This window comes from Bidens hawaiensis, unplaced genomic scaffold, assembly GCF_021521415.1.
Source record: "Bidens hawaiensis isolate Kalapana, Puna unplaced genomic scaffold, B.hawaiensis_p1.1 tig00003141_1, whole genome shotgun sequence".
In the NCBI taxonomy this organism is placed as follows: Eukaryota; Viridiplantae; Streptophyta; class Magnoliopsida; order Asterales; family Asteraceae; genus Bidens; species Bidens hawaiensis.
Window position 1 is genome coordinate 1,637,234 of NW_027491170.1, and position 144,179 is coordinate 1,781,412.

Genomic DNA, 144,179 nt, shown 5'->3' on the forward strand with positions numbered 1-144,179 from the left:
AAATAAACGTCAATTACATTAAAACATCTTGAGTCTTCAGATGCCAGTCTCTTATTCGCCCACCATGTGCCCGCTCAAGCTAGCTGACTCATTCTACTCACCTGCGTGCATACTAAAAGTCAGCTACGCCGAGTGAGTTCTAGTTAATCAAGCAACTTATCATACAACCACTACATGCATCATATACGTGTCCGAAGACACTTAACCCACTGTCTAACCCGCTACTTCTCAACCACTTAATTATCCCTACAGCTTTGCCAATTAATTACCCCTACAGCTTAACCATTGATGCCACTTATGCCACTTTATGCCACTTGTGCCACTTTATGCCACTTGTGCCACTTTATGCCACTTGTGCCACTTTATGCCACTTGTGCCACTTTATGCCACTTATGCCACTTGTGCCACTTTATGCCACTTATGCCACTTGTGCCACTTTATGCCACTTATGCCACTTTATGCCACTTATGCCACTTATGCCACTTGTGCCACTTTATGCCACTTATGCCACTTGTGCCACTTTATGCCACTTATGCCACTTTATGCCACTTATGCCACTTGTGCCACTTTATGCCACTTATGCCACTTGTGCCACTTTAATAACGAAGACACGCATAGACTCACTCTACCACGTGCTCACGTTATGCCCTAACTCTATTACTAGACCCCTATCCACTTCTATCACACTATACTTCTACTTGTCTATAACCCACTTCCTATCAGCACATTATTTACATACTAAGAAAGTAACATCAACAATCATACACACATAATAACGATGGCACGTACAGGCTTTCCCTATCACGCGCTCACGTTATGCCACTAACACCCTTACTAGACTCTTGCCACTTCTAACACACTCTACCTCTACCTGCCTATATCACACTTCATATCAGTTCAGTATTTACGTAATAAACAAGTCACATCATAACATTCATACACACTATCAACCACTTGGAATTTACTATCCTTGGCGATACGTGCAATATCCGAAGATTGTTCACGTACCGACAAGCATTATAAAATATATACCTCGTATAACATCCATAGCATACACTTACCACTTAAGGTAAGTGTATTCACACTTCACATCGAGTATACACACAGCCCCGAAAACATAGCAAGGAAATGGGGCTAGAAACTCACCTGAACTCTGCTTCTTCCTCTGATAGTTGTAAATCCCTTCTTTAACTGAGCTCGGCTGACTGTATAAGTTACACGTATCAATACTCGCCTGATCGAATCTGGTGGCCTAGTATTAGCTTACTTTTACTTATTGTTTTAATCTATTCTCTAATCGAACTTGACTTTAGGCGAAGTTAAACCTTAGGCGAACTTAGCTTTAGGCGAAGTTAAACCTTAGGCGAACTTAGCTTTAGGCGAAGTTAAACCTTAGGCGAACTTAGCTTTAGGCGAAGTTGTCATCAGGCGAACTTGGCTTTAGGCGAAGTTGTCATCAGGCGAACTTAGCTTTAGGCGAAGTTGTCATCAGGCGAACTTAGCTTTAGGCGGAGTTGTCATCAGGCGAACTTAGCTTGCAGGCGAAGTTCATCAGGCGAACTTAGCTTGCAGGCGAAGTTGTCGTCTGCAGCTACTGTTCGTTCTTAAATCCCTTAATCACCTTCGTTTCTTAACCAAATAACTCGATTTAGGTACCCACGGGATCGTCTGACCAGCGCCTACAAACCCCAACCATCAAATCGACCTAACATCGATGTTTAAAGGGTGCGATTTAGGCATATAGGTTACGGGTTCTTTTTATCAATCGATTAACCCATCAAATCATAACCATTTTCAGTAAGATTAGCTTTGTTGGATTCGTTTTTACCATACAAACTCAGATCTATCGTTTCTCAAATCAACCAGAACCTACACGGACAATTTCTAACTATAAACGTACCTTGAACGAGTCGAACTACGAACACGGTTAAGCCTTGATGTTGTTTTGGTCCGTCACAACGTTCCAGCACCAACAAGCTCGGGTTTCGCCTTCGGATCTTGGTTCGGGTCGTGTGTGTATGGAATATGTGAGAATGAGGAGTGATTAATGGTATTTATATTTAGGGATCATGGGCTTAAGCCCATGGACTCTCCTTCCTTCTTTCATAACCCAAGTCCATAACCCATATCCATTACCCAACACTAGCCCGACCCATACCAACTCCTACTCTATTTATTTATTTCCTGATAACCCGAGTAAACTTTCCCCTCTATTATTAAGTAATACAGTTAATATTATTTTGGAAATTTCGGGATGTTACACATCTGATCGGATGATGATGATGGTAGCATCGACATCCCTACAGGTAAGCCGTGTATGCGCGCGTATGAGTGAATGAGATAAAGAGATAAGACAACAAAGTCTACACAAAACATATGCAGTGCGTATCATTACAACTAATGGGTCGTTGCGGTTATAGTCTAGTATGCATGCAGTTTCTAGTTCGCTATAACCAATGGCTCTGATACCAATCTGTCACACCCTCAAAATCCACTAACAAAGTTTTGCCGTCAGAGGGTGTGAACTAACAGGATCGGAATCATTAGTTATAAACCATAAATAAAGTTTTCAACCCACGAAACAGTTAAGTGTAAATAAGTGCGGAAGCGTAAAAACCATAAGACAAAAGTTGCGTCACGCAGGACGACTTAAAAACCCAATTGATAACAGTTTAAAACAAGTTTGCATGATCAATAACGTTCAAAGTAATGCATGATCCTATACCGCGCGCCCGCCTTGGCTACCTAAGAATAACATACTAAAAGTGTCAACACGAGGTTGGTGAGTTCACAAGTTTATATCAATAAAGCGTTTACGTTTGCGTTTCGGTGTAAATCCCAAAAAACTACACATGTAGTGATTGTCAAGCGTCATTTAAACCCTAGTTTAAATGTAATGAGATGTGCGTTATAGATCCAGTGATCTTAAGTTTGAATTGACGGAGTTTGAGTTAACGGAGTTAACCTGAAATTGATGAGTGTCACATCATTCCCATGTTAAAGAATTTTCGTCCCGAAAATTTGAGTCAAGTCGTGATGAGTGTCTGAAAAAGTAAGAAAAATTTTCAGTTTGTCATACCAACTTTGCCTTAGACTCCCTTGCCATCCAAATATTCATCATAACCAAATACCGGTACAAAATCTTAGTTGTACCCGTCATCAATGCATGCAACACTGGAATTTCCCATATTCTGACTTGAGTTTTGTCACCTCGATTCGGCATGACATTAAAGACCAACACACTCAACAAAAACCTCGCCTGCAACTTCAGACTATTTCGCAGCATCGTATGGGCCCGTCCTGGTTTAAAGAGATCCAATTTCATTCTCTCGTACAAAGGATGTTTATCCAGGTTTGCATACAAATCATCTTCCGAGGGATACACATGCTCTCCTGATGGTTACAAGTCGAATGGTGCTATCCTACGCAAGTGTCCAATGACATAACCACCTCTTTGTTGTTTGCCTTTCCAATCAACCTCATAGACATGAATTGATGTTTCTTTTTCTTGGGCCAAAATTCTAGGATGGTACCTGCAACAAGAAAATTAATGATGTCAGCATACCATGGTAAAGTAGAAATAACAATTAATTGCCCATCCGGGAATAACTCGTTTATAGCCCTGGTATTCTCTTCCTCTTGACCCGTCAATCTAGATAAGTGATCAGCAACCACATTCTCGCTTCCTAATTATTCACGTATCTCCACGTCAAACTCTTGGATCAACAAAATCCATCTAATTAAGTGTGGCTTTGCATCCTTCTTCTCCATCAAGTACTTAACAGCGCTGTGATCATCTGAAAACAGAATTACCTTGCTCCCACTATTATAAGATCTAAACTTATCCAACGCATATACTACTGCAAGCAACTCCTTTTCTGTAGTTGTGTAGTTTATTTGAGCATCAGAAAGGTTTTGCTTTCATAGTATATGGCAACGGGTTTCTTATCCACCCGTTGACCCAAAACTGCCCCTACAGCATAATCACTTGCATCACACATAATTTCAAATGGAATTGACCAATCAGGTGATAGAAAATTTGGGGCTTCAACCAATTTATTTTTAAGAAAGTTAAATGCATTTAAACAATATACATCAAAAACAAATGGTACATCTTTTAAAAGCAAATTACACAACGGTTTTTTGATGACACTAAAATTTTTAATGAACAGTCGATAAAATCCGGCATGTCCCAAAAATGGCCGGATTCCTTTAGCATTTGTAGGAAGTGGAAAATTCGATATGACATTTACTTTTGCCCGGTCAACCTCAATCCCCCTACTCGAGATGACATGTCCTAAAACTGTTCCCTCTTGAACCATGAAATGGCTCTTTTCCCAACTTAATACCATATTCGTTTCCACACATCTTTTTAAAACCTTTGTTAATTCGTTTAAACATAAATCAAAAGGTGAGCCAAAAATAGAAAAGTCATCCATAAAAATTTCAAGTGATTCCTCGACCATATCTAAGAAGATACTCATCATGCACCTTTGAAAGGTGGCCGGGGCATTACACAAACCTAAAGGCATCCGCCTAGATGCGAAAGTACCGTATGGACACAGGTAAAGTATTGTTATCTCCCAAAAACACGTATTTGAGGTGTTTTGGGAAACAACAACACTTTACCCGCAATCATAGCCTCAAATACGTGTTTTTGAGAGACAACAATACTTTACCCGCCATCATAGCCTCAAACATAGAAGAATCTCAAGAAAAGGTTTTGATGGAGGTATTGAAAGTGTATAAAGCAGCAATTGGGTGGACGATTGCGGACTTGAAGGGAATTAGTCCGTCTATCGTGATACATAAGATTATAACGGATCCTGAGGTGAAACCCGGACATGATGCACAAAGACAGTTAAATCCGAACATGCGGGAAATTGTGAAGAAAGAGGTCCTGAAGTGGTTGGATGCTGGAATCATTTTCCCTATCTTGGACAGTACTTGGGTAAGTCTAACTCAAACGGTTCCAAAGAAGGCGGGCATTCAGATAACCCGTAATGAAAAAGGTGAAGAAATTGCTACCTGACCAGTGACCGGGTGGCGGATTTGCGTTGACTACCGGAAGTTAAACACCGCGATATCTAAAGACCATTTCCCTATACTGTTGATTGACCAAATCATCGAAAAATTATCACGTCAAAAATTTTATTGCTTTTTAGATGGCTACTCGGGTACAATCAAATTGCTATCCACCTTGATGACCAACATAAGACCACTTTCACGTGTCCATATGGTACTTTCGCATTTAGGTGGATGCCTTTTGGTTTGTGTAATGCCTCGGCCACCTTTCAAAGGTGCATGATGAGTATCTTCTTAGATATGGTCAGGGAATCACTTGAAATTTTTATGGATGAATTTTCAATTTTCGGCTCATCTTTTGATTCATGTTTAAATGAATTAACAAAGGTTTTAAAAAGATGTGTGGAAACGAATCTGGTCTTAAGTTGGGAAAAGAGCCATTTCATGGTTTAAGAGGGAACAGTTTTAGGACACGTCATCTCGAGTATAGGGATTGAGGTTGACCAGGCAAAAGTTAATGTCATATCGAATTTTCCACCTCCTACAAATGTTAAAGAAACCCAACCATTTTTGGGACATGCCGAATTTGGTATGAATATCCCGTGTTTGCATCTGTTTTTTAAAATATGAGTTATATTGAGGGCAATGTAAATCTCAAGTGTGGGGATGGAAAAATATGGAGAAATTAAAATTTTTAGCCTTGGAGTAGCTTGATTGTGCGCAAAAGCCGGAATTGTAACTTGTTAATTGTTAGTATTAATGCCAAGTAGAGGTCTTTGGTCATGATAAATTTTTAAGCTTCTTGAAAGTCTTCACATGCAAATGTTTTTCAAAGATAGAAAATTAAAATGAACCGTTGAGATGGGATAACGAGTCATGGATATAGGTACACATGCTTCATATCGGCAACCTAATTCTTCCGGTACGTGTGTAAGATTTGCCTCATATATAATACACATATAATATATAGTATATACACATGTCATTTGAGTGCCATTATAGAGAGTAACCAGTATGCCCATAATTCTAGAACTTGGTTGTCTCATGCATTTCAAGATCTTAGCTTGGCATGAATGCAAAAGTGATAAAGGCAATTAGGTTAAGCCTCGTCTGTATGAGTGCGAGTGTGGGTATTGAGGGTTGGCCTCATGCGCTATATATATGAGCGTACATAATGAGATAGGCGGGGATTGGTTCCTTAGAAAACATTGTTGGACCTATTATTTCATTCAATCAACCCCGGGGTTATATTGCGAGACAATCCGGCTCAATAGGTTTCTTTGTAATTGTTTTCGTATGTATCAATAGGATGTATAAAGCATTATGTTTATTATGCTTCAAAAAAATGGTGTGTTAAAGTTGCAATGTTTAAGTATTATGAGTTTGAAAAAAAAATAATAAATAAAAAGTTAGTATGAAATCAGTTGTTTATGTCATTATTTATTTAGTTGTTTTGTAATAAGCCGGATCGGATCGTTTAAGCTACTTCAAAAATTCTATTCCATACCCTTACACTTAGCCCCGTTACAACCCGTTTTAAGCCCTCTTGATTTTCATTTGTGCCAAAGAATTTATATGGGTGGAGATATGACTTGCTCCCAGGCTTATTACATTGTGTTCATACCTGGTATTGAGGGCATAGAGATACTAGCACATTTTTTGCTGGTCCAGATATTAAACGAGTGGCAAGATATCATATTATGAGGGGTATGAACATGTGTGCCTTAACCGGAAATAAATTACACTTGTTTGGACGGTTTCATAGTTTTAAAACGTATCATTAAATTGTTTGGTGGGTTATCAATCTCGACAGTGCCAGTTCTTCGGAATTGGGTATGACCTTATACCTCACTAGTATTACTACTGATAATTGATGAACCATCGATCGAGGTGTATGTGATTCATGATAGTTTGCTTGAGGGCAAGAAAATGATAAGTGTGGGGATGTGACGTGTGGGTAAAAGTATGATCATTAAGCGTCTAAATTCGTGTGTTTAATTTAGTTATATATATTGTGAACACGAGTACTTTGAGTGCATTTATGGTTACAGATGTGCAGAGCTTAACCGGAGCTTATTTGGAGTGTTTAAGGATGTAAGAATCAAGATTATACGAAGAGAGGCGATCGGGAGCTTAACCAGATGATCGAGAATCAAGAAGAACGAGAAAACGAAGATTTAGAGAAGAGCCAGCCGTAAGCTACAGCCTGGCAGATTCGTAAGGTAGTTTAGACAGTCCGTAGCGTACGGCTCAAATCCCCTAAGCTACAACAGCCAGCCGTAAGCTACGGTGGCCAGCCCGTAGCTTATGGCCTGGTCTGACAGAAAAGGGGTTTTTGGTATTTTTCTTCTATATATAAAGCCATAAAACCCTAAGGTCGAATGAGTTGATTCATTATCAGTTTTGGGACCTCTTGGGGCCATCTTACACCACAATAACACATATTAATCACACAATTGATCCATGAAAACCTTCTTCCACACCATAATCAAGAGCATGAAGATCGAGATACAAGGCTAAAGACTTCATAACCATCTCCGGGTGTAGGTTTGAGTTGCATGTTAGGTTTTGTTATTCTATACTTTCACTTTGGATTTGTAATTGATTAATCATTCGGTTGATCAATTCTTTGTGTTTGTTTTTTTGCTTAAACGGTTTTTATTAATTGATTGCTTAATCTTTTGTCAGTTAATTGATTTGTGGTCATCAGCAATTAAGATTAAGTTCTTTCGTCATTGACTCGTTTATCTTTACCCATATTATTGATTTTGTGTTTTAACAAGTAAAACCGATAATCAACTAGATTTTCATTAAACCGTGTCAATTGTTCGGATTTAGTTCTGACGATCAACACAGTCAATCGTTAAGTCTTTTGATTTACATACTTGATAAGAAACCGTCCAAAGGAGTTTATCAATTCCCTAATTTGTTTCGAAACCCGAACCCTGGAGTTTGGTTATTTTTACATCATTGTTTACAAACTAATCAACTAAATTGCTTGACATTGTCTGTCCACTTTAAATATTTTTATAATAAAATTCGAGTTTCACTTGCACTTTCCACTGGTTCCTGTGAATTCGACACCTTACTTACCCTAGCTAGTAAATGTATTTTATAAGTGTTTTTGATTGAGCTTTCGACATCGATTAATCACTGTATGTTAAGTTAGTATAAAATAACAAAAATATTATAATAATTAAATAGAGTAAACTATCATTTCGTCTATGTGGTTTGCTCATTTTTGTCGCATCCGTCCAAAATAAACTCAAGTTTAACCATTTTCGTCCACCTGGTTTTCTAAAAATTGTAATTTCTATCCACTTTACTAACACCATTAGCCCTTCTTAATAAGATAGCGTAGTTTGACAATATTGTCCTTACTAACACCAATTTAAAAGGTTTTAACAAAATTAATTGTGCAACGGAAATAAATATACATACGAATCATTCCAAATCTGCAACTTTGTTGAGATTCGTATGCATGTTTTAACAAAATGTAACTTTTACTCTGATTTCTTATGACAAAACCTAAAACATAATAGTTAATACCCAAATTTATTTATCACGACTTTTTATTATTGATATTTTGAATGTTTTGAACTTATAAAATTAAATTTGTTAAACCAGTGTTGTACACGGGTACCTAACCTAGTAATCATTTATAAACAACAATTATTTATTTCCATTTACTTAACTCCTAGTTATTAGATAACAAAAACTCCTTTTACCATACACGAAATAAATAATTGTTGTCTGTAAAGGATTAGGTTTTAGGTTTTGTCATAGCAACACGTCAGAGCAAAATTGCATATTTTGTTAAAACTTGCATATGAATCCCAACAAAGTTGGAGATTTGGATTGGTTCGTACGTTTATTTATTTCCGCTATATTAATTTATTTTGTTAAAACATGCATACGAATCCTAATAACATATAGAATTTACTAAAAACGTGTTGGTAAGGGCACTCTTGTCAAATTACACTATCTTATTTGACAAGGGCTAATGGTGTTATTAAAGTGGATGAATATGGCTAAAAATAAGTTTATTTTGAATGGATATGACAAAAGTGAGCAAACCACACAACTTGAGATATCAATATGGCGAAACTCGTAATATATTTATGGTCAGGTTAATAATTAAAATGGGCGAGAAATCCATATACCAGACGAGAGCTTCGGCGCATGCGTTTAGACTCAACGGGAAAAAGCTTCTAGATTGTTTATTGTTTAGCTATAAATATAGACTTTATTTCTTTATTTATGTTTGTTTTGTAAGGTGTAATCAACCACCCAAGAGGAGCTTACATTGGGTGGGATCGGTAGATTTAATATTATCAATCTTTTAAACCGCTTACGAAGTCATTCGTTATCCTTTATATTATCTTTATATTATTGATCGTTTGATTTCACCGCACACGTCTCGATCACTTATCAAGAACAAAATCCGTTTGTTTGTCGGATCCGGCGTTATGGGACCAACAAATGTATCATAGCGGGCCGAATCAACTTATTCAACTTTGTTCTTGATATTCGGGTTCTAATTCTGTGATTACCCGAACTGAGACGTTACTTTCTTGAAGGTTTTGAAGATCCGTTGAACTTTTAAAAGTAAAGTTGGAGGTTTGGAAATAAGTTGTTGTTATCAAGGAAGATTGGAATCTTCTCAACCTCCTCAGAAATATGCCAAGTATGGAATTCGACAGGCACTTCGAGCAAGCATTACATTCATTCAAGCAAGGTATCTTATTTCGTGTAAAGGTATCATCTGGAATTCTTCAAAGTGTTTAGTTTGAGCTAACTATACTTCATCAAGCAAGGTTGTTCTTCAGTCGAACAAGGTTTGTTTCATAACAAACCCTCGACTTATCCAAGCTTAAACCAAGTAATTTGGTGGGTTGAGCAAGGTTTCAATAATATGATCGCAAGCAAACTTGTAGGAAGTTTTAGGAATTATTCTTAAGGACTTCCACGAGCAAGGTTCAACCTCGAGCAAGCTACAGTGCACAAGCATATTATGTTTGCTAGAATAAATTTGACAAAAGGTTGAAAAGATCAAGAACAAGTTTGCTAGTGGGATATTCTCGAGCATATTTGGATTATATCATGAAGATTGAAGTCTGATTGAAGAATATTTTCTAAGGAAAATATTCAAAGTGAAAACTTACTCGAGAACTGTTCCAACACACTTATGGATTACATGGTTTGCTCATTAAAGACGAAGCTTACTCGAAGACCTATCTGACACTTGTAATAATTTTGAATACGTTTGAATATGTTTTTACAATCATTAGGGTTTCTAGAAGGTCTCAGGTATGGCTATATACTTCTAAACATTTGTCAGAAGCTTTTGATGATTTCGAATAAATGATTTCCTCATCCTTATCTCATACTTCATCTTTTATTGATCTTTCCTCTCCAAATATTTCTTCCTATATATTCATCCTATCCTACTAACACTTTAAATGGTCCTTGCTTTCTTCTGTTTATGTTATAAAATCAAATTGGTGATGTCGGCAAGAATTTTGGATCTGAGACTAGAACTTCGATGCACGCGTTTAGCTTCAACGGGAGAAAGCTTCTAGAACCTATAAATAGGACACTTGCATTTCCTTTTAGTGTGTGTTCTTATGGTGTAAATCACTCAACCAAAGGGAGCTCACATTTGCTTGGGTTGGTTCGTTTATTTTATATTTAATATTTTGCAACCGATAATGAGAGCGTTTATTATTATATTATCCGTTTATTATTTACTCGATCGTTTGATTTACCGCATCCGTCTCAATCGTTTATCATGAACAAAATCCCTTCACTTGTCAAATCCGGTGTCGGGACCTACATCTTGGAACTGGAGGCTTGGTAATTTTTTGTAATTGAATATTACTTGAGTTATTGTGTATAGGTTGGATGACTGTTGCGGTTCGTTCAAAGCTTTCAAGTGGGAGATTGTTATGATTTGTGAAGGCTTTGGGCCGATTTTGAGATTGGCTCAAACTGGAGACAAGGAGAACAAGGGCCTAGGCCTATATTTGTTTCTTGTTCATTAAGCCGTTAACCCTAGTTTTATATATATTTATACATGTTATGTAATTGTAATCTTTGCACCTAATCAATGAAATAACCTTGTGGCAGCCATGGATTTAGGTTCTCCGTTGCGACTGAACCACGTAAAAATCTTGTGCAGTTTTTTTCAATCAAAATATCAACTCTTGAAGTTGGTCTTCTCTTTCTTTACAGTTAGTTCATCAGATTTCGTTTTCTTCAATCCATCGAGCATACACTCAATGGCATCTAATTCAACTTCCTCAGTTCAAAAGAGCTTCAAATATGATGTGTTTTTAAGTTTCAGGGGTGAAGACACCCGTAAAAACTTTGTTGATCATCTCTATCACGCTCTTCACAATAAAGGCATTATAACTTACAAAGATGACAAAAAAATCGAGAAAGGGGAAAGGATCAGTGAGCAGCTTGTCAGTTCCATTGAAGGCTCGAGAATTCACATAATTGTATTCTCCAAGAACTATGCATCATCATCTTGGTGCTTAGAAGAGCTCACTAAGATTATGGAGTGCCCGAAGGCAATGGGGCATACCGCGTACCCCATTTTCTATGATGTGGAACCCACCGAAGTCCGCCACCAATGTGGAGCAGTTAAAGACGCCTTTGCAAAACATGCAAAGAAAGAGGCTGCTGGGAGATGGAAAAATGCTCTCAAAGAAGCAGCCGAACTAGCTGGGTGGGAGTTGAAGAACACTGTTAATGGGTAACTCCGTCATCTCATTTTTATTGTCAAGTTCTACGTCAAAAACTTGATTCGTGTCAAAAGGTTGAATAAGCATAGAAATGGGTCGGATTTGGGGCGGGTATGCTAATCCCATACCCGTACCATGTTATAAATTCTAGTTCCATACTCAACCCAATACCCATCGGATATGTGTCGGGTAATTACCCGTCGGATATCGGGTATACCCATTAGATTGTTAAAAAAATTCTGTTAGGATTTCCAGGTATTTTTTTTACCATTAAAATTATTGTATATGTTTTTTTATTTATATATAAACTATTACAAATTAAAATATGACACATTACATAAATATAAACGTTATCATAAACAATAGTACTATAATTGTTATATAACTTTATGTATAAACTTAACAACATATAAAACATAAATAATATTTTATAAATGCATATAATAAATACAAAATAATGTTTTTCATATAGTGAACCTATAAAAATAAAGTTCTATTAGACAAAGGGATGAAAAATGAAATTAATAATGAAAATTTTTCAGGTTTATAATCCAAGTATATATTTCGGGTAAACGGGTATGTGTTTTCGGGTATCACCAAATCTTATGCCCGGCCCATACCCGCGAACATTTGTCAAACTAATCACATACCCGGCCCAATGGCCGTCGGGCTTCAGGTATATACCCATCCCGGATGCTTCGGGTTTCGGGTATACCCATCAGACTCGGGTTATTTTGACATCACTAAGGTTGAACCTGAAACATAAGTGACATAGTATATCACTATGATATAATTCTATGTTATAGATTTTGAAATTAATCTGTTGATGTGGGATTTGACGTAATCCGATTGAAACTTTTTTTTCCGCACAGGCATGAAGCACAATTCATCCAAAGAATTGTCATAGACATATCCAGAAAACTACAGATTATCAAAAGGAGTGTCAATGAGAAGTTAGTAGGCATGGTGACCCGGGTAAAGAATGTCGTTTCATCTATAGAAATTGATTCCCTTGATGTTCGGATGATAGGGATCAAGGGGATGGGAGGTTGTGGAAAGATGACTTTGGCCCGAGCTGATTTTGATCATATGTTCATTAAGTTTGATGGTGTAAGCTTTGTTGAGAATGTGAGTGAAGTTTCAAAAAGCCCTTCGTCTGGTCTGAAGGAATTGCAAAAACAAGTCCTTTCAGATGTGTTAATGGATCAAAGCATTGTCGTTACTTACAGGTGTTTCTGATGGGAAAGAGAAGATGAAATGGATGATGGGTAGGAAAAAAGTTCTTATTGTTCTAGATGATGTGGATAATAAAATGCAGCTCGAGGCGTTAGCAGGTGAGCTTAGCTGGTTTGAGCCTGGAAGCAGAATCATCATCACAACAAGAGATGAGCAAGTGTTACTAGCACACGCAGTTCATAATGACAATATTCATGATGTCAACCTGTTATTAGAAGAGGAAGCGATTTCACTCTTCAGTAGGTATGCATTTGAGAGAGAGACTCCTATTCAAGGATACGAAGAGCTGTCAAGAAAAGTTGTACGTTACGCTGCTGGTGTCCCCTTAACAATTAAAGTTTTGGGTTCACATTTTTGTCATAAAACCATGCTTGAGTGGGAAGATGCCATCAAAAAGTTAGAAAGAACTCCGATGAAGGGGACTTTGGAAAAACTGGAACTAAGCTACGTTGGCCTAGATGATGAACAACAACAAATATTCCTTGATGTTGCATGCATATTGAAAGGTGAACAGAAAGAACAAGCAATACGAATACTTGAAAGCTGTGGATGATGGTCTAAAGGTTCTTGAGCGGAAATCGTTGCTTTCTATTTCTGATACTGATTGTTTGCGCTTGCATGACCTTATCCAAGAAATGGGCAAGGATATTGTTCGTCGTGTGCAACGTGATGAGCCTGCGAGACATAACCGATTATGGGTTACAGATGAAATTGAAGAAATATTGGAGAATGACTTGGTAAGCTTCTTGTTTGTTTGTAAGGTGGAAAATTAACACATCTTTATTTGTTATGCCAGCAATTAATTTCATGTCAGCTTTTTATATACAGGGTACAGAAGCAACACGATACATAAAACTGGAGTATTCGGATCTCCATCCAGCTACTATTATGGAAGGTCTTAGAATGATGAATGGCCTCCGGTTTCTTTATGTGGATGGTCGATATCAAGAAAGGAAAATTGATGAAGCTGGTCAGTACTTACCAAATACTTTACGGTCATTACATTGGCCTGGATACCCTAACAGGTGTTTCCCTAAAACATATAAAGCAACTATGCTTGTTAACCTTGAAATGCCTCGGAGCAACATTTCTCAACTCTGGGAAGGGGAGGATAGAAAGGTAAAATATTGGTTGTTTACATATTAATGTTATATATTGTCATTACATTAATATTCAAATTTTTTTCTATGATAGGCTCTTAAAAAGCTCAGATTCCTAGACCTCAAATTTTCTAAGTTGAGAACCTTTAACCTTGGACAGACTCCAAATCTTGAGAGGTTAGACCTTAGGGGATGTAACGAGCTTGTAGAACTCAAAATGCCCATTAAATGTCCAATTCTCAACTTCCTCATCCTCAGTGGTTCAAAGGTGAGTAACCTTAACCTTGGGAAGGCTCCAAATCTCAACAGGTTTGGCCTTGATCAATGCTACTGTCTTCAACAAATCGAGGCTCCAGTGGGATGTCTAGAAAAGCTTGTCTTCTTAAACTTAAGCGGTTGTTCGAGGTTTGAGGTTTTTCAGGTTAGTAAGCGGTATGAGTTACCTGGTGGTAATTCTTTAGCTAACTTACAACTGACTGCAAAGTCCCTGGATATATGCCCATTGCATCCCAACAGTAATTTGCCAAAGTTTCAGTTTAAATGTTTTTATGATGAGCCTGTATCCTCATCGTATGGAAATCTTGAGAAGCTTATATCATTTGGACTGTGTGCTTGCACAGACCTCGAGTCTTTTTCAGAAAGCATTTCTGGCTTACAACATTTAAGAGTGCTTAAACTTGAAGGCGATATTCTGCGGGCGCCCAAGGAATTCTACCAGTTAGAAAGTCTAGAGGAGCTAAGTTTATCGATTAAAGAGATTAAAAATATTCCCGATAGCATTTGTATTTTGAAACATCTGAAATCTCTTAAACTTAAATCCTGTTGGGATTTGGAGCAGTTACCCAAGGATCTTGGCAGATTAAAGTGTTTACAGGAGTTACACCTAACTGATTGTATCTCCTTACAAGATATTCCGGACAGCATCTGCGACATTGATTGTTTAGAATTTTTGCATCTCCCCAACTGTAGTCTAGTTGAGAAACTGCCCGAGCAGCTTGGACGTTTAAAATGTTTAAAAGAGTTAAATATAGAAGGCGCAGGCGTAAGTAATCTTCCGAAGAGCATTTCTCGAATAAAAGGCCTATGTATTATATGGTCTAGGGTGCTTCTTGAGTCGCACGGTTTTACGTCCTTGAAAAATATTTCAAAATACACAGCCTCCTGCTACGTATCATGAGCTTTCACAACATGAATTTCCTCCAAGTGATGATTTCGAGTATCATGACATGTATTTTGTTATTTCTTTATGTTAATCGTGTTTCTTTGACTTGAGTTGGTGTAATGTTGATGGAAATTAGGCATTTAATGTTCTAGCAATTATCATTGCTCTTTAAATTCTTTCACACAATTGATATTGAAGCACAAGCATATGAAGGTGATTACACCTTACAAACATGACCCACTTTATAAGAAACTAAAGTAAATACATGTATACTCCATGATCCACTTTGTGATGATAAATGGAAATAAAGGTAGATATGCAAAATAATTTGTACTCCATGGCTATAGATGGCTATAGAGGTAAACACTTATTTTGACATGTATACTAACATGCAACTAGGGATGAGCAAATGGTACCGTGTACTGAATCGAAACCGAAACAGGTACCGTCAATACCGATTTGGTACCAACTGCGGTTTCGAGATCAATGTGATACTGGTAACAATACGTACGGTTCAGTTTGATACCGGTATTTATAGAACTTTGCCTACAGTGCCGGTACCGAACTAGGCATTTTTGATAAGGTGTCGCTACCAAGTTTTTGTGAAATTCAAGATCGGTGCTGGGATGATACCTATTGAATGATGACCCAAACCAGTCTAGCAAGGATTGTTTTTTTAAGACATGCACGTTTTATTTTCTTTTATGCATATGTTATTTGTTTGAATAAGTGGATATATTCAGGTTGTTGAGTTGTCCTAGTATTCAGGGATGTGAACGTTGTTCCTTATACTTCTTCTGGTTGTTTTTGATTATTTATATTGTAACACTAGAATTCAAGTGAATGTACTTCAGATTATTCAATAAAAAATTGATTTGTGATTTCCTTGCTTGTTATCATATTGTACCTTTAATCTGCTCTTAATACCAACATATTTGGTATGAAAGCATGGTTAAAGTGCTCTACTTATTCATCCTCATCGAAACCCTAATTCATCATGGCTGATCAAGTAAGCTCAAACTCTGCCATTCCGATTCTAGTATTCAAAGGCGACGGCTATGAGTAAAGATCCAGAGATTTATGGGAGCCGGTAGAAACCGGCATCAATGGAAAGGCGGATGCCCAAAATCAAAAGAATGCTCAAAGAAGAGATGCATTCGCCTTGGCCATAATCCAGCAGGCCGTATACGAGCAACTATTCTCCCATATTGCATCTGCAACTACAGCCAAAGAAGCGTGGGAGACTCTCCAGATGGAGTTCCAATTGGTGACACACAGGTTCAATCAATCAAACTTCAAGGTCTAAGACGAAATTTTGAGAATTTCGAATGAAAGATGATGAGCCAATCGGTGATTACTTTTCCAGAATCATGTGTATTGTGAGTCAAAGACGTGCTTATGGTGAAGTCGTTGAAGACCAGACCGTGGTTGAGAAGGTATTACGAAGTCTAACCCTCAGGTTCGATTATGTAGTACCTTCTATTGAGGTCTCACACGACTTAACTAAACTAATCCCAGTTAAACTTATGGGGTCTCTACAGTCGCATGAAGAAAGACTGAATAGAAGAACTCCCGAAAAACAAAACAAAACAAAATTGATGAGCATGCCCTCCAAGTTATGTTTAACCGAGATCAAATTGGATCTCAATCTGGGTCCGGATCAAGAGGAAGGGGCCGGAATACCTTCAGAGGTCGAGGCCGAGGAAGAAGCTTCGACAGAAACAAGGTACCTCAATGCACAATATGCAACAAATTGGGTACCAAAAGCGAGAATGTTGGTATAGTGATGAGCAACACGTTAATGTAGCTAACGATGAGGATAACCACTCAGCAGAAAGCATCAAAGATGAACCTCGGCTCTTCATGGCTGTTGTTCCAGAACCACAACTTTCACTGATGACAAACACGTCTACTACTGGTAACAAAACTTGTCTTTGGTTTTTTGATTCTGGTTACTCTAACCATATGACAGGACTCAAACATAGCTTTGCTACACTTGACAACTCATTCAAGTTTGTGATTCATCTTGGTGACAAGAGAGAAGTCAAAGTTAAAGGAAAAGGCTCTGTCAAAATTGACATGCTGGGTGGTAGCTACAAGTTGCTAGATGATGTCTATTTGGCTCCCGATCTTGAGTACAATCTCCTTAGTGTGGGTCAGCTAATGAGAAATGGATACTCTCTCTTATTTGATGATGGCCAATGTGTGTCACATGCAAGGCTACAAAACTTGTTCTTATGACAGTGAAACTTGCAAATAACAATATGTTTCTTGTCGATGCTTCAAAGACGGAGAATGCTAAATCTGCCAAACCTGAAACCGATCCTATCACTCTTCTATGGCACTCAAGGTATGGCCACTATAACACCTCGGGGCTAAAACTTTTACATGACAAAGGTATGGTATTAGGACTTCCGAGTATCAGAGTCCTTGAGTCATGTGACGATTGTGTTGTTGGGAAACAATCAAGGGATTAATTTAATTCGAAATCATGGAGATCCACTAAGAAATGTGAAATTATTCACACCGACTTATGTGGACCCATGCAAGTTCCGAGCCTTTCTATTACCTATTATTCCTTAATGACTCAACACGTATGTGTTGGGTCTATTTTGTTACTAATAAATCTGAAACTTTTAGTAAGTTTAAATTATTCAAGGCACTTGTTGAAAACGATTGTGGCAACTCAATCAAGGTGTTAAGAAGTGATAGATGGGGTGAGTTTATTTCCAATGAGTTTAATACTTTTTGTGACACTCACGGTATTAAACGAGAAATTACTCCTCCTTACACCCCTCAACACAACGGAGAAGTAGAAAGAAAGAACCGAACCATCATGGGTCTTAATCGAAGTATGCTCAAGCATAAAGGGTTGCCAAATTTTTTTAGGCTGAAGGTGTAGCCACTGCAGTGTACCTGATTAATATAGCACCAACAAAAGTTGTTACTAATCGCACATCGTGGGGTGCATGGAACAACACAAAACCCTCGGTACGTCATCTACGAACCTTTGGGTGTGTTGCCCACGGGTTGGTACCTGCCCAGAAACGAAGAAAACTCGATAGTAGATCGGAGAAGTGTGTCTTTATTGGGATTCTACCCAATCTCATGGTTATAGACTCTACAATCCTCTCACAAAGAAATTTTTGACAAGCCGGGATGTGGTATTTAATGAAGATTCGAAGTGGGATTTCTCCAAAGACTCACCTACAAAACTCTATGATATTAACTTCATTGATCCATTTCCTATTGACATTGAACCTACAAATATACCCTCATCCGAAGCAACCGATCTTTCTCTAGCCAACACATCACAATCACCCCAAACTCCAAATGTCATTACTCCCAATTCAGCCTCCTCTACTGTTCAATTAGAACCCTTCCAACAAACCGAGCCTGCAACCCCACTTACACAATCATCTGGTTCAACTACACCCAAATCTTCATCAGAAACACTTCGGCCCAAAATACATTCTCTAAACCAAGTCTATGAGAGAGCTCCTAATGTTGAGGATCCGGTCTATGATGAGTTTGATACATGTCATCTTGCTCTCGCAGCAGCGGATCCAACATGCTTCAAGGAAGCCGCTGGGAAAGATGTCTGGGAAAAAGCAATGAAAGATGAACTCGATGCCATTGAAAGGAATGATACATGGGATCTTGTTCATTTACCAGTTGGGAGAATCTAGTTGGTTTGAAATGGTTGTATAAAACAAAGATTGGGCCTAAAGGTGAAGTGGTGAAGCATAAGGCTCGATTAGTTTCTAAAGGTTATACACAATAACACGGAACTAATTATCAAGAAACATTTGCACCAGTTGCAAGATTTGAAACTATTCGTGAGTTGTTATCAGTGGCAACACAATTTGGTTGGCTCATTCATCAACTAGACGAGTTAAGTCGGCATTTCTTAACGATGATCTAAACGAAGAAATCTATGTCCAACAACCGGAAGAATTTGAAGTATTCAGGCAAGAAACGAAAGCCTATAAGTTGAAGAAGGCTTTATATGGCTTGAAACAAGCTCCTAGAGCTTGGTACTCAAGAATTGATGGATATTTCATCAAAAATGGGTATACTAGAAGCCAAAATAAGCCAACGTTATATGTAAAAAATGAAGAAGGTGATCGGTTGATGTGTGTGTGCTTATATGTAGATGACATTATTTACACAAGTCAATCTCCCAAGATGATTGCCGGGTTTAAGGATGGTATGATGAAGGAATTTGAGATGACCAATCTTGGTCTCCTTAAATACTTCTTTGGGTTGGAAGTGAAGCAAACCAAGTTTGGTATCTTTCTTTCTCAAGAGAAGTATGCTAGGAACCTTTTAAAGAAGTTCAACATGGAGGATTGCAATATGGAGAACACACCGATGAATTCCAATGATAAATATCAAGTGAATGATGAGGCGGATAAAACGAATGAAACGGTGTATCGAAGCTTGGTAGGGGGATTGATATACTTAACTCATTCAAGGCCCGATATTAGTCATGCGGTGAGTATAGTGTCACGGTTCATGCAAACCCCTTCTAGAGTTCATCTTGGCGCAGCAAAAAGAATCTTAAAGTATATTTCTGGTACTGTGGGTTACGGTATCTGGTACAAGAAAGGAACAAAAGTTGAATTATGTGGGTTTTCCAACAGCAACTAGGCCAGTTGTTTGGATGACAGGAAGAGCTTATCTGCATATGTTTTCTCAATCAGAAGCGGGGGGCTGTGAGTTGGAGTTCTAAAAAGCAAACTACAGTAGCTTTATCAAGTACCGAAGCTGAATACATTTCAGCAACTGCAGCAACTTGTCAAGCCATGTGGCTTAGAAGAATGTTAGACGATCTCGGGCTAACTCATGAAGGAGCTACTACAATTTACTGTGACAACGTTTCAGCAATTAATCTGAGTAAGAATCCTATTCTTCATGGTAGATCAAAACATATTGAGTTGAAGCATCATTTTGTTAGAGATATGGTAGCTCAAGATGTGGTGGCTCTTCGCTATTGCAACACAAATCAGCAACTTGCAGATGTCTTGACTAAATCGCTTATCAGAGAAAAGTTTGTTTATTTTCGGCATCAACTTGGAGTCCTGGAGTTCGGCTCAAGGGAGGGTATTGAATGATGGCCCAAACCAGTCTAGCAAGGATTGTTTTTTTAAGTCATGCACGTTTTATTTTCTTTTATGCATATGTTATTTGTTTGAATAAGTGGATATATTCAGGTTAATTGTTGAGTTTCCTTAGACTTCTTCTGGTTGTTTTTGATTATTTATATTGTAACTCTAGAATTCAAGTGCATGTACTTCAGATTATTCAATAAAATTGATCTGTGATTTCCTTGCTTGTTATCATCTTGTACCTTTAATCTGCTCTTAATACCAACAATACCAAGCTCATCCCTGCATATAGTTACCCCGGAAAAATGTCAAAATATCTATCTATTTGACCAAGCACTGTTACTATCTTGTTTCAAAATGTGCATGAAGAACCCAGCGACCCACCTATTTAAAAATCATAATCCGTCCAGATTTTAAAACAGCCAAGGAAAGCCATGTGTCCATATCTAGTCAGGTCGCCTTGATATTTTGATGAAATGTTCATAGCGACCCGCCATGTTTCAGACTGTTGTCCCTGAAAAACCGCCTTGATCTTAAGTTATTTTTTATATTAAAAAAAGGTGGCTGCAGTTTATTTCGGCGAATGACTCGATAGTCGATACATTTGAGTATCTATTTAAACTATTAGAAAGCATGCGCTTCGCGACGGGTTAAAATATGACCACCCTACTATTGGTTATAGGAATTTAAGTGCATAGGGATGGGACCATTGAATTGAATGGAGCCCAGCTACATGGCCTGGTGTGGCAGTGTCTTATTTCATAGCATCTTATTTTTGTCATAGAGTTGACCATTTTGTCCCACCAACCCACACCATACAGTAGTGTAGATGTAGATAAACCCAACAATTCATTATTACAATTCTGTTAATATATTTAATGGGTTTAATAAATTATTAGTGGTTATTGGGAAATAAATAGTTAGATAATTCTATTTTAATGTTGCAATTTGTAAATAATAATCTAAATCTTTGAATAAAAGCATCTAGAGGTTATACGCATTAAAAATAGAATTTGGCCGGCTCTCAAATTGTTTTGACTCATTCCCAACAAATATTAACACAACCAAAAAATAAGCATTACTATACCAAAGGAAAATTCTAAGGATCTACAAGTCTTCTCTCATAGAAACTGTGAATGGCTTATTTGGAATAAGTAAACAACAAAGCATTAACAGTTCAGATGGTAAGTTTCAACCATCACATGATATCGATTAGGTAATCTGTAAATTGTCTTATATATTTGTTTCGTATTATCAATCAGGTAGTACCTTTATAGGCCAAAAAATATAGTTGAGGAATCTAGCATAATACCTAAATATAAAAGGATTCATTTGAAAAGGCTAAGAACAAAAGATTATAGGAAATATCAATGTTAATTGTTGTTGTCATGTTTCAGTTTTATAGGTGGCTTAAGTAGCATAAAAATGTACAAATCTTTATACAAATGCACAAGATTTGATAGATCTTTTGATACAACATGAAAACAAAAACAGAAACCAACCCATGCTTATATCATACCTCATATTTGTTAACAATTTATTCATTATCTTACCAAACAAGGGCTTCAGTGCAAGGTCCACCAACCAATGCCACAATTCTAGCACCACTACAAGCCCCCTTCTTGAGATTCATCAGTAAGTTACAGCAATTCAATTTCAAAAAAAGGATCAATTCTACATGAATCAATTACAAATACATGAATATGCAGAGTCGCAACAAATGATACATAAGAGGAAGTGCGAAGTTAAGCAACCGTGATGAGCGGGTAATTGTTGGTTTGCGATTATGCAAAATCGGCATTCAATTTAATATAGTATCGATATTCCAATTTTGTCCTCAGATCCTTGCATTTAGAGGTTGTACATGAATGGCACGTAAAGCTCTTAAAAAATGGTTTAACATACTGTTGTCTCATGCTTTATAATATAGTATACATAAAGATATAAATAAATTAACTACCCATTAGTTATATTAAAATAAATGTTCACCTCAATGATAGTGACTAATAACTCTTTGGGACCACAAGATGTCGATGTCCTTGCTGAGAGGATTCTTATCCTATTTCATATCTCTATCTTTATAATTACACTAAAAAATACTATATTTCTCTCTCTTGTTCAATTAAATAATATTTTTTATACCTTTATCATTACAGTTTTCTCTCTCCTCTACTCACAACCAATCCAGCAAATATTAAAAAATAAATAGGGGCAAACAATGTTCCCCAAATTTACAAAAAAAAATCACTACATTTCTCTCTTCACCCTATAATTTACACTCACAATCACTCACAACCTCACCATATAATTTGCAAACTCCCCACACATGTGAATGCTCTTATGTTGTTTATTCTTGTTGGATCGCATTTTTGTTTTGTTTCGGGGGTGTTACCTCTACAATAATCTTTTCAAATTTAAATATTAAATATTTTCTTATAACTTATCAACTTTTAATCTTTTGTTTTCTATAATACTGTAGAGCCAATTTTGGTTATGTAGTCATATGTATTATTCATATTGTTTAAACGTGCTTATAATAATTTACTTTAGTGTATGTTTGGGCTTGATGCCTTGTGTATTGAGCCCATTGGGACTTTATGAATGGAAAGCTGGTATTGTATGACCTCACTATATATAGTAAGGCATACCTATACCATACGTAACCTTTTGACAAGTATCCTATCAATCTAACTTTGTATCTACTCTCTCCTTTTACACACTCACACTAACATAACAAAATCCGAGATCTAGGTTAACCAACTAGTTATTTCCGCTAGCTAGGTGGTCAATATTGATCCAAGAACTTTAGTTATTGTTGTTTGATTCATGTTTACGGACCTACAATTGGTATCAAAGCTTTCGGCTCTACTAGTTGTGGTTCTTGGGTCACAACCTTGGATTTTGGTCTTATTTGTGTGTTGAAGACAAGTGTTCAAGTGTTAAAGTGGGTTTAAGGGTTCGGAAATAAAGTTTTCAAGTGAGTTTGAGAGTTTACGGAATTGAGAATCAAAGGTTAAAGTCTTGTTGTGTATGTTTACGGGTTAGAAATTGTTTTTGGTAATGTTTTCAGACCCGGCCTGACGTAGACCTGGATGCCTTACCGAGTCAAAGGTCGGACCGACTCGGAAATGTGGACCGGTGTTTGACCTGGATGGCGTCATAAATTTTATATATATATATATATATATATATATATATATATATATATATATATATATATATATATTATCAATGACTATTACAACTTCTAGACACTTGGTTCACGTTTTATTTATGGATGGTTGAACTTTGGGCTTAAGGCCCCGCATTGTTATTACAAAAACAAGTAAACGACTCTGGCCTATCTATTTTATTATTATTATTATTAAGCCATAGCCCCAGCCCTTCCCTTAGGTCTAAAATCACAACACAAACTCACCAGACACCCGTTAATGGTCGCCTCTTTCATCTTCTAGGGTGATTTCTGATGAGTGATAACGAATTGATAATCGAACTGATGAGGCGATGACGAATTTATAACCAATGGGGACGAAGTGAGGCCGGGATTTGCGATGATTTTTTTTATTTAAGCAAAAGAAAAGCAAAAGAAAAACATTGGAAACTCTTTCCCTTCAAAACTTGGTGTCATTAATCAAGTCCTTTGAGATGGATGATAGGCTCAGAATGAACAATCATATGACGCTGGAATTGCAACAGGTTCAAGCATCAGCCAATCTCATCCAACGGTTTATCTAGTAAATGGACTTAATCTGTACTCCACTCCAACATCAAGCAACTTGGCTCTCAAGACATCTGCAAGCAAGCCGTCACCTCTTTCTGGAAGCTCTATTCCTTTTCAAACTGTTGTTGACAAGGACACTCACTACAACAACAAAAGCGTCCTAAAATGCTATTTTATAGGGCTTTTCATTTAACATGACCAACGAGAAAAGCGTTTCATGTAAAGGGGTTGTAATAGGTCTCGGAACTCAAAAAGCGTTCTAATATACTAAATAAGATTATGAAACCAATTTTATGGTCGCAAAATATATCCATTAACAACCCAAAAGCGTCCAATAAAAACATATTAGGACACTTTTACAATGTTTTAACATGTACTTACATACCTTTAATCTTTTGATACACATACAAGCGTGCTTAAAAATTAATTTATAGGACCCTTATGATGGAGTATTATAATACCAAGAAAAGGGTCCTAATATCCCAAACAAGATTATGAAACTAAATTTTATGGTCGCATAATGTCTATGAACAACTTAAATAGCGTCCTAAAAAAACATTTTTTACAATGTTCTAATGTTTAATAGGACAAAATTTTGTAGTCATAACAAATCATATTATACAACCCTTTTTTAAAAGTCCACACACATAATTTTACAATACGGTTATAGATATCTAAATAATAGTTTTTATTAAACAATAAAAAGACCATCAACATATATAATCCTAATAGTTATTGTGTATAACATCACTTTGAAAGAAATAAAATTTCATTATATTAAATAAGCTTATTCATAACAAAAACACTAAATATAAATAAGTTATAACATTATCCAACATAAACTCTTGTAACATTCAACCAAGAAATTAAAAGCAATAAAAGAAACAAGCACCATACAATCCCGAGTCATCGTGCGTCCTCAATCCTCACAGACTACCTACAAATAAATCATCCATGTATAAGCATTAAGTTCCATGTTAATAAAATTACTCGTATCCCAAGTTTAACAAATACATACCGAGATGAATGGACAAGGCCATGCGATGGATGCACCGATACAATCTTGAACTGTTTTGATAAGTATATAAAAAAGCAAACATATATTTGATCTCCATGTAACTGGTCAGTTTAGTATTCCATAGCCTTGAACACTCGTTCTGATATCACAAGTTCGTGTTAGAGGCACTGTGTGAGTTGAGACGTTTAAATTTTATATTAACAAATATAATTATTATAATAAATACTACTAATAATAAAATAAACTAATATATAACTTATCTATCGTGTTTGACTCGAATCGAACGACCATAACAATTCTGCAAAGCCATATAATATTTAAATAAACAAATATATGTATATATCTAGAAGCTTTAAATTTTATGGCATGTATATGCACATATTACCTCAATATCCAAATATAAAATAGGCAAGCCACTCAGACTAGAGACACCAAAACCCGAACTCGCGCACACACTTGGTCTCTCCTGACTCACGTTAACCCTCAGGGTCTTGTCCTCGTAGTCTTCAAAGCTTGAAGAATATCAGTCTTCATATCCACAGTCTTCAACTCTAAAGCTAAAGCAAAGCTAATTACCTGTGAGCTAACTAAATGAGTAACATTTTTCGCTTATTTTAGAAAAGGCAAGGTCAGGAAAATATTACCTCTCCACCCTCATCATGAAAAAAACCACCCTCATCATGAAAAAAACCACTACATGTTCAAATGGTGAAATAGTACCAGCATCTGCGTTTAAGTATGTATCTGCAGTTACATAAAACCATAGTAGAATCTTACTTTCCTGTAAACACCCTTAACTCATATAACGAAAAAGGGTTATACGGGCCTGTATAAACCTCAATGATCTTATAAATAATGAGAACAAAGGTTCATTATAAGTTTGTTACAAAAAACAATAATCATCTACTGAAATGGTTTAAAAACAACTAACCAGAGCCTCCCTGAATGAAAGTTGTGCAGGCACATCATAAATAAATATTAACTATGTGAAAGACTGTGTTCGGTTGGTACTATACCAATTGTGTCATATCGGTATAGTACCGGTAATCAAGAAAAAAGCTTGTCCCTAGCCCACGTGTTCTTCATAGATAAGGTGCTACTTGGTCAACTTGTGACTGTTTCTCCATCCCTTCTAAGTCACTTAAAATTGCATAAAAAACTGTAAAATATATACAACACTCTATTGAGTTGATGAGAATGTGTAAACTTAATAAATGTGAATCAAAATCACAAACAGGTTGTGCAATTGTTTCGTTTATCACAATTAAAGAAACATTTGAAAAAAAAAAAACTTTTATGAACTCAAAATGTAAAACTCTACCAATGCTAATGCTAGAATAATGTAAAGAAAAAATCAAACATATACTTTTATTTTAAAAAGCATGTGAATGTTATTTTCATAAACTTTGCAATAAAAAAGAGTATACAAATATAGGTTATGCAAAATCATAAGTTACAAAGTTGTTATGCATCCAACTTCTATACTCACATCATTAGTACTCCCAAACATCATTATACTTTTCAAAAAGTTAAAAAGTTATAAGGAGGCCAAATTAACGAATCCCAAACACCCACAAAGACCAAATTTAATAACTTTACTCATCATAGACATCAACAACAACCAGTGATCAAACTTCAAAAAACGATGGTAGTGGTAATTTATAAAAGAAGCTTCTTCCTACATTGTTTCTCATGTGAAAATAAGATATGCTGAAAGGATAATGCAGTACATGCTACAAAAATCACCACAACAAAATATCTCATCAATGTTTCGATTCAACATCTATTCCTGACAATGGACATAAAACTATATTTAAATCAAGTTGTGTGCAGAGACCAAGCCTAGTAATCCTAAAACATTATCAATAGTTTGTTGTATAAAACTATATTTAAACACAATTTAGCTTCAAGGAATCAAAGTGCAAACAGTTTATAATGGGTAGAAGGGATAACAACACTAAAAGATTTAGACCGACAAAACAAAAAGACAACAGTTCTTGAAGCATCCGTGGTAACCACACCAGCAAATCAGAGAACAAATCGAGTACACCCAAACACCCTCTAAAAACGCACCTTTTAGTTCCTATGATTTACACCAATTTGATGAATGGTGGTGTCGAACAGAACTTTGTTGTGTTGGTGTGGGAAGGGAACAAGGAATTGAAGTTTTTATTATTTTATCATTATAACTTCTCTCTTTTACCCTCACAGTCTCTTTAGTAAAATATTAAAAAAATATACGGTATAAATAGTGAAACCTCAATTTTATTCTCATAACATTCTAACCCTATCCTCTTAAAACGTGAGAGAAGTTTGCAAACTTGGGAAAAGATAATGATATTTTTATAAATTTGGAGATAGAAAAGATAATGATTTTATTGTAAATTTGGGAAAATAAATTTGCCCTTATTTTTTTATAATATTTTTTGAATTGGTTGTGAGTGAATGAGAGAGAGAGAAAACTGTAATGATAAATGTATAAAGAATTTATTTAATTGATTATAATAGAGAATTATAGTGTTTTTTTAGTATAGTTATAGAGATGAGGATGAATGATATGTTGAGAATGATATGACATATTTCATTTTCTCTTTTCTACTCACAACTACTTATAAGTTATAACCATACAATATAATTTGTAAATCTCCTTACATATTTTTAAAAAATGGATTAAGAATGCACAATAACATTAATTCATGGTTGATAGTGAATCATATTCATTTACTCCTATGAAATCAACTTTATTGATAAATTTTTTGAGTAACTTATTGATCAAATAATTAAAAAGAAAAAGAAAAATCACAAAAATCCTGCAAACAGGTGGTGAGGCAATCCAAGGTTGCCATGGGTTGAGTGCAATGTTTTTAGACCTGGCCTGGGCGCCTTACCAGGTCAAAGGTTGGACTGATCTGGGAGGGCGGGCCAGTGTTTGACCCGGATAACGTCATAAATAATTTAAATATACATTTACATATATATATATATAATTCATATACATATAAAAAATAGTAATAACCAAAATTAATAATAATAACAAACTTTAATGTTTATCTATGTTTTATACATTATTTTTCAAATATATATATATATATATATATATGATTTATGTTTGATTAATAGAGACATAAATGAAGCTTGGTTGTTTGGCTTTTAGGTAATTAATAAAGCTTTTATCTTTGAAATGACCCAAGTTCGAATCCCAGCATTCACATTTCATTTTGGATTTAATGAATAATTGAGTTTTACCGGTTCCCCGGCCGAGTCAACCAATTCGAGCCGACCGCCCACCCGCAAAACCGGCCGTGTTTTTCAAAACGGCCCAAATACATTGACCCAACCCAGTATAGGGATCGGGCCTGGTCCAACAGGCCGGGCCGGATTTCAAAACACTGATTGTGGGACACTTGTCAAGCATGGAGTGGTTGTGAGTAATTTACTTTTTTTTTTCTTTTTCTCTACTAAGATTGAGTTTTATTAAAATTTTGATTTTTTTAATAATTTATATTATTTAACTTTTAAACAATATATAAAATAACAGTTTAGTTTACTTTAAGTTTTTTTAAACATTTCGATATAAATTTTGTTTAACACGAAGTACTTTCAAATATATGTATTTTTTTAAAAAAGTTCATAAATTTTTTTATGTTAAACTTGTAAATAAATTCTTAAGGTTCGAAATGAAATTTGAGTATTTAGATAAATAATATCTAATATGAACCCTCACCACAAACCAATTATAAAGTGTTAACTCATACCAACCCATATGGACTCATTCACTTACGTCAGTATTATAGCTCTATCATGAATCCCTACACCTCATAAGAAAAAACAACACAAGCTTTCTCTTTCCTTCATCTCATCTAGTGCGGGTTCTCGAACCTCGAAATGATCCAGTTGTTTTAAATCAAGGTAGTTGCGATTCTGTTTTTGCTTAAACCCTTCAACTTAGGTCCAAATCCGGCTAACGCTTGCCCCTCATAGTTATAAAAAAAATGGGTGTATAACCAAAATCCTTGAATAATTTATATTAATATATTTTTTATTTTACATATTACACCAATTTATATTTACAAAATTATGATTATTATTACTAACTTAAAAATTTACAAGATTTTTTTTTATTATTTTTTATGATAAGTATGACACTAATTTGTAAGTATTTTTTATTATACAAAATTTTTAAATTATTTTTATTATACATATGACACTGAATCTAAATTTTATTCGTTTCCCTCTTGGTTTTCCCACCACAAATTTATTAATTTTGAGACTCACTAATTTTCCCTCTTAATTCCAAAATTTCCTTAAAAAACAAATCAAAATCCATTCAAATTTTCCACTCCAAAATTTCATCCCACCCTCTTAGATCAAAATTGCACATTGATTCTCAATTTTAAATCAAATATTTATCTTTTGAAACTATAATATATACACATATATTTATCGCAAAATAGGATTACGTTTTGAGTGTGTTGTGACTTTGTGTCACAACATTCTAAATTATAATGTTCGATGGTTTATATATTATGATAAATTATATTCCTTTAAAATATGATATGGCAATTAAAAATGTGCATGAAACAAATGTGATACACACAAAGTGACATTTAAAACCTATATTTATGTGGCACAAATGTTAAATGTCATTATAAATGTTGTCAAGATAGTATGACATACGTAATTTGTCATTAAATATCTAAATTTAGTGACACAAATACTAAATGTCACTAAAAGTGCATGTCATGCAAATATGACATACGTAAAGTGCTACTAAAACCTAAATTTTAGTAACACAAAAACTAAGTGCCACTAAAAGTGTGTGTCAAGCAAATACGGCATAGACAAAGTGCCATTAAAACCTAAAGCAGTGGCATAAAATCTAAATGCCATAAAAAGTGTATGCCACTAAATGGTTTTTTATTTGTAGTGTCTAGCGAATAAGCGTTCTATAAAACATATGTTTTATGATTACAATATCAAGTGTCCTATTACGGTGTATTATAATAACACCACAATGATTAAGCGTCATATAAAGGTTAAAGTTATAAGACTCAAGTGTCAAGTGTTCTATAAAGTTATGTTATAATAAAACTCTAGCGAATAAGCATCCTATAAACCAGATGTTTTATGACTAAAATATCAGATGTCCTATTACGGTGTATTATAATAACACCACAATGATTATGCGTCTTATAAAGGTTAAAGTTATAAGACCATAGTGTAAAATGTCCTATTAAGTTATGTTCTTATATGACTTCGATTAGAAAGGGTCCTATAACACCGAACATTTATGACTTAACTCAAAGTGTCCTATTACATTACCACATAATGGGACACTAACAACTACATGTCTTATAGATTACTTTATTAGGATTTACATGTTAAGTGTCTTATTAAGTTATATGATAATACGACCCCAAAGAATCATCCATCCTATTAAATAACTTTTTAGGACACCGGTTCTGTAGAGTATATTGTAAAAGGACCCCAAATACTCATTTGTCCTATTAAATAGATTTTATGACCCTATTTTACAAGCGTCCCACACAAAAGGTCCTAAAAAGCCCTTTTTGTTGTAGTGGCTGAACAAGCTCTCAAGGCACATGGTTTAAGCTCTCCAACAAGTAAACCATCTCACTCTCTTCCCAGCCAAACCACTGACATTGACGATCCTCGTATTGCTCTTTACCATGCCTTTATGGCCAGTCACGAACAGTTGATGTAAGGAAACCTACTCCCTCCTTCATTCACGCAAGGAGACATTCCTGAGATTAATGAGAAGGACCTTGAGAAGATGGACATAAGGTATCACATGGCCATGACTATTCAAAAAGCTACGAACTTCATGAAGAATTACGATCGTGACAGCTTCAAGGATTCAAATGTGCACAGAATCGGGTTCGATAAAGATAAGCTTCGTTGTTACAATCGTAATGAATTAGGACACTTTGCCTGACAATGCACCAATCCTGTTAAGCCTGCCAACGACATCAAAGTCACCGATGTTACTGAGAACGAGGGAGGAAGGAGAAATGACAAGAGGGCCACGAGTCAAAGAGGGTCTCGAGGTAGTCATCGAAATTCAAATTCAAGTTCAAGTTCTATAGCTCTAGTCACCCAAGCTGAAGGAGGATCTACACAATTAGGATGGGAAGATGAACAGTTCACGGAGCTGGCAAACCCTCTGACCATGGCAAAGATGGCTTTCGTTGATGACTTAGTGAGTGCCTCAAGTTCCACATCAGGAGGAAACCATGTCAATCCTGAAATTCCCAAGGTACGCAAAAATCTTTGCTCTCAAGCTTGTATAGTTAAAGTAGATTTTTATAGATCTTATCATGCAAATTTAATTAATGAAACTCGACACATCAAAAATCTGAACGAAGAATATAAGAAAGCTGACAAGATGTACACCACCAGAATTAAGACTCATAATGATGGCATGGCTAAAATGCACTATAAATTATTTCAGCCCACTAAAACTATAGAATATCATGAAAGGCGTACTAGTGAGTTAAATGCTAAAATTGAAAAATTAGAAATGGACCTTTCTGAAATAAAAATTATTGTAGATAAGTTTAAAATGGCCTCTGATAAGCTTAATGGCATCATTGGAGCTCAGATGGGTGTTATCAAAAGACAGGTTTGGGATGCAAATTTGTGGCTATATCACCTCTATTTAATGATAACTATACATCCCTACCTCACTTTTATTCTTAACACACCTCCTGAGGATGAAATGGTTTACGGGGTTGGTCATGTACCAAAACCCAACACACTTATTCCTCCAGCTTCAAAACATGTTGATCCCACACCTGTTCTTGTTGATTTTAATGGTGACTTGTCTTACTCAGCAGGTGGTGTAGCTGAATGTGGGTCGGTGGAAAAGGACATGGGATGTAAGGAAGAAAGAATAGTTAATTCACCTTTTGTTCTTAATGTGAATTCAAAACCATTTGCCAACTCTGACTGTAATAATAACAACTCAATTTCAAGATAAAATACTTTGACAACTCAATTTCAAGATAAAATACTTTGACCTGATCTTTGGATGATGATGTATCTTGTGAAAGTGTTAGTGTTGGCACTTCTCATTCTCTTTTGAATGAAAATATTGATATTATTTCATATAGTGTTGGCATTTATATATGATGAATGTGTTGTAAAAAATTGTAAAATTTTAAAGAAGGATGATGATGTGAATGTAACAAGTTGTTCATCATCTAGTTGTAGGTATGAGGAAAATGTAAAACAAAATATAATCTTTGAAAACAAAGCGTCAAGTACTTCATGTAAATATATTCCACCAAGTAAACAATCGTTTTATCAAACTACTAATCAACAAAGAGATCCTCAGTTGTATCATACAACTGATATGATCACAATTATTACAATCACCATCAACCAAGCTATGTTGAATCATGCTATTCAAATGATTTCACAAATTATAGTTATGGGTTAAATAGTTTCTACAATCATGTTCCTTTCCAAGGATCACCATTCCCTTTGCACCAATACTATTCCAGTTCAGATGAGATCGTTAAGATTTGTAGACGAAAATGTTGTTTTATGTATGGTAACCCATCTCACCTTGCAATACATTGCAAGAACCGGCATCAACAACAGAAAAGAATGACAAGTCAGCTTCGTTAGTCTCGATCTACAGCTACTAGTAGCTCAAGATCAAGGAATGATAAAGCAGTTAAGAATGCCAGCAAAATGGATGTGAGATCCAATAACAAGTCGAAAACAAAGAAACCTTTTTGGATAACCAAAGGGAGAGATAAAAAGGAGGTTTGAAAAATGAAAAGTCAAAAGACCCACCAAAGGGAAATGTGAATAAAGGTCCAAAGATTGAAAGATCCGAGGAATTTGTTTTAAACCCCAAAAGAAAAACGGTCAAAAAGATTTTCCAAAAACGGGTAACCTGTTTTTACATAGGTTCCTAAAGACTGTTCTTCTGATTCTAATTCTGGTGCTGCTCAACACTTCATAAGTCCTGACAAGAAAATAAAATTTGGAGACTTTGTGGTTGATTTTCCCGAGACAACTAAGTATCGGGAACCCATGTCTAATTAAATGCTAAGTGCATGCAGGGTCAATCAAGGAGGACTATCAAGAGTATTCTGTACTTAGATAGTGGTTGCACCGGGCATATGATGGAAGACAAACCCTTGCTATTTGATGCTAAACCATTCGATTGCGGATTCGAGTCTTTCATAAGCGACATGGGAGGGAAAACTTTAAGGAAAGGGAAATGTTTCATATGGTACTTTGTGCTTCAACAATGCCAACCTTGTTCAAACGGATCAACCACAACTTGTCGAGCGTTTCTCAAACTCACCCATCCAACTACTAATCTCAAGTGATGGATCCAGCATCAGCTGTTGGTTACTTGAATCTCTTCAACTTTGATATATACTGTGATAATGCATGCTTAGGATAGTCCATCTGACAACAACTTTGCTGACATTTTCACTAAAGTCATCGATCAATTTTAATTTAAACAATCGATTATATCTTTTGTATATAAAATTTTTAAATATTTTTCAAAAATGTCATAACTCATCAAAAAGATTTTCAGTTTCTTTAAGAAAAACAAAAATGAGTCATTTGACTTGCAAAAAATATTTTATATTTCATTAAGAAAATCAGAAAAAGTTCCAAAAAGATATTCTCTCTTTTAGAGGGAGCTCTCGTTTAGATGGAGTCGGATAATTAAAAATTCTAAAATCTTGAGAAATTGATCTGACCTTTCGAAATGATAAGAAATTGTCTCTAATTATCCTAGCACATGAAAAGAGTAGATCAAAAGTCAATAAGATCACCGTTTGATGTGTAGATAGGCTTGACAAATGAGTAAGTATCATAGTAATATAAACTTAAATGCTCGCCTATGCTACTTGTTACACGTTCATGAAGCGGTTGCCGACTCTAAATAAGTCACATCCATGAAGGCAAAAATGTTATTAGTTAGTAATACACGAGCTCGTTAGTGATTGATCACCAGAAAAATTATTCTTGCTTTAAATAAAAATATTAAAAATCAAAATGATAAAGCAGAAAAACTGCAAAGTGCTTAAAAGAATTTAAATTCAACACAAAAATGTTGAATATTAACAAACAAAAAGGGGTGTATTAGAACCATGTAACGTGGGGCAAACAAGTAAGTCCTAAACACTTTATATGAAGGCTTGTAAGTCTGTATGGCAAGTAAGTCCATGGTTCAGCCTTTATTGTTTGAAAAGTTTGCAAAAAGTTTAAATAAGCGTTAAAATGTTTTGGTATTAGGGGGTCGGAGTCAATTCGGGGTGATACTGATAAACACAAACTATGCCCGAGGTATGATGGAGTTTGTAATTTGTTGGATTAAATGGGGACCACACAAGCAAGGTGCATAATGCATACCTTAACATATCACATTGACATCAAAATATTTGTTAAGTTTAAAGTGGACAAATTATATCTACAATCGACTCTGGATTTTGGCATAATAATATCAACATATAGATGTGATCTAGGACGTTATCGAATAATATGAGTCCATGTTGTGATCTTTCTCACAAAAAAATTAATTTAGTAAATTTGTAAATATTATTGTTAATAAATAATATTAAGGGGGTGTTTGGGTTTCCTTATTTTTACCTCCTTATAACTTATTCACTTTTATAGATTAAGATAGTGTTTGGGTAATATAACTTATTAAACATTTTAAAGAAGGAAAAAGGAGTTTTCATAAGTTAGGATTTTGTAACTTATGAAAAACCCCTTATATAAGGTATAAGGAGGTGGAAAAAAGGAATCCCAAACACCCTTTAATTTCATCTTTGCTCATATCCAGTGTTTTAAAAACCGGTTCAAACCGGCCGGTTGAACCGGTTAAACCGGATTTTACACAATAGGCCGGTATTTTGAGTCCGGTATTTTTGACCGGTTTGCTAGAGCATCGTACCGGCGGTTTTTGTCTAAAATACCGGTTTTTACCCGAAAACCAGTTTTGAGCCTCAGAAATATTTGATGTTTGCGGCCCATATTTTTTCAAAATTACTTTTAATCCAACAATTAACATTCAAACGTGTAAACTTTGTGACTAATTTTTTTAAAATTAAGTGTTTTTGCATTATTTTTTAATAAGGATTAACTTTTGGGTTATTTTTGTTATAAGAATCATTTGGTTTTGGGTTATTTTTGAATTGAAGTTACATTTATAGAAAATTATAAGGTAAATCATTCAACCGGTTGAACCTCCCGGTATAACCCGGTTCAACCGGTTGTACCATTTTTAAGCCTACTCTGGTACAAGTAAAATACCGGTTTTTAAAACATTGCTCATATATTTTATTTCTTATTTTCTTTTATTTTATGTTATGTTGCAACTTCAAAATATTGTATATATTTTCATAATTTTAAAACATATGAAAATGCCAAAAATATTTTAAGTTTTTATTGTGTTCGTACATATTTGATTAAACCTTTGTTTTATTCAAAATCATGTGTTTTGTTGTCAAGGTCACTCATGCAAAGTTTGTTGGCAACCTGAGACTTATACAGACCATTTATAAGTTGAGGGACTGAAATTGATATTTTATTACAAGTTGAGGGACTGAAAAAAATTTCAGAGTTATTCTACAAATACTTAAAACCAAAGGCATGTTTTGAAAAAAAAAATCTTCTATAACCCTCAAGAGGGTCTGTGAACGAATCTTATTTGCTCTAAGTTTTGTGCAGCTGTACATGGACAGGTAGATCATGATAAAGTCTCCTGGGTTGCAGAGACTGAAGTTGCAGATGCTGAAGCGCTTAAAAGAACACGAGAACGTGACAGTAAGCAGCTGAACCTAAAAAGGAGCTGATCGTGTCTGAAGATCAGTCGAAAAACAAAGCAAAGAAACAAGTCGGCCCAAGAAAGGCAACAAAAGAAAATTAGATGTCGACACTCCTGCGTCTGATGTTTCTAAAATTTTTTGTTGCCACTCATTCCCAGAAAATAAGATTGAAGTTCAAAGCCTTCAGTTCAAGAAGTCGTGGATGAAGATGACGGAATAAACTACTCTCCCAATCTGGATACTCCGGAAAGGGAGAAAAATGAGCCAGTTGAAGAATATGTTATCGCTCTGCCTGCTCATAGAAATGGAAAGAAGAAAAACAAGTTATATAACGTGAGCAAGGTGGCGAGCCTTAGGTGGAAAAGGAAGTCGTATCATGATGACTCTCCCATCCTCTATGCCCGATGGCACAAGGACAGTAAAATTTGGGTTGTTCGACGTGCAAACGATGACCTCACATATCTGACTTGTGCAGATATGCACACAATGTCCCAATTTGACATGAATTATTTTAGAAGGACAGTGGGTCGCGGCGAGGATGAACCAAAAGTTAAAGGATGGTTCAAGCGGTTTCTTAGCCACGAGTGGAAGGATGACTACCCAAACTTTACGTTGAGTCCTGGTAGGTTATACACTCTTCCGAAAGAAGTCGATCCAATCACTGGAAAGAAGAAGAAAGGTTAGAGGTACTAAATGCCTGAAGACTATGGAGAACCAATCTTCCATGGTATGCCTTCTAATCCTAACATCTTTTATGACTTCGTCTCGTTGGAATTTAACAACAGTAGCGGTGAGGTGATAATACACTGTGTAGAATGCATCACCTCCGCTTCTTCGATGAGCACGAACTGGTGGGTCTTTGCAAAGAGGATTTACTCAAGCTCTACAAGTCACCCTTATCGACTGTTAAGGATCATTGTCGTGACAACACCGATCACATTGTTGAGAAGTTCAACAAGTTTGTACGCTTTCTTGTTGAGAATCAACCATTTGATCACAGCGAAGTCCACGAATGTGAGACTGATTGAAGACTGATGCTTAGGAATAACAAGAGAAGACTAGAGGGAGATTGTATCGCTCATTTTGTTTATGTAGTCTTATGTATTATTCCCGTTGTTTAAACATGCATGTAATAATTTACTTTATTGTATGTTTGGGCCCGCGGCCTTGTGTATTGAGCCCATTGGGCCTTTATGAATGGAAACTTGGTATGGTATGACCTCACTATATATAGTGAGGTATACCCATACCATGCACAACCTTTTGACAAATATATTATCCATCTAACTTACTTTCTCTTTACTCTCTCCCTTTATACACTCACGGCTAACATAACAAGATCCGAGATCTAGGTTATTTAACTAGTTATTTCTGCTAGCTAGGTGGTTTAAATTGATCCAAGAACTTTAGTTATTGTTGTTTGATCCGTGTTTAAGGACCTACCAATATTCTTGAGCTTAATATTACATTTTAGTACCATTTTCAAAATAAAACTAGTCATGTAACATCGTTAACCATGGTCGATACCGATTAATTACACGATAACATTGTGTTCTTTAGGAAGGTATCATGGATGAAGAAGGATTGATGGGGAAAATGATATTAAATATGCATTTCAATCGTTTGAATTCACAATCTAAAATTAAGAATTGATCTAACTGTAAACACAATATTAACTTCAATATTATTTTGCATTACAGTATGTATTTATTTGTGATCAAGCATACAATAAAGTTGTGAATCCGAGTTTGTTTTTCGATAAGACGGAAGATTTTCCACAATTTCAATATCCCACAACATTTTTTCTGTCGCTTTTGGTCTATGCGGGTTGTCATGCGTAATATTATTCCTCCAAGGAGGTAACCCTCCATTAGGCCGTAAAAAACTACCCGTGTGGGTTTTAAGTCGAACCTGAAACCCGTCTCGTAACGGTTCCCAATTCACACTTCCATCCAAATCCGGTTTCAATTCTGTCTGAACGACCTTTTTGCCCTTAACCCCTTGAAGAAACGGCGTGTTTGACGCCATTAGGTATTTCCCATAACAACTTTTGAACCGTATGTATTTTTCTCCCGTAGGAAAAACCTCCCATTTGGCTTTTTCGGTTGTTCCATCGTGATCTTGAATAACCGTTTGCTCGTCATCATCGGCTACCATATATTTGTCTTTTACCGTTCGAAGACGGATCGTTTTCGCTTTTTTAAATAGTTCCATGTTCTTGAATTTGATTGTTCCATGAATTGTGTTATTCTAACATGTTGCAAAATGTTGAATTGGGACTTTAGAAATTATTTTGTTTTTGTTAATGGATGGATGATGATAATATAAAAGGAAATAATCAAATAAATATGAGTGATTTTGGATTTTTGACTTTTTGACTGTTGGATTCTGACGTTGAATGTTAATAATGTTTATTTTCTCTCTCATTTGACTGGACTTTGCATGTCACGTGAATGATCGAATCTTTGTTTTTTAGAGTAAAAACATATTTGTTTGTTGTCTTCACTTCATGGAACCTAACTATTTTAACCCATTAAACTAGTAAGTACTAAGTACACCCATTTAACCATTTTAACTTTTTATGATTATTGCTTTATAAATAACTTATTTTTCTATAATAATACATAATGTTTTTTTGTTTTTGTTATGGTATAACATATACAAGTTATAAGGGTGAGTGTAGTGGAGAGACAAAATAGAGGTTTTGGGGCTACAGCACCGTTACATAGAGTAACAAATGGGGGGACGAGAAATTCTTATCGCCCACTATGCATGTTTGTTATATTATTATTATTATAATTTGTGTGTGATATATATATATATATATATATATTGGGCTACAAAACCATTACACCCTAAAACAAAAATTCATTATTTACTGAATGGGTGTCATATGGTGCAAATCGCCTCACTTTGTAGCTCATCCACTACACATAGCCTAATAAAAAATAAAGATTAAAATAAACATATCTTAACAATATTTTGATAAAATTAAATATATTTATGCAGGTGAGGTCTTTGCCGGGGCGTAGCTTTAGTTGGGACCAGGGGTGCCCCCGGCTCTCTCCGTTTTTTCGCTCGGTAGTGTAAAGTTATCATTTTTTGGCCGATATGTAGTATAAAGTTACCCGTTTTCGACCGAAATTTTGAGCCCGGAACTCTTAGTTTTTTGCTCGGTAATGTAAATTTATCCTTTTTTTCCACGAAAATTTTTATGCATAGTGTAAATTTACCTGTTTCCGACCAAAATTTTGAGCATGACCTTTTTTTCGTTCGGCAGTGTAAATTTATTCTTTTTCAGCCGAAAATTTTTATACATGGTCTAAATTCACCTGTTTCCGAACGAAATTTTGAGCTCACCCTCTCTAGTCTATGTATTTTTTTATCCATATTGAGTCCGACCTCCTTGACATGTATGTCCAAGCTTCGCTACTTGTCTTTGCATTGTACTTCTATGGAATGATCGTGAGTGGTTATAACTTATAAGTGTAAGAGAGAAAATGTTGTTAATCACTAAATTTTGGTAAGATATTGTTCATTTTTTTTTTAACTTTTTTAAATATTTTTTGAAAGGGTTGTGAAGGTAAAGAGAAAAACATAATGATAAAAATATAAAAAAAATATTATTTAATTAAAAAGAAGATATAAAAAGTATTGAATTTTAGTATAAGTTTATAGATAAAGATATAAAAGCTACACCGAATGCTCTTAGCAAACAACCTTCACCTATGTTTTAACTAGAGCTGTTATTACCGCATAAAATCAAAGCAAACTCATATCATTGAATTAAAATAGGGCGAAAAAATTTTTAAATAAAAAACAAAGTTATTTTACTTCATGTGATTTAAATCCAATATCTTTAAATGTTTAAGAGACTTCGTTTTTGTCTTACTGGACACCAACCACAGTCCATATGGCTAACTAAAAATATGGAAATTTGGTTTATCTAAATTGAAAGAATTGGTGTAAACTGTTATTATTTTTAATATAATCCTACCTTGCCTTTCATAAAAAGTAAATAAATAAAATCAACCAAACTTGTTAAACCCATAAAAGGTTTAGTAGTTGACGAACATTCTAAGTGATCATACCTTCAAAGTACGGATGAACATTTTAAGTACCGCACCGAGTTAAGTTTTCAGATGGTACTATTATTTCCTGAATTTTGCATGAAATACCGTTACTGAACCGAACATTTTAGTATCGGTATCAAATATTTAGAATCTTCGAGATCGGGGATTTTCAGGGTCGGTATTGGTTGCATCGCGGCTCATCCCTGTTGCAAAGGAAGGGTCTTATGACCATTTTTTCACACCTCAAACCAGTTAAACCAAAGTACCAAACCATGACACGTAGTCTCACCGCCAACTAGCTCATGATGGTCATATCTAATGGCGGCAGGTGACGGCTCGGTGCAAACTAAACCACCAACAGAAACATGCGCATCCACAGTTTTACATACAATTATTCATACAATACTTAAAAGCAGCAAAAACACCAAACCATCAAACTATATCAACTGCAGCTAAAAACATTCACACATAAATCCATGAAAATAAAACCGCTAATCGATAAGTTAACATAAACGACATCAAAAGCTCCTACGCAGCACAACCTCCACACATAATGCCCCTGTTATCATCAAACAAAAGTTTTGTAAAAACGCGCACAAAACAAAAACTTTAAACACACTTCAAATATATATATATATATAATGGTGTAACACTTACAAAAGCGAGCAGCCGGAGCTTTTACGCCTTTTGTGCCTCATCACCTCCTTCCGCCTTGGCGGTTGAAGAACAACCTTAATGGCGGTATCAAAAACCGCTTTCACATTCTAGAGAAAAAAAAGAGTTTACTTTAAGACTAGGGGTGCAAACGAGCCGAGCTGCTCGCGAGCTACTCGAGATCGGCTCGTGAAAAAGCTCGATCGAGCCGAGCTTAAAGGGGCCCAAGCCCGAGCTCGAGCCTAAAAGAAAGCTCGCTAAATAAACGAGCCCGAGCTTCACTTATCGAGCTCGAGCCGGCTCGCGAGCCTTAACGAGCATGTCATTTATATATTTTTTTATAATTATATATATTAATATATACATATATATATTTAATAATTATTAATTGATATATATGATTTTATGAAAAAAAATAACTAAATAACATATATTATTTTATATATATAGTTATAATGAAAATACATATACAAACATAACTATAAATATATAAAAATTAATTAATAAATATTAAACGAGCCGAGCAAGAGCCTGGTCGAGCTTGGGCTCAGCTCGGCTCATTTGCACCCCTATTTAAGACTTGTTTGTTTACTAGTAAAAGTGTGAATAAAATATAAAAAATTTTTGGTTTGATTTGTTTACCTGTTGAGTTTTCGAGCTGCATTCGATATAAGCAGCCGCACCGATTTGTTTCCTCAGTTCCTCACCCTAATAAACATAACACAAATTATATAATAAGAATTTTTCTTTAGCAGGTAACAACTAAAAAGCTCAAAATATTGATATTTTAGTACCTGAGCAGATGTAATAACATTGGAACCGTAATGATCAGCTAAATATCCGTTGTCATTGCGAAGATCTAGAAGCAAAAAAAATTAAACAAATACTGAAGAATTTTGTGAAAAATAAAAAAAAATGTTTATATAGATTGTGATATGTACCTAGTTTTGTCCCGACGAGTACTACTGGAACGTTTGGTGCAAATCGTCGAAGCTCAGGCATCCACTGTATGAAGTCGTGGATAACATTTAAATGATTAGTTACTCAACATTTATCCAACAAGTAAATTAAATCTTATATTTAGCTAACATATTTTTTCTGCTTAAATGTTTTTTTTTAAAGTCATAATACAGCTAAAAAGATATAATATGCTTATTTTTATCTCCATGAAAGAAAGTTATTAATTTTGAGGCTGAAAGTGAGACATTTTGACTTAAAAGTCAAAACTGACTTAAATTTGTGGGAAGAATTTAGCTTGATGTTTCTCTTGTTTTCAAGATTAAAAGTCAAATGCTAATCCATTTGACTTTAGAAAAGTCAAAATTAATTCCAACTTAGAAAAAATATAGTAAATACAAAAGGTTTCAACTTGATTACAAGTTTTATATTAATTTTCAAGATTCAAAATACTGCAAAATGAAAATATATGTTGACTTGTCTTTCTCCACAATGACAAGTAATCTTAGAACATAAGCCATTTGACTTTTAAAAGTCAAAACAATTCTAGTATCACGAAGAAGTTAACGATTTCAGCTCGATCATCGTTTCGTTTTTCTTTATCAAAGATTCAAGAATCATAGACCAAAAAGGGTTGGTTGATAGTGAAATCTTAACTGAGATTCAAAAAATCCAACTATGAATCTTACAGTAACAACATAATATTTTGAAAATTTATAAAAAGAAGAGAGCACTAAATAAAGTTGTACCTTTTTAAGAACATTTTCATAGCTTGCCATACTGATTAAAGAGAAAGCTAATATAAATATGTCTGCACCTCTGTAGCTTAGTGGCCTTAATCTGCTGTAATCTTCTTGACCTTTAAATCACAAAAAAAAAATTAATTAAATTAAATAAACTACCAATTAGCCAATATATATCTACTATATGATACTTTTCTTTAAATGCCCGTAATGTGTCTATACAGGGGAGGCTCTGAGGGTGGGCGATGTGGGCGCCCAACCAGGGCACGTTTTTTTCAGGGGCATAAATTTAAAAAAAACTGATATTATATATATTATATATATAATATTAATAAAATTAAGAGAACTTTTTGAAATTAAGAAATTTGAGAAACATTTTGAGCCACAAAAAAGCCTCTTAAAAATATTAAAAAAAATTATAAAACAAAAAAAAATGAAAATTATAAAAAAGTAAAAAAAAACCAAAAATTTTGATTTTTCATCCTAGTTTCATAAAAAAATGTAATTATACACATATGTATATTTGTTTTTAATCTCGATTTACATAATGTACACATATGTATATTATCATTTATCTTGATTGTACATATGTGTATAAAGAATAACATGTATAAATTTAAAAAAATAAGTATTATAAATATGTGTATAATTTTGATAAACCGATATATTTTTTTTATTTTTTTATGAAACCGGGATGAAAAATATTAAAAAAATTATAAACGAAAAAAAACGAAAATTTTTAGAAAGTAAAAAAACCAAAAATTTTGATTTTTCATCCTGGTTTCTTAAAAAAACGTAATTATACACATATGTATATTTGTTTTTAATCTCGATTTACATAATGTACACATATGTATATTATCATTTATCTTGATTTACATATGTGTATAAAGAATAACATGTATAAATTTAAAAAAATAAGTATTATAAATATGTGTATAATTTTGATAAACCGATATATTTTTTTTATTTTTTATGAAACCGGGATGAAAAATATTAAAAAAATTATAAACGAAAAAAAACGAAAATTTTTAGAAAGTAAAAAAACCAAAAATTTTGATTTTTCATCCTGGTTTCATAAAAAAACGTAATTTTTAGAAAGTAAAAAAACCAAAAATTTTGATTTTTCATCCTGGTTTCATAAAAAAATGTAATTACACACATATGTATATTTGTTTTTAATCTCGATTTACATAATGTACACATATGTATATTATCATTTATCTTGATTGTACATATGTGTATAAAGAATAACATGTATAAACTTTAAAAAATAAGTATTATATATATGTGTATAATTTTGATAAACCGATATATTTTTTTTATTTTTTTATGAAACCGGGATGAAAAATAAATTTTTGGGTTTTTTTCGTTTTATAATTTTAACATAGAGGCTTAATTTGTTGTCCCACTTTGTAATTCTAACATTTGTCCCACCAGCATTGTATAAGTATACCGTACAACATATTGCCAAGTATTGTACGGTATAACCTATAAAGCAGCCAAGCAGGTGGGACAAACGTATAGTGGGACCACCATGTCCCATCGTATAACATAGTTTGTAGTGTTATATTGAACGGTACAAGTCTACAATACCGGTGGGACATGACAAAGACAGGATATATATATGAAGTGGGACATAAAATCTAAACTTTTATCACATATATGATCTTAAATTAGTACATTGACTATTATTTTGTTTTGAGATAAATTACCAGCAGTATCCCATAATCCCAAGTTGACAATGTTTCCATCAACAGCCACATTAGCACTAAAATTGTCAAAAACTGTTGGAATATAATCCTGCAAAAAACAAAAAAAATAAATAAAACAAAGGTAAGAGGAAACAATATCAAAATTCAAAATCCAAAAATTAAACACACTAATTATAATTAGCAGAAACAAAGGTGATTTTTGAACAATGCTATAGTGACTTGTACCATGTGAAGTGGGAGTGGTATTATAAGGTCTAACTCATACTCATAATAATAATAATAATAATAATAATAATAATAATAAAGCTAAATTAACATCTGGTCAACCAAAATCTGATAAAGATTATAAAAAGTTAAAACCCGGAAATTTAAATTAGGAAAAAGACAGGTAATGAAGCTGTAGTGACTTGTACACTGTGCAATAGAAATTGTACAAATATGGTCTTCTAAGTGTTAAAGATTCAATCTTTCATACAAAAATCAAAAAATTTACACAAACCCACATGATATCAACATCTAAAGAGTAAACCCACAAATTTTATTTATGTATTTATTTATTTTATATTATTATTTTTTAGAATTTATACAAATACACTAAAACTCACAATAACAAAGCTATCAACATCTAAAAACAACTGATACTACTAAAGAAAGACAAACCCACAAATTAAAAAAACTATACTTGACAAGAACAAATGTGAGTATGCATTCTATGCTTCAGTGACTTGTACATTGTACAACAAGGTTTAACCAAAAATCAAGAACCTAAAATGCAAGAAAAATAAAGGGTTTCTCTATATGAAATAGGTATTTCAAAAAATAATATATTTCATAAAAATATATATATATATACTTACAGTAGGAAACCTGTTGCTAGTGTAACATATCAGCATACAAGTTTTACCAACAGCTCCATCACCAACAGTAACACATTTTATGAACTTTGAAACACTCATTTTTGTGTTCTTGAGCTTCTGCAAAATTTTTTAATGGTAGTTTAATAAATAAAAAAAATCCTTAAAAATAGTGTTTGAAGAGTGAACAAGAAGATTCAGAGAGAAGAGAGAGAGAGAAAGGTTGTGCAGAAGAGGAGTGTGTTTTTTTAGTATATTGCCACCTTGTTCCAAGACTGTACTTGGTTTCAAGAAAGAAAATTAAAACGTTTATTAATTATTATTATTATTATTATTATTATTATTTTGAACGGCCAATTAAGTAACGCCGGGTACTCCGTACGCCGCCCCCATTGGCTAAAGGTAGCCCGAGCCGGCCACTAGTCCGGACGGACGGAGCCCCTAGCGGTCCACCTGTTGAGGGATTCACCGGATAAAACCCGACCCCCACGCCCGCCAAAAGGCACGACAGCGAGGAGCCGGTAAAACCGGGTGAGATCATGACTCGAACCCTGGCAAGTCAGGGTCATCTCTCATATCTCCCATAAGTTGGTGGTAATAAGATTTGATTCCCCTACCTCTCACTTGTAAAGTGAATGTTCTACTATTGAATCACAACCAACTTATAATATTAATTATTATTATGTTGCATTGTGAAAATATGTGTGCTTATTTTTTATATATTGTGTTTCCTACGGGTTGTCATGTTTAGATTAGTGTGCTTGTTTTCTATTTATGTAAAATATATAATTGCTGGTCAAAAAAGTGTAAAATACTAATTTGTTAATCTGTATATATGGGTTGGTTGTATAAAAGTATAGCAAATTATTATAAAATAATTGGCATAAAAGTTTAATTTTTATGTAATAAATTAATGTATTTTTTTTTTACTTTTAGATGTAATAAATTGTTATTTGTTGTTTTAGAGTTTTGACATGAAATGATTTGTTGGGGAAAAAATAAATGGTTTTTAATATTTATTTTTTTAAGCAACTTAGATAATTTAACATTTTGATCACAATTTAAACATATAAAAAGCACATGAATAATAAATTGGATGTGGTTTAATGGTAGAGCATTCACTTTATTAGTGAGAGGTTGGAGGTTCAAACCTCACTATCACCAATTTATATGGGAGATATGAGAGATAACCATGGCTTGCCAGGGTTCGAGACCTGATCTCACCCGGTTTTACCGGCTCCTCGCTGTCGTGTCATTTGGCGGGCATGGAGGTCGGGTTTTATCCGGGAAATCCCTCAATAGGTGGACCGCTAGGGGCCCCGTTCGTCCGGACTAGTGGCCGGCTCGGGCTACCTTTAGCCAATGGAAGTCGCGTACGAAGTACCCGACGTTACTTAGTTGATCGTTCAAAAAAAAAAGCAACTGCAAAACTTCCCTTGGTAATTTGTCAGTGATTTCCCAATGGGTTATCGACAAATACTTATCCGTTTGTATTTTTTCTAATCTTTTTTTGCTCTTGTCGAAAATCTATAATATATATAAACGAATACATAAAAATCCTAGGTGTCGCGATGTGGTCGCTCCCCCTTTTTTTGGAGTCACCAGATTTGCTAGATTTTTAAATTGAGGCTTCTCATGCATTTGACCCAAATTCATGGGTATGGATCTTACCAAACCCAGATATTCCTTAAACGAGTTATAACATCTCCATAAATAAAAAATTATTCTCACCAAATTATTGATGTAAAAATCCTATAAAATAGGATATACTAAAAATTAATATCTTATTTATTTTAAAAAATATATATATTATTTAAATTAAAAAACCAATTTAATAGTAAAAAAATAAACGGGTCTTGGGTCTTATCAAACCATAAGTAGTAGCCTGTAAACGAACCGAACGTTCGATGAACTGTTCGTGAATTGTTCGGCGGGAAGTTCGTTTATTTAATAAACGAGCGAACATGAACAATAAGTTTGTGTTCGTTTAATTAAACGAACGAACATGAACACATGTTCCGTTCGTTCATTTATGTTCATGAACGTTCGTCTATGTTCGTTTATTTATGTTTGTTTCTGTCTATTTATTTATGTTTGTTTATTCGTTAATAAAAAATAATTAAATATTATTTGGATGAATCATATACTTAAAGTTTTATATTTGTTAACTTGTGTTCATTTAAGTGTTTCATTTATGCTTGTTTATGTTTGTATGTGTTCATATATGTTCATTTATCTTTGATCAATTATATTCATTTAGAAACGAACACATATATTCATTTTTTAAATAAACGAATATGAACATAAATATTTGTTCGATTAAGTGTTCGTGTTCCTTTAAAGTTAAATGAACGAACACGAACATGCCAATGTTCGTGTTCTTTCAATTCGTTTACATGCTTTCATTATTCACATTGATGAATACATCGGTCTTAATCTCTAGACTCTGCTGATTTTATTTATGTTCGTTTGTGTTCGTGAACCATTCATGAACACATTAATTTCATTAATCAACGAACACGAACAAAAAATCGCGTTCGGTAAGTGTTCGTGAACACATTATTTCCTTAACGAACGAACACGAACAAGGCCTTGTTCGTGTTCGTTCGGTTCGTTTACAGCCCTAATAAGTAGTATATTATTAACTTTCATAATTATTATTTATAATTAAAAAACCAATTTTATAGTAAAAGAAATAAACGGGTCTTGGGTCTCATCAAAACCATATAGTTTTTAAACCGAGTTATAACATCTTATTTATTTGTCAAACAATTTATCATCAAACATAAGTATATTATTAACTTTCATACAATAAAAAAATATAAATACAAAAAATAAATAAATATTAAAACAAATAATATAAAACAACCTCTGTAATACGAGGGTAAAAACTAGTTACTAGATAAAGATCAATCGATAAATGCTAGCCGTCAGTGATAATCCATCATTGATACTTCTATTTGCTAATGGTGTTTAGTTTGTACCCGAAAACTTAACATACAACACGTGTGTCATCCCATCTTTGCTAAATCCAATTTGCATATATAAAGTATAGTACAATAATATGTCGCACTTTAGCAAGCTAAGCTACGTCTATGAATCTATGATAGCGGAAAACGAGTAAAAACCTGTAACATCCCGAAATTTCCAGGTAATATTAATTATATTACTTAATATTAGAGAGAAAGTTTACCCGGGTTATTAGGAAATAAATAATAGAGTATGAGTTGGTATGAGTCGGGCTAGTGTTGGATTAATTGAGATGGGTTAAATGAGAATGGGCCTCGGGTCCGTGGGCTTAGAGGGATATAAATATCCCATCCCAAACCCAATCTTTCATTTCCACCTTCTTTCTTCACACACTCAAAACACACACATTCTAGCCGATCAAGATTCGAAGCCGAGACCCGAGATTTTGTTGATAGATCTGAGTTGGTAAGGTAAGAACAAATCCAACAAAGCTAATATTACTGAAAATGGTTAGGATTGGATGGGTTAACCGGACCCGAAACCCAAACTGCCCAAATCGGACCCCTAAAACGTCGATTTTAGGCCGATTTGATGGTTGGGATTTGTAGGCGCCGATCATACGATTCCGTGGGTACCAAAATCGAGTTATTTGGCTAAGAAACGAAGGAGTTATGGGCAAACAGATCTGCAGCGCGATAACTTCGCCTGCAAGATTAAGTTCGCCTGATGAACTTCGCCTTCAAGCGTAACTTCTCCTTCAAGCGCAACTTCGCCTAAGGATAACTTCGCCTACGGCCAAGTTCGCCTAAGGATAACTTCGCCTGAAGCCAAGTTCGCCTAAGGATAACTTCGCCTGAAGCCAAGTTCGCCTAAGGTTTAACTTCGCCTGAAGCCAAGTTCGCCTAAGGTTTAACTTCGCCTGAAGCCAAGTTCGCCTAAGGTTTAACTTCGCCTGAAGCTAAGTTCGCCCGAGGGTTAACTTCGCCTAAAGCCAAGTTTGATTAGAAAATAAATTATAAAGCGATAAGTTAAAGTAAGCTAATACTAGGCCACCAGATTAGATCAGACGAGTATTGATACGTGTAACTTGTACAGTCAGCCGAGCTCAGATAGAGAGGGAATTTACAGCTATCTGAAAAAGAAGCAGAATTCAGGTGAGTTTCTAGCCCCATTCCTTGTTATGTTTTCGGGGCTGTGTGCATACTCGATGTGTTGTTAATACATTTATCCTAAGTGATAAGTGTATGTCATATGTGATATGTGTGATAGATATGAATGATTGTTTGTCGGTACGCGAACGATCTTCGGATATTGCGCGTACTGTCAGGTTAAAAATAAAGGTACGAATATTATATATCGTAGATGTATGAATATTTCAAATGAATACTTGTCGGGGCGTGAACGATCTTCGGATATTGCACGTAACGACAAGGGGTATGGTTGTTAAATGAATGAGGTAAAGAATGCCTAGAGTGTTCTTATGTTATAATGTAAGTATGTGTGTATAGGTACATGAATGGCATGTGAGTTCTACGTGTGATATGTATGAATGATTGCTTGATGGTACGTGAACGATCTTCGGATATTGCACGTACTGTCAGGTTGTAACGTTATAAATATGGTAAGTATGATATGTATGTTTATGTGTATGAACGTAATAAAGTTAATAAAAGAAGGAAATGACGGTTGTATGGTTGTATGGTTACGAAAAGGGTACCGAGCCCTAATAATACTCGAGGTATGATGTATGGTTGTATGGTAACGAAGAGGGAATCGAACCCTACTAATATTCGAAAACAAGGGACCAGACCCTTATAATATCTGTGATGTTAGGGACCAGACCCTTATAATATCTGTGATGTTGGGGACCAGACCCTTATAATATCTGTGATGTTGGGGACCAGACCCTTATAATATCTGTGATGTTGGGGACCAGACCCTTATAATATCTGTGATGTTAGGGACCAGACCCTTATAATATCTGTGATGTTAGGGACCAGACCCTTACAATATCTGTGAGGATAGGGACCAGACCCTTATAATATCTGTGATGTTAGGGACCAGACCCTTATAATATCTGTGATGTTAGGGACCAGACCCTTATAATATCTGTGAGGTTATAGGGCGAAAGGCTCTTTAAAACGTATGATTATGAATGTAAGGAAAGTATGTAAGTAAGAAAGAAAGTACGTAAGTAAGAATGAAGGTATGAGTGTTTATGTGTGTATGAAAGAAAGTTATGAGGTTAAGTACGTATGTATGTAATAGGGTATTGTATGGTATTGTATGATTAACTAGAACTCACTCAGCGTAGCTGACTTTTAGTATGCACGCAGGTGAGCTGATTATAGAGTTAGCATGAGGATGACACACGTCATGGATTGAACGGCTAACATCTGAAGAAAGAAGTAAAGATGTTTTAAATATAAAGTTTTGTGTTATGGTATCAAAGAAAAGATTTAATGTTTTGTAACAAATGATTGATGTTTTATATTCCGCGAAAAGTTTTAATAAACTCTGATTTGAAGAACTGTGTTTATGAGTAAATCCGACGCTAAAGTAGGGCTACCGGGTTCGGGGCCTTACAAAACCCTGATACAAAAATAACACTCCAATAATACATTAAGGCAGTAATTGTATATGGCACATACCTTATTAATGGAATGTATAAATTCATGAACTTTTGTGATAGAATCAACCTTATCTTGTATTGAGGATTCAATAGACTTATATATCTTGTATTGAGGATTCAATAGACTTATATAGACAATTACATAACAATCACTCCATGATTATAGGAGTGTTGACTAAATACAATAGGAAACAAATAAATACAATAAATGAGTATATTATTCTCTAATACCCCCTTCAATCGAAACGGTGGCGGTCCAAGACGCAACCTAGTACGAAAAGCTTCAAACGATGCTCGTAGAAGACTTTTAGTGAAGATGTCAGCCACCTGAAGATTGGTGGGAACAAAGCGAGTGTAAAGCTTGCCCGAAGTTACGAGTTCTCGTATGAAATGGTAATCCAAGTCAATATGCTTTGCATGCTTGTGAGACACGGGGTTCTGAGTCATAAAAAGGGCACTTTTATTATCACACAGTAGAGTGGGTTGATCAGGAGGCAAGGCATGTAACTCTTGTAGCAAATGAGTAATCCAAACTATTTCAGCAGTTGTGTTTGCCATTGCTCTATATTCAGATTCACAACTAGAGCGTGAGACCGTTGGTTGTTTCTTTGCACTCCAGGATACTAGATTACCACCCAAAAAAATAGAGTAACCATATGTGGACCTTCGGGTTTCAATGCATCGAGCCCAGTCAGCATCGGAATAGCCGACTAAAGAAGATTTAAGAGGCCGACTGAATGTGAGACCAAATGAAAGTGTACCTTTAACGTAACGAAGAATGCGCTTAACCGACTGAAAATGATCAACGGTAGGAGCGTGCAGAAATTGACACACCTGATTAACAGCATAAGATAGATCCAGTCGAGTGATTATAAGGTACTGAAGAGCACCAACAAGCGATCGATATAACGTGGGATCTGAGAATGGTTCCCCGGTTGTGAGAAAGGTTTCATGCGGGGCAAGAGGTGTGCTAATCGGCTTGGAGTCAAAAAGTTCGGCTCGCTTGAGAATATCTGTTGCATATTTTGATTGGGTAAGAAAGAGACCCGTGTCCGTATAGGCAACTTCCAGGCCTAAAAAATAGTTGAGATTCCCAAGATCTTTAATGGAAAATTCAGCATTGAGCCGAGAAATGAAAGAACCAATAGTCGTCTCATCGTTACCCGTAAGAATAAGATCATCCACGTAGACAAGCAAATACATGGTGCAAGCGGATCGACGAAACACAAACAAAGAAGTGTCCGCTCGACTGCATGTGAAACCATAGGACAAAAGAAACGAGCTCAATCGTTGGAACCATGCTCGGGGGGCCTGTTTCAGACCGTATAAGGATTTAGAAAGTTTGCACACGTGATTTGGAAAGTCAAGATTAATGAAGCCTGGTGGTTGTTCCATTAAGACTGTCTCGTTCAGGTACCATTAAGGAAGGCATTTTTAACATCAAGTTGGTGCAACTTCCATTGGTTTAAGACAGTTATGGATAGGACAATACGAACTGTCGATGCTTTAACCACGGGACTAAAAGTGTGCGAGTAATCAAGACCCGGTATTTGAGTATAACCTTGCGCTACTAGACGCGCCTTGTATCGTTCAATAGACCCATCAGAGTGATACTTAATTCTGTAAACCCATTTTGACCCAACAATATTTGTAGATGGTGGACGAGGTACTAGCGTCCAAGTGCGATTAAGGTGCAAGGCCACAATTTCTTCATTCATAACAGCTAGCCATTTGGCATCTTTCGACGCGGATTTGAAACCACGTGGTTCGGTAGCGGAAAATAAAGCCATATGGAGAGAGTGACTTGTAAAAGTGGCGAAATCGGCTATATGCTTCGGTTTAAAAATTCCCGATTTAGACCGAGTTGTCATAGAATGAGCAGAAGTAGTATTAGTGGTGGATGTGGTGTTTGTATTTTGAGTGGCTGAAGCTAAAGGAGATGATTGGGTAGTTGGTGGATTTGGATCGGTTGTGGTGGGAGAAATGGTATGGGCTGATGGTGAAATATTGGGTTGGCTAGTATCTATATCAGGTGTAGTAATGGGTTGGATAGGCTCTGGATTGGGAGATGGAGTATGATGGGAGGGAGAGTGAGCACATAATGGGCATGATTCTGATGAGCTGGTGGATGAGGATGAACTGGTTGATGTGAGTTGAGTTTGTGAGACTTGGCTAGGCAGATTCTTGACATAAGAGCTGATTGGGCCAGTGGACTCTTCCAAAAATGATGTTATTTCAAGCTCGGATAAACTGTTAACATTCATAGCTCCTTTAAACGGAAACGCCTTTTCATTAAATCGTGCATGCCGAGTAATATAAACCCGAGAAGTGGATGGATCAAGGCACCGATACCCTTTATATTGCGTGTTGTACCCAATGAAGACACAAGGTATACTTCTTGGTGCAAGCTTATGCTTCGAGTAGTCATGTAGGTGTGGAAAAACTTGGCAACCAAAAGCACGAAAGTTTGCATATTGCGGGTCATGATTAAACATGAGTTGAAAAGGTGACTTGTTGTCTAATAGTGCAGTAGGTAATCGATTTATTATAAACGTTGCTGAAGTGAAAGCGTCCACCCAATAAGAAGCCGGTATGTGAGCATTAAATAACATAGCAAGCCCTGTTTCAACAATATGCCTATGTTTACGTTCTGCCCGACCATTTTGTTGAGGTGTATATGGGCAAGAAAACCGGTGAAAAGTACCATTTTCCTCAAAAACTTTGCGAACGGTATGGTTCACAAATTCAGTTCCACCATCGCTTTGAAAGACTTTAATCTTCCTTCCACATTGTGTCTGAACAAGATTTAAAAACGCGGGTAAAACCGTATAAAATCCTGTTTAGGTTTTAAGAGGATAAAACCAAGTAAACCTGGAGTAATCATCAATAAACACAACATAATACATATAACCATCTTTGGAAGCAATAGGTGCCGGCCCCCATAAGTCACAATGCACAAGATCTAAAGGATGCAAAGATCGTTTTAAATTAATATCAAAAGAAAGTCTTTGTCCTTTTGCAAGTTGACAAGGTGTGCAAATGTTTGGTTTGGGCAAAACCGAAGTAACAGACAAGGCCCCCAACTTATTTAAAAGATAAATAATATCAAAAGAAACATGGCCTAAACGAGCATGCCATAATTCATAAGAAGCTCCTGTTGAAATAGTAGCAACCAAAGCTTGTGGAACTTCTTTCAACACATATAGGCCATTTTCACAACTTCCTTTAGCAAGAACTCTTTTTGTTTTCTGATCCTGAATATGAAAAATGGTTGAGATAAAAGAACATCAACCGGATAGTCGGATGTCAATTTGCTCACAGATAATAATTTCTTTGTGAGATTAGGAATAACAAGTACATCCCGTAACTTAATATGATCAGAAATAATGGAAGTACCCGTATGAGTCACAGGGAGCGATTTACCATTGCCAAATAAAACACGAGTGTTACCTTGATAAGGAGCAGATTGATTTAACGATTCAAAATCAGGAGCCATATGTGCGGTTGCCCCAGAGTCAACATTCCAATCCGGCGTGTTATGAGTAACGTGACATTGAGCATGAAATACTTTAGCTAGGGAGTCATCTAATGAAGCATGTGGTCTTGCATATTTTGGTAAGTCAGGACAAGAAGTTGCCATATGGTCATGAGATTTGCAAAGTTGACACTTGGATGGTTGTTTTTCATAGTACCTGCCTCGACCACCATGATAACCCCTTCCACGAGAATTATTGCCCCGGTAATTATTAGAGAAACGTCCACGAGAGGGATGAGTATGCTGAGCTTGAAACGCAGCTGGGGGTGTACTTGTACCGTGAAGGGACTGGACAAAAAGTTCGTGACTTTCGGCTTTAGATACAAGATCTCGAAAAAGTGGTGTGGGTTTGGTATTACGTATGGATGTTGAGAAGTTTTCAAAGGAAGGACCGAGCCCCCAGAGGAACCAATGAATCTTGTCGGGTTCTACCACCGGATTACCAACCGCAGCTAACTGATCACATATAGATTTGAATTTACGACCGTATTTAGTGACGGTCGACGTACCTTTGGTAAGTTTCCTGAGAGTGTCACGTAAGGCATACACGCGCTCAAGGGAAGAGTTGCTGTATGCGGATTCAAGAGCCAGCCAGATGTTACGGGCCCCGGAGATACCGAGTACTTCAGCGGCGGCTTCTTCAGTAAGTGAGGCATTCAAGATTACTACTGCTCGCTGGTCATTTGCTTTCCAAGTAACAGCTTCTGGGTTGGAGATAATTTTGTTATCAACAGTGAGGGTGGTCGGCGGTTCAGGGCAGGAGTCGTCAATATGACCGCTAAGCTTTTGTAGGTTGAAGATAGGGAGCATGTGATTACTCCATAGTAGGTAGTTGGTAGAGTTTAGTTTGATTGTGATAAGATGAAGGAGAGTGCTCGTGGTTAAGGAAGAATCAGTGGCGTCGGCCATGGGAGAGGGAAGGAAGAAACGATAGGAAGTTAGGGTTTTAGGAGAGAAAATAGGATCGTATGGCTGATACCATGTGATAGAATCAACCTCATCTTGTATTGAGGATTTAATAGACTTATATAGACAATTAAATAACAATCACTCCATGATTATAGGAGTGTTGATTAAATACAATAAGAAACAAATAAATACAATAAATGAGTATATTATTCTCTAATAACTTTTTATTGTTATTAATCACGATTAAATTAATCACGATTAAATAACAGCTTACTTAAATATTAACGAACTATGAATGTTAAACAAGATCGTTTAATCTTAACTTTATAAAAAAATTGCTATACCTGTGAATCTTTATCGAATTATATATCAAGAATAACTTTTATAGTGCAAATGAAATTAATAGAAATGAAGGAATATTCATTTAAAATTATTATTTATAAATTAAATATTTGTCATGCTCTCAAAAGTGCGATTTAAATTACTTTGATTTTCTGAGTGGATTCCAAATTTCCAACTCTCTTTTATTTGATTTATTTAATATTCAGTTAGGAACATTCTTATTGTCCACCAAACTTATAATCATTCAATATTAATAATTTTCGCATCAAATGAGTTTGGATCAAATATAAATAAAATTTACATGCTAAACGTGAGAATCACGTAAAATAATTATATATACAAGTAGAGAAATTATGTAAATACTCTAATAATTACTCTATTTATATATATAATTACTATGTACTTGATTCTCACATTTAGCACGTTAATTTCATATGTACGTCAACCTTACCCTAGATCATATAATTATATTCGTTTCTTGTCATGAAAATATATAATATTTAGTACAATTTATTTATTTATTTTGTAAGTTTTTATGCCATAAATCTATCTTCCTCGTCATGGTTACAACGAAATAAATAGACAACATAAACAACCACACACTAATTAATTTGATGTAGGGAAGACTAAAGTTAATGACATCGTTTAAAACTACCCTTCAATTACCTAGTAATTCTTTCTGAGATGTAATGTCAACCGTCTATATTGATTTTGATGTTTCAAGCCTGGCTATCTAAAAACACCATTTAAGAAGGAAACCACCGTTATAAGAAAACCCCTTAAGTCTGATTTCGAATCTAAGAATGTATTGGACCAAAAGGTTAATTGCGTTACAAACTGTACAATCTACATCTCAAAAACAAGTTTTACAAAAGATGGGTAACTTGATCAGTATATATACTGATTCCATTACAATTTCTTTAAAAGACATTTTTATATTTAATCATTAGTGAAACATTTGTATTTATTTTAAAATTTAAATTATAGCAACTAAGTATTTGGTATATATATATATATACACATGAACATGGTATAAAATGTGTACAATATAAATATTTAACACCACATCCATGCATGCATGCAGGGGCGCCCCGGAGGGTGTGCGAGCCGCACCTCCGGCCGGGGCACGTTATTTTCGGGGGCCAAAACTTTTATAATCTTTTTCGGTAAAGGATCTCGAGTTAATTCGCATCGTCCATTGGTTGATTCGGTCGTTAGTTTTGTTGTTTTAAACCTGCCGCACCGGAAAACTTTTGCCGGAATCAACAAAAAACTTACGATTGCAATATGAAGGTGATGACAAGTTTGAAGAAATGACATAAATGGCCCTTCATCTATATGTCATAATTAAATCTACTATCTACATAGTTAGTCCTTTTAGTTTTGCTTTAGTTATATTTCATCCTTAACTTAATAACTTTATTCAACAACATTCCAAATTCTTTAAACAAGTTCAAAAAATTAAGTTTATATTACATCAACTATATTAATTCTCATTTTGTATTAACAAATCATATAAGCATTCAATTTTAGGGTTTCGAAAATTGGGGTGTTACATTAATACTATATATTTTTATGTTTATTTTTATAACATTAATCGTCGTTTATAAAAATTAGTTTGTATATTTCGTTATTTGTTAAGGCTTGCGGGCCTTTTTATTTCGACTCGACCTAGGTATTCAAAATCTCGAAGACGCCCCTGCATGCATGCAAAGGTATCATCATTGGATTTGTTTTTGTCATCCTCTATTTTGTTTTTAACCTTATTAGCTAGCTAGATTCATAATTTTATTAATTAATTTATAATTATCTAAGTTAACTTTGGTTATGTCGATTGCTACAATAAATAAGCATCACTAATTAAAAGACGTGTAATAGATTTTCTTGATAAAAGAGAGAATCAGTGGTGGGTTTTTTTTTATTTTTTTTTAACTTTAAATGATTGTATAAATGGTTACATATATATGTTTTAATAATTTGCATATGTGATGGTATGATATTGTTACATATATATGTAATCTACTAATTTACATATATGTAAATTATATCAACTGATGATTTTGTTTCTTCGTTCTTCATTCTTTTTCGGTTTCATACAACATAATGATCATATTTCGCATTAAGAATTCATGAATTCAATAATTCTTTGATGTAAAAACATGAACACATAACCGATCAACAGGCCCGGCCTATGAGCTAGCTAAGTCAGACCATTCTCCAAAATATTACAGCTATATACTATATATTTTTAAATGTGCTAAACTTAGGCCCAATCCTTTTGCTTTTGAATTATGTAAGCCTAATTGATGGACAAAACTCAGAACTAAATTTCATATATATATATATAGGTTTTGGATCAAATACAAATGAAATTAATATGCTAAACGTGAGAATCAAGTAGAGTAATTATATATACAAGTAGAATAATTATGTAATTACTCTATAATGTAATTACATAATTACTCTACTTGTATATATAATTACTCTACTTGCTTCTCACGTTTAGTACGTTAATTTCATTTGTACGTTAACCTTCCCCTATATAATATATATATATATATATATATATATATATATATATATATATATATTACACACACACACACACACACACATACAAAGAAAAAAAAATTTTAACTCCTCCAAGGCTCCAACTATAAACTTAATAGTTTATTATTGCCGATCTCAAGCCCGGGTAATGGAGGAGGGTTTATATCAAACTGTTTTTTTTAAAAGGCCTCAACATTGTAGTTCGCTTTAGGCCTCCAAAAACGTTAAGAAGGCCATGCCGATCAAGACATAAATCAAGTTGTTTTTCTTGCATGACTATAATGTTCTAAACAAGGACCCGAAAATATAAGAACTGTATTACCTTAGCAATGATATTTGCTTCAACACTCAACAGTGTGCAAAGTCTTCTTACAATGGACCATGGACAAATCAAATTTTTACTAGTCATTTTAAGCATGGCTTGTAACAAATCAAATTTGTACTCACTCATAAAAGTTTTATAATTTAGATTACATCAAAAGATAAGTTTTAAAGGTTGCTTACATAAAAATTACAATTTAAGTCCATTCATATTATAAAATAGTATAACTGTAATGCTAGTTCTTTTTTTTTTTTTTTTTTGAATGGCGAAGTTGCACCACCACAACCAAGGGGTATAAACCGGCGCACATGTCCACCGCATCACCTAGTTTCCAAGAATACCCATATACCCAACCTTGAGTCAGGATCAAGCTTGTGATCTCAAAGGCCCCAAACTCTACCCTTCATTCACATACCGTTGGATCAATGATGAACTACAATTGTAAGTTGGGTACATTTTAGTGAATGATCCAAAATTTATGAATAAAAGAATTTGGAAAGGATATTTCACTACATTTTACTCTTGTAATAATCTAATTTTATTTTATTTGTTAAAATAGGTGGATGTATTAAAAACAATTTTTTTTTTGGCAATTTTCAACCAAGTTGACTCTTTAAACCTATTTTTTTATTTATACTAATTTTATTATCTGATTCGTTTAAGATAAAAAAAATAAATAAAACATTCCAAATAAAGAGCACCACAACACATTTCATGTGTTAGTTTCTACACAACATTACAAAGAAACATGAATACAAATACAACAATATATGTAGTAACATAATGATGTTGTCCTAGAGACCTAAAGGCGACATTGTTCGCCACCCGTTTGGCCGTTTATCGATACAATACTAACACTATACAAAACAATATATTCAAAAAAAACTTGTAAACCATCCTGAAGGCTCTAAATCACTTAAACTAGCCATAACCGATGCGACACGAGGTCATTAAAATAAGGGTGCTGCTAAACATACCCCCCCCCCCCCTTTACACCATTTTTACTAAATATACACCCCCCTTAACTTATTAGATAAATTACTATTACCCTTTAACATTAATTAAATACATATTAGTCCCTACAATATATTTTTCACTTAATAATCTTCATCACATATATCAAATTAAAAACTATCAAGTATTACTATTAATTTATTTTATTAGTATTAATATTGTAAATATTTAATATTTTTTAAAATTTAATAGTATATATATTTATAATATCCTTATTTTACCTCTTTATCTTTTACAAAATAAACCCGAAACTCAAAAACCTAAAACCTTAAACCCGAACCCTAAACCCTAAACCCGAACCCTAAACCCTAAACCCGAAAACCTAAACCCAAAACCCGAACCCTAAACCCTAAACCCGAACCCGAAACCCTAAACCCTAAACTCTAAACCCGAAACTGGAAACCCGAAAACCTAAACTCTAAACCCGAACCCTAAACCCTAAACCCTAAACCCGAAACCTAAACCCTAAAACCGAACCCTAAACCCTAAACCAAAACTCGAAATCATAAAAAAAACGCAACTTGTAAAAAAAAATGAAATCCTTGTTTTTGTGCTAATTTGGTAATTATATAACTTCAAGGGGTAATATTAAAGTTGGTTTTGCCAGGGGGAGGGGGGGATATGACAAGCAACCAGGGGGGGTACATTTAGCCAGGGGTACATTTAGCCTGACCCTTAAAATAATTAGAGCTATACATATTATTAGTTATATGACTTTCTTAAATAAAAAAAATTAAAAATACTCACTTAGTCATTTATGAACCTTTGAAAAGATATCAGTCAAACTTGTCTTCATATTTAACAAGATATCTTTAACTCACTCCCCATGCCTACAAAACAAACAAATTCATTTGCAACTAATAATATGTATAGTATATGAATTACCAAAACTACATTATCAAATAAATTATCCTTAGTTAAAAATAAGAAAAAAAGAAGGTTTTTTTTAAAGAGGGTGTGTAACTATAGGTCTGTAGGCGTGTGCATAAAACCAGAAAAAATGATCTAGAAAAACCGAACCGAAACAAGAACTGACAGTTTGGTTTTATATTTTTGCAAGAACCCAACCTACGGTTAGGTTTTGACTTTGTATGAAATAAAAATCGAAGAAACCAAACCGATTTTTAGATTTTCATTTTTTTTATTTAAAGTAATTTATAACAATTTAATCAATATGTAACTCAAATATTTCAGTCATATGTGTAATAATCAAAATTAGTTATTAATTAACGAAATAAAGTAGACCAAGATTCATTATTTTGGGCCAAAAATTTTTATGCCAAAAACTTTCAAGCTCAAATGACAACCGAAAAACCAACCCAAATTGAACCGTGCAAACCCTAAGGTGTATGCATTAAAATTCATTACACATTTGGCCCATTTCTTTTTTCAATAATACATACATATATATATAGGGGATGGATCATGCGAGAAGTGATATTATAGCGAGAAGTGCGAGAAGTCGATCTCAACCATTGATTATCTCCTAGTTGTTCAAATCATTAATTCCCCTAATTACTCCCAAATTATTCTTCATATTAAATCTTGTAGAAAGTTACAAATTTTAGAAAATATAAATTGACTTTTAAATATAGAATCCTCTAGAATAATTTTAATGAAATATAATCAAGAGAAAATTTTTTACATTCATGGTTTCAAAAGATTTATTTGAATTTCTTTTACGTACCTACATATGAAAATAAATGTATATGTAGGTAAATTGTAATTAATTGACCACGTACACAAGTAACAAAATAATCTACATATAGCTCATGTTTAATTATACAAATTGTTAGTTACTTTTATTTTTATCAAAATGTAACCCGTATGACAAACACAACTTGTTTTCATCTATACAAATTTTGTTTCTTTTGTTTTCACCAACACATAACTAATAGTCACCTACACATAACTCGTATTTACCTACACAGATTGCTAATTCATTTTATTTTCACCTACATATAAATAATATTCACCTACATATAACTCGTATTGCCTACACATAAAAGATAGTTTATAGAATAATGAAAATAAAAATAAAAAACATGATGTGTTCATACGTTGCGAATATTTTACAAGTTTAGGTTAATATCATTAATTGTATGTGATATCATGAGCAAGTTTTGTTTGTGTATGTTAATTTTCTGATCTGCGTAGGTAAATACAAATGGGTAGGCTATAACATGAAGTAATGAAATTTGTATATACAGGTTAATATTGTGATTTGTGTAGGTTACCATGAACTAGTTATGTGCATGTATATTAATATTGTGATATGTGTAGGTGATAATGTGAACTAGTTTTTTTTATGTGTAGGTTAATATTATAATTGTGTAGGTAATTGTTTTTATGATGGTTAATGTATTTTTTTTTAGTATGAGTATGGTGGTTTTGTTTTATGTATTTTTTGAAGATTAAATCAAATTAAAAAATAAAAATAAATGTATAGTCATTTGTAACTTAACATTAATTAGTATTAATTACCAAAGAAAACTCATTAAACTTTTTACTAATATACTTCAAAAATTAAATAATCCAAAATTAAATAGAAAAATTTTGATTGGTTAGAATCTCTTCTCACACTTCTCACCATAAGATCACTTCTGAAATGAACCAACTCCTATATATATATATATTTAAAAGAAGACAAATTTGATCAGTTTGGACTTTGGTATATATTTATTACCTGAACTCTGCCATCAGAGGTTCCAACCACCAAATAATCTTCATTGCTATCTAGAGCCATGCAAATAACTTTACAATTTGTACCAGTTTGTAGTATTTCTTTTCTACTTAACTTCTTTTTACACCATACTTCAATAATCCCGCCTTTGCAACCCATATAAATCATATCCGAGCTAATAACCATTGTGCGCACTTCACTCGCCAATGATACCGAATGAGTTAAAGTGTGATTTGACGCGTTCCATATCTTAAAACAATAAGATTTGATTGAATAAAAGCTTTAGATATTGATCAAAAGAATGATATAAATAAGTGATTATTTAGACCTTTAATGCAGTTCCTTCAATTGATGAGCTGGCTGAGTATATAAGTCCGTCATGAACTATCAAGGCATTGACGGGGTATGACTTTCCTAGAAGTTTTCTTGACCCGCTTTGAATGGAACTTAATGTGCCCGTTGCTAAGTCGATCTCCTGTAAAACATGATAAAGTGTTATTTCTAATGCATGACATTTAAAGAAGATTTTAAAATAGAAAGAAAAAAGATGTTTGTTTGTCAGCGTCAAGTGACCTTGGCTGTTAGACTTTTAAACGAACCGAACTAACACGAACGGAGCATGTTCTTATTCGTATTCCGTTCGTTTCGTTTAACTTTAACTGAACACGAACGACTAAATGAAAGGGGATTATTCTTGTTCATGTTCATTCATTAAGAAATGAACATGTTTGTGTTAGTTTATGTTTGTTCGTTACAGTAAAGTAACAAACATATATGCACGAATTTAAACGAATAAACGTTTTCACGAACATATATGAACGAACGAGACACGCATTTGTGCTCGTTCATTGAGAAAATAAACACGCTTGTGATCGCTTATGTTCGTTCTGTAAACGAACGAACATAAACTAATTTAAATGAATAAAAGTAAACAAACTTTCATGAACATAATGAACGAACGAGACAAGGAAAATGAACATATATATTCGTATCCGTTCATGTTTTCGTTAACAGTATACTAACGAACGTAAATGGACAAACCTAAATGAATTTAAATGAACGAACGTATCATGTGTGTCCGTGTTCATGTTCGTTTAACTAAACAAACATTTTTTTTTGTTCATGTATGTTCGTTCATTAAAGGAAACGAACTTCCTGCTGAAGAGTTCATGAACTGTTCACTGTACATTTTGTTCTTTTGCATGCCTACAAGGTGTAAACAACTTCTTTCAACCAAAACGAGTTTTGAACCGTTACCCAACCATCCCATAAACACAATAAAACACACCTGAATGCTATTATCCTGACATCCTGAATACAATCTTCCATGAACAAGGGCCAAACACTTGACATATTTACTAGGATTAAGTTGCTTTGATGTTCCACTCCATGAATGAATCTGATAACAATTTTACTTTATTAATGTAACTAAATTGGAAAGTACTGTATAGGAAAAAAAACCATATTATAAAGATAAAAAATAAAAATGTACCTTGATTCCAGCACCTTGAGGGATAAAACATGAGATGCTGTTTGCAACTAACAGGTTGTTAACATGATCTTTGACATCATACACTTGTTCACATTGGATCATTTCCTTATTAATAGACCATCCCTAGTTGATTATGGAAAAAGTATTAGGATTCAGCTATTATAATAAACGATAAGAGAATCACTAGATAAACAAGAAGAATATTATGTGCTGACATGAGTGTTTTCCTATTTGTTTCAGTGAAATATACACTTTATAACTAACTAACTTCATTTATTTACTATTGAAAGAGGATATATGATATATTCAGTGTTTACTGTGTTTTGAAAGTGTAAATAACAAATTATGAAATTCAGAAAGATATATACGAAACTTTGAACTTATAGAAATACATATAAAAACTTAATTTTTTAATAAATCATTAGTTAACAAATTTATTTTTTTAAAAAGTATCGAAGGTCGATATTCTTCCAGTAAATTATAAATTTAACAGTATTATCAACAAAAAAAAAGTCAGTAGATAAACAATAACTCTTAATATTTTATAAATAATTAGTTTTGCTGCATGAATGTGACTATCTTAGAATTATTTATCCAAACATTAGAAACTAATAATCTAGTACTCAGTTTCAAACAAACGAAATAAAAAACAAATGCATTGTATTTTACCTGAACAGTTTTATCATGTGAACCGCTGTAAAGTGTATCCCCAGATTGTAAAACAGTCAAACTAGTAACTGCCTTTGAGTGTTCTCTAATTTCTTGAAGCAGATGTAGAACACTACCTTTACCAGTCCAAACCTTCAGAATATTAGTTAAAAATCAGTCTCAAACAGAATATGTTATTATTAGATGATATAGGCGACTTTCAACCTGTTTGACACATTCCCGTTTAGTCAACTGTTTAAGTTGACTTGTTTGAGATTAAACAAAATCCGTAGTAAATGGGTTGTAGTTGTAAATGTTAATAATGGATATGATTTACAAAGTGTACAGGAAGTACCTTTATCGTACCATCTGAATGACCCGAAAAAATCTTGTCTTTAAAACATAAAAGTGATAAAACTTCTCCATTTAAGCTGCAGTCTTGTTGGGCTAGTTCTTTATGATTCCATAGATCCTGATACCAACAAATAACAATTAGTTAGCCCTGACCAACCCATTAACTAACCTATTTAAATAAGTAAACGGGTCATGTTTGGGTTCGGTTATACCAATCAGAACCTAACACAAATTGCACCTAGGATTAGGGGCGTAAATGAGCCGAGCCATTCATGAACTACTCAAGATCGGCTTGCTAAAAGTTTGAATCAAGCCGAGCTTAAACGAGCTGAGCGTAAGCCCGTGCCTACAAATAAGCTTGTTTAATAAATGAACCCGAGCTTCACTCTTATCGAGCTCGAGCTGGCTCACGAGTCTAAATAAGCCTATTATTAATAAAATTTGGATTATAGCAGATATATATTTATATGATAACTATTATTATATATATATAAAGTTATGATAAATGAAACTAAATAATATACATTATGTTATATATAGAAAGTACAACTAAATTATATACAAAGATTAGTTAGAAAATGTATATAAATCACTTAATAAATAATAAATGAACTGAGCCTGAGCCAAGTTTGAGCATGAAAACTACTCATGGGCCTAGCACAAGCTCCCGTAAGTTAAACGATTAGAGACCCAACTTCACTTATCGAGCTTGAGCCGGCTCGCGAGTCTATACAAGCCCCTATTATTAATAAACAATTTTATTATATTAAATAAATATTTATATGATAAATATTATTATTATTACTATTATTATTATTATACATAAAACTTCGATAAAAAAACTTTGATATTATTATACATGTAACTATGATAAAAAAACAAATAATATAAATAATATGCATTATGTTATATATACAAACTATAATTAGAAAATATATAAAAATAAAAAAAATGTATATAGATTAATTAATAATAATAAACAATCCTAGCTCGAGCTTGATCACGGGGGCTCGGCTCAGCTTGGCTACACCCGTAGGCAGGACAATGCTATATACTTCTAGCTTTTAGATTTTGCTACAAAATAATAAACTCACAGCACTAGATTCACTTCCTTCTGAAAGTACTTTAAGCATTTCGAACGCAACTGTAGATGACTTTTTGAACTCTCTTAAACCCTTCAAGATATCCTTCATGTGAGGGTTTATGTCCCTCAGCCCATCTGAAATCCAGTAAAATAATGATGTGAAATCTATAAAGTTTCATATATATCATATAAAATGTGTTTTTGTAGTATAGATAAGGAGCAATTTCATATATATCACTTAAAACTCATGATATCATCATGGCATTTTGAAAACGGTAAAAATCTCATATTTGTCCATTTAATAGTAGATAAAAATCAATTACTAATAGCACTATGTTTCAGTAAATAGACAAAGAGAACATTACTCGTCGAGACGGTTCAAAATAATAATAACGTTTCCCATTTATTTATTCAGGGTAAGGGTGTTACAAGTAACTAATGTTATTTATCTACTATGGAATCAATATATATGATCTTGTTGATGTTTCGAAATGGTGAATATGATTTTATGAAATTCACAAGTAAATGTATGAAACTAATTCTATAAATAATTAAAAAAACCTCAAATATAATTACCCGAATTACATTACCAAAAGTATAATTGTCTGATTTTTTTGAATAATTACAGTTTATTACAATTTTTTTGAATTCTGAATAAACTACGTTTCCTTATAACTTGTAACTTCATTTTTAGAGTATATTACATTTTTCGCCCGTTAAGTATATATATACCAAATTTCACTTTCCATAAACTAAGGAAATAATATAAATCATCCTCTATATTCATATGCTGTCACAGTTTACATCCTTTCCAATAACAGGCGTTAGATTTTCTGTTAACGTGCCTTGCAAATGAGGGTAGTTTGGTCATTTTACCCATAAGGAACCTTAAACTGATAGATACTAACCAGGATCATGGATGAAACTTCTAAGAGCAAGCACAGAAAGAGCTTTATCTTCTATATCTTTTGCGGATTTAAAAACCGATATGAACCGATTAAGCAAACAAATCCGTGCGGCCCCTTTAATTCCAGTATCGGGAAGAAGTGTGAGCATATGTACAAGCCATGTTGCACACACAAAACATGAAGAATATATTTCTGCATAATTACTTTTTAGCCCCTCTGATAAACCCTCGAAAATAAGACCAAATTCGTGGCTCACCAAAACAAAAGCCGTCTTTCTTTCCCATTCATCAGCAGCCTTTTCTTCTTCTTCTTCCTGTCAATAAAGAATCAAATATAAAACCTAGTTCCATAATGGTTTACATGAACACGTCTCGTTCACTCATTTATGTTCGTGAACGTTTGTTAAAATATGATATAACAAGACCTGGTAGATTATATATGAAATTTTATAGTTTTATAAGGATATATATAAAGTTAATCATTTAAGCACTAACCATAGTTTCTTGTATTTCTCCCGAAACGGTTGCAAGTTGTTCTTTTCTTATTGTAGAACGATAACTTTTATCAAGTCCCGCGTTTTTTAGAAGACATGCACGACTAAGGGGCTTGCCAAAAGACGAAAAACGCCCTTGAAGGGCTAAAATTGTCTCACAAGCTGCAATTTGAGCCGATGGGGAGTTTGAATTTTTAAGACATGATATAAGAGTATCAATGGCTTCTTCTCTATAAATACTCATCTTTCTTGGTTCCGCCTGCAGAAATAAAATGTGTAAAACTAGAGTTACATTTTCCATATGTTTACTTAATGTTAAAGCAATGAACTACATTATAACTGAATTATGTAACTAAAATGGAGGGGGAAACGTTAATATATAGGAAACCATAAACAAATCTTAAAGAAAACTAACTTAGGCCCGTGGGCTAAACATAAGTAAACTCTAATACTAATAATCTAATATATACTAAACGCTTACGAATGGGTTGATTCGGATAATGTTTATTGGGTTGAATGGATAAAACAGAAAATGTAGCTTAGAAGAATATGGGTCACACACGTGCAAAGTGAACTTTTAATGCATAAAACTTCCTAAGTTACTTTCTTCAAAAAGACAAATGACCATTTACTTCTCACCCAACCATTCTTAACCCGTCTCTGAATTAAATCAAATTATTTCTATAATTCATACGTATGTGTGTACATGCATGCACACACATATATATACACAGGGAGAGGTTCCTTAAAGGAGACGAAATTATTTCGAGAACAAAAAGAACAAACCTAAATCACTATACTATCAATGGTTCACACTTTTAAAAACCTTTACTTGTTACTTACGAAAAATGGATGATTTACTTTGTTATTTTTGTTCTCACAAAAAACTGTGTTACACATAGAACCCTACCCTATACTTACACACACACAATATATATATATATATGGAGAGAGAGTCAAACCAAAAGGTCTAGTTGGAGAAGGAGACCAGCAACAGCCGGTAGTTGTTCAGTTTCAGCAGTTTGTAGATATACAAGGAGTGTATGCATTGTACTAAAATTTCCTTCATCCTTTATGATATGCAAAATTTGATTGTTGAATGTTCTCCTATGATAACAAACATATATAAAAAATAAAAAAATTAATAAAAAAAACTGGCCACAAAATAACCATAGATATATGTTTCTAAGTCATAGAGGTGTATTTTCATATGGTTGATACAAAACAGCTAATATTTTGAATTTTACAGATATTACCCGTTAAAGATTAAACATAACCCAAATCGATACAGGGTGCCATACAGGGTGCTGCTAAACGTACCCCCCCCCCCTCCCCTTACACCATTTTTACTAAATATACACCCCCCTTTTAACTTATTAGATAAATTACTATTACCTCTTAATATACATATTAGTCCCTACAACATTTTTTTCACTTAATAATCTCCACTACATATATCAAATTAAAAACTATCAAGTATTACTATTAATTAAAAACTCTCCGACCAGCGGGACATTCTTGTGTTTGGATGGGTGGGGGGAAGCATGCTTGTGTGGACCTTACTGGAGTGTCCCCTCTCGTCGGGCTTAGGGACACCGGGTTTGTTGCTAGGCAAGCGGTGCTAAAGGCAGAAGCAGGAAAAATTACTAAGCACGATAAGGTTTGTGCTGAGAATCAACATGCCTTCATCGCTTTTGCTTTTGATACATTTGGGTCTCTCGCCCCCGATGCTGCTTCGTTTTTAAAAAGAGTTCAGCGGGTCGTGCATAGTAACTCAGCGACGCCGAAGAACAATAACTATGTTTTCAGTAGGATCGGGTTTGCCATTCAAAAGGGGGTGGTGGCGCAGCTTGTTGCCCGCTTACCTGCCTCTCTGTTGTAACTGGATCCTTTTTCTTATTATTAAAAGGTAATAACAATAATGAAACGCAATACGAGTCGTCGGTTTGTTGCTAATTTATTTTTTAGCATTAATATTGTAAATATTTATAATATATTTTTTTTAAGTTTTAATAGTATATATATTTATATTTATAATATCCTTATTTTACCTCTTTATCTTTTACAAAATAAATCCTAAACTCGAAAACCTAAAACCCGAAACCCTAAACTCGAAATCATAAAAAAAAATGCAACTTGTAAAAAAAAAAATATGAAATCCTTATTTTTGTGCTAATTTGGTAATATTTGATTTCAAGGGGTAATATGAAAGTTGGTTTTCCCTAAGGGGGGGGGGGGTATGACAAGCAACCAAGAGGGTACGTTTAGCCTGACCCATACATAAAAGTGAGAAAAACATATTTGGAGGTTATATTACTTTACAAAATCTGATATTTTAAATAAACAAAAATTAGGAGGCTTTATATATTAAAAGCACACTTGTAAGTTATTATTTAATTCACCAATTTGACATATAAAAGTAAACGGGTCGAGATTCCCATATCTATAATAGCAAAACTGAGAACCTAAATACCTGTTTAATTTAACTAACTCAGAAATAAACTGAACAATTTCAAACCGATCTTGATCATTCGTCCCCACAAGAATCTCTAAAACTGGCGCCAACTCAGCCTTATCAGCAATAACATTCCTACATTTTCCATCTTCTTGTATACATTTCGACAATAGACGAACGGCTGTGATTCGTTCTTCAATCCACTCAGATTCCAAACTACTAATAATGCATTCAATCACCTTCCAAAATGAAAAATGTGTATCAGTTGTATATTATACCAAAAAATATCCAAGCAAAAAATTTAAAATATGCACGAAAAAAAAAAAAAAAAAAAAAAAACACAGCAAAAATAACAAAGAATACCTTCCCAGAGATCACCCGTCTAACTTCAAAAACTGCACCATCATCACCACCTGAGACAATCTGTCCCAACAACAAAACTGCAGCTGTTTTCGGTTTCACACACATTTTAAAAAACTCGTTTTCGTTCTTATTCACAACACTCAAAAGGGAATCCACTAAGTAAACTTGAGCAAGTGTCGAAATAGACGGTTTCAATAAATGAATCAAAACAACTGCTTCAAACAACCCTTTTTGAAAAAGTGCAATCACACATTCAACATCTGATTCAACCCGCGTTAACGTTGAGATCACATTTTCGTGTCTTGACCCGAGTTCACAAAGTAGGAAAACAGTTGATATCAAAACTCGAGTGTTGATTGAACTAAAAAGAATCTCCATAAAACCGTTTATAACGGGTGGTTGCGAAAGCATATCTTGAATTTCAAATTCCAGGCCCGATTCGTTTGATTCTTGCCAAAATCTTTCAATTGTGAAAACTGCAGCTTCTGCTTCTTTCAACACCTCAGAAGTACAAAGTTTAGTAATTGCAACTCTCAGTTCGTTAACTGTTCCATCTGTTTCATCATCTGGTGAAGTCAAAGTCAATGAAGCAACGTCTAACTGCTCGTTTTCTTGATTGGAATTGGTGGGATTCAATTCTTGCCAGCTGGCAATAAGATGTTTAAGGATATAGTTTGTTTTTGGAAGTTGAGTGGTGTGAAGCTTTTGTCTAGTAATCGGGCAAGTCGAGTTTCCTCTTTCTAACCATTGTTGAATCGCTTTACGTTCATACGTTTGACCCGTTTCTAAAGTAACCGGGTCATTAAATATATGGGTTGTTATTGGACATACAAAATCTTTAGGAGGTGTATGTTTTCCTTCATTGATCATGTTATCATAGTCTCCCATTAGAGGATCAAAAGAACTGATTTTTAAAACAAAATAAGAACAAGATTAATCAAGATTTTGAAAATGTGAAATCAAGAAAGATGCTTTATTGAAAAGTTGGAATGAAAGTTGTTACCTTGATTCTATTACGATTGGCTGTTTCTGTTTTTGTTTCTGGGATTGTGTTTTCTTTGACTCCCGCAATGTTATTTCAATGTTTTGTTCCTTTGTAAAAACAGAAAAGACAGCTTTAATACTGAACACAAAATGTTGCCTAAAAATTATCAGTCAAACAAAGGAGAATATTCTTTCTTCTTTATTGTTTGTATCAATTAGTGTTGATGTGGCAATTCAGCCCGTTAACTTATCAATGGGTCAATTAGGTTATGTTTTATTGCTAACGGTTCTAATAGTAAATAAAAAGATATAGCAACAAGTCAAATGGGTCCAACGGGTTGAAAGACACACACAAAGTGTATTTATAAACTTTTGGACAAAAGATGTTTTGGGTCAAAGTTTCATTCCCAAATTCGTTATTTGACCAGATCCCTTTTTGGCCCTAGCCAGTCAAACCGAAATAACTGAACCCAACCGACGGTTTGGCATTACGTTTTAAAAAAAAACAGATTTCTGGTTCGTTTTCGATTTTGGATGTACAGTAGTGATAACTGAAAGCTGAGGAAAAAACCAACCCGAAAAAAATGACATTTTTTTATTAAATTTATGGATTTTAATTTTAATTTTTCAGTGCGAAGCAATTTATGAAATACTAATTAATGGTCTAGTCCTAATGAGTAATAATCAGTTTATAATTAATTAACAAAAAAAAAACATAGGCCCAAAGTTTCAGGCCAAATTCATAATTTTGGACCATTTTTTTCATTCCGAGAAAAAAAAAACAGGAGAAAAAACAACCGACGCCAAACCGAACACATTGTTAAAACCGAATGGTTTTCAAAAACCCAAAAACCGAATTTTCGGTTTTGAGTCCAAAACTGACCCATGCACACCTCTATTATGATTATGATTTACAAACTTTTGAACAAAGGTGTTTTTGGGTCAATCCAACATGGCAGTATGGCCTTACCAAAAAAAATTGCCCGTCTTGACCCACACACATTTTGAAAAGTTGCCCGACCCAGTGGCCTTGACTAAATTTTTTCACAGACCAAAAAGTATTCCTTTTTGACCCACACCCGTTTTAACATGAGCCCATTTTGACATATTTTCAACCAAGTTGGCACAAACCAAATTGTTTAGACTAGGGCTATAAAGAGCTAAGCCGAGCTAAATTAGGTTGGGCTCGGGCTCAGCCCGATTGTCTTAACGAGCTAAAATGTTGAGCTCGAGCTCGGCTCGTAAAAAGCTTGATCCGGCTAGTGGCTCGTTGAGCAAACTCGTTTATATTTTATTTAAAAAAAAACAAGTTATATCTTTACACATATTGATAAACTAATTTTTTTTTTTAATTTACATACATTTAACTTTTGGGTTATAATCTAATCTACATATGTTAAAATTTGAACTTTATTTTAAACGAGCCGACGAGCCAGCTAAACGAGCCTAACGAGCCGGGCTTACCTTGTCCCAGGCTTAGCTCATTTACAAACGAGCCGATTCGAGCAAACCACAAGCCGGGAGCTTTTTGAACAGCTCTGGCATTGACCCATGTCAAAAGTTAGCCATTTTGCCAACTGTAAATTAGTACCTCTAGTTCTGCGTCTGAGTCAGAGGATGACATGGCACTAGAATTATCTTCAGCTTCTGATCCAGAATCTTTATTATTATTATTTGGTGAGGGTTTTATTGATCTTGAAGATGATTTTTCATTGGTCAAAACTCGAGGAGAGACTCGTTCCGGTAAGAAAGATGGAAACCTTGAAAGATTATTGGTTTTGATTTGGATTTCAATAGATTTTTCTCCTTTATCAGTCCATATTGGCTGCATAAAATAACAAAACACTAGATTTGGTCACGCATCATTCTAATAATAGTAGCTTGACTTTGTCAAACATGCATTTGTCTATTTATAGATAAATCCATGGAAATAACTAATTTTTAAAAAATTTGAAAACCCATTCTATAGATTCATAGTTCACTTTTATATACATAATGCAAACTCATTCATTTTATAATAATAATAATAATAAAACTGAATCTTTTATGTGAAAATGGGATAAGTTGTGTCACATTTTCTTGTTAACAGATCAAATGGGTGAATTAAACTAAAGCTGTATATTCATCTGACCTGTTCAAAGGTGTATCAGAGAGATTTTCAAGTGTTGTTGGCCATAATACTTATTAGATAAAACATAAAAAAATTCCATAATAAAGACAATACAAATGACTAATACAACTTCCAAAAACTAATTTTCTAATTCTAAAAATACCAATTCAGCCCATTTACTTTATAATGGGTCGATTTCGACCCATTTAGATTAAAACGGGTCGATTTCAACCCGTTTAGAGTGAATGTATTTAAACTCAAAAAAAAAGTTCAGTACTTGATTGATTTTGATATGATGTTTGAGTCCTAACCACCATACATGAAGATCAAACAACATATAACAATAATATAAGCTGGAAAATAAAACGAACATTACATTATACCGTCCATTTTTCGATCCAAACTCATCCGACACCTTCTTTTCACCTTGTTCACACTCACATTCACCCCCTTTATCAACCACTTCAAACACCACATCCGGCGGATCAATCACACTCCCGTCTTCACTCCTCAACACTTCCTTAAAATACTCCACAAAAACCCGACAATTCTCATCAAGCACCATCTCATACTCCCTCTCCAACTCCTTCAACTCCACCGCTTGGTTATCATTCATTCCCGACAACAAATTCACACACGACACAATCGAAACATTCCCATCACTTTTACCATTTTCCAAATTTTCACATCCCGAATTAGTCAAACACAATGACGATAATATCCTCGATCTTTGCTCGTTGTACCAATCGAGAACGGGCACGAAATACCTCAGAAACATTTCCTCGAACACCTGGGGTGCGACTTCCGACCGCATAACCAAAGGGTCCATTTTAAACAGTTCAAGGAAGGCGATGGAGGCGAGTAAATGTCGGTCGGATAGAGTGTAAACGAGGGACAATACGAACAACGAAAAGGGGGTTTCGGGGTATGATGATAATAAGTTTTCGGATAATGGAATTGAGGTGGAGTTAGTGATGGCGGTTTCGAGGGTTTGGGTAAGGAGAATGGGGGTTTGGAGGGTGTGGAGAATGCGGTGTGGCGGCGGGCGGGGTGGGTGAGGAGTTGGGTGAGGAAGGTGGTGGTGTGGTGGAGGATGGTGGTGGTGGTGGACATGGTGGTTTATGGTTGTTTGAAAGGTAGTTAAAGAAATTATTATTATTATTGATTATTAATATCACAAAGAGTGAGATTGGAATGATGAAATGATGGAATTAACAGATTATTGTATTGGCGTCTTAATTTATATAGGACGGCTGGTAAAATTACTAAAAAACCCCAGAGTGTTGTATCTTTAGTCATATTTGCATTACTATAATATGTTTAACTATGATAGTAGCCCGTGTTACATACAGGTGAAAAATACTTCAAACGTTATATATATGCAGATATCATAAGAATTCTTTACCTTGTTCTCTGCAAAACCATGAGATGGAAAAATATATATAAATTGTATGAATGAGAAACTGTATAAATATACAAATCATTAAATTGTTAAAATAATACTCATACTAAAAAAAAGATCACAAAATCAGTTATAAATAATTAATTGTAGTTAAAATCAGTTTTTTAAATCATGTGAAAGAAAATAGTTGGTTATGATTTTAGAAAGCGTTAATTGGTGATATTATGATTCTTATAAACATTAATTAGTGAATTATGTGACAATTCTATAGATGGAAACCGGATGACTTGGAAGCCTATGTTAAAATTCTAGTTAAAGGCCATGTGGATATCTTGTTTTGCCTTTAATAGTATAATAATACTATAAGATTAATAATTAATAAAACCTTATAAAATTACCATGCCATCTTAGACTTAATGCGGGGTTCGGGCACTGGTTTATACACAGTCTCGGTAAGGACATGAATTTTTTTAAAAAAATTATATCGTAAATGAATTTGGTTGAAAATGGCTGATAAGAAACACAAAGAAGTACCTAAAAATCTGAAAAGGTTCATTAAACATTAAACAATCTAATAAAATGTTATTGAGTCCGAGTCTAGTAATGAAGTAAACCAGTAACTTACAATGAGTTTTGGAAAAAAAAAGTTATATAATGACTATTTATTAGTACTCGTCTTGGGGACTTGAAATCTCAAAGACAGCACTAAAAATTATATATGTATATTTATTATGACAATCCATTACGGGTAAATTTATAAGACTTTACCAAATTCGGGTGTTTACGGTTCGGTTTTAATTGTTTGCTTGTTTGGGTCGGCATTTTTTTAGTACGGTATCATATGATTAAGTTTTCAAAAGTTAAGTGAGATGACGGAAATAAAAAGTTATACCTTTTAGCTTTTTGAGTTTGAAAAGGTTTAAGAAAATTTTTTAAGGGTTCTGTTAAATATACCAAAAAATATACCAAAGTCAAAGACCAAAAGTTGTCAGCATTAAACCAAAAGTTGTCAGCATTTATTTGTAAACCTAGAAAACAATGAAAATTTAAATCTTTACATAACCCAAAATACAGTTGAAAATTTATACCATAACAAAACAAAAAATACAGTTGACAATTTATGAACAGATTCAATATTATTTAACAATAACAATAACAAAATTCTTAGGATTAAACTAAACTAATATTCCGATTTGTTACCATGGCAGATAACGAATTTATCATGACTACACCACAATTTTTCACTCATCAGGTATAATCAGTGTTGGGTTAGGTTTTCTTTCAAAATCGTGGTGGTAGACGGTGGTTAGGGTTTCGATATCGCCGGCGGTGGTAGCGAAGAACGGAGACGGTGGCGACGGAGATGGTGGCGACGGTGGAGACGGCGACGGTGGAGACGGCGGCAAAGGGGTTAGGCGGAGATGGTGGCGACGGTGGAGACGGCGGCAAAGGGGTTAGGCGACGGTGGAGACGGCGAGTATCCTGCGGTGCGGAGATGGTGGCGACGGTGGAGACGGCGTCAAAGGGGTTAGGCGACGGTGGAGACGGCGGCAAAGGGGTTAGGCGACAGTGGAGACGGCGAGTATCCTGCGGTGCGGAGATGGTGGCGACGGTGGAGACGGCGGCAAAGGGGTTAGGCGGCGGATGAGTTTAGGAGAGAAATTAGTTTTAGGTTTTTTGGTTTTGGCCGTAGGTTTTTTTCTAGTTTACAACCCTATTTACCATTATAACCCTTTGACTATTTCTAGTTTAACAAATTAGGTTTTTAATATTAATATTTACCATTATAACCCTTTGACTATTTCTAGTTTAACAAATTAGGTTTTTAATATATATACATGTTTTTAATGATACACATTTATTATTAGGTGTATCATTTATTCTTTTTTATTAACTTATATATACACATTTTTTATTAACTTTTTATTATTAAGTGTATTATCTATTCTTTTTATTAACTTTTTATTAATTTTTAGGTGTTCGGGTCCCATGAAGAATTGATGAATTGGGTACAAAACTTGGCACGCTCTCTTGGTGTTGTCGTCGTCACTAAAAGATCGAACAAATATCCTAATGGGTTCGTGTATAAAGTTGTAATCATGTGTGATCGTGGCGGAAAATATAAAGTTAAGGATTCAAGTAAAGTTTCTGGCACAAAAAAAACTGACTGCCCATTCGAATTAGAAGGGAAATATTCAATAGAATATAATTCCTGGACGTTAACGATGATATGTGATGAACATATCAGTAAATATTTACTATTATTCATACTAGTATTGCAAAAAACTAATTACAATAGCCTTTAAAAAAACCTAATTAAAAAATAGATATTAGTAGTTTAAATAATTATTATGTAATGATTAGTAGTTATATTTAAATAAAATAGAATAAAAATGATTAGTAGTAGATTAATAGGGTTGACTTGGTATACCAAATAAAAACTTTTGGTATATTTAAAGCCCCCCTTTTTTAATAGAATTAAATAGGTTTTAGGTTTAGAACATACACGCATTATAATTTTTTGATTTCTATGGGTGAAAAAAATATTTTATTTATTAAAATTTATATGGATTAACAGTTATTGGCTTTTAGCACATTTCGTTTTGATGGTGATTTCAAACTGAACAATGAAATTCGGTTATTCAAATTGTGAACCGAACGAACATGACTAACTCAATTAACCCTTCGGTTTAGATGGTTCTAACAGTTTTGGAACACCGCTACCACCAATACCCTGTAAACCAAAGATAAAATGTTCGAGTTGGAGATATGGTTTTCGAGCATACGTCTATGTATAGGTTTTTTAATAATTAATTAATTACAAAATAAATGTAATAAAGCTTACATTCTACTAAAGTTCCTTATTTCAATATTTTGATTTTATGACACCCAAAATGAAGTGCCATTTGTCAAATATAGAGGGTAGTTTAGACCTTTTGACGGGTATGGATCTTGGAGTTTCACCGTCAAGGAAGTTAACGGCTGCCGTCTACCGTCGTGGCCGGCTGATGACGTGTCACAGGAAGCAATTATTAGGTTGACTTACTAAAATAATAAATTAATAAATTATAAAATATTAACCACGTGTATTATATAATTATCTTGGATGTTAAAGAGACAAAAATTGTTACTGTTATAAGATTGAAAACCTAATTGAACTTAGAATACAAAAAAACATACGGTAATTAATAAAAACAATATCTTCTTGTGATCGAAGTAATTTGCTCTACTTGTTCACCAACTAATTAATATTTTATATTCTTGTAATTCAATTTATGAGTTTAGCTTTGTTGGTCCAGACAGATCAAACAATCATATCAAACGGACTTATCAAATAAATGAACACGAGATATTGGGGTGACAACCCTCGACTCTTTTCATATATCAAACGAACTTCGCGAACATATCAAACGTACATGGAGACGAGACTCCTTGACTCTCTCTTATCTCTCTCTCTCTCTCTCTCTTAACTCTCTCTTATAAAACTAATAATCTAGACTCTATATATAGATCTACTAAACTTTCTTTCAAGACAATTTTTAAACTCTCTCCAATGCAAATCTTTTCTAAACCTACTACAATTCAATTAACTTAAATAAAATATAGCAAATAAAACCCTAACTATATTACTAATTCAAGATTAATCCTTCATTCACCCCCTTAATCTTGAATTGTTCATCTCTTTGTACCACAAAGATCTTCAATTCCCAATAATGCTCGCATTCTTCAATTTTAATCATTGGTTCATTTTACCCTTTCTTTTCAGTTGTTTGTAACAAACCTGCTTAACAGGTTCTTCACGCTCACCATTCAAACCTCCCACGCTGATTTCAGATACAACTTCAATCTCCATTGTTTTCTTTCTAACTTTTATTTTCTTTCTTCGCTTATCAAAACTTGCATATGTGTTATTCTTTCTTTCTTTATCAGACCCTATTGGGCCTTTCATTCTGACAATTCTTCTTAACCTTTCATTCGGTTCTAACCTTCCATCAACAATTGCTTGATTGCTAACTTTCACACACAGTTTTAAATCTGCAGACTTATTAGCAGCATCATTCCTTTCATTTAATACAATATCCTTCCTCTCATCTGTTGGCCCAGACGGATCAAACAATCGAATCAAACGACACGAGATATTGGGTGACAACCCTCGACTCTTTTCATATAATCAAACGAACTTAACAAACGAACTTCACGTACTTATCAAACATACATGAAGATGAGACTTCTTGACTCTCTCTTGGCTCTCTCTCAACTCTCACCAATAAAACTAATAAACTAGACCCTATTTATAGACTCGCTAAACTTGCTCTCCAAGACATACCTTTCTTAAACTAATACAATTCAAATAACTAAATTATAACTTAACAAAAAAAACCTTTAACTTTTTAAAAAATTCAAGATTAATCCTTCATTCACCCCCTTAATCTTGAATTGTATTTCTTCTTGCATTTGTTCCTCCTTTTCAACTGACTATAGCATATTTGCTTCACTGATTCTTCAAACTTAGCATTCGTTCCTTCCGTACTAAGCTTTGAAACTACATCATCATTTTCTTTCTCGAATGGTTTCTTCTCATCAACTTGTTCTTGACCAATACTCTCACGAACTCCAAACAAATCATTTGAGATTGTTCCAAAACGAATATCCTTCACTTTCATAATCGGTTTCACATAATAACTTTCTTTCTTTTCTTCTTCAAAGTTGTTAGGATTACAACTTACCAGAAGTTTGATGTTGTACGTCTTATTCAGATTTCTCTGAACCTTCATCAACAATCTTCCTTTCTGATCATATAGCCTCAATATTCCATTGGCTATTTCAATCTTACATCCTTCTTCATCCAACTTTCCCAAGCTAAGAAGATTGGTCTTCAACTTAGGGATATAGTAAACATCACAAAACGTTTTCTTTTCACCAGTCTTACTTACCACAGTCACGTTACCTTTACTTTTGATTTCGATCTCGGATCCATCACCAAACTTCACTTGACCCGAAACTTGTTCATCTAAGGTAGTAAAAAACTCTTTCTTTCCTGACATATGATGACTTGCACCATTGTCTAAGTACCATGTACTTTCATTCTTTTCATCCTTTTCAAACACGCCAGGGATAACCCTTACTTCATTGAAACTTACTTTTTGTATTGAACCAACTGCCATGAACAAAGAAGGATCAACATCATCTTCTTTCTTTGTCAAATTCACTTCATCATTCCCTTTTATTGGTTCTTTACATTCATTCGAGTAGTGCCCAATCTTATCACAGTAGTAGCACGTTACATACTTCTTTTATCTTCCCATTCTTCAGGGTTCCTTTTCCGGTATTCACCCCGTTCATCATTCTTACGTTCACTATTCCATCTTGGATTCCCTCTTCCTCGTTCGTTGTATCTTCCACGACCTCTACCACGTCCTCGGTAGTTTTCAACTTTCTTTTTAGTTTGGGTGAACATGAGCTGACTTTGGGATGAACTTCCATTCATATTCTTGAACTTGTTTCTTTCTTCACATGCCTTTAAACGTCCAAACACATCTTCAAACGCCATTGTTTCGATGTCTGCGAGTAGCTCCATCGAAGAAACAACAGGAAAATATTTATCCGGCATAGAGTTCAAGAACTTTCTTACCAAAACCTCTTCTTCAAGTGCCGCTCCCAAGCTCTTGTACTTTGATTGTACTCCACCCAACTTCGCTGCATAATCATCAATACTTTCTGTCTCCCCCATCTTCAATCCATCTAACTCGGTTCTTAGCATTTGAACACGAGCTTTCTGAGTTCTTTCTGCACCAAGATAACGAACTCTTAACGCTTCCCAAACATCTTTCGGTTCTGAATACTTGGCCATATGAAGCATCACGTCTTCAGGTAGGGTTTGAAAGATAACACCCAAGACCCTAAACTTATTTCTTTCTTCAATTCTTGCCCCTTTTTCCTTATCAATCGCATCATGCAAACCATTCGCACCCAAAATAATTTTCACCATAACCGACCATGATGCGTAGTTGGTCGACGTTAACTTCGGTGCTTGTAACACAAAACCACTTATCGATTCTTTCACTGTTCCCGAACTTCTCGCTTCTTTGTCACCAGACATGACTAAATAATCAAACACTCTTGGAATTTTTTTTCAATCAAGAAATGGCAAAAAGAAATTAACTTTCGATCTTACTCTTGATCGATAAACACAAAAGAAGATGCAGGCTATGGGTTGACTTTGTGTGAACACAATTGTGTTAATTAATAATTCACACAATTTCTAAATTGCAAAAAACTCTTGGTGGCTTGGTAGTAACTTTGCACGCAAGACAAAGTAAAGAACACAAATAATATTATTTATGGTGTATCCTCAACCACAAATAACCAAAACAAATATTATGAGGTGACGTTAACAGAAACTCACTAACAAATAACTAAACTTTTACTTTCGATATCTTCCTAGTCACGAACAAACTTATAGGGAAACCTACAAATCTTTTAAGAAGGAAACCTACGAACTTCTACAAACAACGAGCCTAAGCTCTGATACCAATTGTTGGCCCAGACGGATCAAACAATCAAATCAAACGAACTTATCAAACAAACTAACACGAGATATTGTGTGACAACCCTCGACTATTTTCATATAATCAAACGAACTTAACAAACGAACTTCACGTACTTATCAAACATACATGGAGATGAGAATTCTTGACTCTCTCTTGGCTCTCTCACCAATAAAACTAATAAACTAGACCCTATTTATAGACTCACTAAACTTGCTCTCCAAGACATACATTTTCCTAAACCTAATACAATTCAAATAACTAAATTATAATTTAACAAAATAAACATTTAACTTTTTAAAAAATTCAAGATTAATCCTTCATCATCATCATCGGTAGCAGATCTATGTTTCTGCTTACGTATCTTAACAACTTTCTCATCTTCAAGGTTGTTTGAGTTAGAAAAACATACCTGAAGATTCACCATCTTCTCTTATTCTTCTTCTTCTGAAAAAATTCTTTCTTTTTCTTCATTCAACATTTCTTTTCCTTCACTTCTCAAAACAGCTTGCAAAACTTCTTCATTCTCTATAGCTTCCTGAGCTTCATTATTACATGCTTGTTCTTCTTGAACAATAGCATCCAATCTTTCCTTCTCAATGATCTCATCCAATCTTTCTTTCTCAAAGGCTTCTTGAGCTGCTTTTTCATCTTCTAACTTCCATACATAATCAATTCCAAGAAATCGAATCTTCAAAGCGCGCCATACTTCCTTAACGTTCATAACTAATAAGTATGCCAACTTGTATCAAGATGTCTTCCGGTAGGGTTTGGCATATGTACCCCAACGCTATGTACATCTTCCTTTCATCTACAACTACGTCGACCGTAGGTTCAATAACGTCCCAAAAACCATACTCTTTCAGAAATCCCTCCATCTTGGTCGACCATACTTTGTAGTTCGATTTCGTCAATACTGGAAGTCCCCCACTCACCATAGTGTCTTTCCTATCTTTATTTTCTCCTTGGTTGCTTCGATAGTTTTTTTTTAATTATATTTAACACTTTTTGTTCGTAACTACTGTGAGTCTTAGCTCACACATTTCACTATCCAAAGGGAACTACTTACTTCTCCTTCACGAACAAGTAACAATTTATTTGTTGTATGTTACACCTCCACCACAAATTAGTTATTTAACAAACTAGGAAGATTCCCGGCGCGTTGCGCCGGGTTGATGTTATTAACAGTCGTACTCGTATAACTTTTCAAATTGTGCAGTGCATCTGCGAGTCGAGGTGAATTCGATCGGTGTCAGGTTACAAAACCAGTAATAAACCCCCAAAAAAAACTTCGTCCGGAATCGACGAACAAAAAAAACTCGCTAGGAAAAAAGCCGTAGGTTGCGACCACGAGCTGACATGAATCATTTACATAAAACCAATAATATGCGCGCGTTGTGGCCGTGACCTAACACAAATTCATTCAGAATCAATGGACAAAAAAAACTCACGGGGACAAATAACTTAGGTTGCGACTGCGAGCTGACACGAATTTGGCCAGAATCACTAGATGGTATCAACGGTAAAAGAACCTATATTTTATAGTTGCGAACTGACACGAATTTAAAAACAAAAAACAAATACAAAAGGCGACCAACCACGTGAGACCACGTGGACCAATCACGTGGTTGCGTCGCCAAAGAACTCTTTTATTATATATAAAATAAAATTAATTGTGATGTCGGTTTGTGCTTCTTTCAATCAAATTAATTGAAACATCAAACGTAGCACCTTAAAAATTAAGATTTCCAGCCACAAATTATGGTGAATAAGACAAAAAAAACCACTAATACAAACCAATATCAAGCCAGTGATCTCAACTTCTCGGACACGACACGGCTTCGGAAAAAAGCTTCTAAACCGATCAAACAACCTGGTGTGTAATGAGCCTAAGCTATGATACCAATTGTTGGCCCAGACGGATCAAACAATCATATCAAACGAACTTATTAAATAAACGAACACGAGATATTGGGGTGACAACCCTCGACTCTTTTCATATATCAAACGAACTTCACGAATTTATCAAACGTACATGGAGACGAGACTCCTTGACTCTCTTTTATCTCTCTCTCTTAACTTTCTCTTATAAAACTAATAATCTAGACTCTATATATAGACCTACTAAACTTTCTTTTCAAGACAGTTGTTAATCTCTAAGGCAAACATTTCCTAAACCTACTACAATTCAATTAACTTAAATAAAACATAACAAATAAAACCCTTAACTATATTACTAATTCAAGATTAATCCTTCAAGCTTGATATATGGAATATTGCTACCAACCAATCATAGGCTCGATGAGTCAGGAAGGGCTAACAATAATCGGTTAAGTTAATATGCCGGTGACAAAAGTATAAGTGAAGATATTAATAGAAAAAAAAACAACATTTGAATTTTGATCAATAAAATTATGTAGAAAGGGGCTTATTTATTACTGCAAGGTAAAAAGTCGCGCAAAGTAAGTAATCGATTGGAAAAGATTACTTGAAATAGCCGCAAGGTAAAGCGAAAACACTGTTTGACCCGATAGTTTGACTTAACTGATTGGAAAAGATTACTTGAACTAGCCGCAAGGTGAATCGGAAACAAGGTTGACCAGATAGTTTGACTTTTGACTGTTAGGATGCTTTGACTTAATGGGGATCAAGTTATATACTTAATGGGTATGAATTAATTTTATATCTAACTTATGTATAACTCAAAAAAATAAACCAAAGTATTTTTATATTAAACTTTGGGCCACTATGGGCAACTTCTTATACTTTGATAGTTTGATGGGTTACTTTCGACAACAGGCAAGTTGTTAATGGGCCTTTATGGGCCGAAGAGGAACAAAGACTCAAATATTAGCGAGTCAAATGGGTTTAAAGGTTTCTTGTTGATTCAAAAATTTTTGGGTTTTGAGTTTTGTTTTGATTTCATTGTTTTAATGGAATTCTAGATTTAAGAATTGTGGTTTTGTGTTTTTGAAATATGATTCATTTGTAGAATTTTTATATATTTTGATATTTTCCACTATATGTATAAAGAATGATTGAACAAAAATGTCGAAGAATGCGAAGTCGCATATAGCGGAGATCAGAAGTCGCTAAATTTCGTTCCACACTTTTTTTATCGATTGCATGGTTGTTTTTTATTCGATCTTTCTCTAATACGGCCTATTTAGACTCGCATCTCTTTTTAATTTTTGCCCTGACCCAAACCATCCTGACATACCCGTTCTAACCCGTCACCTTGCCCAACCTGACCCATTAGTTTTTTCATCTCTAACTAAAAAAATAAAAAACACGAACAAAAATATAAACCCAACTTCCTTGTTATCTTTCAACTACGATAGGTAGGTTCTCTACAAAGATACTGAACTTAAACCTAATCATACGTATTACTTAATTTAATCACAAAAGCTCATTTGTTTCGATTATGGAAACGTCATCGGTTTTAGCATACATTCGTCATCTCTGAGCACATGTGTCACTTGACTATCAGATACATATATAACATATAAAAAACAGTATCAGATTTGTTTTCATGCTTGTCAATTGTCAGATTAATCTCAGAGCTTGTGACTCTAATAAAATGGTTTATATTCTAATTCTTTTATATGAACGTCCATTTTTATCCATTGGAGATGCTAGTTAATAGTTATTCAACTCTTGTTGTAGAGTTATACTATGCAATATAATGTTACACACTAAGTTATATGACATAATCTTGCATGTAACACATGATTTAAACACACTCTCTTTGTATGTCTTTACTTCTACTTTTTTTTAAATGGACAGCGAGTCCTTCAAATAGGTTACTGTCTTCGATCCAGAAAAACTCTCACCTAAGGCCAACGTCCGTGAATACCCTCTCGAAGGCATGACAGTGTACTGAGAAACCCGTTCAATCAGTTCAACGATCCAATTAGTAAAAGTCACCTACTCACCTAGTCTGTCATTCTCACCCAGGTGTCTCTGAAACTAAATGTTGGGGTAGGAATCGAACGTGGATCACATGAAACACTAAGTCTCTTCCTTACCACTCCACCACTATCTTTTTATCTTTTTTATACATGATTCAAAAAAAAAAATCAAGTTATAGATATAATAATGTGTTGACAAATAATGAGTTGAGAGATTCATTGCTCTTAGAAACTTTAATAATTTTCATATTTTTGTTTGCAAATGCAGGGTCCCATTAAGCATTGTAGTAACTCTAAGTGGGAGTACCACTCTATGATTTTGGTTGGATCCAGAAGCTGGTTTATATCATTTCTGGTACAGGTAAGCTAGTTGTCTTCACCACAACACTTTAAATGGTGAAAAATCATTAATTTTTTTAGACCAGAAATACACCTCTGTACTTTTAACTATGGCTTGATTTGTCAATTTAATATGAGTTGGAAAATAAGTGTTTGTGGCAAACACAAACTAGTTTATAGTTAAACTGGGGAGTTTAACACAACTATGGTGCAAGTTTAACTTAATGAATTTTTTATAGTGTGTTTTTGTACTTGGTTACTTGTTTTATTTGTTTTTTTTGTTTGGATTTCTTGCTTCTTGTTAGATGTCCCTTTTCGTTTTTAATATTATTGGTCTTTCAAAAAAGAAGTTACACTGCGAAGGTGATTCCGTTACATGTATAGGTAAAACCATTACTCAAATACACAATAAAGTTATTGTATAGCTAGATTAGTTATGTACAAATAGCCTACCATAGAATTAAATACCTTTTTGTATAACTTTTGACGGACATACAACCCGATGGCACAAGAAAATTCAACTTTCATATAGGGGTGCTCAGTATTCGAATCAGACTCGAATAACTCGATATTCGATACGACTCGCATTCAAATTTAACGGTTCGAATTCGATTTTCAGTCATACGATTCAGTTCGAACTCGATTTTAGTAATAGAATACGAATTTATAATCATAAATTCGTATTCGATTCGAAATTCGAATTCAAGTTATACATATTATTTTTATTATATATATACATACTTATGAAAAGATAAATTACAAATCTTTTGGGTTATAAAGCTTAAAAACAGAAAGTTCATCATTTTGGTTAATAAGTAATGTAACTGGATATTACCATTTTGAATATTTAGAATGTGACAACTTTAAATGATTTATTTATTTTATAGACTTATGTTTTTTGCATTTAAAAAACTCAAATTTATAGTGGTTTTGAAATCGAAATATATTTTTTAACTGAATTCGAATCGATTCGAACTTCATTTTCGAATCGAATTTCGAATTTGCTATAATGAATACGAATCGAATCGAATTTGTCGAATCTATTTCGAATTCAAATCCAGCTTCAATATTTCAAAATCCGAATATTCGATTCGAATAAATTCGAATATTCAGAATTCGATTCGTTGAACACCCCTACTTCCACCTTCCAATTTTCAATTTTTCCAAATAAATCAACTTATTTAACCATTTTTTATACACTCTCTACTAAATTTTTCAATCTACACAAACAATTTCAGCTATATAGATTCAAATAAATCTTGAGGAGTCGGTAAAGGAGGTGATTCAAGGTCGAGTTAAAATAAACTTATCGCAACAAATGTTTACTCAAAAAACACATGGGTACCAATTTCAACCATGCATGTTTCAATTCCAAAACACAAATGATTCAAAGACCTCCCAGACTTACCACTACCCTATAGAAAATCAAATGGTGTTCGATGCGTATGCAATGAGAAGCCCAACTTATAAGTCCATGTGTAGTAACACAGAACGACCACTCCCCGTGTATGATGATTTTGATGATGGAGATGATGTGCCGAAACTCAAGAACACTATCAACATCAATATGAATCATATAATGTGTTGGAAGTTTTGGGTATAAGTGTGTGAATGAATGTCTCAAATATAAAAGTTGTAAAAGCTTGTCTCACATTGGTATGGAAACAAAATGAGGAGTTGTTTATAAGGTATAGCATTTAATACTCAATTAAAGCTTTATGATGTGTTTATCACAAGTCCTACCCGCGTGCAGGGAGGGGCGTTTGCAAAAATGGGTTTATTGGGAATTTCTTCGAAATTGTGTGTGCCTGCACGAATGCATCACACAAAAATCCGGGCCCGCTTGAGGCGGTTTTTTGCACTCGGTTTTGAGATACACACCAAATAGTAGCTTTGGCTAAAGCATGAGTTCATATTTCCGAAACCAATGCAGTTTTTGCACTCGGTTTTGAGATACACACCAAATACACATTTTGTCAAACAACAACCCAAAAAAGCAAATGAAGGAAAATTCAAAGGCCAAATGGCGAGTGTATCATGGTCAAACAAGCAAAGAGGTAGCTTTGGCTAAAGCATAGGTTCATAATTTCCAAAACCAACAAATAAGAGATAGTTTTTGGACTAGAGTGTTTCTTCATTACAATGATCTTGTGGGCGAACCAATAGAACTGCTCATCAACTCAATTCAAAGGGGTGTCCAATGCAAGCAAAACTGACCTTGCTTAGGATATTGGCAACAAGCGGTACAACTTCTTATTTTACTTATTAAAGTAGTTATGTTTATTTATTTTTATAGCTTGTTGTCCGCCTACCTGCTATGTTGATGTAATATCTATGTTTCTATATAATGAAATAAGTTAATTAAAAAAAAACACATAAATAATTTTATTTTATAACTATATAGGAGCGTTCGAGAAATAGTGGACGCAATGAATTTGGCGTGATGAAAATATGTTAAAAGAATTTCAAAAGATATATATAAGGGTGGTTTTTAACACATTGATGCATGAGAGATTGTAAGAAAGCATGATAAATGAGGCCATGTCCTACTAGTGGGTGAGTAGTCTAATAGTTACCCCCAACAAAAGAAGAAGGTCATCGGAAGCCGACAACTGCAACCTGAGTACACCCGACGACTCTTTAACTAGTCATATGCCAAACCTCAACGATGACCCTCACCTACAGACCAAATCGAAAACAAAGAGACAAATCAAGTCATCAAGCAAATGCGGTTTTGTTGACAAACTTGATAACTACGCATTACCGAAAGAAGCCCAAATGAAGGAGTTGATGGAAATAAAAAAAACAAGAGGAAATTATGGCAATATTGGCGGAGCAACCGACATGTGTTGCGAAGCAATGGGAGGCTGAAAGGGCAAGACAGTTTGATATGGACTTGAAGACGTAGACAGACTCGCACGAAGGTTTGACCAATGCAATATTGGAAATAGTTATTAACCAGAAAACTGAATTGGCGAGAAAATATTATGGGTTCTGTTAAATATACCAAAGTCAAAGACCAAAAGTTGTCAGCATTAAACCAAAAGTTGTCAGCATTTAGTTGTCAGCATTTAATGATACACATTTATTATTAGGTGAATCATTTATTCTTTTTTATTAACTTATATATACACATTTTTTATTAACTTTTTATTATTAAGTGTATTATCTATTCTTTTTATTAACTTTTTATTAATTTTTAGGTGTTCGGGTCCCATGAAGAATTGATGAATTGGGTACAAAACTTGGCACGCTCTCTTGGTGTTGTCGTCGTCACTAAAAGATCGAACAAATATCCTAATGGGTTCGTGTATAAAGTTGTAATCATGTGTGATCGTGGCGGAAAATATAAAGTTAAGGATTCAAGTAAAGTTTCTGGCACAAAAAAAACTGACTGCCCATTCGAATTAGAAGGGAAATATTCAATAGAATATAATTCCTGGACGTTAACGATGATATGTGATGAACATAACCATCCGCATGTACAGCATATGGAAGGCACGTTAGTGAATGCATGCAAAGAAGTTTTCCCGAATGCTACTCAATTACTTTGTAGATGGCACATTAGTCGCAACATATTCAAGAACTGTAGGCAATCTATCAGGTCAGCACGTGATTGGGACAACTTTCTAAAATATTTATAAAGATATGTTTGTCAGGGATGTAAATTCATTGTATCATGACTTGTGTTTTTTTGGGTCACCTTGTCCAGAAGAACACTGGATGAAAATGCCTGAGGCAGGTGTTCTGATTGCCAATAGGTTTGGTGTTATCATCCATTCTTTAAGCATGTCAGGCAGTACCACTATTTTCCCATTTTGGAGTGGTCCAGAAGAAAGTCAACATCACAGAGCTCTTACAATTGCTTTAGTATTTGGTGAGACCCATTATGTCATGGTAGAGTTACAAGGAGAATCCCCAATGCCTGTTATCACGCCTTATTGGAATCTTAACAATATTAGCCGGTCTGCAGTTAGGTGGGAAACAATGTATAAGTCGCGTCTAGAACTGTACAGCCAACTTTATCGTCCTGAAAGTGGGTTTGTGGATTTAAGTGATTAATTATTTTAGTGTTTTTACATTCATAATGAACTTGTATTTTCGTATTTATATATTTGAGTACTTTTTAGAAGACTAGTAATATTCATAATTGTATAATAAAATATTTAATATACTATTATTCATACTAGTATTGCAAAAAACTAATTACAATAGCCTTTAAAAAAACCTAATTAAAAAATAGATATTAGTAGTTTAAATAATTATTATGTAATGATTAGTAGTTATATTTAAATAAAATAGAATAAAAATGATTAGTAGTAGATTAATAGGGTTGACTTGGTATACCAAATAAAAACTTTTGGTATATTTAAAGCCCCCCAATATTATTGGCCTTATGACTTTAAGATTTGTTTTTTTATGTTCACATTTTTATGTTTCTTTTTTATTTTCAACTAGTACTTTGACCCGATCGCGGCGAGGATGCGAAACTATAACCAAAGAAACAAACGATGACCAAAAGTTACCACCAAATCGGTTTGATTAACATTAAGGAAGTTTCAAATCGGAGACAACTGTAGAGTTCCGAAATCGAAGGCGGACAACAATCAATCTGAGCTACAAACAGTCGAAGTTGGAGCCATAGACGAATGCAAATAGACAATGGTGGATGAGCCATAGACGGATGAAAATAGACAGAGGTGGTGTGACGAAGCTGCGGAAACATGCTTCTGGTCATATGGAGATAGATGAATGTACAAAAAGAAAAGCATGGTGTACCACCCATGAAGCCCATCGATCCCTAAAATTGTTATTATATAAATTATGTAACTTTTGTTATTAATAAAAATATTTTTATTTGGATAGTTTTAGGGTGATTAAAGGGAGTGATCTCACTAATTCGGGTAGTATATGATAATTCAGAGTAAAACTTAGCTGACAGTTTGAAGAAACACTAAGTGACCCGGGGCAGATTATGGATAATCTGGGGGTTAAGTAATGTTTTCTACGAGGATGAGGTCCAGCAGAGAAGGTTGTTCTTCAGGTGACCTGCAAAACAGACACCGTAAGCTCGTCACTGAGAAGGGGGGGGGGTTCCTCCTTGTGACCACCCTCCGGCGTGAGAATCAGACTAGATTGCTCTGAATATAAGTGTATATTAAGAGATTGCTAGATAAGAATGAGATATCAGATGATGTCCTTACCATTCCAAGGTGTTGGAGTATTTATAGCCGAAGGTAGGTTTCCTAGAAGGTACAGCCGGCTGAATAGTATTCCTGTTTCACCAACAGTGGACTACGCACAGGCCATGCTGGTTGGTGGATAGACTACGGCCGACAGTAACAAGGTCGGCTGTACACTGTTCCTTTACTGCCGGCTATGCACTGTTCCACCAACTGTAGGCTGCGCACGTCCCATAGTAAGGGTTGGTGAGTAGGCAGCGGCTAATAATGACAAACAGTACTAGAGGGTGCTCCTCCTCGTACTGTTGTCGGTGAGCTGTCACCCTGTGATTGGTTCATGGGCTGTTCTGGTCAGATCGTCTGTTCTGCCCATACCTTAGTAGGTATAGTACAAAAGATCTTGCCAGAAGCATACGGACTGACTCATTTAGGCGGGAGTATTCCCGCCTTGCTCATTCCTTCATGTGACTACTGAAGTAGCTAGTGCCTTGTGCGTGTAGCCTTGCTGTTAGTGCGGGTAGCCTTCCCTGATGGCTTGTATCCGCAACTGCGGGAACAGGTGGGGTACTTCACCATTGGGAGGCTTTCCCTGCGGGTACAGCTGGCGTACTGCGCGTAAGGTTTTCTCTGAGCATGGTGGGTCCTGCGGGAGCAGTTGGTCGTTGCGCAGACGTCCCTGTTCAAGGTGAGTCTTGCGGGTCCAACTGGGCTTTGCTGGGACCTACCTCTTCAAAGTGTAAGATTAATGGGGTTTTAGGGTACTATTTGGTGATTGAGAGTAACACCCAAACCTCCTTAAGAGCATTCATATTTCATTCCATATCCATAATTTTATAATTACACTAATAATCATTATGTTTTATATATTCTTTTCAATTATAATATTTTTTTATATATTGTTCATTACCTTTTATCTCACATAAACTCACAACCATTTTAAGAAAAATTATTAAAAAATTATGTGGTGCAAAACTATGAACAATGTATTCTCAATACCGATAAACAGTAATATATATATATATAGGTATTTGATCATTTCAGAAGGTTTTTTACAACGAGAAGTGCGAGAAGTGAAGGTGTAACTCCATTAATCCCTAATTTCACTCCCTTTCTTATGTGTAGGTGCGTTGTGTAGGTGCATATGTATGTGTATAGGTACGTATGTTTGTATATGTGTACGTATGTTTGTATATGTGTATGTATGTTTGTTTGTATGTAGGTACATAAGTTTGAATGTGGCTCGGTACATTTATATTTTTATAGGTATGTTTGGATGTGTAATTAAGACATAAATACAACCAACCTACATATATGTATGTAACATCATATGAAAGGGAGTGAAATTAGGAATTAATGGAGTTATACCTTCACTTCTCGCACTTCTCGCTGTAATATCACTTCTCGCAAGATCCATCCCCTATATATATATATATATATATATCTTCCCAACTCACAATTACATCCTATAATTTGCAAAATCCTCTCACAAAATATAGAAAATGAGCTATGAATGCTCTTACTTTCTTTATTTAAAAGGTATATTGGATTTTAATAATTATATTAAATGGTATTAGCCGATAATAATCCCTATTCATTTTATCGTCACTAGTGGTCCCAAATTCAAAAAAGTTGGCCCCCAATGGTACCCCCGTTAAAATGACTTAACGGCGTTATAGTTTTTTCGGTATTTCAAACCAATGTTTTAGGGTTTTTGATCGTTAGGAAGATACGAGTCGATTGGTGTAAAAATTAGTTTGAAATAGTGCTTCAAAATGACGAAACAATGCTTCAATTCACATGTTTAAACTTACAATTAACTAAAATCAAGTCGTTTGTATCATTGTTTCGAGCTAAGTTTTACATCAATTGACTCGTATCCTCCTAATGATCAAAAGTCCTAAAACATTGGTTTGAAATTCAGAAAAAACTATAACGCCGTTAAGTCATTTTTAACGGGGAACCATTGGGGTCAACTTTTTTGAATTTGGGACCGCCAGTGACCATAAAACGAATATGAATTATTATCGGCCAATACCATTTAATAGGGATTATTAAAATCCAATATTCCTTATTTAAATAACTAACAAAACATCCAATGCAGTGAACACTCGCCCGAAAGCATAACAATGTGGTGAGGTGAAACTCATTCAGTTCAAGGATCCAACTAGTGAATGTCACCTACTCGTCTGATCTCCCAGCATCACCTTGTACTGCCAAAACTAAACGATAAGAACAAAATTATACCTAGATCACATGAAATACCAAATCTCTCCTTGCCATTTTACCACCGGTTAATTAGAAAATGCTCATACTTTCTAATAAATAAAACAAAAAGTAATATAGTAGTCAGAATTTAAAAGTATACTTTTATTAAAAATGTATTTTTAAAATACACATGATACACTTTTGAAGGTACATATGTTGGGTCTCATATTGGGGCAGGAGACTGCCTTTTATGGCCATCTGTTTTAACATAAACCTTGAAAACATGCATTGGAGCACATGGTTTAGATACAACTGGACTAAACAGTGAACCTTCACGTGGGGTCCATCTGGTTCAGTCTGTAATGTTCTAGTTGGTGCCAATATAGTGCATGAACATGGGTATATTTGTCAATTCAAATCAGCAGCTTTGATTCTTTCTTTTTTTATTTTGCATTTTTTAATAATGGAAATCAAATCAAAATATATATCATGGGGTCAGCTCATGCTGTTCCAAGATTCATGTTGTCTCCTAAAATGTTTGCTAATCAAAAGTCTTTGTTTAAGAGTAAGACATCCATAATAATCTACAAATGTGCTCTCACTTTATTTTCCATTTGCACATGACATGTTATATCTTATTGTATTAAAGTTTATTATGTACCACTATTATGTAATACTCATCTTTTACCTTTAACTATTATGTAATATTCATGTGACCCTATCAACACATTGCTAATTATTTATATAAGTTACAAAGCAGTTTACGCTAGACATATGATCTTCAAAAGGGTTTAAGATAAAAAAAACAGTAAAAATTGAATTTGACTCGATTCATATGATAAAAGACTAAGCATTTATTAGCTTGCCACACCTTGAATGTTGAATTCGCCAACTCCATTAGTATCGTCAACCCATCTTAATTCACCAAATATGATGTAAATCAAGTTTACTGAACAATGTTTTTCAGATGGTGGCCAATCAGACTCTATTAAACACGATGAATTTATTGATACAGTATTGGGATAATCCGTGTCACTCAAATCCATATGTTTAGTATTAGATTGGCTACACTTACATCTTGTGGTATTGTGAATCATCTATCCTATGTTTGTTTTATATGATAAAAAGTGAATTATTTGTTGTACTCAATAATTGAAATTAGCATCTTTATGAGAAACTAAATAGCTAATGAATGATGGTGGGTTTCATTATTGTAGTACTTATATCTAGCTCTTTATGTTGTTTCTTTTTGGCTCACCATGTTTATGAGATTTAAACCCATTTGGATCCACTTTTCACAAAAGTGAAAACTATAGTGAACCCACCAGCAATTGCCATTTGCCACTCTCAATCCACTTTGAAAGTTACATTCACAAATGTTTCTGAAGAAGCACGAAACGTACCAGGCATAGTTCGGATCGTCTTCTACGGGATGATGTAACCAAATCTCGCTCTCCTCCGCTCAGATCTGCAATGGTTTTTGGGGGTGTGGAGGTGACTGCTAAGAAATCTCGAGGATCTCTTGTTTACAGACACAAAAATGGTTATGGTGGTGGCTCTTATTGATAACAACAACCCTTAATAAGGAGGTGGAGACCTCCTTATGTAGGGAGCCTCATGGTCACCATCATGGTACCCTAATGGGCCTAGCCCAGTTAGGGTTACCTCCACAAAACCCCCTCAGCCCAATAATATTGTATTAGTCCATATAATAAAATAAGCCAAACATAATAAATTAAGGTCGTAAGCCGGGTTTAGCACCATACCCCTACAATTGTTGTTATATTATCATAATTAGTTGTGTTCAAATCTCGTTTTACTTTTATAACTTTCAAAATATGACGTTTAATAAAATTACAAATATGTCGTTAAAATGTACTCATTTTTCTCTATGTTTTAACCTAAGTTTCATTAAAAACAGAACAAGCTGAAATATAGTATATTTTACGGCATTTCATAATACTAATATTTTGTCACAATATCCATAACGTAGATAATCATTTTATATCTTAATGATTCATTTGACCCGTTAAGCACATGTTTTAATTATCCTTGAGTATAAACTAAGATAATTTATTTATATGCAAAACCAGGATGTTACAACGTAAGATACAATTGTAAATACATATAACACAATGACCTGAAACGTAAAAACAATGGAATCTACAAATTATACAATGACGTAAACGTAATACACAATGAACATAATACTATTTGTCTCAACTTTAGTGGATGTTGATGACAATGACTAAAACACAATGATAAGTAGAAAGACAAACGTTGAGAATAAATATATAATGATGTATTCTTTGTTTTAATTTTTATCTATAGTATTACTACCAACTGAAAAACACAATGACCAAAATTTATAACACAATGCATAGAAAAACCCAGTTAAAAAACATAATGAACAACCAAATAATACAATATAAAAAAACTCACTAACTTTTTTTATTTTTATATAACAATATGATATTCATATTAAAAATAAAAAACCGCTTGTTATTATGGTTAAAAATATTCTAAAAAAAGTCGTATGAAAAAGTTATAAATATTTTAAAATAGTGGAGGAATTGACATTTTGCTTGCATGTGGTGAGAGAACGTTATCATAAGTGAGTTAGTACCTTCATGCTCTTTTTTTATCAATTTTTATTCTTAAATTAATCTCCATTATTCAAATTTAATATCAATAAATTAGATTTCTTCTCACTTTTTTCATTTTTATTGTACTTTATATTTTAACTTTACTCTTGATTTCCAAAAGCATTAAATGATTATATTTATTTAGCATATCTATAAAGAAAGCAATGTAATTATATCATGCATGAAGGGTTCGAATAATAAGTGTAACCACGATTTAAAGTAAAGAGAGTTATAATACGATCCTTCGATTAAAAAGTTCTATTCCACGACTCCTATAACTTTTGAAATTGAAACTTTAGAAATTAACCCACTAAAACATTGAATGCTTATGTGTTATGACTTAAGTCTAGAATTATTCAAAATTTAGTTTGATTTTTTTTATACGATGCGACTTGATCCCATCCGAATCAAAAGAATTATTATACTTCATCTGTCTCATTATAAGTGTTCATATTTCCTTTTTTATTTGTCTCGTTACAAGTGGTCACTTTCAAAATTTATTAGTAAGTTTCCAAGTTACCCTTAAACACACACAACTAACATTAATAAACAATATTGATAGACCCACTTTTCAAGGGCATTATTGTCACTTGATAAAAAAAATAATCATTCAATCCACCTTAAACTTTGTGTTTTTCAAACATGGACACTTATAATGGGACGATGGGAGTATAACGATAGATAAATGACCCTAAAAATTTCCGCCCCCTATAAAAAAAAATTACGGGTTCGCCACTACAAGAAAGGCTCGCAAACCTTAGGCTGAAGTTCGCAAAGTTCCAGGTGGCCCGAAAACCAGGGCCGGCCACTCCTAAGAGTTCGAAGACCTTCGAGGACTCTGTGCGGGTAGAAAGAATGAAATATAAACTTATATAAAAAAAATCAGTAATAGGACGATAACCAAAGGCTTTTGTTTAACTATTTTTTAGTTAGGTATTAAATTTAATTACATGCTTTTATTTAAAGGGAAAAAACTAGTGGGATGCGACTTGTGCGTTGTTGTGTGCAATGTGTGTTACGTAAGTTTTAGCCCAATCAACCATTTGTACCGTGGTCCACTTTTTACAAGTATTTTAAACAACCCATCTTATTTTCTCACTTATCTAAATTTTGTTCATTTGATTTGTTTAATTGTTTTATGGTGGATTTAGTGCCCTCTTTTATAACTTCCGTACATTATTATTTATCTAATATATTCTTACTAAGTTAAGGGAATTGGACCTAAAACGGTTTTATTCATATTATTGTTAATTTGTTAGTTATGCTAGATGGTTAAATATGTTAATTGTATCAATTCAGTTAAAGTATTGATCAGTGAGATTTTGTCATGTTTTTTTAGAGTATTGAGTAGAACACAGCCTACTAATGTTCATCATGTTTCGAATCTTAATTATTGACGCTTTTTTTCGTTACTATTAATATATACATATAAACCTAAATACCGATATCTCACAATAAAAACCGATACAATATCATTGACTGATATCCGATATTTTTCCGCATTAACTGAATAGACGGTGAGAACTATACCCTTGTTTTCAATAGTGATGTAATAAATCAATTGCAGCTTTAAATTTTAAAAAAATCAAAACATAAATGAAATCGAAATATAACTAGCTTTAAAACCATTATATCTCTCGTTCTTAGTCACATAATAAAATAAGAAATAAAATTTGTATAGGATTCGAGATTGGAATCGCAAATCTGACTTTTAACCTTGGAATCAGATTTTTTCTTTCTTCTTAATCGGATTCCGGTTTTCGCTAAATGCCATTTGGATGATAGTGTGATGATTCGAGTTATTTTTTTAACAACGTATTGAATAGCCTTGTACCCGGGTGAGTCTTTGGAGACGAGGATGTAAACTGTGTGTAGTCTATAAATATTTTGCCGTTTCAGGTTCGATTCACCTAACAACATCATTAAGGAGGAAACCCATCATATTCAAATTCAATGCTATGAAACTTTAGATCGAAGCAAATACAAATTTTGTATGTTTGAGATTTGAGTTAAAAATGATATCAGTTACAAACCGGTTTTGCTTAAATCAATTCAAAACCGGTTTGCATGTTTGAGTTAAAAAGTTGCCTACTTTGTTTGATAGTTCAAAACCGGTTTTTCTTAAAAAGTTAATGCCTACAACTTTGCTATAAATGTGAAAGCTGGTTTCTTTATCTTTTTTTTGAACGGTGACTTTCTTTTTGATGATTTAGGATCGTCACAACCTCCAAATTGGAGGAACCGACACCCCACTCAGGCCAAGACTATGTTGTCTTAATCGGGCTCACGCTTGGCATCCGAGTTTGGCTTGGCGTTCCCCAAGAAAATTTCAGGCCATCTGCCATTTGACAGATGTTGTACCAACAACAAAGGGGGAGACCCTCTGCTCAATACACCTTAATAGAAAACTCGGGCGTCGCTCGGATTCAAACCCGTGACCTCAAAGGAGGGACGTGAACTAGCCTTCCTTGCAACTGGCCACTGAGGGAAACCCAATGGTTAGCTGGTTTCTTTATCTGCATTGAATGTCCACCCCGAAAATGATTTGATTGATTTAGTCACAATTTTAAATATTTCAACTGCTATAGTACACCGAATGGAATGGATATGGATGAGTCATATTTAAAGCATTTTTATTAGCCTTAAATGATTATGTTACGTAATGAATGAATATTATAGTATCAGAGTCATGGGCGTAGACAACTTTTCGGTTAAACTCGTACAAAATTTTATTTTAGTGTTATACATTAGTGTATTTTGACACAAAATCCGTATAAATTTCAACATCGAACCCATAGAAAACCCGAATCTAAGTGATAAACAATCGGTCGTCTGTCTCTTGAAATTTTCCGAACCTGTAGGAAAAAAATTCTGACTACGACACTAAATCTGCGTTATTACATCTGCAAACAATCGGGCTTAACCGGTTCAACCCGGTTACACCTCAAAAACTCCAAACCGGTTATAACACCATTACATCCCAAAAACAAAAACCTATCCTTGCTGACTATGCATCACATGGTGCAAAACGTCCCATTTTGTAGTCCATCCAATACGCATAGCCTTAGGATATGTAGCCACACCTACGTCATCCCAATTTATAACCTAGACTAAAAAGTAATTAAAGTTTAGCATAGACTATTCTAGTGCAACACTTTCATGTTAGTTTGTTTTTTAAGAGGTACAATACATGCAGTTTGCAGACCACATCTATAGCAGAAGAGGTGGACCAAACATCTGCAATTTGCAAAAAGAAGACTGTTTGTTTTTTTAACGTCCGCAGACTGCTAAAATATAATAGAAATTTCTAAATAAGCTTAAATTTAAATAAAAAAGTCATTCAACATAGAAATTTAAATAATAGTCAAACAACACTGAAATAATATTCATAAAACCCTAATAACATTTTTTTTAAATAATTTCTTCGTTACTTTGCATTAACTGCTCAGCAATTTCATCTCGTAACTGCGTATATGATTATGCATGTATATATGTATAAAGGCCTATAAACGGACCAAATGTTCAATGAATTGTTTGTGAACCATTCGGCAGGAACTTCGTTTAACGAACATGAACACCATGTTTCGTTCGCTCATGTATGTTCATGAGCGTTCGTTTATATTCGTTGATTTATGTTCGTTTAGAAAATAATTAAACACATTTTATACTGTGTAAATTATATGACCCAAAACTATGTAATTTTTGTAATCCCTAATATTTAATTTCAATATTGCAATACAGATGGCTTTGAAACTTTCATTTCCTAATAATCTAATACATCCCTATTATCTAACTCACGTTATCGGTGAAGTATTTAATTATTAGTTCCGTAAATATAATATGTACATTAGAACCACCAAGGATGGACCCTTGTTTTTTGTTTAATCATGATGAACGTGTTGACAGAATCTGGATGGATTATTTTGGCGGCGGAGATGAGGTTGTGTGCTGCGGCGGCGGTGCAGGTGGAGGGGTGGCGCCGGAGGTGGGGAGAGTGGGTGACGGGAAAAGGGTGGGAGATATGGGGCTAGGGTTTGTGGAGATAAATGTCAGATGTTATTATGAATAGGTGAAAGAGTTCAAAAGTGGTGAGAAGTGAGTGGTCCATGTCTGCGACAAGAAGATGACGCACATACCTTTTTACTGAATATCTTCCGGAAAACAAACAGTCTGCAAGCCTCAATATCTGCGCGTGGTCTGCGCGGCGCAGACAAAAGAGGCCAAGAAGCTCATTTGGGGAAAAAACAAACACCCCCTTCAACTCGCTAATTCTTTCTTTTAATCTCAATCATATTATCTCGTTATGATACGTGTTAGTCTTGATGATTTGGCCTTGCAAAGGTCGTACAGGTTCCCCATCATCGTCGTAGACAATTGTCAACGGTTCCAACGAATTCAGATCTAACTTTCTCACTCATTCTCTCTCTCTCTTCGAAGTTGCAGGTTCTCGATGAGGCAAGGTTTTTAGTTACACTCTTCATCTTCAATATGCCTTGTAATATAAGTTTAATGGTGGTTTAGAGCTAAGTTTGAGAACAACATAGATAGATTTGGGTTGATGGAAAATCTTTTGATCGGCGGGTTGTAGTTGTAACATCCTACTTTTCATAAGAATTAATAAAATAAATTTTGGGATTGGGCTTGGTTGTAATTGTGTCGTATATCGGTTTAGATGATAAATATAAATTAATAGAAGGTGGGCTTGGGCATTAGAAGATGTAATAAAAGAGGGAATGGGCCTAAGGGAGTATAAATACATCTTAAACCTTAATCTTTCTATTTTTACCCATTTCTACACCATAGCCTACACATTGGAAAACACACACAAACACCATCCAATAACCCGAGCCAAGATTCGAAGGTGGAAACCCGAACCCGTTGGTGATAGATCGTCGTGAAGAACCAAAACAACATCAAGGCTTAACCGTGTTCGTAGTTCGACTCGTTTAAGTTAGTCATGCACATCGCAAGAAAGGAATAATCATAAACGGTGAACGTAACCGCACCCAGGTGAGTTTCTAGCCCCATTTTCCTTGTTATGTTTTCGGGGTTGTATGCATACTTGATGTGATGGTTAATAAACTTACCTTAACTGGTAAGTGTATGCCATGTATGATTTATATGTTAATTATGTACATCTTGAATGTGAGCGAAAGCTTGTCGGTACATGAACGATCTTCGGATATTGCACGTGTTGACAAGAGAGGTATGTATGTAATAGATGAATGCGTATAATAGATATATGTACAACATATGAATATGTATGAATGAGTAAAGAATGTATATGTATGTTACGAGTATGTAAAGACAGAATGTACGAAGATGAAGAAGTAAGGGATCAGACCCTAATAATATCTGAGATAGAGAAGAAAGGGATCAGACCCAAATAATATCTGAGATAGAGAAGTAAAGAGGGATCATACCCTACTAATATCTGAGATAGAGAAGAAAGGGATCAGACCCTAATAATATCTGAGATAGACAAGGAAAGAGGGATCAGACCCTAATAATATCTGAGATAGAAATGACAGAAATTATATAGTATGAAAGTAATAAAGTATGTACGTATGTATGAAAGTATGAAATAAAAGTAAATTAGTAAAGTAATTATTATGTATCTTCGGATGCATGATTGAAGGTAAGTGAATGTATTGTATGATGTATGATTAACTAGAACTCAGTCTGCGTAGCTGACTTTTAGTATGCATGCAGGTGTGGGCTGAAGAAGATGATGATGATGTGGGCTGAAGGTGAGCCTGACGGGCACGTAAATTTCCTGTATTTAAATGTTTTATTTTATTATTCTAATTAGTTAATCTTTAAGATATTGATACTTTGTGCATGCTTATGATTTCAGTCTATGGCGCGTTAAAGATACATAATTGGAGCTAATTGTGCATTCTATGAAGTCTCGGGAATAACGGGGTTAATACACGCGCTTGCATTTGATTGAAAATGGGCTAAAACAAAAAATATCAGATATGGGGTCGATGACCCCAGATGTGTGATCACCTATGATGTCAAGTGGGGTCATTGACGCCAGTATTGGGGACGGCATCAACCAACTCTTTCCAGGCTACGAAAAATATGGATCTGACTCGTTTTAATATTTGGATCTGACTCGTTTTCTATTAATATAAAATCAGGTTTCGCCCGCACTTTGAAACGAACCAGTTATAGGATGATTTTGGAGCTTTCACTACCATTGGAGACTTATTTCCATCATCCGATCCAAGAATCTAACCGAAAATTATATAATTGAAAATGCAAATTTGAAAGATGACTGATGAGTGGCTAAACATCCTGTTATCTCCTCTGTGTGTGGGGTTTGTGATATGAACAATTGTTTTTCTAGTTTTTCTGGATTATTGGGAATAGATTTGTAACCCCTAAAGTTAAGTTCTATCTACTTGTTATTTTTTGGTTAAAAGATATTGATTTTTTTTTTAATTTTTCTCATATTATTGAATTGTTAGTTGTCTGCATAAAACCAGCTAAGTTTTTCCGTTCAATTATCACTAGACTAATCATATATGTAACCACCTTTAATGACTCCCACTAGATTAACTTGATTAATAGTGTTATATTAAACCCGAAACCTGAAGGGGAATACTTTTTATTAAAAAACTATTTGCAAAACTAAATTGAACTTATTTTCTTTTCATAAAATCGATTAAACTAAACTAGCCACATTATTTCTGAAGAGACGACCTTACTCCATAATACTTCACTTTCACGTTGTTTTTTATTGGCCCACAACATCCACGTTAGGGCCCTCATTATTTTGTTATGTATTTAAAAATTTGTTATATGATATTCAACAAGGGTAAAAGAGTGATTTGATTTAAAAAAATAGGAAAATATGCTACTGATTTTTTGAGTTGGGATAGAAGTAATTAATAATTTAGTAAGAGGAAATATACCCTTAAAACTAAATTTCTATTTTTTCAATTTTTTATGATCAAATTGCAAAATTTTGAGATTTCCTCGTCTCAAAACTATGTGTTGTGGAGACTCCAAGGGACGTCACCACCATGCCACGTCTTCCTTGAATTTGATAAACACCATTACACACAACCTAAAGAGGCACCAGAGGGGTGGAGCGGCAAGGCATTGTCGGACGCTAAACACGATGGAGGTGTGGCCACTTGCTAACCAACCAATCATGTAATATATTTTCCTTTTTCTTCTCTTTTTTCTTTTAATTGATGTTTGGTTACACTAAATTAAAAGCTTAGTTAGCTAATCCTCTCTGCATACATGATAGTGATATAAGTGAAAGCCCGTACACAACTAATAGTTAATAGTAATCAAATCTAATTTTTTCATGTATAAATAAGTAAACAAGATCAAATCATATAAGGAGACCTAGAGAAAAATAAAAAAAAAATAATGTTACAAACAATAATCCAAGAATGGTGACAAAGGCAATGACGTAAGGCATATCATTTTACACCTACAAAACAACCAGCCGTCAATCTTCATCATTTTATCAATCATCACAACCTTAAACTTTCCCACAAGCAAACAATGGAGCAACAACCTAAGACCAACAAAACACCACATGTTCTACTCTTTCCTTTGCCAGCACAAGGCCACATAAACCCCATCATCCAATTTGCCAAACGCTTACTCTCCAAAGGTGTCAAAACAACACTTGTCACAACCATTTACATCTTTAACATAAACTTCCCAAACAAAAACAACACCACATCCATCGAAATCGAAGCTATTTCCGACGGTTTCGACAAAGGCGGTTACACGAGCGCGGATAGCCCCGAATCCTACCTTGATACATTCAAAGAAGTTGGCTCTAAATCATTAGCTGACTTGATAAAAAAAATTCAAAGTGAGGGAAACAACATTGATGCACTCATTTATGACTCTTTTGTTATATGGGCTTTGGATGTGGCTAAGGAGTTTGGAATTGATAGTGGTGCATTTTTCACTCAAGCTTGTGGTGTGAACAACATATATTATCATGTTCATAAGGGTTTGATTTCTTTGCCACCGGATGGACCGGTTTCGGTTCCGGGGTTGCCACCGGTTGAGCCTTGGGAGACACCATCTTTTGTGCATGATATTGGACCGTACCCTGGTTGGTCTCACACTGTGTTTAATCAGTTTGCTAATATTGATCAAGCACGTTGGGTGTTCACAAATAGTTTCTACCTGCTTGAGAAGGAGGTGAGTTTTCCTTTGTTGTTATCGTAATATTTTTATGGAATCACGCTTTTAACGAGCCGATATCAAGTAGCTCATAAAAAAATCTTTCATGAAAGTCTGTTACACCCATGCTAGATATTCCGTGTCCTGGTTAGTCTAGAAAGAGAGTCCCTATTTTACAAGTTACTAAATTTTCAAGTGGGGTAGATTGTGGGTATGTCACATCAAACTTCTTTTTCTACCGTTGTTTTCTTGGGTTACTGAATAATAATTATGATTTAGAGTTAAAACCATCTAAATTCGCGTCAATTTGTAGCTTCAGCACACGTTTTTTTGTTCACGGTTTAAATTTGTTACTTTGTTGTATTTGAACGCTAACAAATTTAATTATATTTTGGTATAGTTTTGGTCTAGTAACCCGACGCAGACCGAATGCGCGTCGCTTCACCACCACAACACACGAGTTGTGTTGGTTTTTCGAAAGCATGTTAATTTGTTGTATTTGGAGTTAACGAATTCATTTTTTGGTTTAACCAACCGTGTCACTTATATATGTTTTTATCATAAGATATATGAGTGCCTATTTTATTATGTGTGTTTACTTAATCTAGTTTATTATCATTTATGTTACGAACCTAACCGATATCAATCAAATTTGTTTTTCTAACCCACCGACATTTTTAGTTACCAAGTCATATATTATTAGAAAAGGGTTAAATTCACCCCGACCAATATTCTGTCTGTTTCCTGGCTAATTTTAAAAGAGAGAATCCCTATTTCACAGTTGAAAATTTTTTAACAAATAAATTAATAAAAGATTATATATTATTGGGAAGATGCCAAATTCACAGGTCACCTACCATATATTCTGTCTCTTTGCAAATATACAAAAAGAAAATTTCTGTTTCATAGTTTAATAAAATTTAATCAACAAATAAATAACAGAGATTAAATAAACAAGGTAAACCCCTTGTAACATCAAGGGTATGTTTGATATCGAGTAATTAAAAATGGGTAATGAAATAGAATAATCGAGGAAATATAATGAATGATGTAATAAAATGGATCATAATTACCATTTTATTAACATGTTTGGTTATAATGTAAGAATAAAATGAATTATTAGTTTTTTATTTTTTAGTAAGATAGAAAACATCAAAATAATATAAAAATGGTAGTGGGTGGCGGTGGGATGGTGGTGGTGGGCGGCGAGTAGTAATGGTGGTGGTGGCGGCGAGTAGTAATAGTGGGAGCCGAAGCGACTGTTGGGGAGCGATGGTGGGATGGTTGGTGGGGAGCGATGGTTGGTGGCGGTGGTGGTGGGTGGCGCTAGTAAGCGGTGGTGAGAGGGCAATGAGTAGTGGTGGTAGAGGTGATATAGTGTGAAATAGTGATGTAATGAAACAAAGAGGTGAATGGAATGAATTTAGAGTGTTTTAAAAGAATGAAATAGACATTTAGTCCATTCAATTACCCAATAGATGGAAAGATCTAAAAGTTTTTCATTTCGTGTCACTGACAAAATAAAAAGTTAAAAAAATTATATCAACTCTCCTTAAGAGGCCTAGGCTCATTATAGGCGACTCTTTGTGAGTGGTCCTAGGTTCATTCACTTCATATGAATTGACATACCCCACCCCACACACAACCACCCTAAGGCTGAGGGGTGTGGAGCGCGAGAGGGGGCGCGTGAGCCCATCCGCTCGCGCCCCGGGGCGCGAGCACCACACCATCGAGGCGCGAGAGGGGCGCGAGAGGGGCGCGAGAGGGGCGCGAGCACGGCTTTCAAAGCAGGCGCAAGGGGCCTCGCGGCTGGGAATACGCGTGAAGGGAGCTTGGGAATGTTAAATATAGCCGTTGGGCTCATAATTGATTAAAAAAAAAAATTTTCTGTTAAAAAAACAGTGCCGCCGGCGAGACTTTCGGCCAAAGTCAAAGACGTCTTCAAACCCTAAAGAACAGTGCCGCCGGCGAGCTTCAATCTCGTCGGACCACCGTTGAACGCCCAAATCAGACTGCATTATTCTAGGGCTGTTCATCGGGTGACCAAAACCCTCTCCGGAGCCGGAGAAAGAACCGATTTGACCGGAAAAAGGAGATGGGTTAGTGTTAAATGGCGCCGGAGAAAGACTAAGCAAGGAAAAGACGTTAGATAAGCTCTGATCGGCGTCAATCGGAGATGGTAAATGAGTAAAATGAGAAAAATGATTGTTTTCCGATAAATACGGGCCGTCGGAACTAAACTCCGGCGGAAAAGACGGGAATGGAACGCCGTTTCCGGCGTAGTTCTGGTGGGTCGGAAATTGCATCATGTGGGTGTTTCTTCGATGGTCCATTAATGGGTTGAAATATGAAATAAGACAGTGGGTTTGTGAAATACGAGGTTTAGGGTTTTGGGATTTGAGGAACGTTTGTTGGTTGTTTGGGTGTGTGCTGATTTTGGGGGATTTGAGGAACCCTCTCCGGAGCCGTTGGCAATAAAAAAAAAACCGCTCGCGCCCCCTCTCGCGCCCCTCCACACCAGGGCCCGGGGCGCGAGCACCACAACCAACACCCATCTTATCAAGTTTCTCTCTCTGCCACACGTCACAATATTATTGGCTGGAGCCCCCACTCGCGCCCCCCACACCCCTCAGCCTAATAAGCTCCATTCATTTTGTGAGTGGTCCTAGGTTCATTCACTTCATATGAATTGACATACCCCACCCCACACACAACCACCCTAATAAGCTCCATTCATTTTTATGGCACATGTATATATGTTCATTCATACTCATTCACTTCTTAATTATAACTTTATTGGGTAGGTAGCTCAATGATGTTAAATTCTTTTTAATCTATGATTTAGTATCGTTATCGTCGTAACCACGAATTGTATGTTTACAATTTAGTGTTGATGTCGTTAATATCGACCGAATATTTGTCGGTTCACAGTCACAAAGTGCAGGTTTTTGTTATTGTTGATATCATCCAATGGTTCCTGTAGAATTCACATAAGTTCTTGGGTGCGGCATGTTCTTTTTGTTCGCCGCGTCTTTTATTTAAATATGTTAATTAGTTTTATTTTGGTATGGAAGCTTTTTTTCTTTACTTTTGGTTCTGTAACCTGATACCAGCTGAATTGGCGTCGGTTCGCCACCGCAACGCGCTATTGTTTTTGGTACGATTAGTGTGAACAGAGTTATTTCCAACTGATTTCACATTAATTCTTAATATTTAAAAGAAAAAAACACCGGACATCAGTGTAGTGCAGTCGTTATGACAATCTTAATATTTCCTATGTTTTATTGAATGTTTAGAAAAAAAAAATGATTTCAAAATTTTGGTCAACTTAAATTTTGACGACTAAAAAACTAGGTATGTTATGACAATTAACACAACTAGCTCCTCAAGTTCTATTTTTAAGTGCTTTTGAGCATTGCACAACAAACTTGGTTTAGGGGCTTTTAGGATTCCTTATTTTACCTCTTTGTGACTTATTTAAGTCATAAATTACAGATTTGTAATTTATGACTTATACACTCATAATCTTTAACTTTCTCAAACATCTTATAACTTATAGCCTATATGTTATAAGTTATGAGAAGGTAAAATAAGGAATCTCAAACACCCCCTTATTTAATTTCATCCTAATTAATATCGTAACATACCAATCAATAATGTCATGTTCCCGCAATATCGTCGTAATATGCAGGTTGATGCAACTAGTCATTATTATTATTATTATTATTATTATTATGATTATTAATTGACGCATGTAAGAAAAAAAATCGGTTGATTTTAGATGCACATCGAATAGTGAATTTAATAACTTGGTGTGTGACCTCCATAATTCGGTTTCCATTTGTTAGGTGATAGAGTGGATGAGAAAGACGTGGAACCTAAAGGTAATCGGGCCAACACTTCCATCCATGTATCTTGACAAAAGACTTGAAGATGATAAAGATTATGGGATCAATCTATTTGAAGCAAACCATACTGAATGCATGAATTGGCTAAATGATAAGCCAAAGAAATCGGTTGTTTATGTTGCATTCGGGAGTGCTGCCGAACTTCAACCAGAAGAAATGGAAGAAATTACACGGGGATTGATTGATAGCGATGTTAATTTCTTGTGGGTTGTCAGGGCTCAAGAAGAGAGTAAGCTTCCAAAAGATGTTATAGACGTAATAAAAATCGGAAAGGGTTTGGTTGTGGCATGGTGTAGGCAAATGGATGTGCTAGCACATGAATCAATAGGATGCTTTGTTACACATTGTGGGTTTAACTCGACTCTTGAAGCAATATGTCTAGGAATCCCGGTCATGGCAATGCCTCAATGGACAGATCAAATTACGAATGCCAAATTGCTTGAGGAAATTTGGGGTGTTGGGGTGAGAGTTAAGGCTGACGAGAAAGGGATAGTGAGAAGAGGAAACCTAGCGTCGTGTATAAAGAAGATTATGAAGGACAAGACAGGAGTAGTGATTCAAAATAATGCGGCAAAATGGAGCGAATTGGCTAAATTAGCTGTTGATAAAGGCGGAAGCTCGGACAAGGATATCGATGAGTTTATATATGAACTAAAGCATACCATGACGCATAAACGGGATGTGTAAGTTGTTGATGTGTGTTTTGATTATTTCATGGTATTAAAATATATCTCATATATGAATGCTAATTAAATGCATGAACTATTTGTAATATTTCTATCCTAGATTTAGAGAATAAGTGAGTTTCGAATATCGTAGCACTCTTATAATTAATAACATCACTATATTGTTTTTAAATGTTTTTTATTAAAACATTACGGTGTTACAACTAGTCTGTAGATTTCAAACACATTTTGAAGTAATAAAACTAGGCCCTTAGAGTAGTAACTTTTATATAAACAAAATTCATTGTTCATAGGCCGCTGAAATTTGAGCTCACACTTGGCTTGTTTATATAACGAGTCTACTCGACTCAGTTTACTTTACCTCTAGTTCAAGTGCTTGCTTACCCTTTTTAATCTGAATTCAAGTGGTATATGAGTGAGATAACTTATAAACAAGGCTCTTTTAGATTTGTTGTTTGAGGTATATGTGATAACTTAATTAAAGTCTTTTAAGCGTTTCACTTAATAACTTGGATTATGGATCATTGGCACGTACAAATATTACATAACTATTCTAGATTTTTTTACAGTTTTCTTCTTGACACATCTATCTATCTATATAAATGTCTATCAAAAAACCCTTTGTGTCACTCTCTGGTTGCTTATCATCCCCTCTCAAGCAATTAAATAGTTTGATTTGTAATTTGAGGTTTCTCATGTGTTTGACTCAAATTCGCGGATATGAATCTTACCAAACCCGGATGGTTCTTAAATTGGTTATAACATCTCATTTGTTGGTCAAACCCTTTCATAATCAAACAATAATTTTCATGGGTCATGGGTCTCATCAAACCCGTATAGTCTTTAAACGGGTTATAACATCTCAATTATTTATGAAATAATCTCTAAATCATCAAACAACAATTTTCGCGGGTCATGGTTCTCACTAAACCCGGATAGCCTTTAAACAAGTTATAACGTCTCATTTGTTTGTGAAACAATTTAATCATCAAACCCTAATATGTCTCTACTTTACAAGTTATCCGTCTCCGGTCTATCGTCTTCATCACCGGTTAACTTCCGATTACAACACACCATCGACAACCTCCCCTCTCATGCATCAACCACCATCGTCACCTACATCAACCGCTCAATTTTCATAAGATAAATATTTGTGTTTATGTTTGTTCGTTTAAAAAATTCAACATGTTCGTTTATGTTTATGCTAGTTCGTTAAAAATTTAAAAAATGGACACATCTCAATTGAAAGAGGCAATATGTTAAAAAATACGAGGAACGTTACAAACTAATATATATGTATTAAATCAAAACAAAACTACATTAAAAAATAAAACAGATCATTAAAAAATATAAAATAGCAAAACCATTAATAATAAACCTAAATCACGCGTAGAATGAGATAAATGGTGTGTGTGTTTTAATTATTTTGTTTGCACTTGGTGTAAATTGTTTTTGGTGATTCTATACTTTGGGGCTTGGTAACTCTTCGCAGGTTAGCGAATTGCTATTCCACTTTGTTTATTTCTATATTATGATGGAGTACGTGTGATATACGAGTGGTTAAAAAAATACAACAAAAAAGTTAAATCTACTTATTCTAATAAAAGCATAAAACTGGGACACGTGTCACTTTGAGATTTATTACTAGCCTAAATTTTTCGCTCAAACTATTCTTCTATTTTTTATGAAAACATATTTATGTCGGTGTAATCAAAGCATAGCAATGAATACTTTAATCAAATAACTAATTGCCTAAATATGGATTAAAAATATGACGGTGTTTATATCAATATAATCAAAATATTTATATCTTTAATGAAACGAGATCTACCTTTTTTTATTAAATCAATTTGTATACATCTTTTGAGTGTAAGAGATAAATGTGGTAAGCTTCAATGAACAATATTTATTGGTTTATGATAAGAGGAAATTATGAATGAATAACGTTTTTATTGTCACGTATTTATTCAACCTTCATGGAGTTTTTATCCATGTATTTCGAAAGTGTAATTCAAAAGTGTGATTTATTCATGCTAATTTAATATATTATGTTCATTATTTATGTCATTCATAATGAATACATAAATAATGAAACATTTAATTATTTTTTGTTAGAATATGTTATTCCATTAAAAATATAATTACGACTTATAAAATCATTATGTACATCTTTTTCATGATTATGAAGAAATTGCATGAGAAAACATGACGTCAGATATTCATATGAATATTCCATTAGAAAATATAATTAGAAGTTATAAAACCATTTAATTTGATAAAATTTATATGTTTTTTTTAATCTAATCATTTAATTTCAATACCTTAAATTGTATTTCTTTAAGCATCCCGTGCATCATACGGTATCTAAAACTAGTTTAGTAATATACATAATAACATATCTTATGGATTCATAAGATATAAATAAATTCCTATAATACATAGATTAGTAAGAATAATTGTATTTGTATTTTAAAAGAAATAAAAATAGAAGGTTGTAAATCTATACCTAAAAAAAGAAGAAGTTTAACATCAATTAATTCTAATGAGTTAGTAAGCTACAAATATTTTAAAAATAAGATAGTAAGTTTGATTCACACCAGCCACTAGAAACATATCTTGACATTAAAAAAAACTAAAAATTTAGACACAAATTCATGTTACCATGTTTTTATTATTTTAATATGTAATAATTAGGCACACAATTAAATTGATATCTTAGGCCAAGTTTACTGAGAGACATCTTCGAGCGAGATGGGCGCCAACATCGCCCCCAGGCGATTTTTGGGGTGAAGGGAGGGGGGTGAGGATTATTTCTCGCCTGACGTGTGTTTGTGTATATTAATATTATATATGTTTGTGAGTGTGATATATATATATATGTGTGTGTGTATGTATATGTATATACGGCTACAACACCATTACACCCCAAAAACAAAACCTACCATTTGCTGACTGGGTGCCACATGGCGCAAATTGTTCCATTTTATAGCCCCTTCACTGCACATAGCCTTATTTAATATCAGTACACAATACCAAATTTAACTTACTACATAGTACTATATAAAATCTACATATTCTAATAAAAGTAAAATAATTGTAGTCACATGTCGGTTTGTGGTTAATTCTCACAATTTTTTCCCTCTAAAACTAATACATGTCATTAATCAATAAGTATTCACTTTCCTGTTACACTTTATTTATATTTTATCTATAACATTATTAAATTATTCACTTTTCATTAAGCTCTATTTATATTATATCTATACACTTTTATAAAAATAAATATTTACATATTATACTACTATACATTATCATAATCTTTTTCGTTGTGCAGCTCAAAAGTATTATTATATGAGACATATTCTACAAAATTGGTTCATAACCAAATTTCTATACATATATGATACTGCGACTAAATTTTTAATATATGGACTGTCCTTGGGTTTGTTTTAGCACGTGTATTGTTGTTTATTAAATTCCTTTTTCGGTTTTTGGAAAAAAATTATTTTGTGATTTAAATAAAATCAATATATGTATAATGATACAAGTATATATATAATACATTTTCTATATGTATTATGTATTGCTTTATTTGTAACTTAATTATTTACATCATCTCATGTATTACACGGGCTCTAAAGCTAGTTATAAAGAGACAAACAAAATCAGATCACTAACTTCCAAAAATCATGGGAGACAACTATAACAAATTTTACACAAATAAAACCCTACAAATCAAAATCACTAACCTCCAAGTATCACAACCTTAACAATGGCAAAACTACATAAGATCAACAAATCACCACATGTTCTACTCTCCCATTCCCTTCACAAGGCCATATAAACCCTCATCCAGTTTGGTAAATGGTTACTCTCCAAAGGTGTCAAAACAACACTTGTTACTACCATCTACCTCTTAAACACAAACCTCTTCCACAAGAACAACACAAGCATCATTGAAATCCAAGCCATTTGTGACGGTTTTGACGAATGCGATTATGCAAGTGTGGATAGCCCCGAATCCTACCACAAAACATTGAAAGAAGTTTGATCCAAATCACTAGCTAATCTGATCAAGAAGCTTCAAAGTGAGGGAAACACCATTGATGCAATCATCTATGATTCCATCAGTTCATGGGCTTTGGATGTGGCTATGGAGTTTGACGTCAATGGTGGTTCTTTTTTCTCTCAAGCTTGTGGTGTGAATAGCATATATTATCATGTTCATAAGGGTTTGATTCATTTGCCACCGTGTGGACCGGTTTCGGTTCCGGGATTGCCACAACTTGAATATTGGGAGACTCCATCTTTTGTACACACTTATGGACCATACCCCGGGTGGTCTGAGACTTTTCTTTCATCTTTTTTTTCTTTCATCTCAAATAGTTTCTCAAATGGTCTTCTCAAATGGTATATTAACATATGTATTGTATTGTTTTCTAAATGTATTGTTTTTTTGTTATAAAACTTTTAGGTGATAGAGTGGATGAATAATATATGGAATTTGAACGTAATCGGGCCAACACTTCCATCTATGTACCTTGACAAACGACTTGAAGATGATAAAGATTATGGGTTCATTCTCTTCGATGCGAATTAATCATAACGAGTGAATTAATTGGCTAGACGATCGATAAGCCAAAGAAATCAGTTGTATACTTGTCCTTCAAAAGCATATGGCACAACTTGGACATGAACAAATGGAAGATATTTCATGGGGATTGAGTAATAGCAATGTTAATTTTTGTGGGTTGTGAGGTCTGAAGAAGAGGAAAAACTCCGTGTCAAAAATACACTTTCTTTTTCTTTTACAATTCAATTATTGATTCACATATAAAGAGTACTTTTCTGGTTTTTATATTTTCAGTTAATAACACATGTGAAAACTTGGAGCTTGGATTGGATTTATAAACATTGGGCTTGCTGGATTTAATAGTGGGCTTGTAGCTGAAGAGTTGAAGGTCCAAGACCTGTGAAGGCCCATTTGCTATAATTTCTGTTCAATATATATTTGGGTATTTTTTTAAGATCGAAGAGATTATTTTTCTTTCATATGTTAGCTTCCATATGTTAGTCACTTAGGGTTTTGATCATTATTCAGTTCTTGAGAGTTTAGTGTATCAGATCATTACAAAGATGATCCGATTATTTTGTAGTTGGTTTAAATGATGGTCTATACTTCATCTTGTAGTTATTATCAGTTGAAGATATTTTAATGATATTAACACAAACTAAGCTACATCTGGATAATGGGTAAGCGAGCAACAAGTTGTGTCGCTACCCAATCGCAAAGCCTATTCTACTAAATATCAACCCTTGGTTCCTCAGGCTTTGCGAGTCATTGTGGACCACCTTCTGCACCCAAATGTGAACTGCCTCGGGAGCTAGGGATCCAAATGTGTCGAAGGCAAATGAAATGAACATGTGCTGATTCTCCAAACACGCTGCCTTATGCTTAGCAACCTCCCTAGATTCCGCCCTCAAAATCACCTATCCCGGAATGAAGCCACTGTCTCTCAGCCCCACCAATGGGGCCACCCCAGTGAGGTCGACACACGCATGCTTACCCCCTGCCCAGCCAAACACAAGAATGTTCGCAGGACACATGGTAGATCTTCCCTTTCGCGGATCAGTCAGAAAGTTACTAGGTGCCTCTTTCTTGTCTGAGATCCCGGCACGCCTAAGCACATCCCATAACACATCTCTAACCCAGTCGTGACGATACTTATAGTGGATGGCATGCTCACCAAATCTATCCAAACAGGATTTTTTATAAATGGGGTATGATACATCTAGAGGGAAAGAGGAATCATAAGCCGGTATTTAAGGACGACTATGTATTCAACTGCCGACATCCGTTGCCCAAGACCTTCAATGGGCACAACAGCCATAAAAATCCTGGGCATGAGCCCCATTAAGACAAGCAAAAACTGCCTTTTGTCTCAGGGTCGTATCGAATCGCTCCTCCAAATCATGTACGTGTTTACCATAAAGTGCACTCGCCAAGGTTTGTTGAGGTTTCTTGGGGGCGGTCTCCTTATAAGTAAATCTGCCTAGATCAAGGTCCGAGATAGTTGTTCCAATATTACCAAGTGCAAGGGAGTAGTCAGGATCTACCCCCATAACACCAGCACTTTGCAAGAAGTGGTTCTGCAATTTCCACGACTAGGTCCTGGAAGCCACAAAGGCATATGCGGAGACATCCTCCGCCGAGAAAATTCCTAAGCCTCCGCAACGCATAAGGAAGGAAACCATCTTCCACTGGAGGTCCCCAAAATGCGGTCCACCACACACAACAATATCTTCAATTGCCCCCCGCAGGCCCGCATCAAAGATGGACACAACCTCTTTGACATGTTCAGGTTGACAGGTCCGGAGCACAAACACTAACTTAGCAACCCCCATGCACGAGCGCAACAAAATGAGCTCACTTTGGGGTCCCCCAGGTCCGGAGCCCAAACACTAACTTAGAACAATAGGATGCATGAACATGCCAAACTAGTTGAATGAGATAACAAATATTCGTACTTAACCATGACTGAAAGAATGAATTAGATAGAATTATCAAGGATTAAAAGTTACTATAATAGGAAACTTTGTCGATTGAACACTTAGGAAATTCCAAAGGTTGATTAGTTAATAATGAAATTCTTGAATTTGTGCATAGATGATGATATGATTTGATGATTTGATGATGATAGGAATGATCATATGATTGATAGATTGATTTAAAAAGAACATACATGATTAAACACGCATGTTAGAACATTTCAAATAAAAATAAAGAATATAGTTAAAAAGTGTACGTTTAGCTTGTTATGACAATCATGATGATAGTTTGAATATGGATTTTTAAGTATTATAATGATGTTTATTCATAGGATAATTAGTATGTACTTACTTGGTTTAATTTACTTGTCGGTAACTTTAACGGTCGAAAAATCGGCTTTTTAACATAAATCGACACGACGGTTAAGGACTGTTTAAGAACAACCCCTAAAGTTTCAAATTAATCATATATAACATAAGTTAATATATGATAAGAGGACAAGATAACAAAACTTGATCTTAAACGTTTCGTGTCACGAAAACTGACACGAAAACGTTAAAAGTTGTTATTTTAAGAAAATATTAACTAAAATGAAAAATAACATATTTTTGTAAAGTAATTCCTAAAACTCAACTAATATATATGTAACAAGTGTTTTCAAGGATTTAAAAGTAATATTTTTATACAAAAATTCGAACGGTTCGTTTTTAAGCACGAAACCGACAAACCCAACAAGATCCATTAAAAATAATAAATTAATATTTTCTTAAAACTTTACAGCAATTGAAACTTTAATATTTTATTTATATACTTACTTTATTTATTAATTAATTTAGTTATTAAGACAATAGTTAACAAAACCTGAACTATACGTACACATTAACTTGCTAGGAATTTACTTGCTTATGTTCTTGTGTAGACATTAGACTAGGATTAACAAATAAAAGATTTTTAAAAACTAAAACTCAAACCAATTTTATTAACAAAACATGTACTAATATAGGACATGTAATTTTTGGAGCGAAAAGCCTCAACCGTGAGTTTCTCTATCGACCCTCGTTTTCGAAATATTTTTATTATGTTTTGGGGAAAACGCATATTCTTTATACTGAATTTGTTGAAATTTTTATAAAAGCATTTATTTTACAAACCGTGTAAAAAGTAGGATGAGTCAACAATTGGTTAAATAACTGTTAACCGAATTAATAAGGGCACACAAATATTAGTAGATCTATTGGGGTGACGCCCCCCACTTCCAATCACATTGGGTTAAAAGTGAGAATATTTTGAGTATGGTAGGTATCGAGTTATCAATTTTGATAGTCATACACTTGTATTCCTTGCTAGTCTACAACAGTACGATTTGTTAAAAGATAAAATGCTATGTTTCATTATGAATTTTAAAAAGATAATTACCAAGTTAAAAGAACGGTAAGAAAAGATTACTACCGTTGCTTATGGTAATATATTATAAAAGAACGGCTGTTGAACCATTGTATGGAAGAGAATTTATATGTACTCATTTACTACATTTCCCGATAAATTGATATAATATTGTTTTCTATGATTTTTATAATGACTTGAATTGAAGGTATTGGATCATTTGTTTTTTTACAGCGAGAAGTGCGAGAAGTGAATGTGTAACTCTATTAATCCCTAATTTCACGCCCTTTCTTATGATATTACCTACATGTATGTAGGTTGGTTGTATTTATGTCTTAGCTACACACATTCAAACCTACCTACACAAATATACATGCGTACCTACACATATTCTAACCTATCTATACACATACAAACGTACCGAGCCACATTCAAACCTACATAACTACACACATACAAACATACATACACATATACAAAAATACGTACCTACACACGTACATACGCACCTACACAATAAGAAATGAAGTGAAATTAGGGATTAATGGAATTACACCTTCACTTCTCGCACTTCTCGCTGTAATATCACTTCTCGCAAGATCCATCCCCTATATATAAATGTATATATATATATATATATATATATATATATATATATATATATATATATATATATATATTTTCAATAAAGAGAACTCACCAACACTCGTGTTGACGTTTATTTTAATATCCTTTTCAGGTAAGTGATGGCTTTGAGGGGACAAGGAAAAGAGAGGGTTGGAAGTGTGTTTGAATAATGTGGAAATTTGGATTATAATAAACCGTGCAGTAGCACGTGTAAAACTCTGATCATGTAATAAATAAGTTTTTTAAATAAAAGTTAACTTTGATTATTAAATATTTTTTTTTATTATGATTGGCTATCGGCATCTGTCACGACCCGGATGACTTATTAGGAGCAAATATTTTAAAAGATGTGACGTCAGCAACCAACCATTTAGTTGAAACTATTATTTGCTAATAGTCTATAGTTGGGTATTTAAATCCAAATTTCCTTTTTTATATGTCAATCTTCTATGTTTCTGTGGGAGTTATGAAGAAGTGGGAGCAATTTTGCTCAAACTTTTTTTATCTTTTAGGAAGTAAGGATCAAAGAAAAGTGCATTGGGTGTCTTGGAATTTGGTCCTGGCGTCGAAAGATAAAGGTAGGCTAGGGGGTTCCTTGGAAGGTTTTATTAACTAGGTTTTAGGCCCCGCCGCGTTGCGGCAGGGTGATTAATTTTTGTATAGGTGTTTGTTAAAAAAGTAGTTACATTGGCTTTATTATTCATCTAGTAGTTCTAGTAGAACTTAACAAAACATAAATTGTAGTTTGTTTTTTGGTTTGAAGTTTTTATTATTTGCTAATGAAAGGCGCTACAGTGAAAGTCACAAATTCATATCATATGTTCGAAGCTAGTGTCTGTCATCGAACATTATAATATACAAAGCACAAAGAAAAAATAATTAAAAGCGGGAGAAGATGTATCGAAACCAGATAGCTAACAAATAAGCAAGGTAAGGAAACATAAATATACCAAAGCTTAGGAGGGTGTACCACATAAGAAGCAAATGGTATAACAGTACACTTTGCAGCGTGTGACAACATTCGCTCAAGAGTTTTTTCTTTCTATGTTTACATCATACAAAATGCCAAGCGGAAACGTGCCGGTTTACATGTTACAATGAAATCAAAAGAAAAATTCAGAGAACCTCATTTACATGTAAAAATGAAAGCAATAGCAAAATTTGAATGACATTTGATGCTCCATTTGACCATTAGGTTGGGCATATCATCTTAATCCACACATCTTATGCTTCTCTATTTTGCAAATGTATCTATGAGGCATCTAAGTAGGGGGACAACTTTTTAGAGCCTGCACCACAAAGTTTAAAACCATATTCAAGTTCACGAAGATATATGGTTCAATTTTTAAACAACTCAAGTTAGGATACACAAAATCCTTTGACAGGTCGAATCGGCTTATGTTCTCTGTAAATCATTTATGTGCAAAACATAATATGAGTTCGAGTTTATATGAAATAGTAAATGATCCCAGTTATACATAAACGATATCGACCCATTAAAGTATTATAGATAAAAGCATAACCTAAGTTCGAACGGTGAGATAGACCATAACCCACTGTGACCCGTTAGTCCTGTATCAAAACCCATAATATGAACGAAAACCAAATAAGTATAGATAAACTCAAAAGTTTAAGTAACAAAATATCATCTAAACTCAAAAGTTTAGTATTATATGCAACTTGAAACGCAACGATTCCATTACCTTTAATTAAAATCATATTTATTTTGAATCTTACTTTGAAAATGTATTATATTCGAAATTTACCAATAATTATAAATTTAATTTATGATCTATGAAGCCTTTAACCTCTTCGAAAGTCACAACTTCAAATTTTGAAAAATTTGTATATTGATGCACTCTTTTTCCAAAATGATTGTATAATAAACCATACAAAACTCTTTGCAAACAATCATTACTTGTATCACTTGGCTAAAAAATGTCACCTGTGCATTCTTAGTATCAACAATATCCAAGGTGAAGTTACACATTATATGCACCTTGCTATTGCAGTTGACTTTTTAAAGTCAAACGAACTAATCGGTACATATATGTGTGTGTATACATACATATATATCCTATTTGCAAAAGAAAAGTATACCACTTGTATCATCTGAGTTAAAAGAGTAAACTAAACTAATCGGTAAAATACACGGAAACGAACCCCTAATTTCGATAGAAAATCTAACCTCGAGCAAAACCATCGTCGGACCAATCGCAGACACTCTACCACCCAGTTACATCATGCTCTAACCATAAAGACATTGCAAGGCTTAATAATGAATCACAAAATATTGTGAAACGAACTTTAAGATGTTAAACTTTAGCCCGTTTGCACTTGCGGCTCCATCCATCCTATAACTTTATATTTTAGCCACACACCATCACTAAATGACTCAAAACGTGCAATCATAAAAGGTTAAGAACCGTATAATGGCTGCAACAAAAGTTGCCACGCCAAAAACTGAATCATCATCATAGCCATAAACCAATTTAGCAATTCAGATTACCCTCAATCTGTGTTTCGAAGGTCCACCAAATCCAAAATATTTTAGATAACCAGTGTATGAAACTGTACAATATAAGAAGCTGTGAGTACAACACCAGCAGCTATTAAGAGTTGCAAATTAATATATAGGATAATGTGTTGTTGCAAAAGTGGAAATCATGAGACGAATGCTATTTGGGTTATATATTTTTTGTGTTATCTTATTAGAAAGAAAAGCTATATGACTATCTTGTTTACTTTGGAAGATTAATATTTGTGGATGGGGAGTTTTGGGTTATCGCCTCGCAACAAGGTCTAATTTAGTGGCTAAGGGTATATGTTATATCTACTTTATGCCTCTTGTGTAATGACGTAATAAAACCTAATCTTCATGTGTTTGGTGATTGTGGCTCAGTAAACAAGATTTTGGATTTGGTTGAGAGGTGGCTCGATGTGAAATCATCAAATTCATGATTTCCTTAAACTTAATGGACTGTTTTGATAACTATTTGTTAAGCGCGACCAAAGAGAAGCTGTGGGTGCGGTTATATATATCTTGGTGGGCCATTTGGAACCTTCGGTATGGTTGGGTTTCTTGAAGAGTCGGTCAAATACTCCTGGTTGTTTGATGATGTTATGTATTCATCTTTTTATCAATCCTTATATAGAAAGATTTATACATAGTGAATGAAAAATCTCATCCTTTTTATGTTTTGTTTTGTTTTTTATCATTATTTTAATTTTGTCCGTCCATCTTATTGTTGATTAATGCTTAATAAAATTATATGGATAAATTTTAAAAGGAAGTCATTGACTTTAAGAGCAGTCCTAATGCATCCCCTAAACTAGTGAGATGTTTTTTTAAAGAGTAAAGTTTCATTTTTTATTCTTTTGGTTTGACAAATAATGCGAATTTAGTCTAAGAAGATTACTTTTTGCATATGGACCCTCTATGCGAATTAGGACTGAGGTTTTTTTTTGGGAGAAAAACAACAAAATTGGTCGTCACGTGAGGGGCACATAGATGGGTTAACGACCAGACTTAACGGGGTTAATAAATTCGGGTTTAATTGCAAGTGCAATGAAACTACAAGGACGAAAATCGCAGATTTGATAGGGACGAAAATTGCAAAATTGAAACTATTGGACTAAAACCGCAAATTTGGACAAACACAGGGACGAAAACCGCAGTTCACTGAAATAAGTATTATAATAAAGAAAAGTGAAAGACATATCTACCCCTGAATAACGATTAAATTTAACGAGGTTAGTTATTTGGATGTAATTGCCAATAATTGGAAAACATGGAGGGTCGGTCCATATGTAAAAAATAAACTTTTTGAACTAAATACGCATTATTTGTCAAACCATAAGGACGAAAATGACACTATGCTAATTGTAAATTATAGGATATAATTAAGAGTGGTTGTGAGTGAAGGAGAAAGAAAAATTAGTGATTTTTTTTAAATTTGTAGAAAATATGATTGCCCATATTTCTTTTTATTTGTTAAAATTGTTTGTGATTATAGGAGAGTGAAACCAAAATGATCAATATATAAAATATATTATTTAATTGAAAAAAAAAATATAGTCTGTTTTTAATGCAATTTTAATGATGTATACGCTGGGAATGCTGTAACTTAATTACGTGCATTTTTTCACATGATGGTTAGTATGATAGCGACCTCGTCTCTTTACCACGTCAAATCTTTGTCACCCACTCCATAAATTATTCTATATATTTTGTATTTTATCCAAACAAAGTTTATATCGTCATTTGTTCAATAAAGTATACACCACATTTGTCATGTTATATATATTTATATAAAACCTTTTGAAAAGTTTATTATTTGTAAAGCAAAGAAAGATTTTATGAAATAAAAGTATACGCCACATAAACCCCATCATCCAATTTGCCAAACGCTTACTCTCTAAAGGTGTCAAACCAACACTTATTACAACTATCTACACCTTAAATTCGACCCTTTCCCACACCACCACCACCACATCCATTGAAATCAAAGCCATTTCCGATGGTTTTGATAAAGGCGGTTACACAAGTGCCGATAGCGCTGAATACGATAAAGGCGGTTACACAAGGCTTCAATGCCCCCGCCCCCACCCCCATAAAGGATGGTCTTAATATGATAGTGACCTCGCCTCTCACGTCAAATCTTTGTCGCCCTCTCAGTAAATTATTCTATATATTTTGTATTTTATTCAAACAAAGGATATAACGTCATTTTTTCTATAAAGTATACATCACATATGTCATGTTATTTATTTTTATATAAAAACTTTTGAAAAGTTTATCATTTGTAATAAGATTTTCTGTTATAAATAAATAATCAAATCATACATCCACAAGAGACGAAAAGTTTTGAATTAATTCCTGTCTTCGAGTTAATGAGGCTGGTTGAGTCGATTCTTCGAGTTTATGATGAGTTGGTGTCTTGTCTATAAACTTGAGCACATAATTCTATTTACATGAAATAAATTACATTATGAAAAACTTGAGTCAATGATTTAAAAACAAGAAATTTTTTTATTAATTATTTGGACTTGTTTTTACAAATTAGAGTTTGAATATGATAGGTGTTGTGTTCTAGTCTAGGTAGGCTTTCAAATCTAATCTAAATTAGTATATATACCGAGCTTGTGGGTTATATCATTTTGTATTGTAATTTTTCTATTTAATGAAAATTACGAAAAAGTTGTAAGGATTAAAAGGAGTTACGTAACAAATTACCTCCTAATTTCTTTTTCGTTCCTTTTCTTTTTCTAAATGATCAACCATGTGCCAACAAGAATACATGTCCATTTTGCATTCATAAAGCACAAGATTTTCCTACGTACCAATAATGGCAGATAATCATAAGATCAAGAAATCACCACATGTTCTACTCATCCCCTACCCTTCACAAGGCCACATAAACCCTATCATCCAATTTGGCAAACGCTTAATCTCTAAAGGTGTCAAAACAACACTTATTACAACCATCTACACCTTAAACTCTACCCCCTCCCACAACACCACCACCACATCCATTGAAATCAAAGCCATTTCCGATGGTTTTGATAAAGGCGGTTACACAAGTGCCGATAGCGCAGAATCCTACCTCAAATCATTCAAAGAAACCGGATCAAAATCACTAGGTGACTTGATCAAGACCCTTCAAAGTGAGGGAAATATTATTAATGCAATTGTTTATGATTCCTTGCTTATTTGGGCTTTGGATGTGGCCAAGGAGTTTGGAATAGATTGTGGATCATTTTTCACACAATCTTGTGCTGTAAACACCATATATTATCATGTTCACAAGGGTTTAATTTCATTGCCACCGGGTTCGACTGTTTCGGTTCCTGGGTTGCCACAGTTTGAGTGTTGGGAGACACCATCTTTTCTACATAATTATGAACCGAACGGTGCTTGGTCTAAGACTGTGTTTGGCCAGTTCGAAAATATCGATCAAGCACGGTGGGTCTTCACAAATAGTTTTTACAAACTTGAGGAACAGGTGGTGTCTTGAATACACGTTTTAAATACTTTATTTCAATTGATTGCAAGTAGTTTATTACAACCACATTAGATTATGATACAATTTCGTTTATAAATAGTTTTCACCATGAGACATTTGAGTGTGTGCTAATTTACAATTTGTTAGATCTGAAAATTAAAGATGAAAACTAACTATCATTATTAGTTATTTCACTACACGACACGACATGACACGACACCACATGACATACCATAATAAAGTACCGTGATACTACACATGGTGGTATTGCAAGCTTAAATGTTCGATCTACTAATCTTTTTGCTCCATGAACTGAATTGTTATCTATTAGGTGATAACGTGGATGAGAAAGATGTGGAATTTGAAGGTAATCGGACCAACACTTCCATCTATGCACCTTGACAAACGACTTAAGGATGATAAATATTATGGGTTCAATCTTTTCAAAGCGAACCATAACGAATGCATGGCATGGCTAAGTGATAAGCCAAAAGGATCAGTTGTTTATGTATCATTTGGGAGTATGATCAAGCTAGGACCCGAACAAATGGAAGAACTTGCATGGGGTTTGAGTGATTGCGGGGTGAATTTCTTGTGGGTGGTTAGGGGTAAAGAGGGAAAACTTGCAAAAGATTTTTTGGATATGAAACGGATCCCCGAGAAGGGTTTGGTTGTGGCATGGTGTAGACAACTGGATGTGCTAGCACACGAATCAGTAGGGTGCTTTGTTACGCATTGTGGCTTTAGCTCAACTCTTGAAGCAGTAAGTCTAGGAGTCCCAGTGGTGGGAATGCCTCGAGTTTCGGATCAAAGTACGAATGCCAAGTACCTTGATGAAATTTGGGGTGTGGGGGTTAGAGTTAAGGCTGATGAGAACGGGATAGTGAGAAGAGAAACTCTAACGTCATGTATTAAGAAGATTATGGAGGAAGAAAGAGGAGTAGTAGCCCGTAAGAACGCGTCACAATGGAAGGAATTAGCTAAGCTAGCCGTTGGTGAAGGTGGGAGCTCTGACAGGGATATTGATGAATTTGTATATGAACTAAGGCATAACTGTTAATTTATAAGTTCCTTTGCATTTAATACTGAATGTTTAGTGGCATGATTTAAAACAACAATCAGATTTTCATAATCATTCCTAACATGTTCTTCATTCCTGCCATAACATGCTTTTCTTTGACCCATTAAGACCAGCATCAACCAAATATAACCACATATAAGTCACTACAAATAAATATGACCCACTGAGACTTGTATAGCACATTACAACCAAATATTTCTCAGTATAAACCTTATTTTCCATAACCATATTCCACAGCATTTTCCATTGCTGAAGTAGACATTTCATAATTTTAAAATATACGAAACTTAGAGACAACTTCTCAATTATCTTTACTATTTTGTAAGTATCACTATAGGTTCTACCTTCGGTACGAATGTCGTGAAATACAACTTGAATTTCTTGAACGTGGTTAAAAACAGACTTTGAGTTAATGATTTTGTAATCCAAGAACTGGCCTACAAATTTTTATGTGTTACGACATCCTTCCTTTAGCACTAATTATCCAACAACTCAAATACCCTTTAGGTAGATGTTAGTTTGCGATTTACATAATATAAGTCATCCACAAGGTCATTCGACAGATAATTATGGTACAAGACTGCATAATGTTTCCAAGCGTCTATCAACTCACAACTTGAGCATCCGTGTCCACTTCAACAAGTTTTTGTGTTGATTCAATAAATAACTACATAAGGCTCAATGCCTAGATATTTAAAACACTACGTGAATATCGACCTTCGGCCACACATGTGGTCTGGCGATTTGTCACACTTCGGCTTAAATGTGTGGCTAAAAGGTCTTTGACCATGTTTGAAAACCTTCTAAAATATTTTGGCCACACATATTATTCTTCACGTGACCATTCTATACCTACTCAGGTACTTTTCGCCACACTTTGAAAAAAACTGTGACAAAAACTAGCCACATTATAAAAACGTGTGGCGAAATGTGACCTACAGTCATAGTTTGTTTGATCTTTGATACATGTGACAAAAAACACATGCATTAGCCACAAACTGTGACATTTAACTAGCCACATGTTTAATAGTGGCCAAATTTGACAAACGGCTACTGTATTGATAAGAGATGTGTTTAAAAGGTAAAAGATATAGCCACTTATATTACGTTGTGTGACCTAATGTCACATTTTCTAGCCACATTTTTAATAAAGTGGCGAAATATGACGAACAACCATTGTATTTATTAGTTATGTGACTAAAACGTTTAAAATATATGGCCACTTACACGAGGTTGTGTGACCAAAGAGTAGTTTACTTTTATTTTTCATAAGTTTTTTAGTGTCACGGATACACTTATTATGTGTGGCTATAAGTTATAAATTGTCACACTTAAATATTTTTAAGTGTGTCCAAATGTAATTAATGGCCACTTATACGAGGTTGTGTGACCAAAGATTATCTTAGTTTTGCTTTTTATAAATTTTTATTGTCACGGATACACTTATTATGTGTGGCTATAAGTGAGAAATTGTCACACTTAAATATTTTTAAGTGTGTCCAAATGTAATTAATGGCCACTTATATGAGGTTGTGTGACCAAAGAATATCTTAGTTTTATTTTTTCTAAGTTTTTTATTGTCACGGATACACTTATTATGTGTGGTTATAAGTGATAAATGGTCACACTAAAATATTTTTAAGCGTGCCCAAACGTCATTAATGGCCACACGTTGATTTGACGAGTGGCGACGTCATCATTGCCTTTACAGTTTCTTGTGCCGCCAATTTCAAATTGCCAGGGAGATGTACCGCCGGGTTCCGATGGTGTTTAAATACCAGTCACAATTACAATAACAATCCACAATCACAATCACAATCCATAATCACAATCCACAATCGCAATCACAATCCACCTTTCTTCCGATTATAATTTCCGATAATGGCTTCAACATGGCTCGAACGTGCACCGGGTGCTCATGCCCCTATCTACTACGGCCCCACATTTTTCACCATACGAGTCCACTTTATTTCGAGCGCCATCCGGAGGAATCAAAGGGTGAGGTTTGTGGACTATGTCCACCCTCACACCTTCACGTACCAACAACTTAACCGAATTGTTAGGTGGCATGGGTACACGACTGCTAATTATTTCAGCATTGAAATGGTAGTGCCGGGAATCGAGGTGGCGTACATCGAGTTGAACGACTTGGAGCACTTCAAGGCGGTGTCCGTTTATGGGGCATTCCATACTCAGGTGAACCTTCGCCTCCATAGGCTTAAGGACTCCACCTACACCTCAGATGGCATGTACGAGAGGATCATGCCCTCTCATACTCCAGAAGAGAATCCATATGTAGATTCGGATACGGAATCTGATGGCAGGACTCTAGAATCGGATGTAGATTTCGATATGGAATCGGATGCTAGGAGTAGTTTTATGTAATTTGGTTTTCTATATTAATGTAAATGTTATTATTGTAAATGTTATTATATTTTGGTATTAATATGTTATGTGAATGTTATAATTGTAAATATTATTATTAACTGTAAATGTTGTTATTATATTTTGGTTGCGTATTTGAAGCGTAGTTGATGTTGATTTTTTATAATTAACTTTAAAATAGATGTTAGTGTGAGTGAATAATAAAATAGACCAAAAATTTAATTTTTGGTAGTTGAGACAGTAATTTATTGTAGTTCAGTTGATTTGTAGCGTATCTAGTAATATATACTAGTTTTTCTTATTTTAATTAACTTGAATGTAGGCTATTATTACATAAATATATTTCCAAGATTTCTGACAGGTATTTAAAGCGTACAAAGCGTGTGATATAATAGTTTTTTTATTTTAATTAACTTGAATGTAGGCTATCATTACATAAATATATTTCCAAGATTTTAGGCAGGTAGTTGGTATAAATGTAATTAATTTCCAAAATTAATTAGCTTCTGTGCGTTTTCAAAGCGTGTGGAAACCATTTGACAGGTAGTAATTAGTATGCAGTTATAGTGTGTTATACACTCAACAACCAACTATATAACAACAGAGACTTTAATGACTGCAATAAAACTGGTGACTGAAATTTATTACACTTTTATATATTTGTGAATTCCAAACTTGGCCAAGCAGAAAAAATCTAAGGTTTCCACATATCTTAAACTTCCCAAAGATCTTAGATTTTGATAAAATCCTTTCCAAAACTCAATGCCATCACCAAATCTTAAATCAAAGGTTACTGGTGATGGCATTGAGTTTGGAAGCGGTTTTTCAAAACTAAATTTTATTTGTTCAAAGGCTTCTTCAAAGTCTGGAGGGTACAATTTTGGTATGCATGTTAGTGAAAAGAAGGGCATAATGGTCTTTTTTTATAAAATGAGTTGATAATGTTTTGCAGGAAACCAGCTGTTGAAAAGTATGTTGAAACATAACCAAATAGAGGTTGTGCAAGAAACAAAACCATCAGACGAGAAATGATGATTGTCACCGAACACCCTAGACAACATGATGCATTTTTGGGCTTTCTTTGTATTAATGTAACTTTGATATAGCATGAGTCAGTTATGAGTGTAATGACTTTATTGATTGTAAGACCCTAACTCGTTAAACAAGGTATTTAAGCATAAACATACGCTTAATAGGACCCAAAAACCAGAGGTAATTAAAACTTTACAATTAACGAACATTACACACTAATACTAAATTTAGTTATCAATTTATTTTGCGGAAGCTTGCTCAGTTCGGTTGTGTTTGGCTCTTCGGCAGCTTGATCTTCAATCCGCGACCCTTATTTAATTAAAAACCTGTCATGGGAAGAACCATAACAATTAGTCACATTTCACTTGACCTTTACTTATTCGATTAATACGAATGTATCCAACTCATTTGTTAATACTTCTGTTATCCTTTAATATCATTCAAGTAACTACATCTAATTCAAGACCTTCTTGTCAAGGCTCGATCTTCATCTGGGGTCTAAAGTGCATAATTACATATCATACAATTATATATATATTTTATTTGTTTATTTACTTTGTTTTTCTTCCTGACCCGGCCGTGTAAGTTTTCAACCCGGCCGGGTCACCTGGGCATGCTTTCACTCAGAACCTTTACCCGGCCGTGTTAGTTTTCAACCCGGCCGGGTCACCTGGGCATGCTTTCTTTTCACCCAGTTTGCATCCAAATCAATTCAAACCTCACCAAAACTCAATTTAATCACTAGAAAATCGTGTCTAACATATCTAAACCATAATCCATTAACCAGATTTAAATTTCCTAGGTTTTTATGCTCCTGTTACCCGGTTTGCGTTTGCGTTTATTTAACCCGTTTTGACATTTAAGAATTATAACTTAAAGTGTTTGCAATCTTTTTATAGGTTTATTATCTACATTTACAACCCATTACCCGAGCTTATTAATCTCGTGTTCCACGCTTCCGTTACCCGGTTTGCGTTTACACTAATTGACCCGGTTTATGTTCAAGTACTTAAACTTGATTCATTCATCTTCTTTACAAGAAACTATTTTTTTCAACTATAACCCATTATCCGGGTTAATTATTTTATGACTCACGCTCCCGTTACCCGGTTTGCATTTATATTAATTCCAACCCATTATCCGGGCTCATCGTTCTTATTAGTCACGCTTCCGTTACCCGGTTTGCGTGTACATCTCTTTGACCCGTTTGGTTTGCTTTTGTGAATATTATCACTTATGAGCAAACCATTCACACTTATAAACAGTTTTACGATAAATCCTTTGAATTAACAAGATTATATACTTGAAATAAATAACGAAGCATATAGCCACGTACCTTAATCGACGACCTTTGCGTGACCCTTACCAATACTGCTTCCCGACGATTCATGTGATCTGTCTAAACACAATTCACATGATTATTAGCATATGCAAGCATTTAAGGCCCATTTTTCGTACTAATCTATCAACCATTAGTATATCCCTTTTTTTAGTAGGATTTTCGCTGTTTAACGAACCCGTGTTCGCTTAAGCAATCCTTTTAGTTATCAATGGCCATTTCTTGCATATCTTATCGTTACTTGTTGAACTCGTCATTACCGACCGCTTTGGTTCGATCGAGTTTCGTAACACACCATTTAATTAGTCTAGCAATAATCTTAACATTTAAAGCTAAACTATCCACGATTCATATGAGGATTGGACATGAGTTCTTCACTCATGTCTCCACCCACACCCCTCATATGGGTTTTATCTCTAAACTTCAATTTCACTTCAATTCCTTCACAATTCATGTTCTAAATGGTGATTCTAACTCATTATCATTTTCAATTTCATGTTTCTATCATATACCCTTTTAACCCTAACTTTATGTTATTAAGATTCGACACAAACCTCATGTTTAGATGGTGTTAGGAGCTAGGACATGCTTATTCCGTAGCCGGGACACCTTGATCGTGCCTTGATCCTTCCCAATTTGAAGACTTAGGGTTAGGGAGGGTTTCTCCCTTTCTCTTTCTATGGCATCGACATACACACACATACACTATGTGTGTGTGTTTTATTTATTTTCTTTTTATTATTTTTAACTTTGGGTTTGCCCAGGTTTAGCCCCTATTGTTTCGTTACTTGACACTTGGCTCCAAACTTCTATACACAAGTATGTGTTTGTAGATAATAATGGTTAACTAACCAGGTTAAACCTTAGCCTAGATACTTATTTCGGGTTTAATATCCCAAAACCGAAATATTACATTTTAATATTTTTGGGGTGTTACAAGTCTACCTCCTTAATAGGATTTCGTCCCCGAAACTTGTTTTACGTAGTTCTTCTGGTAAAACTTTCGTTTCCCATACTCGATCGAGCGTTGCTCAACATTTAATCACTTGATCAACTTAACCTTAGAAATGTGATACATCATTTTACAACATCTACCCTTCCAATTCGCTAGTTTTAGGCTAGTTTGACTTCCTAGAGTCAAACTTTTCATACTTACTCTCGACATCATTTACTTTTGGTCAGTTTGACTTTTTAAATCAAACTGTTTATTCAAACTTATCACAACCTTAGTCTAGTTTCAGTTTGAATTTCTACGTCAAACTGTTTATGCAAACTCATCACATCATTAGTATAGTGTCAGTTTGACTATCTAAGTCAAGCTGTTTATAACACGTTTATTTATTCGTTTTTATCTTTCTTTACATATCATAATACACATTTGACCATCTTCATTAACAAATGGTTGATCTCGATTCTCGAGATTAACCCGTGTCACACCCTCAAAATCCACTAACGGAGTTTTACCGTCAGAGGGTGTGAACTGGCAGGATCGGAATCATCAGTTATAATCAAACCATAAAAACGTTTAAATGAAAATAAGTGCGGAAGCGTAAAACCATAGAGAACAATGTTACGTCACGCAGGACGATTTAAAACCAATGATAACAGTTAAAAGTAAGTTTGCATGGTTAAAAGTTTTTCAAGCAATGCATGTTCCTAAACCGCGCGCCCGCCTCGGCTACCTGAGAATAACATACTAAAAGTGTCAACACAAGGTTGGTGAGTTCACAAGTTATATAAAAATAAATCGTTTAGCGTTTGCGTTCAGCGTTACAGCGTTACAGCGTTTTGCGTTACAACGTTACAGCGTTACAGCGTTTTGCGTTACCAGATAGTGTTATGTCAAATTATATATCGATAGGTAGCTAGTCTATACAACAAGTATTACTAAGTGTTCGACACCGAAGCTGACTCGTTTATTAAGTGCCTTGTCACCAGGTCCTCCAGACCATGGTACGTGTTAGCCAAAATTACACCCGCTCGACCTCCAGTCGAGTTTAGCGTTGGGTGGGGTTTGTCAAACCCAGTAGTACTACTCAACAGTGACTCGCTATTCTAAATATTAACCGGTTCGATGTGTAGGACTTCAAATATTTCGTTTGCCACTTAGCCTTTACAAGTGATATATAATTTATAACAAAATCTTAAATGCGTTGTGGAGTATGTTATCTCCCCCAAGTGAAAAGCGTTTGAAAACAGTTTAAAGAGGGGAAAGTGAAACTCACTGTTTGCGAAGAATTTCCCAAATTAAATCACCAAGATGCGCGTCACAGAAAAACTCTCTCTAGCGTTCTAAAACAACAAAGAGATGTTTCTAAGTGTCGGAATATTATCGAGTCTCTAGACCCGGCACATAATACCTAAGCACATAACATGTTTCGTGTTTCGTTTGTGAATTGTGTGTGACTTTAACATGTGTATTTGTGACACATTACATGTGTAAGCAATCATATACGTGTCATGTATTCATAAAGTACATCACTAGCAATTATTCCCCGTAAGGGCATTTTGGTCAAATCATGACAATTAACTAGCCATTATTCCCCATAAGGGCAATTTGATCAAATTATGACAATCAATTAGCAGTTATTCCCCGCAAGGGCATTTTAGTCAAAACACGACAATTATCTTGCAATCATTCCCCTCAAGGGCAATTTGGTCAAAACACGATAATAAATTAGCAAGTATCATATTTCATGCATTTTCACAAAACTCAGCAGCTAGTTTCACCGAGACAGAAATTCTACTTAAAAGATTGTACTATTCCACCAATCATAGCATCTCAATTAATTTACCAAAAATCATCACAGAAGAATATATGTCTTAGGTTTCCAGAACATATTTTATTATATTTTTATTCCACATAGTTTTCTCACAATCATCAAATCATTACAGCAAACTCATAACAGTCAAATTCATGCGCAACAGAATGTTATTTGCAATTCCCGTTAAACGAAAAATCCAATAAATGCAAGACCACTTGGGTTAGGTTCCTAACTCAATAAGTCAACTTCCAGAAGTGGAACCAACCCAATTGGTCTCGTAGTTCATGAGATATAACATTTACAAAACAACCTAACAGCAGGTCTAACAGCTCAGCTTTGCACAACGTTTTTGTAAAATCATAAAAGTTAACTTCTACTTGTCCAAAAATTACAAATTTATACTTTATAGAAACTAGACTCAACCTAGTTTACTGTAGTACCAATAATCTCAACCAATTTTCACGTTTACACTTCATTACAGTCACTTAAACATCATATACACATTCTGTCCAGAAACTGTTTGCATCCAAACTCAACATAATAACAATCTATGAACTATCATGCATTCATATAACCCTCTAGACTCCACAAACACCATCCATGCACATCAATTACCCATTACATACATGATTAGGGTTTTTGTTTGAACTCAAATCATAGACACAACAATCAACATGTAACAACATCCAAACTAGTTATCAAATCATCAATTAATCAACAACAATCATATTAACTACATATACATATAGAATCGGCAGCTAGGGTATACAATTAACCCAACAAACATCAAAATCAAGTAATAAGAATGTATAGGATAATCAATTATACCTTCCTAGCACCTAATTCTTCAATCAAAGCTTGAAATTGATGGTGTATTTGTGTGTGTATGTCGACGGCAGCCAAGGGAGCAAAGGGAATGGGGGCTGATCGGTTTTGAGTGGGGAAAGAAAAGAATAGTTAGGGTTTAGTTAATGATGTATTTATAAACATAACATGTTACATTCAAGTCCCTCCACTTCTAAGTATTACTTTTCTAGCCTAACTAACTTGTTTACATATTGAGTTAACGTTTATAATCATGTTATCACATAACACATAAGTCTAACACATAATTATCACATAATTACTGTTTTGACGTTTTTCGTTTATTCATCAATCGTTTGCGTTAACTCGTTTGGTTTTCAGTGCAAATCCCGAAAGACTACGCATGTAGTAAGTGTTAAGCGTCATTTAAACCCTAGTTTAAATGTAATGAAGTGTCCGTTATAGATTCAATGATCTTTAAGTTTGAATTGACGGAGTTGAGTTAACGGAGTTAACCTGAAATTGACGATTGTCACATCATTCCCATGTTAAAGAATTTTTGTCCCGAAAATTTTAGTCAAGTCGTGATGAGTGTCTGAAAAAGTAAGAAAAATTTTCAGTTTTGTCATATCATCCCCTAGTAGAAAGAAATTTCGTCCCGAAATTTAATTCATACCTCCGGTGATTTCTGATGGTTTGCCGGGTTTCGCGGTTTTCTGTGTTTGGTTAGCCCTTCAAAAAGGTGAGGATACTTTTTCATCATTTGATCCTCGCGTTCCCACGTGAACTCCGGTCCACGTCTCGAGTTACAACGAACTTTAACGATTGGAATTTTGCTGTGCTTGAGCGTTTTGGTTTCCCAATCCAAAACCTCGACTGGTTCCTCAATGAAACGTAACTGTTCATCAACTTGTAGTTCCTCCAAAGGGACTACTTGGGTTTCATCGGACATGCATTTCTTCAAATTGGACACGTGGAATACATTGTGTACGCCACCGAGTTCCGTTGGTAGGTCCAGTCGGTACGCCACCGGACCAATGAGCTCAGTTATCCGGCAAGGACCAACATATCGTGGGTTGAGTTTGTTTCGCTTACCAAAGCGAACCACACCTTTCCAAGGTGAGACTTTGAGTAACACTCGATCGTTCACTTGAAATTCGAGAGGTTTTCGGCGCTTGTCGGCGTAACTCTTTTGGCGATCTCGTGCTGCTGCCATGCGATTTCGGATTTGTACAATCTTTTCCGAAGTTTCGAGTACCAGTTCTGGACCAGTGATTTGGCTGTCACCCACCTCTGCCCAGCAGAGTGGTGATCGACACTTCCGTCCATACAGCGCTTCAAACGGCGCTGCTTTAATACTTGCGTGGTAGCTGTTATTATACGAAAACTCCACCAAAGGTAAGTGAGGTTCCCAACTTTTTCCGAAATCCAATACGCATGCACGCAACATATCTTCCAGGACCTGAATAGTTCGTTCACTTTGCCCATCCGTCTGAGGATGGTATGCTGTGCTCATATCAAGACGGGTGCCTAGTGCGCTTTGCAGCGACTTCCAAAAGTGCGAAGTGAAACGAGAATCTCGATCGGAAATGATCGAGACAGGCACTCCGTGTCTAGACACCACTTCTTTCATGTAAACGCGAGTTAGTCTTTCCATTTTGTCCGATTCCTTAATCGCTAAGAAGTGTGCAGACTTAGTCAATCGGTCTACGATCACCCAGATGGTATCGCATCCCGTCGGTGTCTTAGGTAAACCCGTAATAAAATCCATTGAGATGTGTTCCCATTTCCACATTGGGAGTTCTGGTTGTTGCAGTAGACCAGATGGTTTCTGGTATTCTATCTTGACTCTGGCACAAGTCAGGCATTTGCTCACGTAGGTGGCAATGTCGGATTTCATGTTCGGCCACCAGTAAAGTGCCTTTAAATCATGATACGTTTTATCTGAGCCAGGGTGGATAGAATATCGAGACTTGTGGGCTTCGTCCATCACTAGAGTTCTCAACTCTCCGTACCGTGGAACCCAAATCCGGTTCTCAAAATATCGGACCCCGTCCGATCTGGTTTCAAGTTGCTTGTTCATGCCCCGCATAAGTTCCGATGGAAGATTGTCATCTTTCAAAGCTTCAAGTTGCGCATCGCGAATCTGATCGGGCAAGTTGGCATGAATCGTGAGTTGCAATGCTCGCACTCGTCTGGGTTTATCTGTTTCTTTTCTGCTGAGGGCGTCGGCCACTACATTGGCCTTGCCAGGGTGGTACTTGATGGCACAATCATAATCCTTAAGCAGCTCGACCCAACGACGCTGTCGCATGTTCAGCTCCTTCTGATCGTAGATATGTTGGAGACTCTTGTGGTCGGTGTAGATGGTAAACTTGGTACCGTACAAGTAATGCCTCCATATCTTAAGAGCAAACACCACAGCTCCGAGTTCCAAATCATGGGTCGTGTAGTTCTTCTCGTGAACCCATAGTTGTCGAGAGGCGTAGGCTATAACCTTGTATAGATGCGTCACAGTGTACCTCAAAATTTTCCGTTCCCTCGGGGAGGGCTAGAATAGGGGCGCTGCAGAGTTTGGTTTTCAACAGTTGAAAAGCGGATTCCTGCGCGTCACCCCAATTGTACTTAGTACCCTTGTGAGTCAAAGCGGTGAGGGGTTGAGCAATCTTTGAAAATCCCTCGATGAAACGCCAGTAGTAGCCGGCCAGTCCTAGGAATTGCCGCACCTCAGTCGGAGTCTTAGGTGCTTCCCAGTTTTTGATGGCCTCTACCTTACCGGGATCGACATGGATACCATTCTCGTTGATCACATGTCCTAAAAAGTGAACTTCGCGAAGCCAAAATTCACATTTCGAGAGTTTATCATACAGTTGTTCCTTCTTCAATAACTCCAGAATTACCCTCAAGTGTTCTTCATGGTCAGCTTCGTTCTTGGAGTAGACGAGAATATCGTCAATGAACACAATCACAAACTTGTCGAGGTACGCCTTGCATACTCGATTCTTGAGATCCATAAATACGGCTGGTGCGTTGGTTAGGCCAAAAGGCATAACCGAAAACTCGTAGTGACCATACCGTGTTCTGAAAGCCGTCTTTGAGATATCTTCTTCGCGCACTCTCAGTTGGTGGTAACCGGATCGCAGATCGATCTTCGAGTAGTAACTCAATTCTTGAAGCTGGTCAAACAAATCATCGATTCGGGGTAAAGGATAACGGTTCTTGACCGTCACCTTGTTCAACTCCCTGTAGTCGATGCACATTCGGAAAGTCCCGTCTTTCTTTCGGACAAACAAGACAGGGGCTCCCCACGGCGATGAGCTAGGTCGGATAAAACCCTTATCCAACAAATCTTGCAACTGAGTGGACAGTTCCTGAAGCTCCGCCGATGCGAGCCGATACGGGGCTCGTGCTATGGGTGCTGCACCGGGTGTCAACTCGATTTGAAATTCGACTTGACGAATAGGAGGGAGTCCAGGCAAATCCTCCGGGAAAACTTCCGGAAAGTCTTGCACAACCGGTATATCTTCAATTCGTTTCTCCTCTGCGGGTTTCTCAACAATCTGCGCCAAAATCGCCGGATGACCCTTTCGTAGATACTTTTGCGCCTTCATAAGGGTAATGACGCTGGTGGTCATGCCGCTTCTCTCACCTCGGACCGAAATGATCTCGCCGGAAGGGGTGGTAATGTGCACTATCTTATCGTGACATATAATCTCCGCTCGGTTCTCGGATAACCAGTCCATGCCGTCAACGACATCGAAACTACTAAGCGTAAAAGGAATAAGGTCGATATCAAAGACATGACCTGACAGTTTTAACTTACATCCCGCTAGTACATGAGTCGTCACTATAGTCTTACCGTCAGCTAATTCAACAGGAAACTTAGCATCTAACGGAGTTGGAGTTAAGTCTAAGAGTTGACTAAAGGCTTTCGACACAAAACTCCTATCAGCTCCAGTGTCAAACAATACAGAAGCAAAACAGTCGTTTACAGGGAACTTACCAGTCACCACGTGCGGATCATTGCGGGCTTGACCCGACCCAATCACAAAAGCTCTTCCCTTGCCATTGCTTCCACCATTACTGCCACTTCCATTACCCCCATTGTTGTCGTTCTGTTTCAGCTTGGGACAATCTTTCCTGAAATGACCTTCCTGCCCACATTTGTAACATCCCTTCGTCGTCATAGGTGGTTTAGGAGCACCCGTTGCCGCAAGGTCTCCTCTACACTCCTTCGCCTGGTGACCCATCTTTCCGCATCTCTGACACTTGACACGGTCACACGGGCCAACATGATGATAGTTGCACCTATTGCACTTCGGATATTTCCCAGCATATCCGCTCGAACCTTGCCCGCTACCGTTGTTATTGTTGTTGTGACTTTGATTGTTAAAGCTTCGAGTGAATTCGGGCTTACGGTGGTGTTGTTGCGGTGGGAGGTTCGAGGATGAGGATCTGGTGTTGTCAAACTTCCTCTTTCCGCTGCTCGGGTTGCTATTGCTGTTGTTGTCATTACTCGGGTTGTCACGGGCCTTAGTGGTTGAACCCCTAGGTGGTAACGCACCTTGGGTGACAGCCTGATCCGTCAGTTTGTGAGCTAAACGAATCGCTTGTTGAATCGCGGCTGGTCTGGAAGACGTCACCATGCCCTGAATCTGCGGTGCTAACCCATCGATATACATTTCAATCCTCTTACTCGGCGGATCTACCATCCGCGGACACATCACCGCTAACTCGTGAGAACGGGTAGTGTAGGCTTCGATTTCTGAGCCCACCATCTTCAGTGACCAAAATTCTGACTCTAATCTTCGAAATCTCCTCTCTCGGACAGTACTCCTCTCGCATCATGTTTTTGACTCCTCCCAGTTCATAGCATTAGCCAGTTCCAATCCAAGGATCTGCACGTTTGAATTCCACCAAGTGAGGGCAGAATCCTCAAGTGTTCCAGCAGCGAATTTGACCCTACTGACAGGGGGACAATTGCACATCTCAAATGCCGACTCAGCCTTCTCAGCCCAACACAGGAAGCCTATAGCTCCCTCAGTGCCCTTAAACGTACTGGGCTTGCAGTCAAGGTAGTTCTTGAAGGTACCCGTTCCACTTGGACCTCCAACTTGATTCTGAACGTGTGCGGCTAAAGCGGCCGCTGCATGATCGTTCAGCAGAGTTTGGAGTTCAGCTGCAGTCAAGTTGATGTTACCACGTCCTTGTCCAGCGTTTCTTCCAGCCATCTAGGTATTATCATCCCGAGATGTCGTCGCCTGAGGACACGTCCGAGTGTGCCTCTGGCTCAGCCGGTCCTTCCTCCGGTTCCTCTTCGGGTTCCTCCTCGGGATCCTCCTCAGGCTCCTCTTTGGGATCTCCTTCGGGTTCGGCCTCAGGCTCTGCCTCAGGTTCGGCTGCGTTCTGAGCAAGTTGCATTCGTAAGACATCGCAACGCTCTAGAGCTATCTCGGTTCGGGTCCTTGCTTCTTGGAGTTGCTCTTGCAAGTCTATCATCTCAGCTTGCATCTTCATCGTAATTTCATCTGTTGATCACTAGCCTCTTGCATTTCCTTCATTGCCGCTGCCATGCGGGCAATCTCCTCCTTAGTCTCGGTTCCGTCTTTTAACAGTCCGGAAACGTTCGCTCTCGTATAGCGCATGTAACCAACATCACGCTCCAAACAAGAAACAACAGCTGCGAGAACTCGCTCTACAGGTTCGGTTATGGGTGGTAGGGTGTTGGGATAAGCAGGGTGGTTCGGGTAAGGTAACGGGGGAACTTGTTCGCGATAGACCATACGTCTGATCATGTTAGGGTGCCAATCCCAGCTAACGTCGTTTTCGTATATGCCTCCGGATAGGCGGTACCTCTTCGGTGCGGGAGCTTCGAGTTTCGGGACTACTCGGGGCGGCGATGCGGTAGGTATCTACGGTTCTTTCCCGTGAGCATGAGTCATCGGATCGGATGATGATGATGATGATGGCGGCGTCGACATTCCTTCAGGTAAGCCGTGTATGCGAGCGCGTATGAGTGAAAGAGGTAAAGAGATAAGATTACAAGACTACACAAATCTATGTAGTGCGTATCATTATAACTAATGGGTCGTCGCGGTTATAATCTAGTATGCATGCAGCTTCTAGTTCGCTATAACCAATGGCTCTGATACCAATCTGTCACACCCTCAAAATCCACTAACGGAGTTTTACCGTCAGAGGGTGTGAACTGGCAGGATCGGAATCATCAGTTATAATCAAACCATAAAAACGTTTAAATGAAAATAAGTGCGGAAGCGTAAAACCATAGAGAACAATGTTACGTCACGCAGGACGATTTAAAACCAATGATAACAGTTAAAAGTAAGTTTGCATGGTTAAAAGTTTTTCAAGCAATGCATGTTCCTAAACCGCGCGCCCGCCTCGGCTACCTGAGAATAACATACTAAAAGTGTCAACACAAGGTTGGTGAGTTCACAAGTTATATAAAAATAAATCGTTTAGCGTTTGCGTTCAGCGTTACAGCGTTACAGCGTTTTGCGTTACAACGTTACAGCGTTACAGCGTTTTGCGTTACCAGATAGTGTTATGTCAAATCATATATCGATAGGTAGCTAGTCTATACAACAAGTATTACTAAGTGTTCGACACCGAAGCTGACTCGTTTATTAAGTGCCTTGTCACCAGGTCCTCCAGACCATGGTACGTGTTAGCCAAAATTACACCCGCTCGACCTCCAGTCGAGTTTAGCGTTGGGTGGGGTTTGTCAAACCCAGTAGTACTACTCAACAGTGACTCGCTATTCTAAATATTAACCGGTTCGATGTGTAGGACTTCAAATATTTCGTTTGCCACTTAGCCTTTACAAGTGATATATAATTTATAACAAAATCTTAAATGCGTTGTGGAGTATGTTATCTCCCCCAAGTGAAAAGCGTTTGAAAACAGTTTAAAGAGGGGAAAGTGAAACTCACTGTTTGCGAAGAATTTCCCAAATTAAATCACCAAGATGCGCGTCACAAAAAAACTCTCTCTAGCGTTCTAAAACAACAAAGAGATGTTTCTAAGTGTCGGAATATTATCGAGTCTCTAGACCCGGCACATAATACCTAAGCACATAACATGTTTCGTGTTTCGTTTGTGAATTGTGTGTGACTTTAACATGTGTATTTGTGACACATTACATGTGTAAGCAATCATATACGTGTCATGTATTCATAAAGTACATCACTAGCAATTATTCCCCGTAAGGGCATTTTGGTCAAATCATGACAATTAACTAGCCATTATTCCCCATAAGGGCAATTTGGTCAAATTATGACAATTAATTAGCAGTTATTCCCCGCAAGGGCATTTTAGTCAAAACACGACAATTATCTTGCAATCATTCCCCTCAAGGGCAATTTGGTCAAAACACGATAATAAATTAGCAAGTATCATATTTCATGCATTTTCACAAAACTCAGCAGCTAGTTTCACCGAGACAGAAATTCTACTTAAAAGATTGTACTATTCCACCAATCATAGCATCTCAATTAATTTACCAAAAATCATCACAGAAGCATATATGTCTTAGGTTTCCAGAACATATTTTATTATATTTTTATTCCACATAGTTTTCTCACAATCATCAAATCATTACAGCAAACTCATAACAGTCAAATTCATGCGCAACAGAATGTTATTTGCAATTCCCGTTAAACGAAAAATCCAATAAATGCAAGACCACTTGGGTTAGGTTCCTAACTCAATAAGTCAACTTCCAGAAGTGGAACCAACCCAATTGGTCTCGTAGTTCATGAGATATAACATTTACAAAACAACCTAACAGCAGGTCTAACAGCTCAGCTTTGCACAACGTTTTTGTAAAATCATAAAAGTTAACTTCTACTTGTCCAAAAATTACAAATTTATACTTTATAGAAACTAGACTCAACCTAGTTTACTGTAGTACCAATAATCTCAACCAATTTTCACGTTTACACTTCATTACAGTCACTTAAACATCATATACACATTCTGTCTAGAAACTGTTTGCATCCAAACTCAACATAATAACAATCTATGAACTATCATGCATTCATATAACCCTCTAGACTCCACAAACACCATCCATGCACATCAATTACCCATTACATACATGATTAGGGTTTTTGTTTGAACTCAAATCATAGACACAACAATCAACATGTAACAACATCCAAACTAGTTATCAAATCATCAATTAATCAACAACAATCATATTAACTACATATACATATAGAATCGGCAGCTAGGGTATACAATTAACCCAACAAACATCAAAATCAAGTAATAAGAATGTATAGGATAATCAATTATACCTTCCTAGCACCTAATTCTTCAATCAAAGCTTGAAATTGATGGTGTATTTGTGTGTGTATGTCGACGGCAGCCAAGGGAGCAAAGGGAATGGGGGCTGATCGGTTTTGAGTGGGGAAAGAAAAGAATAGTTAGGGTTTAGTTAATGATGTATTTATAAACATAACATGTTACATTCAAGTCCCTCCACTTCTAAGTATTACTTTTCTAGCCTAACTAACTTGTTTACATATTGAGTTAACGTTTATAATCATGTTATCACATAACACATAAGTCTAACACATAATTATCACATAATTACTGTTTTGACGTTTTTCGTTTATTCATCAATCGTTTGCGTCAACTCATTTGTGTTTCAGTGCAAATCCCGAAAGACTACACATGTAGTAAGTGTTAAGCGTCATTTAAACCCTAGTTTAAATGTAATGAAGTGTCCGTTATAGATTCAATGATCTTTAAGTTTGAATTGACGGAGTTGAGTTAACGGAGTTAACCTGAAATTGACGATTGTCACAACCCGACTTGTTAACTCGGTTGTATTCCCGTCCCTTGGATCCCATTCCCGAATCCCATTCTTATTTATTTTATGTTTGTTAAAATGTTATTAACAAACTCTCCCTTACATTCATATTTTTCTTGCTAGGTTTCATTAACTCTATTGTATTAAATTGACAAATGAAATGGTTTCTTTTACCATTTCCTTTTAAGCGAAGACTCATACTCGACTCTCGCTCCTTTTCGATTAATTTCATTATTTCCCTGTTATGTTGCCTGATGAATCATTAGGCAAAACTTTAGAATTTTATCTATATGTGGTGTGAACTCATAGGTTCATCCTCTCTTATCTATGCCATGTGGGCCCCACTAGCCATATAGACCCTCACCCCCGATATAAAATTCAGAGGGTTTTTTTTTACCTCTGTTGTCATCTTGTTTTCTATCTGTCTCGTTTTAGCATGTATGGTGTCATCGCACCCATGACATAACTTTAAATCAAATCATGTCATTTTTATTTTCAAAGGTGTCTTTTACGATTTCGTGACCCCTTACTTTCTATTGCGCCTATTAGTGCATAAACGTGTTTCTTTTATAATACACTTTCTGATTATCATTTTACTCCTTTCGTTTATCTTAGTATTAATTAAAACCACGTTTTAATTAAAAATTTTCTCTTTAACTTACCTTAATTCCTTTCACTAAGTAATTGGCAATAAACAATTTGTTTTTAGGTTCATTTCAATTAACCAACACACTTGTCTTAAGTCAGTTTGACTTCTGAAAACTAAATGGCTCAAGTTAGGTATATTTATCCATCTCCTTCTTTCTTTATTATACGTGACCCGTGCTCATGTAAATTCTCCCGTTGTTTATACATCCGTTCGTTTTATCTATTTTTATTATTGCGGGAATCATAACCGATTCCCGCACACTAGCCAATACGTTGGTTAGCTACTTCTTTCACGTGTTTTTATCTTAAGGCGAGAACCTTAGGGTTTAACCCCTTTTTAATAACCTCACATAATTGTGTTTTTGGTTTTATTTTCCCCTTTTTATTTCAAAATAGTGTCGTTTGTCATTAAAACCAAACCGACTCGTCTCATAACATCGAGTATTACTCGACTCATACCACCCAATTCCTTTATTGGCTCTTTTCACCTTAGGGGTTATCTCCCATTTTCCTCTAACCTCAACTTAAGTTAAGGTTGGACATTTTCATTTCTTTTTTTTTTTTACTTTTTCTCGGTGTCGTTTAGGGTAATTACCCAACTTGACCCGTTATTAATGAATTGAGTATTATTACCCAATTCCCTATTTTCTTATGTCAACTTTTCTCCGTGTTATACCAACCAAAACCGCAGTTCTGGTTGATGTTATGGATGAAAGGGTCTAGGTCCATTAGCCTAGTACTATCCTTCCTGCACATCGTTCACACGTTAATTCATTTATTATATGGGAGGGTCTAAGTTCAACAACTTAGTACTATCCTCCCTCACGTCCACATTTACGTTACTAACCCGCAGATCATAATGACCCATCAATTTCCAACAGCACATGTCCGTTGTTCTTTCAACCACCAAACATGACCCTATTAGATCATGAATGACATTCATCGTTTCCATTTGTTCGGCAATACCTCCACTTCTATGACCCCGCAGGTCATTTATACTTTGGTTTTACATGCCTTCTCGTCAATCATGGCCCTCTAGACCATTATGACTAACCTTTTACTTTCTTGGATCATTTATCCTTACGCACGTCACACATCGTTCCTATGATTCCCACAAGAACCATTGTACGAGTGTGCCCGTAAGGTTTATGACTCCAAATATCTTTTTTTTACCCCATCTTTTCCATTTATTCGGCAATACCTCCGCTTCTATGACCCCGCGGGTCATTTATACTTTGGTTTTACATGCCTTCTCTCAATCATGGCCCTCTAGACCATTATGACTAACCTTTTTCTTTCTTGGATCATTTATCCTTACGCGCATCACACGTCGTTCCTATGATTCCCACAAGAACCATTGTACGAGTGTGCCCGTAAGGTTTATGACTCCAAATATCTTCTTTTTTTTTACCCCATCTTTTCCATTTATTCGGCAATACCTCCGCTTCTATGACACCGCGGGTCATTTATACTTTGGTTTTACATGCCTTCTCGTCAATCATGGCCCTCTAGACCATTATGACTAACCTTTTTCTTTCTTGGATCATTTATCCTTACGCGCGTCACACATCGTTCCTATTATTCCCACAAGAACCATTGTACGAGTGTGCCCGTAAGGTTTATGACTCCAAATATCTTCTTTTTTTTACCCCCACTCACTTACTACTCGTTACATAGGATGTATATGTACCAGTTATAATCAACCCATCATATCATATACTTAACACTTACCTGGCCAGGGTAAGTAATCCGCACATTGTGCACACGGACTTATTATAAGCAATACATTACCTCCTACGTAAACAGATGTTCAGTTTGTGTTCATTCCTTTTTATTTTATTTAGTAAATACCTTATCTTGTTATCGTTAACATTATTAGATCTTTCATCGTTTAAGATGAACTATCCGTTTTCGTTTCATAGAACTCTTATGTAGTCACATTCGCTGATGTGATCATTTTATACCCTTACATTCTTTTCTTTTAGGACATTACTTGGATAATTACCCATGCCCCCGTTTCTGAGTTCCATTCTTTCTTTGTACATTTTCTATTCACTATTGTGAATAATGTACATTATTAACTTATTTGCTTTTGGAAATATCAACCTGAATGCTTATCTCATTCAGGCTTTCCAAGCCTTATTTATTCACGTGCAATTATCAATTTCCATGTGAATATCACATACAACTAACTATCACATAAATTAGAACGCATACCTGGTCAATACTCGTTCCGGTTAACCTTATCTTTGCTTTATAAGTGCCTTAAACCGTCACTTGGTCTAGATTTTCGTGAGCATGCTCTTTGTCATGCGCCTGAATCGTCCACGTCCATCTCATTAGGTGGGTCATCTATTCCCCTTCATCTTAGATATGGTAATAATATTACTGAAACATATCTCATGTAATTAGTAACATTTCAATATAATGCTAGCTTGTCTTATAAAACAAACCATTCTATAACACTAGTTAACACAAGTTACTTCTTTTCTAAACATATCTTTGGTTAAGCCTTTAGGCTACCATAACCATCTTTTATAGGTTAATTTGGGACAACGTGTTTTCCCACGATAGCGCCAACCATCTTTTATAACAATCACACATATATTTAGATTATTCTTTTAAGAATATCACTTACCAGATTCCATGATCAAGCCTCGAACCGAACATCAACCTTTAACCTTTAGCTCTAAATACCACTTGTAAGACCCTAACTCGTTAAACAAGGTATTTAAGCATAAACATACGCTTAATAGGACCCAAAAACCAGAGGTAATTAAAACTTTACAATTAACGAACATTACACACTAATACTAAATTCAGTTATCAATTTATTTTGCGGAAGCTTGCTCGGTTCGGTTGTGTTCGGCTCTTCGGCAGCTTGATCTTCAATCCGCGACCCTTTTTAATTAAAAACCTGTCATGGGAAGAAC

The 144,179-nt window shown here is 35.1% G+C and overlaps 4 protein-coding genes, 1 long non-coding RNA gene and 3 pseudogenes across 7 annotated transcripts; 4 read left to right on the forward strand and 4 right to left on the reverse strand.

Moving 5' to 3' along the window:
* The first annotated feature begins 11,275 nt into the window (after positions 1–11,275).
* LOC143622483 (TMV resistance protein N-like) lies at positions 11,276–15,377 on the forward strand (annotated as a pseudogene). Its single transcript, XR_013151713.1, has 4 exons — positions 11,276–11,785; positions 12,647–13,747; positions 13,839–14,129; positions 14,205–15,377. The product of XR_013151713.1 is annotated as a TMV resistance protein N-like (transcript).
* A 9,493-nt stretch (positions 15,378–24,870) lies between these two features.
* LOC143622423 (uncharacterized) lies at positions 24,871–25,790 on the reverse strand. The gene is made up of 3 exons (XR_013151702.1): positions 25,767–25,790; positions 25,508–25,698; positions 24,871–25,261 (listed from the first exon to the last, which is right to left on the reverse strand). It is a non-coding gene; the product is annotated as an uncharacterized LOC143622423 (long non-coding RNA).
* Positions 25,791–37,655: 11,865 nt separating this feature from the next.
* LOC143622465 (uncharacterized) lies at positions 37,656–38,105 on the reverse strand. Its single transcript, XM_077093603.1, has one exon. The coding sequence runs from the start codon at positions 38,103–38,105 to the stop codon at positions 37,656–37,658; it is 450 nt and encodes a 149-aa protein (XP_076949718.1).
* Positions 38,106–40,313: 2,208 nt separating this feature from the next.
* On the reverse strand, positions 40,314–45,069 carry LOC143622424 (rac-like GTP-binding protein ARAC7). The gene is made up of 8 exons (XM_077093578.1): positions 44,948–45,069; positions 44,091–44,178; positions 42,382–42,491; positions 41,617–41,680; positions 41,470–41,534; positions 41,318–41,383; positions 40,679–40,785; positions 40,314–40,580 (listed from the first exon to the last, which is right to left on the reverse strand). The coding sequence occupies exons 1-8, from the start codon at positions 45,044–45,046 to the stop codon at positions 40,550–40,552; spliced, it is 630 nt and encodes a 209-aa protein (XP_076949693.1). The 5' UTR covers positions 45,047–45,069; the 3' UTR covers positions 40,314–40,549.
* A 14,830-nt stretch (positions 45,070–59,899) lies between these two features.
* On the reverse strand, positions 59,900–73,911 carry LOC143622466 (putative E3 ubiquitin-protein ligase LIN-1; annotated as a pseudogene). The gene is made up of 16 exons (XR_013151709.1): positions 73,169–73,911; positions 72,274–72,507; positions 70,702–70,790; positions 69,699–70,602; positions 69,354–69,574; positions 67,843–67,987; positions 66,878–67,139; positions 66,388–66,693; positions 65,490–65,614; positions 64,397–64,513; positions 64,063–64,194; positions 63,394–63,516; positions 63,190–63,300; positions 62,230–62,376; positions 61,905–62,150; positions 59,900–60,048 (listed from the first exon to the last, which is right to left on the reverse strand). The product of XR_013151709.1 is annotated as a putative E3 ubiquitin-protein ligase LIN-1 (transcript).
* Positions 73,912–102,285: 28,374 nt separating this feature from the next.
* Positions 102,286–107,883, forward strand: LOC143622484 (UDP-glycosyltransferase 74G1-like). Its single transcript, XM_077093616.1, has 2 exons — positions 102,286–103,212; positions 107,043–107,883. Exons 1-2 carry the CDS (start codon positions 102,556–102,558, stop codon positions 107,787–107,789), a joined length of 1,404 nt encoding a protein of 467 aa, XP_076949731.1. The 5' UTR covers positions 102,286–102,555; the 3' UTR covers positions 107,790–107,883.
* Positions 107,884–111,560: 3,677 nt separating this feature from the next.
* LOC143622468 (UDP-glycosyltransferase 74G1 pseudogene) lies at positions 111,561–112,625 on the forward strand (annotated as a pseudogene).
* Positions 112,626–121,659: 9,034 nt separating this feature from the next.
* On the forward strand, positions 121,660–123,488 carry LOC143622425 (UDP-glycosyltransferase 74G1-like). Its single transcript, XM_077093579.1, has 2 exons — positions 121,660–122,353; positions 122,685–123,488. The coding sequence occupies exons 1-2, from the start codon at positions 121,697–121,699 to the stop codon at positions 123,411–123,413; spliced, it is 1,386 nt and encodes a 461-aa protein (XP_076949694.1). The 5' UTR covers positions 121,660–121,696; the 3' UTR covers positions 123,414–123,488.
* Positions 123,489–144,179: the final 20,691 nt, after the last annotated feature.

Coding starts and splice junctions, on each gene's coding strand:
- LOC143622465 (XM_077093603.1), bottom strand. CDS start 38,105: ATGGTAGCCGATGATGACGAGCAAACGGTTATTCAAGATCACGATGGA.
- LOC143622424 (XM_077093578.1), bottom strand. CDS start 45,046: ATGAGTGTTTCAAAGTTCATAAAATGTGTTACTGTTGGTGATGGAGCT. Junction 44,179..44,947: donor CTAGCAACAGGTTTCCTACT/GTAAGTATATAT, acceptor TGTTTTTTGCAG/GATTATATTCCAACAGTTTT. Junction 41,535..41,616: donor ACTCGTCGGGACAAAACTAG/GTACATATCACA, acceptor TTTTGCTTCTAG/ATCTTCGCAATGACAACGGA.
- LOC143622484 (XM_077093616.1), top strand. CDS start 102,556: ATGGAGCAACAACCTAAGACCAACAAAACACCACATGTTCTACTCTTT. Junction 103,213..107,042: donor TCTACCTGCTTGAGAAGGAG/GTGAGTTTTCCT, acceptor TCCATTTGTTAG/GTGATAGAGTGGATGAGAAA.
- LOC143622425 (XM_077093579.1), top strand. CDS start 121,697: ATGGCAGATAATCATAAGATCAAGAAATCACCACATGTTCTACTCATC. Junction 122,354..122,684: donor TTTACAAACTTGAGGAACAG/GTGGTGTCTTGA, acceptor GTTATCTATTAG/GTGATAACGTGGATGAGAAA.